General features: G+C 47.0%; 2 protein-coding genes across 8 annotated transcripts; both read left to right on the top strand.

Annotated features, from left to right (window-relative positions):
• Positions 1-3,163: 3,163 nt before the first annotated feature.
• LOC118833015 (heat shock factor protein 3-like) lies at positions 3,164-59,751 on the top strand. 2 transcript variants are annotated; one of them, XM_036740401.1, is made up of 13 exons: positions 3,185-3,377; positions 23,944-24,052; positions 28,468-28,595; positions 34,835-34,956; positions 39,707-39,782; positions 40,252-40,313; positions 42,089-42,170; positions 42,340-42,512; positions 47,329-47,559; positions 51,203-51,308; positions 52,065-52,130; positions 56,810-56,879; positions 57,848-59,751. In XM_036740401.1, the coding sequence occupies exons 1-13, from the start codon at positions 3,282-3,284 to the stop codon at positions 58,177-58,179; spliced, it is 1,653 nt and encodes a 550-aa protein (XP_036596296.1). In that variant the 5' UTR covers positions 3,185-3,281; the 3' UTR covers positions 58,180-59,751. The 2 variants fall into 2 exon arrangements, with proteins under 2 accessions (XP_036596297.1, XP_036596296.1); XM_036740402.1 differs by lacking the exons at positions 39,707-39,782; positions 40,252-40,313 and having other exon boundaries at positions 3,164-3,377.
• Positions 59,752-97,014: 37,263 nt separating this feature from the next.
• On the top strand, positions 97,015-123,880 carry VSIG4 (V-set and immunoglobulin domain containing 4). 6 transcript variants are annotated; one of them, XM_036740393.1, is made up of 10 exons: positions 97,015-97,306; positions 101,755-102,111; positions 109,298-109,576; positions 110,644-110,712; positions 112,908-112,994; positions 113,201-113,287; positions 114,856-114,909; positions 116,044-116,145; positions 121,880-121,901; positions 122,446-123,457. In XM_036740393.1, the coding sequence occupies exons 1-10, from the start codon at positions 97,243-97,245 to the stop codon at positions 122,504-122,506; spliced, it is 1,182 nt and encodes a 393-aa protein (XP_036596288.1). In that variant the 5' UTR covers positions 97,015-97,242; the 3' UTR covers positions 122,507-123,457. The 6 variants fall into 6 exon arrangements, with proteins under 6 accessions (XP_036596288.1, XP_036596287.1, XP_036596289.1 ...); XM_036740392.1 differs by having other exon boundaries at positions 97,016-97,306; positions 116,044-116,148; XM_036740389.1 differs by lacking the exon at positions 122,446-123,457 and adding an exon at positions 123,464-123,880 and having other exon boundaries at positions 97,017-97,306.
• Positions 123,881-142,690: the final 18,810 nt, after the last annotated feature.

Raw genomic sequence — 142,690 nt, forward strand, 5'->3', positions numbered from 1 at the left:
GGAAGGTGATGCCATGACTCGAACGTGAATTGGATTTAAGTGAGGAAGGGCTGTGCAGTCATCAGCCTCACTCTCTCCTCCGGAGCCACCTGGGTCCAGTGGCCAGATATAGATCAGGACGACTGGTGATGGCCCTGGATGCGATGGGACACCTTGGCCTCTTTAAGCTAAGGCCTTTAACCGGTGTCAGTTGGACCGAGGCAAAGAACATTCAATGATTATGGCTTGATAAGAAATGAGCCAGAGAATTGCCTCTTTTACCTAGTCAAAAAAAGTCAATCTGGGAGAGGAAGACCCTGGGGTTTCTGGCCCCAAACAGTAACAGTTGTTATTAAATTTCACTCTGAGTCATCAGGGCCCAAATGATTACCAAGTGGGGCTTGGCTTTGTTGGCCAATCTGTTCCTGCCCTCAAGTAACTTCCTTTCTAACATGGGATATAACCTGTACATAGAAGGTACCTACTGAGTGATAAGGGGAAGGCATTAATGGCTGGGAACAGAGTGTGGGGGGAAAGGCCTCCTGAAGAAGTCGGTATTGGATGACTCTAGGAGCTTACAGTCTAGTTGGGGGCATAAGACATTTAAGGAAACAACTAATACAAAATGTAACAGGGTCACTGCAAAAGAAAGAAAATAAGGCAGGGAGGACTAGCAATTGGGGGTGGGGGTGGGGGAGAAGATGGGGGAAAAGTTCACTTCGAGGGGGCCCTGGAAGGAAGAGCAGGATTTCAAGAGGCAGAAACAATTTGGCGACTTCTGGTCACAGGAGAACGAGCTGAGGTGGGAGAGAACCTAGCAAGATCTCCGGGATGTCTAAGAGGGAAACACAAATATACAATATAACTGTTCCCAGAGGTGTGAGATAGGGCAAACGAGAGACCTTGGCAACAAATGTTAAAATATGTGATGGTGATGGGGGGAGGTTTTCCACTGAGGGTAGGAGGGGAGGATGTGCTAGGTAAAGGGGGATACTGGAGGAAACTCCTTGGTCATCCGGATCAGGAGATGGGAACAGCCATGACCCTCTCCTCCCCCCAAGACAAGCAAGTAAGGCAGTCCCTACTTCAAACGGCATGTATTCTAATATAGGAAGAGAACACATATAGAGGAGTACTGGCCAGGGAAGACTGTTTTGGGCAGGGAAGTCAGGGAGAAAGATGATTGGAGTCAGACAATACCCAGCACTGGGATAGACCTGAGTTCCAGTACAGCGTCAGACACTTCCTAGCTGTGTGACCCTGGGCCACCGAGGAAGGGAATGGCAAACCACTCCAGGATCTTTGCCAAGAAAACTCCAGGAATATTATGGTCCAAGATTATATTATTATTACAGACATGAGAGTGTTCATTTGATTACCAATCTCAGAACTTAAGCTGGAAAAGAGATGGTGATTTGGCACAGAGAAGGCCCTAAAATGTTACTGAGACCTCCCTAAACCTTACCATTTGGCTGGGGGTGGGGGGAGGTCTGGACCTGTGATTTTATCCCTGTAGGGAACTCCCAGAATGGAAAACCCTTTCACTGATTTGTCTGCCACGTGGAGAGAGTCAAGGCACTTGCCCACAGGCTCACAGCTCCTATAATATAGGTCCTATAGGGTGTCAAAGGTAGGACTTGGATACAGATCCTTTTGACTCCAACGGCAGTCTTGCATCCATCTCTTAGGCTGTGCTGTTTCAAAGGATGGTCTCCAGCGCCCTCACAGTCTATAACCTACAACCTTGTGTTTGACACTGCCTTTCTAATGCTGCTGACCTCCTGTGGAAGGTTTTGTCTTCCCAGCTAGGCCAGGGAGCTCCTTCCCCTCCACCCTCTAAGGCCAAGCCTGGCTAGATCCAGATACTGTGGTACAGCCTAGGACTAGATTAACCAAATCAATCAGTAAATATGGATCAAGTGCCTACTACGTACCAGGCACAATCTCATGGGGGAGATGGCCTGCAAACAAATAAACACAAAGCAAATTATATACGAAATGAATAATGAATAAGAAATAATGACCAGAGGGAAGGCACTAGAATTCTGAGGGGTTGGGGAAGGTTTCCTGTAACGGGGGGGATTTTAGTTGGGATTTGAAGGAAGCCAGGGAGGCAGGGAAATGGAGCGCTCCAAGTCTGGAGGGTGGGGTAGGAGGGAGGAAAGGGGGATGGAGAGTGTCCTGGAAGATGAACAGTAAAGTTAGAAGACCATTTGTAAGTTCTAAAGACCCTCTAACTCTTTTATGGTTTGGGGGACATATCCTTTCTCTAGGATTATTCCACCCCTTTGTAAAAAGAAGGGGCTTGGACCAGATCAGAGGTCCCTGACCTGCAGTATGTATGCAGCGCAGAGTGGGTAGGAGAAGCTTGGCAAGTGGTAAGGGAATATTTGGTAAATTACCGTACTATTCTTCATTAATTATGTCTACAGGCTTTGGATTAAGCACCTACTGTTTATTGACCTCTATTTCATTTCTTCTGTGCATATGTATGGTAAGCTCTGAACTTTATTTCATCTCATATTAAATAGGGGGTACTCTGAGGTTTACTGAAATCAAGGCAAAGGGGGATGGCCTGGAAAAGACGGAGAATCTGTGGACTAGATAGATGATCTCTAGGTCTCCTTAGCCCGTCTTTTATGGACCTTTTAGGATAATAGATTTGTAATCAGAGGCCCTACATTCAAAATCTGCCTCTAGCACAACCTGTGTGACCTTGGTCAAGTCCTTTCAGCTTTAAGGTCCCCGCTTCCTTCCTCGGCAAACGAGGCCAATTAGTCGAGGTGGGTCTCTCTCTAAGGTCCCCGGAGGCTCTCGGTCTCTATGATGGGCTCGCCCCAGCTCGCACAGTTACAACTCCTAGTCAAAGTCGCAGTCTTGGGGTTGCTAAACCCACCAAGGGGTTAACTCGATTCAGGCCAGGAGTGATGGATTCAGGTTGGGCCCCCCGGAGCTCACCAAAGGCAAGGGCACACCCCACTGCTCCCCTCCTTTCCCTTCCCCTCCCCTTCCCTCCTCCCCCCCCCCCCCCCTCCTCGTGCACAACTTGCCCTTTCCTGGCTCACCCCCCCCCCCAACGCGTGCCTCGAGGTCACATGTACCCCTGCCCCAGCAATGACGTATGCGGTCCCGCAGCCAATCCGAGCCCCCTTTCGGGCTCGGGGCTCCGCCCCCCAGCAATGGGGCGGGGCCGGCAGCTGGCCTGCCCTGGACAGCCTGGGGCGTCTTGGCCAGTTGTCGGAGTTCGGCTTTGGGCTGTGGTGTGTCTGCTCCCTTCTCATCTCGGTCCGGCTCTCAGTATCATGGAGGGGGTTTCAGCGGTGGTGCCTGGCTTCTTGGCCAAGCTCTGGGCTCTGGTCGACGACTCGAGCACCGACGACGTGATCGGTTGGAGCCGGGTAAGGGCCGGGGTGGCTGCGCGTGCGCAGCAAGCGGGTCGGAGCGCTAGTCGGGGGACTGGACTCCGCGAGGTGTCCGAGCGCCCAGCGCTGCTGGGCGCCTCGCGGGCCGGGATGCGTGGGGAGGGGGCCGAGTTCCGGAGCCCCGGGCTACGCATGCGCCCCTCCTCCAGCTCCCCGTCCCCCTTGGCTCCCTGCCTCTCGCTATTCTCCTTGGGGGCGCCACCCTTTCGGCCCCCCCGGGGGGGGGCGGGGGCGTTTCCCTCGTGCTGCCCAAAGTGCCCGAGGCCGACCATCGGGGTCCCCGGGGATCTCTGGTTGCGCTCAAGTTTGCAGGAGTGGCTAGCCTTGCCCTATAGATTTTATAGTGGGGGGCCCCTGCCCCAAAGAGCCTGGGGATTTGGGAGGGGGACCTACTCCTGTCCCACAGATCTGTCGGGCAAGAGAGTTAGTGGAAGCTACTGCTAATGATAATTTGCCATGAATTACTCCTGCCCTAAGAAGTTTTTTACAGGACTGGAGAACTTTTTTTTTGGGGGGGGGGGAGGCTATTCTTGCCCGGGGGAGCTTGCAGAACGGGAGAGTGGGGAGTGTTATTCTTCCCCCAAAGAGTTTTAAAAAGCGGGAGAGTTCTTTTTTGGGGGGGTTACTCTTGCACTAAGGAGTTTGCAGGGTGGGAATGTGGGGGGCTGCTAACCACTTCTAGGAATTTTGCAGAACTTGAGTTTTTTGGAGGCTACTTGCCTCAAGGTGTTTGCAGGACGCGAGCGTGTGTGGGGTGCTATTCTAACCCCAAGGAGTTTTTCAAAGCGGGAGAGTGGGGCGGGGGGAGGCGGAGAGCTACTCTTCCCCCAGGAAGTTTTCAGCACTAGAGATCTGGAAAGGTCTTACTAGTTTAGCTGGGGGGCGGGGGAGGGCGGATTACTCTTGCCTTATGGAGTTTGCAGAACGCGAGATTGGGGGGGGCGGGGGCCTACTCTTGCCCCAGCGATTTTGCACAACAGGAGAATTGGGAAGGTCCTACTCTAAAGAGATTTTCCAGAACGAGATTGCTTGGGGTTGGGGGCGCTTACTCCTGTCATATAAAGCTTACAGAACGAGACCAAGGAGTTTTACAAGGAGGGAGAGATTTTTGGGGAGCTACTCTTCCCCACCATAAGTTTGTAGCACAGGAGAATTGGGGAGCTACTGCTCCGAGGAATTTTACAGAGTGGGTGTGGTTTTTCGGGGGGTGGGGAAACCACTCTACCCCCCCAAAGAGTTTATAGGATGGAACATTTGGAGAGGGGCTACTCTTTCCTTAAAGAGTGCAGGGCGGGAGAGTTTTGGGACTACTACCCCAAGGAATTTGCAGGGCAGAAGTATTTTTGAGGGGTATTCATGCGCCCCAAAGTTTTGAGGTGGCTCCTGGTGTCAAGAATTTGGGGGTATCTATTCTTATCTGCAAGAATTTCTAGGGCTGGAGAGTTCGCAAGAGGACTACTGTTGCTGGAACGAATTGGGCGGTCCAGTTTGGGGGTGGCTACTAAATTTTAAGAGCAAGAGGGCTACTCCCGCAAAGAGGGGGAGCAGGGCGGCGGCTGTGTTTACCTGGGAGAGTTTGCAGGGAGGCTAGTCCTGGCAGAAAGAGTTGGGGCCCCCCCACCCCGCGAGAGTTTTGAAGTGGCTATTACTTGCGTGAGTTTGCACAGTGGGGAGTTCGCAGGGGGGCCACTCTAGCTGTGAGGGGTAGGGAGCTCAAGATTTTCGAGGGGAGATTTCTCTTGCCCTGAAAATTTTGCAAAGGGGTTACTCCTACAGGCGAGAGATTTTTTTGGTTTGTTTTTTTTTCTTTTGTGTTTGTTTTATTTTGGGGGAGGGTCGAGAGTTTGGGTCGGGGCTATTCTTGTCTCGAAGGGTTTCCTGGGTTCCTCTTCTGCCTGAACACTGGGATGGCAGTTTGCAGGGTGGGAGTATGCAAGGGGCCACTCTTGCCAACAAGATCTTGCAGGGCGGGAAAGTTTGCTAGACACTCTCTTTGCCTGCGGAGAGCGACTTAGGCTGGAGAGCCCGCTACTCCTGCCTGAAAGACTTTGTTGGATTTGAAGCAATCTCCTCCCCTCCCCCCTCCCAGTTTATTGCCCACAAGAGTTTGCTTTTCTCCTCCTGCAAATTCCTGTTTGTTCCCTGTCATCCCAGCGGGCTTACAATTATAGAATTCCCAAACTGGAAGTGGGAAGACTTGCTAGTGCCACCCCCCCCACCTTTACATCAGTTGTCCCTCCAGCTCCTTGCCCTTCAAATGCTCCTAGCTTTCTCAAAGGCTCGGCGCAGGGGACCCCTCCTTAACTATCTGTGTGATGTGACCTTGCTGAGTCACTTTTACATCCTTGTTCCTCAGTTTCCTTCTCTGTAAAAAGAGAAAGTTGGATTAGATTTAGATGACCTCTGAGGTCCCTTCAGTTCTAGACATCAGATGCTAAATGTGACCTTGGCTGAGTCCTTCACTTCCTGCTAAATGTGACCTTGGCTAAGTCTCTTCACTTTGCTGGGCCTCAGTTTCCCCATCTGTAAAACAATAGGGCTTTACTAGATGGTCTCTGAGGTCCCTTCAGTTCTAGACATCAGATGCTAAATGTGACCTTGGCTGAGTCCTTCACTTCCTGCTAAATGTGACCTTGGCTAAGTCTCTTCACTTTGCTGGGCCTCAGTTTCCCCATCTGTTAAACAATAGGGATTTACTAGATAGTCTCTGAGGTCCTTTTGAGCTGTAGACCTAGGATGCTATGGGAAACCTTTCCTGAGCCCTCCAGCCATTAGTAATATTTCTCTTCAGATCGCTTTATACATATTTACCTATCTGTATATAGTTTGCATCTTTCCAGTAGACTCTAAACTTTATGAGGGCAGGGACTGTTTTCTCTCCATTGGAACTGAACAACTTCTATCCATAGTAAGCATTTAATACAAGTTTGTTGAGTTGAACGTGAAGGATTTCAGATGCCCTCTTGCCCAACCTGATGCTCTATGGATAACTCTTTCCCCCCCACCCCACCCCAAAGGAAGCTCCCTGAGGGCAGGGACTATTTTGGTTGTAGCTTTTTGTCCCCCAACTTTGAACTTGGGAAACCTCTTAATAAATGCTTGTTGAATGGTGTTTCTTGATTGATCAGCCAGCTCCCCTCCCCCTTGCCAAGCTTAACACAGTGCCTGGCACATTGACTGCCTTGGAACTCTGTTGACCTGAGGTGGGCAGCAAGTTCTACTTGGGGACATTGCTAATCTTTTCAGAGCTTACACAGGCCTTTAAGGGTTCTGCGCCCAGGGCCAAGCACAAGTCTGATCCTTTCAAATATTTGAAGACACTTATTCTCTCCTTTTCCCCCTCCTCTCATGAGACTTCTCTTCTGCACTGAGGTCTGACTTGGGCTCATTCTGCAGAAATCCCTTATCTGACCCCCCCATAGTGGCTCTTTGAAATTCCTGCTTACTGCTGAACTGTAGAATTGTAGGGCTAGAAAGGACCTCAGAAGGCTTCTCTCATTCCCATCTCTTCTTGATGGTACCTAAACACCTCTGTGTAGTGAGGCAGCTTTCTCAGCTTCTGATCACCAAGCCTCCAGGTTGGCCTGGGCCTCAGAAACTTCCCTGCCCAACCCAACCCAGCTCAACCCTTATATGAGCAGGAATTAGGCCCCTTCTTCAAGCTCAACCAGGTGCCGGGCCGACAGCTTGGGCACACACAAAAATCAAGAGGCGGGCCGGAGCCTCAGAGGCTTGGTAATCAATAATCTTCCCTTCTGAACAGTCTGTTTATTTAGCGCTGAACTCTGGTTCAGACTCTTTCTATGTTTGTCTGCCCGTCTGAATGTCAGTTGACATCAGAATGAATTTTAACATTTACTAAGCCCCTATTAAGCATAGTGAATTTGGGGCTATGGAGGGAGGTGACAAAAATAACAGTTTGGGGGTTCTGTTTAGCAAGGGCAGAACCTCTGGAGTTAGAGAGGCTTGGTTACAGATCAGCTCTGTGCCAGTGGGTCCTTCCCTCCGCCTCCCGATGGAATGAGGTCCTTTCCAGCTCTAGCCCTGGGCCCCCCGGCCCAGCTGGCCTCAGCAGAGCAGTACAAAAGTCTGTACCTTGGCGTAACCCTTTTCCATAGATCAGACAGATTGCTTCGTTTGGCAATCTAGGCAGCAAGAAAAGCTGCTATTTCTCTAGTCCTTTAAAATCCCCTAGCTCCACTTTGCACAGCCTTCTCCATAGGAAGAAACTGAGGCCTCGAGGGTGGACAGGGATTTGGCCAAGGTCATACACCTTGCTGGGTTTCAAGCCCAGGCTGGAGCCAAGTTCAGTGTTCCTCCCACTACACAAAAACGTTGCCATTTAACCCTTTTCTAAATCTTGATCCCCAGACCTTTGTACCAGTTGATTGGCCCAAATCTTAAAACTTAAGAGAATGAGCTCAAATAGCAAAGTTCACTAAGTTTTTCTACAGCATAATTTTAAAAAGTCACAGATTGGCATAGAATTGGAGGAGACTTTTACCATAGAGCATGGACTATTTAAACTAGACTAGACCTGGAGATAAACCAGTCTAACCCCTTCATTTTATAGATGACGAAACTGAGGCCCAGAGTGCAGAGAGGATTTGCTTAAGGTCTTGCTAGGGACTGGGTGGCAAGAGTCAAACTTGAACCCAAATCACAACAACGAACTGGTCTAAGCACATTCACCCCAAGAGTACCAAAACAGATGCCTCATTTGGGGACAATGTAGCAAGAGTTTCTTTCCTGCTGGTGCTTCAAAAAACCCAAGGGGTTAAGTCATTCTAAGTCCCAAGGGGCCTGCATGGTTAAATTTGCATGTGTTAACCAACACATGTATGATTGCTCTGGGAAACTCTTAGCCCAAGAAACGAGCAAGAATCCGCCCGCATAGTTCTCGAAAGCCAAGCCCGAGGTAGGGCAGGGAGTGCTGTAATGTGAGAGCTGGGCCTCAGAGCAAGAGGATACTGAAGCCAGCTGCCTGGGTACCACCAGATGGCTCGCCCAGCCAGCTGCAATTCCTCTCAGAATCCTCTGCTGAACTTGAAAGCCCGGCCCAAGAACCATCTTCTTCCTGAAGCCATTTGTGATCTCTCCCAGCTGTTGGTACCTCCCCAGACGGAATTTCATAGGGATCAATGTCAAGTCTTCCCCTTGGAGTCTAAAAAATCAACTGCACCCGCCCCCCCCCATATCATTTTGCACATACTTGTTGATGTTCATGTCTCCTGCAAGGGACCGTGCAAGCTCCTCAAGAGCAGAAACTCAACATTTTGTCTTGGTGTCTCCAGCGCCTAGCACAATGCCAGGCACAGAGAAGAAGGTGCTTAGTAGATACTTGGTGGAATCACAACTGATAGCTGCCCCACCTTTTATTATTCAGTGGCATGGTAGTATTGTTCTGGTTTTAACATATATGCTTATTGGCCTTCATTGTGAGTTGCCCAGAAGGATCACAGAACCTGCCTGTTAGAAGGACCTTGGGGATCATTCAGGGCAGCTTCTTCCCTCATTCTGCAGCTTTGAGCAGTGTAATACCAGGGTCACGGGTGGGGAAGGGCAGAGCAGAGATTTGAACCCATGCTCTCGGACTCGAAATCAAATGCTCTCTGTTGCCTGCTGAGCTGTTGGAAGCTTTTCCATGGGTGTGGGTGTTGTATATGCTGCACAATCTCCCTCCCTCCTCACTCCAGGAGGCACACAGACCAAGCCTCACGCCTATTACTATACTACACGTAAACCATTTCCTTTTGGGGTGTATGCCAGAATGGCTCCCCTGTCCACAAACAGTGTGTTATAACGCTGCTGGTGTTTTCCTAGTTACCGTTAGGGCACACACATGCTAGGCCACTGTGGAACACCATCTAAAAATGTCTGACATTCCTTAAGTTAGAATTGCTCCTTGTTCTTGGCGAGGGGAGGGGATGAAGGCAGAGGCTGAAAAAAAATATTTATTTGTGGGAGAAAAACTATGTTCCTTCTGTCTTGTCAGTTAATGAAATTAACTCTAGAATGAATCCAAGTATTGATGAGTAAAATGAATAGCCAATCAAATCTGGGCCATTCATATCAGTCCAATTTTGTCACTCTATTAATTCCACCAACTTACATTTCTGTCTTTGACTCAAGTCTTCCCCTCATGCCTGGGCCTCCAGGTGGCTTAAGCCAGTGGAGCATTGGCCCTGTCCGGCAGGACCTGCTGAACTGCAGAGGCTTGGAGCTGGGGCCAGTTCGGAGAGACTCGTTATCCTAAGGGTGGCCATCCCAAGGGTGGCCATCGGGTGGGGAATTTTGTTTTCAGCCTCAGCCGCTCGAGAAGTCTGAAATCACAGATCTGTGAACTGAAGTAAGTCTGTGAAGCTCTGGAACAACCTTTGCCTTATTCTCTCTTTTTTACAAAATGTCTTTTTTTATCATGAACTTAATAAATATCAAAATTTCAATATACAAAGGACAAAAACCAGTGTTGTATATGAAGCTGAACCTCCCTTCTATCCAGGTTGGTATTTTTAAAAAATGTACATTAAATGTGACATGGTGGTAACAAAATTGAATGCCTTCTTGTTCTCTTCTGTGTCTTAATTTAAAATGCTTCTTGGGCCTCTTTGGCCTCTTCCCACCACCAACCAACTCCTTCCAACAATAATAGCTTACATGTCTCTAGTCCTTTAAGGTTCGCAAAGCATTTTACACATGTCCTTATCTCATTTCATCCTCACAACAAATGGGAGCTCTCTTGCAGCAAGTTAAGTTCTGTCGGGCAGAGTGAATGGACTGTGGCTCGTGGGGGGGGGGGGGAGGGAGGGAGCAGGCTTCTTCTTCAGACTTCTCCACCCAACCTCCAGAGGCCAAACTGAAAGGTTTCAGGGGAGTCCTGAAGGAGATCCATCAATAGGTGTTAATAAAGCTTTATTATCTGCAAATAACCGACTACCAAAGCTTAAACATCAGGGTTGTGATTTTTTTTAACCTAGGAGGCATTTCTATTTGTTTTGAAATGAAAACATTACCTGGCAAAGCATAGGTGGTCCCAGAAGGAGAAGAAAAGACCAGGAGTGACAAAGGAGTATTCATAATTAGTTTTTACCTAGTGTATTGCCTGCATGTGTGTCTGTTTTTGGCACCAAAGTTCCTTGTCCTGCCAAATGTGTCAATATCAGAAACACTATGATTGGATCAGTGGAAATACCACGGAAGAAGAGGCATTAGCATTGCCTTTGCCACTGCCCCCTGTAGACCATGCCTTCTGTCTGACTTGCCGTCAAACTGTGACTGTATCATTCCCACCCCTGCCCCCACCCCCACTTTTCTGTTTGTATCCCCAGTGCTTTGTATACAGCAAGCACTTAATAAATGCTGTCATTTAAATGGTGCTTCTGGTTCTGCTCACTTCACTATACATCAGTTCCCACGAACCTTGCTGAGGTTCTCTAAATTTGTCCTTTTATCGTTTCTTAATGATACAATATTCATTCCGTTCAGAGAACACAATGTGTTTAGGCATTCCCCAAGTGATGCGTACCTACCCACTCTGTACAACATAAAGGCTACTGTTATTTGGACATACAGGAGACTTTTCCCTTCTGTCTTTGACCTCTCTGGGGTTTATGCTTATATGGTCTTGCCGGGTCAAAGGCTATGCAGAGCTGACCGCCTTTTTGTAAAAGAGCCAAATGGCTTTCCAGAATGGCCAGACCAGCAGGGCATGTGTGTGCCTATTCTCACTTAGCCCCGCCAGCCATTTGATCCTCCTTCCCAATCTCATGGGTGTGAGGTATGGACCCTCAGAGGTGTTTGAATTTGCACTTGTCTTACTAATAGTCATTTGGAGAATTTTTTTCATGTGGTATTGATTACGGTTCTTTTCAAAATGGCCTGTTCATAATCCTTTGACCTATTGGGAAATGGCTTTACATATTTGTATAAATTCCTTATGTATCTTGGATAGCAAACCTTTATTAGAGAAATGTACTTGAAAGATTTTTTTTGACCAATTAAACTGTTTCCCTTCGAATTATAACTGTATTGATTTTTGTTGGTGCAAAACCTTTTACATTTTATGTAATCAAAACTGTCCGTTTTAACTTTTCTGTTCATCTCACTCCATTGTTTAGTTACACCTTCTCCCATGTCCATAATTCTGAAAGATATCTCCTTCCCTTCCCTTCTAATTTGTTTATGATATGAGAGAATTTTCTAGAATGGCAGCATGGTGTCAAGAACAGAGAGCCAGCCTCAAAGTAAGGAAGCTCTGGGTTCAGGTCCTACCTCTAACCAACCTATCTTAGCCCCGTGACTCTGGGCCAAGTCAATTAGCCGTCTGTGTTCTATACAGCTCTCTAAGACTTTAAAGTTACCCACACCAACGAAATCAAAAGTTCACTTCTTAACTCTAAGAGCTTTTGTGTTTAAATCATGTATTCATTTGGAGTTTATAGTGGTATATGGTAGGAGGGTTTGGTCTAAACCTAATTTCTTTCAGACTACTTTCTCATTTGTCCAGTAGTTTTTGTGGAATAGGAAGGGCTGGTGTATTTTGAGTTTATTGAACACTGTGCTACTGTGTTTGATTGGCCCTAGGTACAGTTTAGGTTCTGTGTCTAATCTGTTCCATTGACACGTTTTTCTAGTATTTGGCCAATATGAAATTATTTTGACAATTATTGCTTTGCAATATAACTTGAGATCTGGTCCTGCTAGGTCTCCACGTTCCTTTTTTCATTTCTCCATTGAGATTATTTACCTTTTCCTCCAGATGAATTGTGTTGTTATTTTGTCTAGTTTTCTGAGTTGCAAAACACTAGCACTCCTCAGTGTAGAACCAGATTAAAATAGATTCAGAAAATATTTAACAAAATAAATGAAAATACAATAAAACACAGATAGCATTACATTTGGAAACTAAGTCCACACATGGTCCATAGAGATCCCCATGGACAGTTTACCGACCCTGTTTCTCTTTTGAGTTTGACACCATTGACTGATTCTGTACATTATCATCTTAGCATGACTGTGAACAATTAACCTCCATCAATTTTTTGTCCTTGTTTTTAAAAATAATTTCACTGATATTTGTACATCAGCTATATTTTCAAATTAAATTAAAATTTCTTATTCTGAGTTTAAACACCAAATAAACCTTGAGCATTTTCATTTACCTAGCAGAACATAGAAGGAGGATTGTATATGGAACAGTGAAACTCTATTTCACCCTTCTTACTTTAAAATATATGTATGATAAATTCCACACATTACTTTCCAAACTGTTTTGTTTGTGTTTCCTTCTGAACTTCCTTCTTTTCTGTGTATGTTTTAAAAAAAATGTTTCAATGACTTTTTTTTTGGCATCACTATTGCTAACCTCCCTCCCCCCAATAAAAACTTAGCAAATAAAACAAGCAGTCCCTTGTAACAACTAAGCCTACTTAAGCAACACAAATCCATTAGAGGCCATGTCCAAAAATGTGTGCCCCTTACGACACCCTACACCCTGAGTCCGTGGCCTCTCTGTCACGAGGTAAAGGACACGCTTCATCATCATCAGAGAAGGGGGCCGTCACGGCATTAATCAGCTTTCAAAGTTGTTTTTCTTTACAGTGTTGTCCTTGTAGAAGTTGTTCTCAAGGTTCCTACTACCCAGGATCCTTTGAAATCCTTTGTAATCATTTCTTACAGTGCAATAATATTTCGTTACATTCACGTAACCCAGTTTGTTCAGCCATTCCCCACTTCAGAGTTCGCCCCTTAGATCCACGTTCTGTTCTTTCCTTTTCGTCTTTCTTTGAGGATCAGGGAGTTGGTTTTGCTCATCCCCACATGAGCACCCCTCCCCCATAACTCTCCCATCCTCATTTGTTTGACTGTTGAGTTTGATGGATTTCTCTACCAGTGTGTACATTCAGCCCTTCTTGAGGTGCATCTGGTTCTTTCTGTCTCCACTCCTTCCTCCTTATTTGCATGCTTTTTTCTTGTATTCTGATGATGAGAAATAGTTCTGTCCCCATTCTTCCTCCTTTACACTGGTGTATTCCTTCTTTGGCCCTCCCTTGTTTTCCCTCTTCAAACCCTCAGAACAGAACCAATACACCCAGAGGTCCTCTGGCTTTCTTATTTAGCTCGTTCAATACCTTTTGAAGGTATTAAGGTTCTGAAGGGACCCTTGTTTCTTCTGCCCCATTAGAATGTTAGCACTGTATCATCATTCAGCTCCTTCCAGTTGATGAAATACATTTCCCTTTCCAGATTTCTCTGGACTCTTAAGTTTCTTTTTCAGAGTTCCTACTCAGCTCTGGTCTAAAGTCCTCTATTACGTTAAACTTCAGGGTTTTTTTATCTGTAGGATAATACTCAGCTTTGCAAGGTTGTTTTTTTTTGGGGGGGTGGAGAAGGTACACCAATATTTTTGATCCTTTAGATCTCTTGTTTGTGAGAGAAGCTTCCAGAACTTAAGCGATCCTGCCTGTGACTCCTTTAATATTTGCCATTTGGGCTCCTTGCAGTATGTTTTCCCTTGAAGTAGGAGCTCTGGATTTTGGCAATGATATTCCTGGGATTTTTCCTTTTGAGGTTTATTTCAGGAGGTGATTGGTGGACTGTTTCCATCTTTACTTCGCCCTCTGTTTCTAATATGTCTGGGTAGTTTTCATTTACAATTTCTTGAACTTTCCAGGTTTTTTTAAAGCCATGGTTTTCAGGGAGTCTAATGATTCATAAATTATTTTCTTTTCCTTGACATATTTTCCAAGTTGTGTTTGATATTAAATAGTGTACATTTTCCTTCTGTGTCTTCAATCTTGGATTTTGTTCCAATACTTCTTGCTTTTTCATAGTCATTGGTTTCTGTTTTGTCTCTTCTAGTTTTCAGGGAGTGCATTTCTTTTTTAATTGTTTTTTAGTTTAATCTTTTTTTGAGGCAATCTGGGTTAAGTGACTTGCCAGGGTCGCACAGCTCGTAAGTATCAGAGCTCAGGTGGTCCTGATTCCAGGGTCAGTGGCAGTGCATTTCTTAGGCAAGATTTACCACTTTCTGTTCTAAGCAATGTATTCTCTTTTCAGTTCTGTCCTCCAGAGATTTTATTTCATTTTCAAATCCCTTCATTTCTTCTAGCTGTTCACTTCCTTTTAGAAAATCCATTTTTTCTTTTTGTGTCTCTGCTTGGAGTTATCAGAAATTTTGTCTCCATCTGGGATGAATTTTGGGACATTTCCAGATCTAGAATAGTTCAGGGTACTGGTCAGTAGCTTTCTTTCTTTCCCCATCTCTCTAACTTTAGTTCTTGAATTGGGGCATTGTGCCAGAGCTAGGCGCCTTCATCTTTTGAGTTTTGGGATATAGGGTTTGGCCTTGTTTAGTCTTCTCCTCCATCCCCTGGGTTCCTGTGCTGACCTCTGCCTCCTGGAATTAGTCTCTTACAGTGCCTTACGAGTTCCTGGTGTCTCTGGCCTGCCTCTGGGTAGTTTGGGGTCATGCTGCTAGGTCACCCTCTTAGGTGCCTGCCCTGGTGCTGGTGCGAGCTTTGCTGGTGGTGTTCCTCTTTCCTGTTGCCCTTGGGCCAAATAGCTAACTTTCTGTGCAGTTTTGGAGTAGAAATCGCTTTTGGTTCTCATTGGATTTCCTGATGGTTATTTGGACTGGTACAAATTTGAGTTTTTTATTGGAGTAGGTAAGTGGGAGCTGGGGGTGGGGATGGTCTGCATCTGTTCAGATGACCGTCTTGTCTGGAAACCAGTTCAACAAAACTGAACAACTCATTGAAAAAAGATTCTGTCCTATGTAGTATTCCACAGTCCTAGTCCCCTTTTTCTACAAAAAAAGGGGAGGTGATGCCTTCTTATCTGCTCTTTGGGGCCAAGTTTGGCCTTGATTCCACAGCATTCTGTTTCAGTTGTTTTGTTGTTTCTGTTTCTTCCTTTAAGTGTTTTTCATCTCACTCATTCATATAAAGCCTGGATGTGTCTTACCTCTCCCATATAAACAGGCATATATGCTTACATATATATTTTATATATTTATACACACACAGATGCGCACACAAATAGATGTAAATAGGATTTCTTTTTCTTTTTTGTCCCGCTGGGTTTTAGTAGTCCATATTCATTCCCTTCTAACAATTCTGTTTCACTCCAGCCAGGTAGAAGTAGTATGACTTTCTGGGAAGAAGGGATCTGTACTTGGAGGAAGTGGAAGAACCAGAGTCTGAATCTCCACGTGTGCTGCTGCCAATCCAGTGGTCTCACCACTTCCTTCCTTGCCTCTCATTGAGCGTACGTTGCCAGGACCATGCCCAGTACCTAGCGGGCTATCTTTAAAGAAAGCAGTTGTTGCTTTGATTGTTTATAGCAGAGATTTATCTAATTGAATGAGATCATCTTACTTCATTAGCCATGCCTGCTCCCTAGTCTGCCTACCTATTTACCAGCACTAATCCCGTTGCCAATACTCCAGAAGTCCCCATTGATCAGTTGGTTCATTGATCCTAGCACCCGCTGAGGTAGAAAACCTGGCTGAGACTGAAAGCTCTTGTCACTGATTTGGCCACCTTATTGTGAAGTCAATGAAAAGGTTCCCCGGTCCATACTACCATAAGGAGAAAGCAACCAACATTTGGGAAAGTTTGTCAAATGTTTCATTTCATTTATTGAATGAAATTAACACTGAAATTTAATGAAATGTCAATTTCATTTATTCAGAAGGCTCTGGGTCCTCTGATGGCTGTTAGCAGACTCAGTGCCACCTGTGGATCTTCCCCACTTCCTGACTGCTGCTTAGGGTCGAGTGCTCTTAGACTTGGAATTAGAAGACTTGGCTTCAAGTCTCAGTGCAGTCTCATACCAGCATTGGTCTGGGCCAGGTCATTTGTACTCCCTTGAGTTTGTTGCTTCATCTGTAAAAGGAGATAATCACACTTGCACCACCTCCTAGGGTTATTGTGCAGAGGACACTTTTTAAAGTGAGCCATAAGACAGAGTCAATATGATGGCAGAGGAGCAGGAAGAAGTACACAGTGTTTTATGCCCACCCAAAATAAAACAACCCCCACCCCCGACAGAAAACACCAGACTTAATTCTGGTCAGGAAATTCAAGAAAATCACAGTGAATCATTTTTCCAGTCAAGATCGATATTATGAGACAGAGAGGTCTGTGGGCCTTAGCAGGGGCTGGAGGCAGGGAGTGGGGGTGGGGTGATCTGGTCTGTAAAGATGAACAACTTGGGAAGATTTAGGAACTATGCTCAATGTAAAGAGGAGCCACCATTCTGGAGGCCTAATGATGAAATATCCATCCCTGATAAAGAGGTGAAAGACTTAGAGCGCAGAGGGAGATAGATAATTTTTTGACATGGCCAATGAGGAAATTAGTTTGGCTTTACTATTCACGTTTGTAGCAGGAGGGTTTTTTTCCCTTTTCAATTTGGGGGTGGACTGGGAAGGAGAAAAGGTAGATTTTGCTGATTGCAAAAATAAAATTGAGTTAAAAAATAAAGTAAGCCACAAATGAAACATTATTCTTAGGGGGCTGGATTGGTTCATCTTGGTGCTTTATTGTTAACTGCTTGTTTTTAATTTGAGTGTCTAAGTCTGGAGTCTCCCACTGGACAGTGAGCTCTTCAAGGACAGCCCAGGCTTCAGGCTGGCCAAGGAACAGTGTGTAATAAAAGATTTCCTCCATTTATTTATTTATTTAGCCTCCCATGCCCCTGCCCCAATTGCCTTTGGACTATATGCTACTGCTTTCTACTTCTAGAAGAACTGCAAAAAGATCGATCTTTCTGCCCTCTTTCTTGTTTGGAGTAGCAGCTTGTAGTGGGACGGGCACAGCCCGGCCATGTGCCGTGTTAACATATTTATTGGTAACATGGATAAAGCTGCATATGCTCCCACTTCCACATTTGCAGATGATACAATGGTGGGAGGGACAGACCTTGACGGAGAACTTTAGGTTGAATCTAAAACAAAGGGGGAAAAATGTTGGATGGGAACAGACAGAAAGCCTTACATCTAGATTCAAAAGATTAACTTCACAAATACAGGATGGGGAAGTCATGGCCATCCAGCTGTTAGAAAAAAGAAACCCGAGGGCTTTGGGTGGACACATTCAATTGTAGTAAATGGAGTGATGAGGCAGCCACAAAGCTGTTGATGCCATCTTGGGCTACATTAAGAAAAGCTGTGGAAATGAGACTCGCTCTGTGCTGTGACCTGATTGACTTAGAACTATGGAGAGCAGTGGTAATAGTTCTAACAAATTCAACCAAAAAACACTGACTTATAGAAAACCACCAATTGGCATTATCTATGGCAAATGTATTCTTATTCTGTCCAGTGTAAAAGATCTGAGTTGTCTAGTCGAACCCCTCATTTTAGAGATGAGGACTCATGTCAAGGGAGGGTTACATATTCGCCTGGGGTGATGCACTGAGCCTCCGAGGTGATATTTGAACCCAAGCCTTGGACTTTTTCCATTTGGTTCTAGGCAGCACAGTTGAGGAAGGTCACTACTAAGTAGGAGAGCATGGGGGAGGGAAGCCAGGATGGTGAAAGGCCTTGGGGTCCATATTGTATGTCGCAGATAGATAGAAGGGAGTGTGGTTGTTGACCCGGGCCTTGAGGGATGTAGGATTATAGACCTAAAGCAGCCAGCCCCAAATTGTGTGATAATTCGTCCCATTAGGAAAAAATGTCCCAGCATGCGCTCCACAATATGTGTAAGTTTATTTGTACATTATATACATAGATTACTAAGAGATCAAAATAATTGAAGTTAAAAGGATATGATAAAGATGACTATAAAAAACTTTTATTTACTAATGGTATAGAAAACTATTCTCAGTTAAAATGAGAATTTTGGAATGAGAGCAGCATGATTGAATATGCCTCATTATTTAAAAATTTTTTAGTTTAAGACTTGTTAATACAGCAACCTAAAGGTCTGGTTTTAAATTTAGTTATTTTGGTAATTGGTTTTAATTGCTGTTATAGCTTGGAAAAAAAGGATTCCTCAAAAATCCATATAGATCCAAATGGAAATAGTGGCTTTGTTTACTACATCAGGATATTCACTGATTATGCAAAGATTTCTGTTGAGAAGCAGCATAGTGTAGTGGATAGAGTGTTGGGCTTGGAGTCAGAAAGGCCTGTGTTCAAATCCTGCCTCAGACACTTATTAGCTTTGGGACCCTGGGGAAGTCACTTAACCTCTGTCTCAGTTTACTCCTCTGTAAAATGAGTGGGTTGTACTCCGTTGTCTCTTAGGTCCCTTTCAGTTCTAAATCTATGATGTTAGAAAATTCAACTGGTAAATTTCCATTTTATCTAATTGGGGATGAGGGTAGGGGATGGTCCCTGGGGGCTAGGTCCCGGGTCCATAGGGTGGCTGTTTCAGATAGGAAGAAGGGATCAACAGCAGGGCAAATGGCAGGATTCCTGGGTAGCCCCTGATCACCTGGTGGTGAATGGCTTTCATCACTGGAGTCTGAGTTGTTCTGTGGGGTGGGGCTCTTGGGAACAGGGCTACAGACCACTTGATCCCCCAGCCCACTGGCAGCCACAGCAGCTGTTTCTGCTCCTCCAGGCTCCTTTGGGGGAAAAGAGCCCCAGCAGTGGAGCCAGGGCCAGATGATCTATGAGGGCAAATGCCTGGGTACAGGGACAGGGAAGGAGAACAGCTTTGGGGTATTTGCCTGCACCTCAGTGAGTCATCTCACATACCCCACTTTTAGCCAGCAGGGACCTCAGAGGTTTCCTAGTCTAAAACCTTCATTTTAAAGATATGGAAACTGAGGGCCAGGGAGGTTAGGACTTGTCCATGTGTGTTGGACTAGTCATTACACACAGTTCCTTCCATTTCTGAAATTCTTTGATTCGGTGTCTCCTGGAACAGGAGCAAGGAGAGCTGCTTTTGAACCCTGTTATGTCCATTAACTCCTTGTATGCCACGTTCGTTGGCATCCCTGTGTTCATCCATAAAGTGAGGGGCTAGACTCCCTGGTCCTTGCCACCTTTGATGAGCTAGGGTCAGCCAAGCTTAGGGGGCCCTATCCCACTCCCATCCTGGGTTCAGCCGTTTCCTTTAGCCCTGTGATGTTGTGAATTCTGTTCTTGTTGGAGCTACTGGACATTTGCTTTTTCTTCTCCTTCTGATTGGTCCAGAGGGTAAAATTGGAAGGTGAATAGTCTGTTGTGCCCAAATGCAGGCACCCCCAACCAGAATGGCCTCCACCAAAGGCTGCCCTCCCTGCTTAGCATCCCCCAAAGGCCCTTCCAGGAACGGGGAATTCAGTCCCCCTGGAAGAGCCATTTCGACTGCTCTAATTAATTGGTCAGACATTTCTGCCTTGTGTCAATCAGCTCTCTTGCCTGGCTTGTGTGTCCCGAGTGAGGGAACGTTGAGCCCTAGCCAATGGTGAAATCTCTGTTAAATTGTTTTCTCTGACATAGACTTTGAGCCCAGTTGCAGGCTGGTGAAAAACAAACCGATTTTCCTTGAAGTGATGTACTCTCTCTCGGCAGTTCCTGTATCTGAGTGATTAGATTTGGGTATTTATAGCAGGAGGTTAAGTAGAAAAGAATGGGGCCTGGCGGGAGGAGGCCAGCCTGGGGAATACTGCCATCTGGCGGGGCTCGGAAGAAAGCTGCCTCCACAGCTGAGCTTCCATGGTAAACAGAATGGGGGCCCCCGGGGATGGATGGCCAGCCCCCCCCATTTTATAGAGGAGCAGACACACCCAGAGAGCAGAGAGGGGACTTCATTTTGGTGGAAATCAAAGAATTGTACTGCCCTCGCCCCTTTTTCATAATAAAATCCATGTAAATATATTTTTCAAATCATTTTATTCAAATAAAAAAAAGAATTTATTAGCATTTTATGACACAAACACGTCTTATAATACACAGACGTATTTATTGATAAAAATCCTTGACAGTTTTCATGTTGCTAACGTAAAAAAGGCAGCTTGTTTTAATGGCTAAGGAACTGGCTTGGGAGCCTGGAAGGCCTGGGTTCATGTGCCACCCTCTGGCCAGGTGAGCCTGTGGGCAAGGCCCTTCATGTCTTGGTGACGAGAAGCTGAAGAGAAGGTGAGTTCCCCACACCAGTGAAATAATAGGCCATTTTTCTATCCTTAATCCAAACTTTGAAAAAATTACCAGAATGATATGTGATGAGGCAGGTGGGTAGGGGCTCTCCTTGGAATTAGGAGCAAACCAAGTCCAGCTTCCCCCAAGTACTGACTGTGTGGCTTCTAATGTCTCAGTGCCTCAGGCGGCCCCACCCCAGACCAGAAGGGGTAGAGAAACCGCCAGGCTGTACTAGTAGGTGGTGCTTCCTACACCAATGAAATCACCTATTTGTGCCCCAATTCAGAGTCATTCATAAACAGGTGTTCCTGTCTTGACATGGAGTATGTAAATCAAGTGAATTCAATTTTTGAATTCCCAAGGAGGGGTCTGCCATTTAAATGAATCCTTTTTGCCGAATCAGTTGGCATTCCCTAATTCATCTGTGAAGTTGGGATTTTTATCTGTTGTTACCTTTTTCTTAAAGGATAATACACCTGAGGTCTTGGGTTAGTGTATGAGCACTAAATATTAGACAGAGGAAATTGGAAAGAAAATGGCCCAATTTAACTGTCTCATGCTCACAGTCAAGTTTTTGCTTGTTCAGGTGCCAATTAGCCAATTTGTTGACTGATCCAACCAAGTTACTTGTTTCTCTAGCCTTTCTTGGCCCTGTATGAACTATTTGAGGTTTTTCAAAGGCCAAACAAAGGAAGGGAGAGGCTAAAAAGACCTTGGATAGAATTTCCACTTCCTGGGGGTTCTTCTGTCCTTGGAGCAGTCAAATCCAGGTTAACTTCAGGAACGCAAATGTGAGCCGAAGTGAATGCTAGGAATGATTTTACCAGCGGGAGGTAAAAGAAAACCCAGACTTGGCTAATTCCTAATCCAGCCCCCCACCCCCAGCAGAACACCCACTTGGAGCTCCCAGTTCATTGACCACCCAGGGATTTCAGACTTTTTAGTTCTATTACCAGACAAAACCAACCTAGACTAGACCCAGCTATTCAGGGTGACTCCTTGGCCCTCTGGGAGCTAGTTTGGATATTGCTTGGGGTAGGGGTGGAGGGTATAAAGAGAAACTAAGTCCGTTTCTTCAGAACTAAATTAGGCTTCCCCAGCTCTATCACTGACTTGGTATTTCACTGCAGGCAAGTTACTTCTTTCTAGATCTCAGTTTTCCCCAACTATAAAATGAAAGTGTAAGACTAGTCACTGAGGTCCCTTTCAGTATTAATATATCCAATGATTTTGTAGTCACCTACTGAGGAGTTAAGAGACCTTAGAAACTGGACTCAGTGTTGCCCCCTGAAGTAGAGTCAGTCTGTAGTTTGTTGGAAAGTCGGAAGACTTGCGTTCTAGTTTTAACTCTTTGACTTATTAGCTTGTGGCCTGGAACAAATTGCCAATTGGCTCAGTTTTGATAATTTTGAATTTTGAATTTTTTCTCCTTTTTTAAAATCTGTAAAATAAGGAAATTGGACTATATGATTTCTAGTTTCCTCAGGCCATTTAAAATTCCTAAATTTAAAGAACTAAATTCTGAGTCAACTTAATTTATCTCTGTCTTCCTGTTTTTTGGAAGAGGATAGTCCTTTTTCCCAATGGGGAAGGAAGCAAAGATTTTTGTTTTATTGGCCAATTTGGACTTAGAGTCGAAAGAGGAGGGTTCAAATTGAAACTGCCCATTCCTAGTCACTTGGTAGGTCAGTTTCCTTGTCTAGAGGAATGTGAATACCAATCTGCTAGGCTCTTTGAAGGGAAAGTGGGCTTGTAAACGTGGACTCGTCACTTATTCCCTCCTGAGCTCAATAACTGTTCTGGGGCCACCCCCTTGTGACCCAACCCTTAGATGATTTAGCAAGCAGGCTTCAAAGATGGCTGTGGTCAGGGACGTCATTGCCCTGTGGTCAGCTTGGTGATGAGGCCACTCGTGCTGAAGGTTGGTTGGCTGTCTTCTGGCAGACATCCAGTCCCTCCATAGGCCCATCCTTCAGGCCCTTCCAGCTTGGTAAGGGCAGCCAGAACTTATGCTCCACTATTACGGACTTCAAGAACCCAGGGCCATTTTCATGCCAAGATGAAGAGCCAGCAGAGGACTTAACAGTTATAATCTATAAAATCGAGCTACCAGTGCTTGCTCTACCTGCCTTCCAAGGCTATGGGGAGGTTTGCATGAGGTAATGACTTATGTCGCTAGTGTAAGTGACCATGGGCCATAGGATTCAAAGTTATGGCCATCAGCTTGTCAAACTCCACGTGTCCTTCCTAGCCCTTCGCTTCCTCTAGCCTTCCTCGTTTCAGTGAGGGGGACCACCTCACCACCCTCTTAGTGTCCTGGGTCCACAGCCTTGGAATCATTCTTGACTTTCTTCCCCCCTGTCCTATATCCTACCTGCCATGGAGCAGCACTATTGTTGACTCACTGAGCTCACACTTCACTCAACTTCTTGGGTATTTTTCAGACAAACTGTCGTCTAACCACGATCTCTCCTGTTGGACATGTGAAGTTCATTCATATCTTGGGCTTCACATATCCATCACAGTGCTCCAGCCTGTCAAGACCCTTTTGAAGCCTGACTCTTATCATCCAGTGTGTGTTAACCCTCCCTCTCAGCTTGATGTTGTCGCAAATCAGCAAATTGACCTTTGTCCAAGTCATTGATAAGAATAAGTGGTTTTTTAAAAGACTCCTTCTAGGTTGATGCCAATGAATTTATGACTACTCTTGGGGTCCATCCATTCGACCCATTCTAAAACCACCTGGTTGTATTGCCATCTGGGCCATATCTCTCCGTCTTTCTTCCAAGGAGAGCAGGAGGTAGATTATCAGATTCTTTGCCAATTGATTCTATCTCTAGCATTCCCTGGATCTACTGGCCTAGTGACCCTTTCCAGAAAAGTAAATTTGGTTAGTCTGGAATGACCCGTTCTTATTATGCTGGCAAGGGCCTCCATGTTTCCACCTCTGAGAATCCCCAGATTCCCACAAGGCCAAACATTGATGCTACCTCCTATAGGAAGCCCATCTTGGAGTCCCTGATTGGTAGCACTCTCTACGAAATCTTGTATTGACTATGTGTCTTTTTACATTCTGTGTTTGGAATAGAGTGTGAGCTCCCTGAGAGCAGAGACTTTTTAAAAAAAAATACTGGCGTATGGTGTCTTGCATATAGTAAATACTTTAAAATGTTTATAAGATTACATTATTAATATTATACCCTTGTGGTTTTTCTCCTCCACCACCCCACCGCTCTAAGTATGGGTTTAGAGAGTTCAATGTGTATCCACAAGGACAGTGGTATGTGACTTCAGTTGCCTGTACCCCTCTAAAGGGGGTCACAGGGCCTTGGGACATGACTTTGCCTGTAGGTTTACATGGGTCTCTGGCATTAGTTGGTATATGCATCCTCTGGACACTTCTTTCTTCACTGTGTATGTTTGTCTTCAGCGTGTGACTTTTTGTTCCTTTCTTCTTTCCAGAACGGCCAGAGCTTCTACATCTTGGATGAACATAAGTTTTCCAAGGAACTGCTTCCCAAGTACTTCAAACATAACAATCTCTCTAGCTTTGTCCGCCAGCTCAATATGTGTAAGTATGGTGCTTCACACTCTGGACCAGGCTCATGAATTTACACTGATACCCTTTACATATGAACAGTCGCTCCACATTTGATGGTAGCCATTCCAACTTCCAGTCATCATTATGTCATCATCCAAAGATGAGAAGTTTCTCTCTTCCTGGGGCTTTCCTGTTCTAAGCTCAGACCTTGTCTTAGTAAAGTTTTTGGACCTTTCAGAGCCAGGGCCTGGGTTTCCAGTTCTTGGAGGAATAAAAACTATTCATCCATCCCCAACTTTTTTCTCTATTTCAGGTCTAAACACTTTGTTGTTGGGAGAACATGGAGCCAGTGAATTAATTAGCTCGAGGGGTAGATACTGTGTGTGCGTGTTTGTGCGTGTGCGTGCATGTGTGTGTGTGTGTGTGTGTGTGTGTGTGTGTATGTGTGTGCATGCCTGCGTGTCTTGCTTGGCCTCAGAATAGGAAAGCCAGGCTTGTCTTTCTGAGAAGGAGTAAATACACCCACACGTAGGGCACAGAGGGCAGACCTCAGACCAGTGGGACCCGTTTCAATCTATTGAATCTCTTGCTAAAGGGATAGTGGCCACTTCTGTAACTGGAAGTGCTTAAGTGAAGGGAGGTTGAATGTACACTTGTTGGTGAGTTTCTCACTTCAAGGAGAGGCTGGAAAACTCCCAGTGAAGAAGCCCCCTCTTCTCTGCAGCTCATTGTCTTAGGGAGTTGCCTGGGCACCCTGAGAGGGTATCCTAGAGCCGGTATGAGGCAGAAGCTAGGCTGGAACATAGGTCTTCCTAAATTTTGAGACCAGCCTTCTAGCCACCACACCACATTGCTGGTGCTGGGCTCTTAAGATAGTATTTGAGGAAGACGGGAAATTACTTCACATCCTTTCTGTCCCTTCAGACTTAGAGAGGAAAAGGAGTATTCTGTCTTGGCCTTGGCTTACATGGGCCATGACGTGCCAGACTCTGTGGCTCCCTCAAGGCAGAGCGTTTTGTCCTCTGTGCTCCCGTAGGAGCTAGATCCTAGGTGGGCTTTGAACATTCTCTTCAGGTTAGCTCCTGGTCACTGCAGACATGGAAAGTCAGGCCCAGAGCCAAGCATCTCCTCTCTCTTGGCTGGGTTGTTTCAGGAAACCAGTTTCCAGTCTTTTCCAATGTCTGACATGTGAGCAGGTGCCTGAAAAGAAAGCAGCACACACAGGCTGTGGCCAACGTCCTGACGCACATTGGGTCCCTCTGGTCTTCTGCGTGGGTGGATTTCTTCCTTCTTAAAAACTCAGGCCTGGCTTTCAAACTATTCTGAGACTTTGCTTCCAAGGCCTCAGAGGGAGAAATCAGGGAGCGGGGGGAACAGGAGAGATGAGGTTTGGATAGAGGACCTATGTGAAGGGCCTCTGGTGCCTCATGAGGAGATTAAGGAGGTGAAGTTCTCCTTAAGAGAACTTCAGCTTTTGAGGGAATGGATGCCATGCCTTGAGTAGACTGCCCTCTGTGGGATTTTGGTGAAGGGAGAAGGAATTAATTAGCATGGCGAGTGAGACTTCTGACCACATGAGGGGGAAGCAGTGCTTTCAGAGCTCTTTCAACAAAGGGAAGTTTTTGCCTTTTGAGTGAGTTTGTTCCGGAGTTCTCCCCCAGTGCCTGAGGGTGGCCCTACTAGTCACTACTGAGGTCCAGCCTCTGCCCAAAAGCAGAAGCCAGGCTGCTGGCCAACGGCAAGTTTTATTTCCCAGCTTACAAGACCCTTCTCCTGTGACCTGCTTTGGAGACCAGAAAGCTACGCCCTACCTGTGCCCATGACCCACATGGCTAGGCTTTCCGAGATCAGGGCGGGTTAGGAGCCAGGGGCTGGCCAGTAGTGGGGGATGACATTTGGCTCGGCTCACTCAGCCAGCCTATTCTTTGGACAAGTCTCATAGCCATCCCGTGGCCAAGGCGGTCATTGAGTCTCTGGCTTGGTAGGGTAGGTCCACTGTTGGGCTCTGCTGTCACAGCACTTGAGAACACAAAGTCATCCCAGGAGGCCTCCTCCTCAGCCTCAGGGGGCCTGGGGGAGAATTCCTGTGGAATTTCTCACTGATGGGTGAGCACCTGCTGAATCCTGTCTTTTGAGGTGGTTTGTCTAAAGAAGGCCCTCCCATGTTCTCCCATCATATACGTCATACCGGCTTGGGTGAGTCTTTGGTTCACCCCAGTGCCACTTCATTTCAGAAGCTTTTGTCTCCCATTTCTATAGGAGAGTGTAAGTTGCTCAAAGACCTTGCTTTTGGATCCCCAGTGGCTGGCACAGAGGAGGCCCTTTGTCCATTGACTGACTAGGGTTGATTGAAAATGCAGTATATCATTGGAGGAGAGAGCGGAAACTCAGCACCTGAACCTTGAACAGATCTAGGATTTTTGAAGGGCTTTGTATATAAGTTCTTTGAGGGCAGGAATGGTTTTTCTGTCTTCATCTTGGTGCTCTGAGTGCCGTTCAAGCATAGGCCTCAAACTTGGTTTGTTGTTCTGGGCTTGAGGCGTGAAGTGGTGCGGCCTGCCCAGGGCTGTCTTTGGCGGCCCCTCTGGCCCAGGTGGCCCTGCCAGAGCTTGGGCTTGACCCGAAGAGCCTTCTGGGGCCCAGGGCTGCCTGGAGAGACTTTTGTCAGGCCTGGCTCTGGTAGTGCCCTGGGGGAGAGTGGAGTTGGCCTCCTAGGCAGAGGGACAGGGACTCTGGAGGGCCCACAGCTCCAGGGCACTTGGTTGGGTTTAAAGTGCATTGGGCCCACTTTGAGCCCCTGGATGCTTTTCCTTTCCTGCCCTGAGTGAATCCCAAGACAAGCAGGTGGGCAACTGTGGCTGTATCCTGCTCAGGCCTCCTTGGGTTGGACTTTGTCTCCATCTTCTGAGCTAATTGTGACCAGGTATTGTCTCCTGCAAGCCACAAGAAGAGAGAAGCCCACTTGAGACTTTGCATCTATGCCGAGGTGGCTGCCAGCTCAGAGGAGCCCTAGCCACCAGGCCTCTCTTGCCCTCCTGGGGATTACATTTGAGGAGATGGAGATTAAATACAAACAAAAACAGAACACTTGAGTGTACATGCCAAGTCCATATAAACTCCCAAGGCCTTCCTGGGGCCTGGAATTCCCTCTGGACCTTGGGAGGGCCCCCCCCCCGCCCCCCGCACAGCCAATGCACTTAGGCTCTCGCTGGCCTTAGGAAGTGAAGATTCTGGAAATCCTTAGTATGGGAACACACCCCAGATCCTCACTGGGATATTTAAGGTACTGCTTTCTATGGGTAAAAATGCTGTTCTAGCCTACTGAGCTGTTTTAGAAAGAGTTGTCTTCCCAAGGGAAAGAAGGTAGGTGCACCTACGTATGTACATGTGATTGGGGGAGGAGGTAATTAAACTCTTGAACATGTGAGGAAGAAGTAGAGTTTTGGAAACCAGTCAGTGTTGGCATAGATAAATGGAGTAATCTTCCTATCCCTTATCACCTGGATTCCTTTCTCCTTAGTCCTTTAGTGTGTCTGGCCTCTGGACTTGGCATGTGACCTCCAAGGGTCACATCTCCTGTCTGAGCTTAGAGCAGGGCTGATTTAACTGGAGGCACATGGACTATCTGGGGATGGATTTCAGGGGCTTCGTGAACTTGAACAGGAAGGAAAATACATCTTCTCTTCAATAACTTCTACCTGAAAGTTAGCATTTCCTTCAATAATGAGTGAAGAATTTAGTTCAAGACTTTCTTCTGAGAAAGGCTCTCTCTAGAGATTTCAGTAGCCCACCCAAGGACTCCATAGCCAAGACAAAGTTAAGAGTCTCTGGCTCAGAGGAAACCAGACAGGATGACCAAGTGCTCACTCACTCTGGCTCCCAGGCCCCCTGGCCCTCCAAGACTCCCATCCCCATGGCAGTTGCCATCAGTCCCCAACCTCCCCCCACCCCCTGGTCCCAGCCAGCTTCTCTGTGCCCAGGCTGCCCATCATTACCCAGGTGCCTTTGCTTGCTGGGGTTTGTCCTTCCTCCTGCCTCTTTTTGAGTCATTTCCAGGAACAGGGAAAGAAACAAAAAAGAAACACAATCCAAGCCATTGCATTTTCCTCCCAGGCAACACTGGAGAAAGAGTTGGTGGGGGTCGGATGAAGTTGATGCTATTGGCTGAAGGAGCTTTGAGGACCATCTATGGATTTCAATTGTCTCTGCTCTCCCTGTGGCCTGTTATCCTGAAATTGGTCATTATGTGCCATTAAAAAACACCACTGTGCCAAAAGCCAAGCTTTTGAGCTCTGAATCCCTATATTTAAAAGGCAACCTGGTTATTAGAGCCCATTATGGTACTCAGGGATGTAAAAATGTTTGGCAGTTGTTGCTTAGTTATTTGGGTGATTTTCCACCTTGTATTCAGCGCCATCCCGGTGACCTTTGCTCTTTCTTTGCAGACGGCTTTCGAAAGGTGGTTGCAGTGGATAGTGGGATGGTCGTCCCAGAGAAGAGTGCAACTATCGAGTTCCAGCATATGTTCTTCAAACGAGGGGAAGCAAACCTTCTGGAGAACATCAAGCGTAAGGTATGTCGCCTGGCGCCAGCCTTGGTTTGGGAGGGATCTCCTGGACGTTTTCATGGTGGCCATGTGGCTCAGTGATTCATGGAGCCCGGGGTGCTGTTGCCACTGGGGTTCTCCATCAGCCCCAGGCCTCTCCTGGCAGCCCTTCCTACTTCTGATCACTGGCCCTCAGGCCCACGAGTCTTCCCTGAAGTTTTAGGAAGTGGCCAGAGGAGAAACTGAATTTTGATTGTTTGCCCAATGAGCCCCATGTGTGGTTTAGCCACAGCTGCTGGGCCGAGTCTGTGCCCTGTCTCTCCAGACCCCCACAGCTTCCTGCTGGCCAAGACAGGCTACAGAATTGCCAGACTGATTTTCCCACTTTTGTAGACAGGGTGTGGGTCTGAGACATCTATTGATGTTGTCAACAGTGCACATGGATGCCATGGTCCCTGACTGGACTGCAATGTGTATTCCAGCAAGGCTGGCCACTTTGGAACGTTGTCTCAGGTTAGCGCACGGCCTGTTCTGGAAAAGCCAACCCAAATGGCATTTGTGGTCATGAGGAGGTTTGGGGATGCTCTCCTCTGGTACGTCATTTGGAAGAAGGGAGGAGGAAGACATGGCGAAGTGTTAACCAGGGTTCAGGTGGAATGTGGGTCTACACAGCCTGTACAGTGTCCTGTTCCCTCTGAGACCTCTTGTGGTTCTTTGGAGGAAGCAGCAGTAGGGCCGTAAATGGGCTGTAATAATGGGTAGATAGCTTTGGGCCAAGCTGCACATCACCCCTCAGAGGGGTTGCAGGGTTCCCAATGTAACAGTCATTTCGTGGGTCAGTGGGGATTCCGTTGTGTACCTTCTTCCTGCTGACTCACCCATCAGAGAAGATTCATTTGGCCCAGATCAGACATGGCCTTGTCCTGCCTCCCTGTTATGTGCACAACACTGGCGTAGACAGAAAGAGAGACAGAGTTTGGATAAGGCACCCTTCCTCTGCTTGAGGGCAGCAGGGACAGGGCCATACACAGCACGGATCACCTAGGGTACACTGTAGGCACGCAAGTCGTTTTCCCTGACTCACGTGATGCTAGTTGACCCTTCTGTAGCACGTTTTAGTCCCAACAGCTCAGTATGATATAGTAGGGTGAGCACTGGCTTTGGCGTTGGAAGCCCTGTGTTCAAATCCTGCCATTGTTCCTTTCTAACTCCTATGTGAAATGAGGGCATTGGATTATGTCATCTCCAGGGTTCCTTCCAGCTATGGAAGGACCTTCTGATCCTGCTTGATTCTCAATGCCTCTGTGAAGAGGAAATAGTAGAAAGGTGTGTTCTTATCCCCATTTAAGCCATGAGGAGACAGGCTTCCACAGATGGAGTCACTCGCTCAGTGAGGTAGTTAGCGGCCAAGTCTGCATGCCCACCCAGGGCTTCTATTTCCCTCCTAGGTTCAAGGCCTATCTCTGATATTTCCCTTCTCGTTGCCCTCAGGCAGCAATCTTAGGTGCATCTTGCAGAGGAGGGGTTGACTTCACAGGAGCCCTCTCTGTCCTGGAGAAGTGCCCTCCACCAGGGCACTCGCTGGTCTGAGACTGACCTGAAGGCCCCATAGTCCATGCCATGCCGTATGTGCCCCTAGCCTTTCTATTGCTCCGCAGGTCATCAGCACGGCCATCTTATTCCCTTACCAAGTTGTCAATTCTGCAAATGTGGGACCCCTCCAACCTGTAACATAGTACTGGGCACACGGTGCCTCAGGGAAGAGCCCCAACTTTTTGCTGTGGCTACAGTTGCCTGGCTGCCAGCCCACACTTGTTTTTGTTAATGACTCAGTGCAATGCATAAATGAGGGTACATGAAGAGGCGGTAAGTGCACCATGTTGTTTTTCACAGTTCACTTTTTACCGGGATTATTACTGCTGGTGGTAAGAAATAGTGCCATGGGGGTCCGAGGGAAGGAATCCACTTTAAACCACTTTGAAATCGGCGGGGCTAATGCAGCTGGCGGCTCTGCCCGCCATGCAGGCCGCCTCCCGCCATCAGCCTTGTTGTTCTCATAAAGGCAAAGGGGCTGTGACCCAGCTGGTGCCACCATGGCCAGGACACTGCCCCCTTGGTACCTGCAGGATAATTTTGCTTGTACTGCCTGCTTTGTAAACACTGAAATGCTTAGTAAACACGAACTGCAATTTGAATTTATACTCAACCTCCGGGAAATGTTCTTAGAAACTTACAAGGCAGAGGGAAAACAGAGCCACCTCAGAGGGGTGCCTTATGGCGTGGGCTGCCTGGGAGCTGAAGTCAGAGGGCTTGGGCTCTGGATCCACATGTATTGGTCATTTACTGCTTGAAGTTGGGGAAGTCACTTTGTCTGTTGGGGTATCAGTTTCCTTTTTTGTAAAATGAGATCCACTAAGCAAGCACTGTGCTGAGCACTAGAGAAACATTTCCCAAGGAGCTGCCATTCTTCAGGGGAGACAGTGTGCACATCTCTAAGTCTCCATGGAATAAACTGAAAGAGATGAAATACAGACTAAACACAGGCCAGGAAGGTGGGAGGTGGCCACCAGCTTTGTGTAGAAGGGGGTAGTAGCTAATGTCTGACACAGCTTTAGAAGTCTCTGGGCTTAAAATCGAGCCATCATCAACATACAACGTATTATGCCCCCATTGCTCAGCTGAGTCTCAGGTTGCTGATGGTGGGAAAGAGGATAGAAGCCTAAAGAATGGACCCTGGCCAAGGGGAATGTGAGTGACAGAGTGTGGCTTAGTGAGTGTGTGTCTCTGGATAGTTCCCTCTGATCACAAGCCAAAGGGGCAGAACCTTTGAATTTCACAGATGGAAGCTACTCTGTATGGCCCATACACAAAAAAAGACTTCTCTTTATAACATGCCTAACCAAAGGTGTTCTTCCGCATTTGTCCCCCAAAGAGAGGGGGCCCCTTCCACTCTGGACAGCTCTAGTAGGAACTTTTCCCTTACACCAGGCCTAGTTTTCCCCTTTGGAACTTGCCCCCATTGCTTCCAGTTCTGTCTTCTGGGGCCAAGCATAACAAGTTTCGTCTGTTTTCCACTTAGCCTTTCAAATTCTTGAGAACATCTGTCATAGGACTATGTATGTATGTATGTATATTTCTAGATACACTTATAAACATGTGTATATACACATAAATGTGTGTACGTACATACATACACACATGCATGCAAATTCCTTCCCCCCACCCCAAGTCTTCCACTGTTTTGATCAAACGTCCTGCGGTCTTTCAGTTCTCAGGGCATGAGCTCGAGGGCCTTTACCATCTTGCTCTCTGTTCTCCATCTGAACAGTGGCCTATGGTTTGCCCAGGGCAGAACCCCTTCGTGGAGGCTGCTACGTGGACACTCCTGACCCACAGGGACCTTGCAGTCTACTACAACCCCTAGGTCTTTTTGACTTGAGCTTCTGGCTATTTAGCCAGGCCTCCCCCCACCTTCTTGTATTTGTGAGGTGGATTCTTTTGGAACCCAAGTGTAAAACTACACTTAGCTGTCTTGAATTTATCATAGTGCCTTCACTGCAGTGTGCCAGTGTGCCAGCTGGCCAAGATCTTTTGGGCCATCATCTAGCGTATTGGCTCTCCTTCCCACCTTGGCATCGCCAGCACGTTTGACAAGCATGCCATCATTCATGAATGGTTAAACAGCCAGGGCCAAACACAAGATCCCTGGGGACCGCCACTGGAGACCTCCTTCCGATTGGGCATCAAACTATTCCCATTTATGGCTCTTCTTTTGGTTTGCTATTCCCCAGACCCAACCGCCAGTTCTGATGCCATCCGATTGTCTTCTCACCTGGCTCACATCACACCACTCCATCTTTTGCACAAGAAGAGCTTGAGCTGCTACAGCACGTAATGTGCTAACGTTGTCTCTGTGGCGCTGTCTCGCACCACTTAGTAGTGACCCTGTTTGAAGTCAGACTCTTCCCCAAGTTGGCTTAGGCAATCACTGCCTCCTTCTCAGATGTTTACTATCCATCGCTTTAGTAAGGCCTGGCAGGATTTTGCCAGGAATCTATGTTAAGTTCACTGGCCCATAGTTTCTAGTCTTCATTCTCTTCCATTTTGTGATGGTTGGGTCAGCAGGAGAGCCCTCATAGGCCACTGACGGGGCTCAGCAATCATGCCTGCTGATCCTCGCCATTCTGAGGATGTAGTTCATCTTTGTCAGGTGACTTGAAGTCATCGGGGCAACTAGGTGCTTTCTCATTATCTCCATGCTTGATCTTCGCTATCAACTCCCCATTAGTCACTTCTGTTCTGTCCTTTTCAGTCCACAGCTCAATCTCTGTGGCAGAGAAAACGGAAGCAAAATTAGAATTATGCAGCTCTGTCTTCCCTCATTCATGAGGTAGCACCCCATCAATCCAAAGGAAGGGTTCCAGTCTTTCTTTAATCCTCCTCCTTTGCCCAACAGAGTTACAAAGAAAGCCCCTTTTGCTGTCCTTAGCTTTCCCTGTTTCCACTCATCCTGAGCTTTAGCACTCCCGACACTATTACAGGCCCATACAGTGCTTTTGTGGCCCTGTTACCTGCTCTTGCTTCCAGTTCTCTGTGCTGCTTAGTGCATTTCCTACGAACCCACCTTGGTCTCCTTGGACAATTCCCCTTTTTCCTTCTCATTGCACTGGTTTCCCTTTGTGTCTTCAGAATTTTATTCTTGAGCATCTCCCGTCTTTCCTGGGCTGACTTCTCTTGAAGCCTTTTACTAGGTGTGATCCTACCTGCCCTTCCTCTAAGACTTTGAAATCTGTTCTCCCCAAATTTCAGGTACATGTCAGATTGTTTTAGGCTCTTCCCTCGTACATTACAAATTCTAAAAGATAGGGGTCATGTCTTCCCAAGGCCCCCTTCATTTCTACCTTGGCAACCAGTTTCTCTCTGTTGTTGAGAATTGGCTCCAGGTTTCTCTCTTTTTGTTCTTCTACCTTTTGAAGGATGAAATTATTGTTAAGGAAAGGCACGAAGTATTAGCTGCTCTGCTTTTGGCAGAAAGAGCTCCAGCAGTTGTCTGGATAATTGAAACCACCTCTCTTCCTCACCCCTGCCCCCATCACTATTCTGTCCTTTCTCTGTGCCAGGCTTGTAATCTGTTTCCCCAGTCTCTCATCCATGTCCTCTTGCTGTCCAAGTGGTCTCTAGTATATGTCAGTAACCGAAGAATAAAATCACCTCTATTTCTCTCTCGATTGATCATCACTCTGGTTTTTCATCATGCTTTCCCTGTTCTGGTTCTTGGACTTCCTCATGTGACTAAAGCATCTTTACCCTTTTATTGAACTTGTTTCTTTTGAATGAACTGGGATGCCCATCCTGAGCCACATTTCAGCCATGTGAGTCTCATACTACCATGTCTCAGTGTTACCTCTGAGCTCAAATTTGCCTGTTAGAATCTCTTGTTTGTCTTGATTGTTAATCATACTTTGTGCCTCTGTGGGTAGATATGGCTAGGCCATGGGCTTGATTACTGGCTCCGTACTTGTTCGTTAACACTTGTGAAATTCTGAGTGTCTGCCCTGTTATTCATGCTACATTCTAGGATGTTTAACTTGCTGAATATAGTCCGCTTTCTCCTTCCTTTTCATTTTCTATATAAATAATGGCAAGGACAACAGTAACAATACTGAGAAGCAGCCTCCATCCCCTATGCCACGAAGACCTGTGTTGGAGGCCTACCTCTGATACACACCAGCTGCGTGACCCTGGGCCAATGGAGGAACCTCTCGGTGCCCCAGGCCACCCTCACTAAGATGGTCGGCCGCAGGCTGCGTGTCCATCTGCGTTGGTGGAGGCTCGGTCCCTCTCTGTGCTGGTAATAGTAGTAACTCCCACTTCAGTAGCATTTGGCTTACAGGACACAAGAGGCCTGTGAAAATTAGTGAGATGTGTATTATTAGCCAGGACTTTTTGAGATGAGCAGACTGGAGCTCAGAGAGACGAGGCCCCCTGTGTGAGCGGCCGAGTTAGCACTGGAATCTAAGCGGGGTGTGGCTCTCCCTGTCCTGCTGCTTGACCTCTTGGCTCTCTTCTGGATCAGTGTTACCTCTGCTCATGCTAACATCGTTAGTTTCCTCACCATATAACATTGGGCCCAACAACGTTGTGGAAGCAGTTAGCCTGGATACCGCCGTGGATTCGGATTTGGAAGGAGAGGGAGAGGGAGGAGGAGAGGACAGGTCTGTTGGGGGCAGTGTGCTATATCCATGTGCAAATCCTTTTGGTTTTAGGTGTCGTCTGGGAGAACAGAGGATCTCAAACGGTCTGATGACTTGCAGAAAGCTCTCGCTGAGGTGCAGGAGATCAAGGAGCAGCAGATTGGCATGGACAGCAAGCTGGCAAGCCTGAAGAGGTGGGTGTGGATCCAGGTGGTGGGGCCCCGCCCTTCTGGCGGAAACTCCAAGCTCCTTCCCCATCAGAGTGTAAGGCTGGAGCTTGGGAGCTGCCCCTTCCATTCCATACTCTCCCCCTTTTGTCTCTCTTTCCTTTCTCCGATCTCATATCCCATGCCAGAATCTGGCAGCATCAGGAACCTCGCCTTCCAGGCCCAACTCTGCCTTGGAATAGCTTTGTGACCGTGGGTGAGTCACCTGACTTCTCTGAGCCTCAACTTCTCCATCTGTGAAATGGATATAATAGCACTCCAAGTTCTTGTGAGTGAAACTCCTGGGAAACATGAGGGAACTCTAGGGCAGGGAGTTTTTACTGGTCTCAACTCATTTCCTACCATGTGTTCTGGCTTTCCATAGAGGAAGGAAAAAATGAGGAAACATGTAGAAACACCCTGTTAGAAATAGAGCATTCTCTGGTTGGATTCTGAAGACAGAGGCGCTCCTTTCTGGCTCTGCCATGGAGTCACTGGGCCAGGTTGGGCAAGCGCCTTGCCCTCCCTGCACTGTGGTTTTCTGTTCGGAAAGGGAGGGAGTCAGAGTAGCTGGTCTCTGATGTCCCTCCCAGATCCCGTGCCCAGTAGACCAGGTGACTGCTATCTGAGCTGACCATCACAACTACAAGGGTTCGTCTAGCATTTGCCATTTGCATGTTGGAAAGAGTACTGGTCTTGGAGTCAGGAGATGCTTGGGTTCAGATCTCCACCTCTAATACTTAATGCCTGTGTGACTGTACGAAGTCTCAACATCCCTCTGAGTCTCAGTTTCCTTATCTGTAAAAAGGCCCAGCTCACTTCTTAGGCCCTTGCATACTGGCTTCGGACCCCAGCACTCAGCTGAAGATGATCTCACCAAGTCATCAGTGACCATCTTTAGCCTTCTTAGCCTCTGTGTTGACTACCCCCACCCCTCTCCCTCTGGGTGTTCTCTCCTCTCTGGATCTATGTGATATCCCTTGTTCTTGGTGTTTCTTTTGGCTGTCTGGTTCCGCCTCCTCAGACTCTTACTGGATCCACATTGTATCTCTCTCCACACTCTCTTGGTGATCTCTTCAGCTCCCCTAGGTTTAATGATCATCCCTAGTAAATGGTTCCCAGATCTATACAGAGCATCGCCAAGCTTCACCACATAGTTCTAAGCTTTAACAGTTGTATATCTTGCCTTCCCCGCTCCCTCTGTGGGACCCCCTGTCCTGCATTTTATCACAAGCTCCTTGCTGCTCATCTCTATCCTTCCTTGGAAAGTCACTCTTCTTTCTACCTTGCCTAGCCCTGTCAGGAGTGCCACTGGCCTCCTAGGTGCCCAGGCTCCCAGCCCCAAAGGCATTCTCAATTTTTGACTCTCGCTCCTCCCGCCCCATCCCCCCTCTAGATCTATCCACTTGGTGGCCAAATCTCATGAATTCTGCCTGTACACTATCTCTCATCTCCATCCCTTTCTCCACTGGTTTAGATGCTCAGCACCTCTTAGCCAGGTTAACCTCCTGATTGGCTTCTGCACTTGCAAATCTTGTAAATTCTTTCTTCTTTTTTTTTTTTGGAGGGGGGAAGGCAGGGCAATTGGGGTTAAATGACTTGCCCAAGGTCACACACCTAGTAAGGTGTCACGTGTCTGAGGTCAGATTTGAACTCATGTCCTCCTGACTCCAGTGCTGATTCTCTATTCACTGCGCCACCTAGCTGCCCCATGTAACTTTTTTCTTGACAACATCTCTTGTATCCTCTCTCATGTAGCCCCCACCTTAGTCAATGCTCACATCACTTCTCACTTGAATTATTTAAATAGCCTTTTTTAATTATGTTTTTATTTTTTAATCAACAGAAATCCACCTCCTCTCCCTTGGTCCTCACCCTGAGTTCATCCATCATGTCTCTGTCAGGAGGGGACTAATGTGTTTCTTCATGAGCCCTCTGGAAACGTGGTTGGCTGTTACATGGATCTGAGTTCCTAAATCTTTTAAAGTTGCTTGCCTTTCCAGTACTGTTGACATTGGATAGATTGTTCTTCAGGTTCTGCTCACTTCCCTCTGCCTCAGTTTATCCAAGTCTTCCCAGGCTTTTCTGAAACCCTCTCCTTCATCATATCATCTCTTAGACTACCCTAGTATTCCATCGTATTCATATTCCACAGCCTGTTCAGCCATTCCCCAAGGTATGGACACACCCTGCCCACCCCCCTCCAGTTTCCAATTCTTTGCCACTGCTAGAAGAGCTGCTGGGAATATTGGTGTACATCTGGATCCTTTTCCTCCTCCTTTGAACTCTTTGGGATTTAGACCTAACGTTGGTATCACTGGGTCCAAGGCCATGCACAGTTAGTTACTGTTTGGGCCTAATTTCAAATTGCTTTCCTTAATGACTGGACCAGTTCACCTTCCACTCACAGGCCCTTAATAGATCTGCTTTTCACTGCCCCTCCTGTGTTTGGCTTTTTCTTGGCTGATTTGCTGGGTGTGAGATGGTACCTCAGAGTTGTTTTAATTTGCAATTTAATTTGTATAGATAGCTTGGGTTGCTTCCCTTGAGAATGGTCTCTTCACATCCTTTGACCATTTATCAATTGAGGAACAGTCTTTATTCTTATAAATTTAAATCAGTTCCCTTAGAAATTGGATCTTTATCAGAGAAACTTGCCACAAAGATTCCCCCCCACACAATAGCCTTTTAATTGTTTTCCCTGACTCTAGGCTCTTCTCTTTCCCATCCATTGTCCGCCTGACGGCCAAATTGATATTCGTAAGCTGTCAGTCTGCCTGGGTCTGCCTGGGTCTGCCTGCGTCATTCTCTAGCTCCATGAGCTCCAATAATTCCCCACAGCCCCGAGGATGAAATTCCCATTCCTCTCTTTGGCACGTAAAGCCCTATCTTTCACAGTGTGCCACAACCTGTTTTGCTTTCTGTTTTCTTCTCTTAAAAAGTGTCAGTTGTATAGTGCAAACTAGAAAACAAGAAATAAAATTGCCCCCCCCCCAATCCCATTTACAAATCCAATCAGTTGTCCTTGAATCTGTATACTTTTTGCACCCAGTGTTTCCCTGGGAATGGACTTGATTGCTTAAGTAATATGGCCATCAGATTGCTTTCAGGGTAGCCTCAGGCTCAGTTAGCAGACTGATTTCCTATCATTCCCTTTCTGGGCAGTCTCTATTCTGGCCAGATAGATCTGTTTGCTCTTCCCTGGACACAACACTCCATCTCTCCCCTCTGATTCTTTCCTTCCAACTCTCAGAGTCTTTGGCCACCTTTTGGCCTCAGCTCCGATGCTGCCTTGTGGAAGCCACCTTTCCTAGGCCCTTCCAGCTGCCCCCGCCGAAGTGCCTCTGTCGATTTGATATTTTGTGTTTACTCCCATGTTTTCATGTTATTTTCCCCATAGGCTGTAAGCTCTTTGAAGGCAGGGCCTGCTGGTTTTTGTCTCTGGGGCACCTGCGCCTGGCACAGCGCTCAGCACACGAGAGGCACTGAATGGAAAAGCAGCTGTCTGTTGTCCCAAGCTCACAGGCTTGTTGTAGAAGCCTTCGAGACTTCAGCTGGGAAGTGCCTCCCACCCCTAAGAGCACTCAGTCTGTGATGGGTCTCCTCCCTGATGCCTGCAATCCAGGCAGAGGCTGGTGTCGGGCCTGGGGAGCTTTGCTTGGGTTTTCAGTCCCCCGCCCCCCAAGGCACAGCTGGCCCTCAACACAGAATAGAATACTAGCAACATTTTTTTATTTCAAAGGCCCAACTGAGAGAGGGGGCCAACCTCTCTCCTCTCTTCCCATGGGACTATGGCATTAGTGGGGCACTCTGTGCTTTGGGGAGTTTGAGGGAAACATGTGCTCTCTAGGCCTATGCTCCCATCATTTGTAAGACTCAAAGTATTTGCAAGGCAACATGCAGATGTTCATTTAATTTTGACTAGTACTCTGCCCACCCCCGATAAAAGCTTCACGGACTGTTCTGTAGCCTTGGCTTTGGCCCCTCGCCTTCTGGAGGGGGCTTTCCTGCCCCTCTGCTTGTCTGCCTCCCTGCTGATTGGGTTAGTGATTAAGGGCAGAGGAGCAAAAGGTGTCTGTGGTGGGGCACCCACAAAGCTAGTGAGAAAGTCTCCTTTCTCCACTGTGGTCTTGGCCTTCTGTGGATTGCCACCAGATGTGACATAGGCTTAAAAACTTGGGACTTGAGATTTGAAAGGGGGAAGAGACTTGGCCAAGGTCACACAGTCAGTGAGTGGCAGAGGCAGGATTTGAACCCAAACTTTCTGACTCCATCACTCTTCCCACTCCTCAGACTGGGGAGATAATCCTGGTCTTCTCTGTCTTAGAAAACCTCTTAGAAACCTCCACTCTTAAGGAGTGAAGATTATCATGAATCCCCCAGATTAGTCAACTACCTGGGAGGCCAAAGGGAGCTAACTATGAATGCCTGGTTGAAGGTTTTGCATCTGAAATGGCCCATGGCAGTCCCCCAAGATAGGGCATTTATGATGGAGGGGGCAGGGGAGGGGAGAAGGGAGCAGCAGGCTGAGAAAACAGACAGGACTCCATGGGAAGGCAGGCCGCAGCTTTTGGAGGGCCCAAATACAATGTCCTGGGCACCAGGCATCACTGACAGGCTGGGCTGCTCCTGTACGTGGCCCCTGTCTGTCGGTGCCCAGGGCGTCAGCCAGCTTCTCATCCAGAGGCCCAGCTTCCTCCTGCCCCTTTTCACTTTGGGGGTCTGTTGTATGTTACAGGAATAATAAAGCTCTCTGGAAGGAAGTGGGCAGCCTAAAACAGAAGCACAGCCAACAGCAGCAGCTATTATCAAAGGTAGCCGTAGCCCCCCGCAGGCTTCTTCTTTTTGTTCTTCTCTGCATTGATGTTAGGTAGAAAGCACCCATCATCTGTGAGCTTGGTTTGGCCATGATTTCATGGGTTGGGTTGTCCCAGTGAGAACTCCTCCCTTCCTACATCCCTTCTTCCCTCTGTCCCTCCCTCCCTCCTTCCTTCCTTCCTTCCTTCCTTCCATCCCTCGGCTCACTAGCCTCTGGGAGCTTACTCAGCCAGGCTGGACACTGAGAACATCGGCTCACTCTGCCACTGGTGCCATGCTGGGAGTCTTTCTGGCACAGTTGAACTCGCCAGAACCTTAGGCTCTTGGGCTGCCACCAAATTGCCATCATCTGAAGGCGAGGAGAGTGTGTTGGGTGTGTTGGTGTCGAGGAGTGAATGTGTTGCTATCTCAGAGTGCTTGTGAAGCATGGGGTGCTGATGGAAATATGCTTTGTGTTCTTCTCAGATCTTCCAGTTCATACTTGGTTTGATGAGAGGAAACTACATTGTGGGCGTCAAGAGAAAAAGGTGAAATTACTGGTTCCGAGTATTCTCTCTGTAACCGGCCATAATTTCCCCAACAGCCTCAAGCCTTTCTAGATGCACCTCTCAGCTTTTGGTTCGGAGCATTTAGTCAGGCCATGTGTGGCTCATGTGCTTTGTGGGTGGGAAGCAGTACCTCCCAGGAGAGCTGGCCAGGCCCTCACTGAGCTGCTGGCTGCAGCAGCACGTGGTTTTTGAAGGTGGTACTAGAGGGGTTAGTGGGTCACTGATGGCAAGCTGACTTGGGGCAGCCCGATCCTCAGGTGGGCGACCCCAGTTGCTGGCACTCAGTTTATCTTTTAGGATATCCCAGACCTGGAGTTAGCCTGGGGAATGCCCAGACACCCTAGGTCTTTCACTTAACCTCAAAGAGGATGATGGAGAAGCAGAACGGGGTAGCAGGAAGAGGGCTTGGCTGGAATCAAGAGCCCCGAGGTTGTTTTCCAGCTCCTAAACTGTCTAGCTCTTTGACCCTGCCCAACGATCACCTTCTTGGAGCCTCTTTGTTCTTCTGACCCTCCGGGCGTCCTAGCATGTACACCACCTACCTCACAGGGTTGTTGTGAGGAAAGTACTCGGTAAACCTTAGAAGAAGTAAGAACGTTTTTAGAGTAAGAAGGTCCTTTCTGAAATCGCCTGTCCCTGGCCCTGCCCCAGGATCCTCTTAGACCAGATCGTGGCCCCCAATGGCAGTCCTGGAACCATTCTGGGAATGCAGCAGAGCATTCGTCCTCCATCCCCAAGCCCTGGCACTCTCAGAGGCTTCCCAGACCCATCCTGTAACCCTCCGCTCTACACCCGGCCTCTCATGTCCCAATGTTATGGGCATGCCGGTATTAGTCTTGAAAGGAGAGAGCATTGGGCTTCAGTGCATTCCCTACAGGGCATCCTTTCTACCAGCCCCCTGGTACCATGCCAGGGACTTGACTCTCGAGTTGGAGGCAGCAAGCTTTGATTAAGCACCAGCTGGGTGGAAGGCACTGCTATGGTAAGCACTGAGGAGGCAGAGCACTAAGACACAGCCCATGCTTGTACAACGACAACTGGAAAAAACGGCAGATGAGATAAGCAAAAAGGTGGTGGTGGGTCCAGCAGGGCCTGATGCCCTGAGAGGGGAAAGAGAGAGGGCTCCCTCTCACTGGGGGCAGAGGGGGCAGTTGGGGAGTGGGGTTTGCTCCCGAATGGAGAGCGTTGATCTTCCTGGGTGTTCTGCTGTTGCTTTCTTCACACCAGCCCTGTAAGGGAATGCCAATAGCCTCTGATTTCACAGATGAGAGGAAGTGCTGGCTCAGAGAGATCATGTGACTTGGTCCATGGTCCCTTATCTAACAGCTGCCGGAGATGGGATAACCAAACCCATGGGGCTCCTGACTCCCAGGGCCGTTGCCCTTTGAACCAGGATATGTTGCCTATCACATGAAGGAGACTTGCATGAGATAAGGCTGGAAAAAAGGAGGTTGGAGCCCCACTGGAGGGCCGGGCCGTCTACACAAATGAAAGATGACTTCTGTGAACGAGGCCTACTCCCATTGACCACTCCTGATATTAGAGTCTATAAACCTAAATATTTTCCAAAAAGAATTCTCTGTCATTGGGTTGGAGTGTTGAATTTGAATAAACCATTCCGTGAGGTTATTTCCGGCAGACACCTAAACCCAGGTTCCAACTGGGACCAGGCTCACTAGCTCTTCTGGAGTCTGTGTGCCTGGCACTGTGTGATTCTTATTGCTAATAGTGTCGGGAATGGGGTGTCATTGCAGGTCATTGCCAGACGTGTCTGGTTCCCCGCCTTCGAAGTTCAGCCGCCAATATGTGCCCATCCCCGTGGAGAATGGGGAAGCTGTGAGTTTGACGGACAAAGTGATTTTGGGGAGGGGAGGTTCAAGTTGTGTCCATCTGTTAGTGCTGGTGGATTCTTCAGTCCCTCTTGTGTCATCAGAGCTGTGGAAAACCAAATGTCCTGATGGCGGGCTATTTATCCCCAGTCCCTCTCCCCTTTGCTTCTGTTTAGGTGGATGTGTTAGACCCTGGTTCTCCAATTGTCCAGGACCCCAGTGCCTTCATGATTCAAGACATCACAGCTTCTCTGGATGACTTCTCCAGTGGTCTTGGGGCCCCAGGTCCAGCTCCCACTTCACTTTTGTCTCCAACTCTTTCTATAGATCCATCGAGCCTCCTTGAAGGGTAAGCATGGGGATTCCCCTTTGGGCATCTTTTGTGCCTACTAGAGGGAGTAAAGAGACTATAGTCAGGACCAAGAGTAAGGGTCTGTGAAGGTGCCAGTTGACTTTTGGGGATGTTATAAATAGGGCAAGTAGTATGCCAAAGTCATGGGATCCTAGATTTTAGAACTGGGAGGGACACTAGAGATTGTCCAGTCCATTCCCCCTCATTTTACAGATGGGGAAACTGAGTCACAGGGAGAGGAAGGGACTTGCCCAAGGTCATACATGAGATCCTAGGTCTAGAGCTGGCAAGGACCTCAGAGACCACTGAGTCACAGGGGGAAGGAGGAATTTGCCCAAGATCACACAAGGGATCCTAGGCCTAGAGTTGACAGTGCCCTCAGAGGCCAGCCCACTCACCTTACAGAGGAAGACACTGATATTCAAGAATATTATGCCCAAACATGATCCTAGAGTTGGCAGGGACCTCAGAGGCCCTCTAGTCCAACTCCCTCATTTTACAGAGGAGGAAACTGAGTCACAGGGAGAAGAAAGAGCTTGCCCAAGATCACACATGGGATCCTAGGCCTAGAGCTGGCAGGGACCTCAGGGGCCATCTAGTCCACCCCCTTCTTTTACAGAGGGAGAAACTGAGTCACAGGGAGAGGAAGGGACTTGCTCAAGGACACACAGCTAATAAGTGTTTGATGTGGGATTGGAACCCAGGTTTTCCTGACTCCAAGTTCAATGGTCTATTCACTGCACTGGTCATGGGGCAGATCTTATTCTTGGTCAATGGAAAAATAGGTTTTTCATTACTGTCCTAGTTGGGAGTGAGGGGTCCTACACTAGTCCATCTACTTTCCCACCTGTTGTCTTTCTTTAGTACCGGGTGGCCTAGGAACTACCTGGAGCCGTGCTAAGTGCTTCACAAATCTCATGGGTTCAAGTTCTGCCTCAAACACTTACTCTCTGGATGACCCTGGCCAAGTCCTTTCCCTTCCCTGGACCTCAGTTTCTCATCTGTGACATGAGGACAGCACCTCCCTCCCAGGGTTGTTTTGAGTATTAATCATGCTAAGATCCACAAAGCATTTTGCAAACCTTAAGGAGCTATGGAAATTTAAGCTGCTGTTATTAATCTGCCTTTTGAAGATTGGGGATTTCTTTCAAGAATGAGGCCTCCCTCCACTCCAAGTGCTGGTGCCATGAGTGCCTGAAAATCTTCCTGGTTCTTGGTCAAGCTGAGCGCTCGGTGCTGAGCCCCTCTGACCTTCTCCAGGCTCGTGCTCACATGTGAATCACAAGGCCTCTCCCAGAAGTGTTCAAGCGCCTTGCTGCCTTCTCAAGGTCATTGGGTATAGCCAGAGTCTGATTACCCAGATGGCCTCGGAAGTCTTTTTATCTTGAAAACATTGCTCTTCCCCTGGAAGATGAGGGATGATGGCCTCAGAGGGCCCTGCCAGCTCTAGCACTATGATTTCTCTGATCACTTGGCATTAAATCCCTTGATGGGTCAGCTAGATGGCACAGTGAGTAGAACACTGGCACTGGAGTCAGGAGGACCCGAGTCCCAATCCGGCCTCAGACACTTGACACACTTACTATCTGTGTGACCTTGGGCAAGTCACTTAACCCCAATTGCCCTGCCTTCCCCCCTCCAAAAACAAACAGACAAAAAACCAAACTAAATCCCATGATGCTCTCACTCCCTGCTGCTCCAGCAGCTCAGGTGCTCTGCTGAGTGCCCCAGGCCCCTCCTCACCAGGATGAGGCCTCCGAGTTGGCTGGCTGGCCCACTAGGGAAGCCCACAGAGGGCCAGAAGCCATCATTGCCCCAGGAACAGCAGAGCTCGCCACATTCGGACAAGACACTTAACACTGAAGAGCCCAATTGAACAATCTCGTTTGCTCATCAGAGAAATAAAGTGCTTCAAAGTAGCCTCGTGGAGGACAGGAATCTCAGGCTTGTTAAAAGAATATCGTTAAATGGAGCCATTAAATTGAAATGGAAACTTGGGCTGCCTAGGAAAGGCCCTAAAATCCGTTGGTGAATGTAAGGCTCCATGTAACCGCAAAAGCAAATACGGAGGGAAATATCCAGCTTGTCTGCATAAAGGGCTCTCTGTGGTGGGGAGAGCTCTCCTCAGGCACAAATAGGGCTTGGGGAGCTAAGAGAGGCTGGGGATGGGCGAGGTCTGGGTGGTCCAAGTGGAGGCTGGCTGAGGAAGGAGGACATTCCAGGGGAGGAGCTTTTGGCCCCAGAAGGAGGCACTGGGTAAGGGAGAAGATTGTTTGGGGGGGGGCGGGAAAGTTGGCAGGAAAGATCTATTAGGGCAGGGTATTTGAGGAGCAAGGAAATGGGGGGAGAATGGGGTTTTGCGAGGAGGGGGGACAGTTTTGCCTGTGGAGGGGAGTTGTTTTGAGTAGTGGCTTGTGGCAGGAAGGTGGGGATGGATGCTTGGTGCTGGTCTCTAGATGTTGGCCTCTGTCCGGTGAGCTTTTGCTCCTACACCACCTTCACAGGAGGGTGATGGAAAGAGCCCAGGACTTGGAATCAGGAGATGTGCCTTTGACTGGCTTGGGTTGGGGGCGGGGCCTGAAGGAGTCAGCTCATCTTTTTGAGATGAGTATCAGTATCCTCATCTGTAAGAAAGGGAGAGGGTAATACTTAGCTCTGCTCACCTCCAAGGTCTGCTGGGATCATTGCTAAAAATGCCAGCCTGAAGGCTTGCTGTCTTAGTGCTGGCAGATAACAGAGGGGATCAGGAGGGAAGAATGGGGAGGTGGGGGATGAGTACCGACTGTCCGCAGCAGGGCTCAGTCACAGAGACAGAGTAGCAAGAACAAGAATTGAGGTGGGGCTCCAGCTTCGCTGTTAAAACACCCCAGGAGCTAATGCAGTGAGTGATGGTCGTTTAGTGGACCTGTCTACAGCGCACCGAGTTGGAGGAGCCCCGGTTATCCATTCTGGAGTTTTTGGGCAGCTCTGTGGTACTGACAGCCCTCCAAACCAGCAAGTAAGAAAGGAGATGGAAAATCACGCTTACTTAGGCAACTTAATTAGCCTTGCAAGTCCAACTTAATTAACCTCGTGCAAAGGAACATTTGATCCTTGGGGAAAATTAGGCTCCCCCTCCTCCCGCCCCTTCTGTACTTCCACTCCTTATCCTTTCTTACTTCTTGAGGGGAACGGGAGCAGAGGGCTTCTTGTAAGAAAAGTAGTAACGCCAGCTTCAACACTGACTGTGACTCTGGACATGCCCTGTCTCCATTCCAAGCCTTGCTTTCCTCATCGGTAGAAATGGGAAGGGTAATCCTTGTAGTCCTTCCTCCCGAGGTTGTGAGAAAAGCCCTTCGTGGCCCCTAAAGCTTCAGTGAGGTGGGCGATGGTGTTGCAGGGCACGCCCTGCCAAGGTAGCTGATGGGAGCCTGGCTTCCAGGAGAGCTGAGCAGGAGAAGAGGAACACCAAGCACTGGGAGCTGTCGTGCCAGCTGCTGCTCTGCCCTCTCCTGTGCTTGCTTCCCTGGTTGTCCCTTAGCTGCCCGAAGCCATTAAATGAGGGCGATAGCTCAGCCTGTTTGTCACATACAGTGCTTGAGCCATACATATCATCAGAGACTGAGCTCTGGACGGGAGTCAGAGGCCATCTAGACCAAGCCCTCTTTTTGTAGTGGCCCAACATCACCCATAGGATCCTAGATCAAGAGCTAGAAGAGATGTCGGAAGCCATTCTACTCTAACCTTTCCAGGATGGGCAAGGGACTTGTCTAAGGTCATACGGGATTAAGTGGCAGAGCTGAGATTTGAATCCCATGTCACTGATTCCAAACTGAGTGCCTTTTCTCCCGGACCACACTCTCCTGTTGATAGCCACATGGCTCTTGCCATTATGGGTGTTGTGCTCTCCTCATCCAGGTCTCGTCCTGTCCCTGCCACCACATGACCTGATGCTTCTTGTCTTTTTCTTTTGCTGGCCCTAGAGAGTGCACCAAGGTGGATGGAGGGAGCGATAGGTGGGCTGTCCACAGTGGCAGTACAGAGCTGAATAGTGCATCAAGAAGACTCCCCTCAGGGGACCAGAGAAAGACTTGCATCCCAATGCAGGCCTACCTGTGTGCAAGAGGCATTGCTCAGACTAACTCTCCTCCTCCACTCTTGACAGCTTTTCTCTCTTTTTGTTAAGAACAGTTTTTTAAGTGTGTATTAAGTCGAATACACTAGCTTGAACACCCTTGCTTGTCTGTATCTTCCGTATGTCTGTGGATTTTTTAATGGGCCACTGCTACTGCCCCTCTCCAACTTCCCCACATCTCTCCCCTCCAAAAAATAAAAGCCTGCTATCGGTACAAATCTGTATAATCTAGCAAAACCAGTTGATACACTGCTCATATCTGAAAAAATGTACATCTCCTCCTGTAGCTACACGTCTCCTCTGGAGCCCTGATTGGCCGTCATATCGATCAGAGTTATTTGTCTTGACAGTGTTGCTGTTGGCTAAATCTTTCTTCTGGTTTGTCTTACTTTGCTTGGCATCCGTTCAGCCGAGTTTTCCCAGGTTTCTCTGAAACCATCATTTCTTATTCACAATAATATTCCATGACATTCATATGTCCGGCCAATGGGCACCCTCTCAGTTTCTGGTTCTTGGCTACTGCAGGAGGTACTGCCACGAATATCTATTGCTCCCTGATGAGTTCCCCGTCATAGATGTCCTCAGCTGGACATGCTTGGGACACCATTGCCTTGTTTTGAATGCCGTGGTACATGTGGTAGCTGAGGAGGCCCTAATGCACCTGAGCTCATCTGTGTCCACATGTTGATTATTTCTTAGGAGCAACCATCTATCCCCAGTGCACGTGATACCATCATTCGGGTTGGACTTGGATGTGACTGACTGCCCGCTTCAAATCACTGAGGATTCCCTGGAGTCTGACGATATTGAGGACCTTCCTCTGGAGCTCCAGTCCTCCCAGGCCAGTGACTCTGAAGACCCCGTGGCGGTTATTGACTCCATCTTGAATGACAACCACGTATCCACCCAGACTGTTGGCTTTTTGAGCAGGTATTCTGTTCCCATCAGGGAGGGCTGGCAGAGCGGAGGGAAGGGGGGAAGGGAGGGGGAAGCTCATTCAGGAAGTGGCTCCATTTCTCACTCCTTCACAGCCCTCAAGGCCACCATGGTAGGGTTCAAGAAGGGGTCACTGCTGCCAGTTGAAGTCCTCGGATTAGAGGAGGGAAATGAGGGGCTGTGGTTGCAATGGCTGATGGGCGCAATCTGCCACTTTCCATACTGCCACAGTTAAGTCCAGATTCGGTAGGAACCTTGAAGCCCTCCTCATTTCGGCTCATTTGAAGGGTTTAGAGTCAGCTTGGATAGCTGATGGTGAGAGTATCAAGGTCATAGGCTACCGAAGGGCTGCTCCAGGATTGTCTCTTCTAGTCCCTTCCATAGCCTTCTGTTTGTTGTGCCGTATTGCCTTTTTATTGTGAACTTTAGAGACAATGTGGCCTAATGTATAGAGAGCTGGCCTTGGAGCCTGAAAGCCCTGGGTTTGAGTCCTGCCGCTGAGTTGTCCTGGCCCAGGCACATCTCTTATACTGTCATTTGGTAAGGGGAGTTCTTTATATCAATTGAAATTACAAGTCTTATCCCTCTGCCTGTTACAAACTGGACAGCCACCAGCAAGCAGGAACCTTCCCATAGAGAACAGGAAAGGAGGGCTTGTGATAAATGGAGTCTCTCCTACACATGGATTGCTTCCTTTTGAAAGGAGATATTCTATTGAACCCTATCATTTTATAAGGTGGGAAACGGATCCCCAAAGTCATGCATCTGGTAAATAGCAGGTTCGGGATTTGAACCTAGCTCCTCTGACTGCTGAAGGTGTGTCCTTGGCCGCCTGTGGCCATGGAAAGTTTGGTGAGCTAACAAGGAGCAGTCAAGAAAGCTAACGCTCCCTCTCTTCTCACCCCCACCCCCAGTAACCACAGTGCACAGAGGAAGCACTTGGCCATGTTCCATACCTGTGTGCCTGCCCTCGTGGGGGTTACGGCCTACTAATGGGTACAGCTGACTCACACGTTTGGACTCCAAGAGGGAAGGCAGAGCATGACTGAGCGACTTGGGGGGGCGGGAATTGGACTTTAAAGGATGAATTGGGAAGAGAGAGAGAAAAGGTTGGGGGTGGGAGAGAGTGTGGGAAGGAGGGAGAGAGAAAGGATGGAGGGAGGGAGAGAGAGACAGAAAGGGGGAGGGAGAGAAATGGAAGGGGGAGGGAAAAGGGGGAGGTAGAGAGAACGAGAGAAGAGGGAGAGAGAAAGGGGAGGAGGAGAGAGACAGAAAGAGAGGGGGAGAGAGAAAGGGGGAGGGAGAGACAGAGAGAGGAGGGGAAAGGAAAGGAGGGAGAGAGAAAGGATGGAGGGAGGGAGAGACAGAAAGGGGGAGGGAGAGAAATGGAAGGGGGAGGGAAAAGGGGGAGGTAGAGAGAACGAGAGAAGAGGGAGAGAGAAAGGGGAGGAGGAGAGAGACAGAAAGAGAGGGGAAGAGAGAAAGGGGGAGGGAGAGACAGAGAGAGGAGGAGAAGGGAAAGGAGGGAGAGAATCCCGGGCTAAAGGACTGAGAAGAGTCAAGGCATAGAGGAGGCTGGGCATCTTCGAGGGCAGAGAGGAATCCCTTCAGGCTGCTCTTCATCTGTGGCAGAATTCTTACATGTGCAAGTAGCTATTTGAGGCTTGGCCCCAAAACACTAGCAGAAAGGACGTCTTCATTTCCTGAAGCAAGAAGGTTGTGTGCGCTTCAGCAAAAAGCTCTACTAAATTGGAGCTGTGAAGACACTAGTGTCAGCAGATCTATACTCAGGAAAAAAAACTGGAAATGGTATGTGAGGGAGAGGCAGTGGCCGGGGTTTCAGCCCCGTCAGCAGGCCTTTGTAGAATTGGCCAGTGTTGGCACACTTTATCATTTGATTTGGGCCTGTGCTCTCCTGACTGCCCTCCTCGTCTGCTCCTCCCCCCCGCCCCTGCTCATGGGTAGAGAGTGGGCACAAGTAAACTTTGCCAGGCCAGGGAAAATGAATAGTTTGCTCAGTAGTATATCCTTCTGTAAATTTTCTTCTCTTTTTTCTTTACACATGGCAAAGTTTATTGCAAAATCTTTCAGACAGAATGTAACGTAGGATCATAGAGCGTAGAATTTACAACCAGAAGGAGGCTTGGAGATCATCTGGTCTTAGCCCCCCATTTTACAGATGAACGAACTGAGGCCTAGAGGGGGCCAGCTCCAGTGTCATCTCCTTTCTGCATTCTTGTGAAACAACAGTTTTATTCCCTTTTGGGTGTTTATATTTCTTTCACTCCTTCACTTCCCATACTCGCTAAGCCACCCCTTGTAACACTGGACATTCTATCAGAGCTACTGGACACAGTGGTTCATTTGGCCAAAGTACTTTTGGTTTTTTTTCCTCTCTCATTTTTATTCTCCATTTTCTTTCTGGCTCTCACTGCCCATACTTGGTGTTAGAAGACCTCAGTCAGGATTCCTTAGGGATCCGTGTCATTCGTACGGGTGCCTTGGCAGCCGGCTTTCAGAGCGGTGTTGTAATGAGAACATCTCCGCAGTACATGAGGTGGCCCTCCCTTTGCCCCATCTCACTCCTCCCTCGTGGCATACTTGCTGGTGTTCAGAAGGGATCCTCCCAGTAACAGATTGAAAACTGGAGGCTGGGGACCATTTTGGTTTTCATGAAACTTTGTGTTCCCTGTCCTAAACACTGGGCCTATAGAAAGTAGGTGCTTAACAAGTAGCCAATTGAAATAGGTAGGATTTTCTCAGCAGACCTCATTGAATGAATGATTGCTTACACTTCGGGGCCAAGTCAGGAGCTGTAAATATTTCTGCGCTCACAAGATTGGCTTGATTATTTCTTTCTGAATGCCGTGTTTCCCATCTATTGGCAAATTTCAAGCCAAGTACAATCTGCTCATTCATTCAACTGCAAACACTAAACGCCTATTATCTAATGAGAGAAGGTCTAAACAAATAGGACATTACTTGCTGCTGGAAGAAATGCAGCTATTTCAAAATCTCATTTGTTTTACAAAATTGACGAGCTTGTTAAAATTCCTCTTGCAGCTCCTTTCTCCCTTCCTCTTAGGCCAGTGGAATACTTTGATCCAGCTCTAACCTGAGAATAAAGATTCCCTTTGGAAGAGATCGAGGAGGGCTTCCTGTTTGGGATTCTTAGGGGATGTTACCTGCACATGTACACAAGCATGCATATGCGCGCGCGCTCGCACACACACACACACACACACACACACACACACACACACACACACACACACACATTTCTCCTTTCCTCTTTCAGACTTCAGGACTCTGGTATGTTGCCTGAAAGGGTGGGGAGGGCACTGTGTCTTAGTTCTAACCAATGAGTGATGGGGGCTGCCATCCTTCTGAATAGCAGTGGGCTTTGTAGGCTAGACATGAAATCCCTTTGACTGGAGAAGGCCATATGGTTGGTGGTTTCATGTTCTAGGACGTGCCACAGTCTGCGAAATTTATGTTTTGTGGTATTTGCCCAAGGATATCCTGTGGTGTTGGGCTCAAGCCTTATGAATCCCCTGTCAACTAGATGGCCATGTTTTCCATTGGCTTTCATTTGCTTTTCAGCATAGATCTTTAACTTCCACTCTTTTCATTTAAGGAATGAAATGCAGGATTTTCTGAATTGTATTGAAGCTAATCTGGAGGAGCTGCACTCTATGTTGTCTGCAAAGAAACTAACTCCAGGCCCAGAGCTCATGAGCGAGGTGAGGGCAGCTGTTTATTCTGGGGCCCAGGCAGATAATGTTAGGCCAAGGATTCACAAACATTTGTATTTGAAGAATAACATGCTGACTCTTCTCTCTACTTGATCATTTCATAACCCCCTCCTCCACAGACAGCTGATAGTCAGGAAAACTGCAGACAGAGCTAGGCCAGGAGCAAGGCCAGGAGCAAAACCTGGGCCTCTTGGCCCCTAGGACAATATTCATCTGGGCCTCTTGGCCCCTCGGACAGTACTCACCCAGGCCTCTTGGCCCCTGGGACAACGCTCATGTTACTATTTCCTAGCCATGTGATTTTTAGCCTTCGGTCTGTGAACTAGAAAATCAACAGAAGGCTCTAGCCCTCCTTTGAACTATTCCAACGTGCATGTCTTTGCAGTGTAGTCTTTGTTATTGCTGTTCTCACTGTTACCTGACTCACTTAAAGCAGTCCTTGTAAAAGGGACAGTCGCACATGAACAAGGGATGCTAGAGCAGACCTTTTTCTTAGCACAGCCAGAGGATTACATTATAGGAAACTCCCAGAATGGAAACTCCCTTCATTGTTGCATTTGCCAGTTTCTTTCCCAAGTATAAGTGATCGCACTGAAAATTGAAAATACAGCTATCAAGAACTGGTAAGGGCTGGCTCTAGCAGCATCCCCTCCCAGCGCCCCATAACCATAGCAGTCAGGGACACCGAAGTTCAATTCTTGGATTTAAAGGATTGTGTTTACATTAATTTGTTTTTCTCCTCAGATTTCAACTCCTGAGTTTCCGATCCTGAGCATGAATGAAACCGGAATCTCTTCCAACATGGCTGACGTAAGAGTGAATGCGATCTTGTAGAGCTCTCGGACGGTCTCTGTATATGTATTTACTGTCGAGCTATGACACTGTGTATTGGTTACCTTTGTGAAGGATTTGAATCCAGTGGGATTACTAACAAGAGAATTGGAATGAGATGTATTGTCCGTATTGTCCTGATTCCCTATGACATATGCACAAATTAAGATCATTATCGCTGATTAGGCTACATTGGGGAGATAACCAAGGGGTTAGCTTGAGAGAACCTTTGGGTTCAAGCTAGACAAAGGAAGGTGTGGCTCACCTAGAGTCCATACAGGAGGCTGGAGGGGTTTCAGTGGACTTGGGGCTCTGTAAGAATCCACAGTGTGACACAGCAGCCCAAAGAGCTTATTAACAGTGGAACAGGGTCTGAAATGAGAGCAAATGAGGTGGGAGGGATGGTCTTTGGCAGGGCCACCATATTGTTTGTGTGCCTCATTTGCGGGAGGGATATGATATGCAAAAGGAAGGAGACCAGGATATTTCAGAGTACTAGAGACCAAGGAACTGATCAGGGCCACCATATTGTTTGGGTGCCACATTTGTGGGAGGGATATTATGTCCGAAGGGAAGAAGACCAGGATATTTCAGAGTACTGGAGACCAAGGAACTGATCAGGGCCACCATATTGTTTGTGTGCCTCATTTGCGGGAGGGATATGATATGCAAAAGGAAGGAGACCAGGATATTTCAGAGTACTAGAGACCAAGGAACTGATCAGGGCCACCATATTGTTTGGGTGCCACATTTGTGGGAGGGATATTATGTCCGAAGGGAAGAAAACCAGGATATTTCAGAGTACTGGAGACCAAGGAACTGATCAGGGCCACCATATTGTTTGGGTGCCACATTTGTGGGAGGGATATTATGTCCAAAGGGAAGAAGACCAGGATATTTCAGAGTACTGGAGACCAAGGAACTGATAGCATTTAGCTTAGAGAATACAGAGGGGAGGGGAGGATAGGACGGTAACTGTCCTCAGGTGTTTAAAGGGTCTTGATAGGTAAAAAGGACTAGTAGATTTGTCCTCCTTTCCAGTGTTCAAGACAAGGGACACTGAGGGGAAGTTGTAGGGAGGCAGAGTTCAGCCTCCATGATTAGAACTGTCCATCAGTGGTGGCCTCAGGAGCGTGCCCATTATGATTAAAATTCTTATTTCTCGAAGTCTTCCAGTGGAGCCTGGCTAACTGCAGGATTCCAGCTCAGGTACAGGTTGGCCTCGATTCCTGCACAGATGCCTTCCAGCTCCACGCAAGGGAGCTGTGGCAATTGAAGGGGATGGGTGCTGGCTGACTGCTTGAGGCCTAAAGGTGAGGGCTTCCCTTGGCGGAAGGCAGGTAGGAAGCAGTGTGTAGAGATGACTCTTGTCATTTAGTCATGGGCAAGGCACAGCTGAATGAATGACCATACCACTTAGCGGTCAGTACTCATCTCCTCGAGCAGAAACCAGCTGGCTAGAAGAGACCCACAGATCGCTTTAGTGACTCTCTCCAGATGACTTGGGCTTCTTACATAGGATCTGGGGATCCTAGTACTGGAGCTAGAAGGGGCTTCAGTTATAAGTTCTAATTTTACAGTTGGGGGAACTGAGGCTTTTGGAGGGACAGTGACCTGCCTGGGGAATCAGCAAAGTGCTCTTGTAGGTAGGAGGGTGGAAGCTGCACTGAGCTTCAAAAGCAGCTTGAAGACATCATTTTGGGCAAGATGCCCAGGGCTAGAAGAGGGAGAAGGGGACCAGAGTGTTGGGGTGTTCTGGAGAGGAAGGTTGGAGACTCTGTTTGATCAGAGAGGTGAGAAGATGGCCCTGGAGCATCTTGAGCAGGGCAGCGACGTGGTCAGACCTGGGCTCAATCAGGGCAGCTGGAGAGAGGAGGGATCGGAGAATGGAGAATCTTCGTCTCCTTCCCCACACAGAGATCCCCATCATGAGGCAGCCTTGGGAAGGGTGGGGGCGCAGAGTGAGGGAGTTGTCCAATGCAAACACACCTGTTTATTGACACAAAATAGTTATCAATCCACTCTGTTTCATCAGCCTATCCTTAGAAATCCCACAACGTACAGTTACCATAGTTAAGTAAGAGAGCATGAAAGGGCGATTCTGGCTGATGATTTTGGAAGGGTTGCCATTTGTGCCAGGGTCCGCCGGTTTGGGGTCGACCTTTGTGTATCACCGTCATTTCTGAATTCGGCCTCCCTTCCGTAGTCAGTCATCCCATGTAATGAAGATTTCCCAGGGAGAGGAACAAATGGTTTGCAAAACGAAGCAACACAAAGACTGTGGATGCCTAATCCCACCCTGCTAGGCCACACTTCCCAAGGCCCGGCTCGGTCCTATGTCTATAGTTGTCATTGTGCAAGGGTGGTCTTTCACTTCATGCATGTCTTCCCAGGATTCCGTTCATCCTTCACATTGGTCATTCCATCCCATTCACATCCACAGATGTGAACACATTGAACAGAGAGAGGTAGAAGTGCTTGCCATATATGGAATATTGTGGAAATGAAGTGTCTAGGACACACGACCCCTGCCGCTGGGGAACCTCTGGTCTGGTGGAAAGCCATTCCACCTGCACTATAACAAGCACTGATGTGGCAGGCCCTGTGCTAAGTGCCAGGGATACAAAGAGGCAAAAGACAGGCCCTGCCCTCAAGAAGCTCACAGTCTCATGGGGCAGACAACATGCAAACAACCATGTCCAAACAAGATCTAGACAGGGTCCATTAGAGATAGATTCAGAGGGAAGGCACTAGAATCAGTGGGGAACTGGGAAAGGCCTCCTGCAGAAGGTGGGAGTTTGGGTGAGGGGCAGAAGAAGCCGAGAGGCGAGCAGAGAGAAGGAAATGTGGTGCCAAATGGTGGGTAAAGAAAGGATGTAGGGAACAGTGTGAGTAAAAGTACAGATGGGAGAGGGTGGCCATGCTCAGGGGGCAGGCAGAGACGCCAGTCTGGTTGGAGCACGGCAGAGAGGAACTTGAAATAAGACCAGATGGTTGGTAAAGCGGCAGCAGAATTTGGAGGTTCTTGAATGCCAGGGAGAAATGTCAGAGCCTTCATTGGGAAGATTTGGGGGAAGCACTGCCTCTTTCTGAGCAGAGAAGGACCATGATGAGAACAGCTGCTTGGCCGCCCCTCTTCCCCACTCTCTTTCCGTCTAGCACATGCCCCTGGTTCTTAGCTGTTGGCCTCTGTTGTCCTCATGGACCAGGCCGTGTCTGTGACTGAACCTAGACTTAGCGATTCATTTCACACACCTGGGTCCACTTTACTGATGGAGTTGGATACTATCAAGGTATGGCTTTACCACCTTCAGGTCTGTGCACAGACTCAACCACAGAATGCCAAGTCATGATTCTTTGGGGACCTACTTACCGAGCATTTATAATGAACATAGCTGCTAATTGCTTGAAAACAGGCTCTTCTCTTCCCTAGTCTAGCCATTCTCCCTGCACGCTTCTCTGTGACTTCATTTCCTTAGCAGACCTTCCACGGCTTGTACAAATGAGGCCTTTCGTCCAATCTTTATTTGAATTAATGAGATTTTACTGTAGTCATTATTTTGAATAAGAAAATCATCTTCAGTATTTGATTCTAGTGGCCAAGGGGCCCCTTTTTGTATTCTAGAGCCTTAGAACCAGAAGAGGTCTTAGAACAGAGAGTGTCAGAACTAGAACTCAGAATGTTAGCTCAATCTGGAAAGGACCTCAGAGACCATTCACTTCAACCCCTTCATTTTACAAAGGAAGCAGGTTGCAGGTGAAGTTCTCCTACAATTGAGCAACCCCTGAGTTAGGGCACATGCACGAATTGTGCTGCCTTAGCTGATTGACTTTCTCTAACACCGTTTCCCACTTGGCACTCCCATCCTTTGCGTTTCCCATTGGGCTGTGAATGTTCAGGGTGGGCAGGCAAGTCTTGAGCTGTTCTTTAAGTCCTAGTCCCAGCTCACCAGAAGGAGCAGCCCTGCACTGTTGGCACATGAACTAGGTAGCGATGGTTCAGACTGGACATCTCAAAGAAGCCCCCTTCCCTCTGAGAGTAGCAGGAGGACTCTGTTCCTGAGCAGAAGCTGCCACCTTGCCTTCTCATCACACATGTCTGTTCTGCCTGGGAAATTATTCACTTGTTATAGGATTTTTTCCCTAAAGTCCACTCTCCTGTTTGCCCAGAGCTGCTTTTTTCCAGCCAGGAAAGGGAGCGAATGGCATTGATCAAACTCTAAGTGGCAGACCCCTCCCAGGGCATTGGCCCTCATGCTGTGACCAGCCCAGGAGAACTTGAAAGCCTCCTTCTTCTCCTCTTCCTGTCAGACAGACCAGGCATGTTTGACCAGTCGGCTTGTTTGGACTTCAGTCCCCCCTTCAGTGTTTGCTGGTGTCTGATCAGAGAAATATTGGTCAATATTAGCTCAGGCAGAATCGCAACTGGGCCATTTGGTACACTTGGCTCAGCGACACCACCGATTGATCTCTCCCCCTGTCTAGAGAGCAGTAAGCCAAAAAAGCCAGGCCCATGGAATGAGAGGAGAAAATGGACCCATTCTCCCCTCTGCTCCCTTAATAGCTCTGCAGAGGGGCTCTTTATTCCTAAGAACTTAATTCTGTCTCTAGGAATGAGGAGCCGCTAAACATATGCCTGCCCTTTGTTCCCCCTCTAGACCCTGGCTCCCACAAAGAGTGCTGAAGAAGGTGGAATGACCAGTGAATTTGGAGCTGATGGAAGTAAAGGTAGGAGAGAGGCCTGGGCTGGTGAGCTGCAAACCCTCTGGTTTCTAGGCCCACCCCCACTGGGTCGTGTACCTTGGGACCTTCTGGGAGCCTCCGTTTTGTCTCCTGTCAAGTGGAGTTAGCTCTGCCTTGCCTTGCCTCATAGGCCTTCTAGGCCGTGCTGCCCTTTGGTCAGGTGGAAAGAAGCAATGATATGCCCTGCTCCTTAAAGGAAAGCCCCAAAGTCACCTTAGGCTCCCGGAAGGCAGTAGAGAAAATTCAGCATTGTCCCAAATTTCCTTCTCTTGGGGGCTTCCTCAGCTCCATATACCCTTGGGTTGGCCAAGTTTGGAGCCTTGTCACCAGCTTAGCCACCGGATGGTGACATTGGGAGCTGTCACAGCTCTTAAAGACCCCTACTGGGGGCCTCTGATCTGGCACCAGAGGACCCAGGTTCCAACCTTGCCTGTGACACTTATTGCCTGTGTGACCTGGAGTAAGTCACTTTCCCTCCATCGGTCTAGTTCCTCCCATGTAAACGAGGAGGAAGTTGGTCTCTGAGGACCCTTCAGGCCTCAGTTGGGGATCTGCAAGTCATGTGGCATTCTCATGACATACATGTCTGTCAATTGAGAGTATACCTAGCCTGGTGGCAAAAGCCAGGGCTTTAAAGTGCTTTTCAGCAGTGTTCTAACAGAAGCCTGTAATCTTTGCGAGGAGGTGCCTGTAGGAACAAGGAGGAGGCCTGGTATTGGCTTCGGGGTTCAGGAGAGAAGGCATGAGCCAGCTCTGGTTTTGCTGGGCACAGCCTTTGGCCTTGAAACCAGCCTCTGGGATGGCTAGTTTGGTGACTGTAGCGGGGTCTGTGTAGGGTGAGCCGATCATTCTCTGCCTGGCCACATACAGGTTTGTCCCCTTGGAGGGCTCTCTGGTCTCAGGACATTAGTGTCTCTCGTGCATAACCAAATACTCGACCCGTCTCCCCGCAGACATGCAGCTGGTCCAATACATGGGCAACCCTCTGCTTTCACTATTTGAAGACCTGCCTTCCTTTGAAGACAGATCCCAAGATGCTAGAGACCTCCTCCTGGCTGACCTGGAGGATGAGGAGGATATACCCACCTACTTAGAGGACTCTGATGATCCTCTCTGCCTGGTGGCACCCAGCCTGTCAGATGATTATGAGAATCCGCTTGAGTCTTTTGAGACCCCACTGCTCTCAGAAGACCCTAATGGAGAGTACAAGCTGTTCCCTCTGTTGCTTCTCAGCCCTGTGGCTAACTTCATCGAAGAGGCCACAGAAATCGAAAATACCACCTGAGCCCCTGGGGCTCCTTTCCCCCTGCCTAGCTTCCTCCCCAAGTATGAGAGGCCCCACCACCATCTGGGGCTCTAAGTCACTAACCTCCTCACACTGTCAAAGGGCAGGCCCTTGGGAGTGTGAGGAAGTTACTAGAAATCCCATGTCATCTGGGATTGAAGTCTAGGTGAGGAGGAAGGTGTGGGATACATTGGAGGCAGGGGGAGGGTCCTGTTTGTTCCAAGCCAAAGTTCTAACCTGCAATTCTTAGGGTATGCTGTTCTTGTATAGGTGAGAAAGCTGTGTTTAAGATGTCATAAACTAGGGCTGTTTTCTTTTGTGATCCAGGGACTAGAGCATTTGCTTGTGCACCGTGAGATCTCCCATCCCAGGATCCTCCTGGGCCCGTTTGGTCTGTTATATAGAAGCAGGTTATTTTTCTGGTACTTCAAAGATAGAACAAAGCTTTTTTTTTTTCTCCTCAAGTTTGCAAGTAGGTTTATTTGCATAGCCATGTGTTACCCTTTTTCTATTCTTAGACTAAAATCTAGTTTGGTTATTTACAATTTTCTTTTCCTATGGAAAACGGAACTTTGAATAAGGAGTGTCATTTTTACATATGGCTGCCCCATTCATTGCCCTACGATCTGAGGGTGCCCCTTCCCTGGGGCTGAGCCCTACCTACACATGTATGGCCTTTTATAAGAACCCACAGGAGTCAGGCCAAGACCGATGCCAAGGTGGGCTCCTGGACTGTTTGGGGAAGCTGACACCGTTTCTTCATAAGCTAATTGCCACAGAACAGTCCCCACCGCCCCACCCCCCGAGATGCCAAATGAAAAAAAGAGATGCATAAGGCTTCCTGAACTCCCTGTTCATCTTGTCCTGCCTGCCCACCCACTCCCTCCACTCTAGCACCTTAGCCAGGTGCTAAAGCCTTTGCTTTAAAATTGTGCTTTAGGAGTTGGGGGGGAGGGGCGAGAAGAGGGGGGCAGCACTTTTCCCCAGTATCCTCTTTGCTTTCTCTTTTACCTAATGAATCAAGTACCAAAAAGCCAGTAGCAAAATTAAACTCGAAGACTATCTCATTTTTATTTAGCACATATCTTAAACATCGAAGATATTTAATATTTTGCATAGCGTGCATTATGAGAAATATAAGCTTCAAACAATGTCTGCTTTTTAGGGAATAGTTCCCCCCACCCGTTTTTCTCTGTTAGCTTTGCTCTTCTAGTCCCGTTCTTTGGCTTGCTTTGGTTTTGTAGCTCTCTTGCTGCTTTCTGTATACACTCTTTGATGTGCTTCTAGTGCCTTCCCCATATAAGAATAGCCTGTCGGGGAAATTGTATTTTGGCAAATATTAGAGTTCCCAGCTGCATCGCCTTCCAAACGGCATGCCTTCATACAATGCATACATAACAAGCTAACATTGTCTTCTTTCTGAAACAAAGACCACAGGTTTTGATCCACAGAAAAGTTCGGCTCGGTACAGTTGGCACAGTTCACACAATGACAAGATGATTGTCTCCTGCCGTGTAGCTTTAATGCTGTTTCAACTTTTTTACACAAGGTTAATAAAGAATTTCACCAACATTGGATTGTTTGCTTGCTGTCATGATGGGCCATACCCTTCTTTCACCCTAACCTTAAAAGGAAACAACCTCTGACCTTGCTGTGGACTCCTCATCTCTCACAGGCATCTAGGAGAACTGATGAGGAGATAGGGTTTCTTCCAATTAAACTGTACGGTGCATGGCATGCTACCAAATGTAATGGGAATGTATGAGAGAGGTACCCAGAAGGCTGGCCTCCAAGTCAGAAGACCTGGTTTCAAGTTCCACAAATTCCATACTCAATTGGTCTCCCCCCCACCCCGCCCCCAATGAAACCCAGTGGAGTTCGTTAATTGGAGAAGACTCCTAGAGAAAATCAATTTGGAGCCCAAGGATTGGATGGCTAACAGGGAGAACCATATTCAGAAAATGGCTAGTGGGTGGGCCTAGCTGATGCACAGAGTGGAAAAAGAATGGGGCCTGTAGTGCCTCCAAGCTTGTGGATGGGAATTTGTATTGTGGGTAATAAGGAGTTCCTGGAGGAGGAGGAAGATGACATGATGAAATTGATAGATTTTGTGGGTAGCCCCACTGGAGCAGGTATAGACTGAAGTCAAGGGCCCTCATCAGGGAGTGGGTTCGCCATCACCCAAAGCCTTTAGGACATACATGGCTGGGTGGCCAGCTGGGAAAGGAGGGAGAAGGGTCTCCATAGAGCTGGGGGTTAGATTAGCAAAAGTCTGCAAACGTTGGGTACTCATTTAGCAGCCAGAGGAACTGCATGATCCTGGGCTGGTCCCCCACAATGCCCTTGGGCCATTCTCTAAGCTAAAGTCAGCACTAGGAGAGGGAATTTCCTTATCTGAAGTTACCAGGCAAGGAATACAAAGACAGAAGTCAAAATTGTTGGCTGCTCTCAGGGAGCTGCCATTCTCTCTGCTACACAAAATAGTCCTTGCAAAATACATTCAAAGTAATTTCAAGGGCATGGAATGCGAATACTTGTGAAATCCAGAGAGACTGAGAAGTGAGAAGGTTTGTGGTCCCCGGTATGGGGAGAACATGAGGGACAGCCCTACCCTGCCTGGAATTAGTGAAGGTCAGTTTGTTGGATTTTGAGGCATTCAATTACAGATAGCAATTAAGCATCGTTAAGGTCCCTAGCGCTCCTTGAATTCTCCATCAGCATGGATGGCATTGTCTTGGTTTGGATCTCCTTAGGGGCCCAGAGCCAAACACAGATGACAGGCCGGGCAGATAGGCCAGTGAAGAAGAGGCAGCTAGCTCCTTCTAGCCAACCAGGCCTCAAGACAAGTGAACCAAGCACAGGGTGCTGATCAGGAAACTGCAAAATGTTACACCAAGGGACATAGATGTGGGCCATGTGGAAATAACTAACACTAAAGTAGAAGAAAAAGAAAACCTCAGACCTTGACTACTGATATATGACCCTAGGTAGGTCACTAACCTTCCCTAGGCCTTGGTTTCCTTATTTGGAAGACAAAGGGCCTAGAATAGATGCCTTCTAATATAGATCTAGGATCCCGTATTTGTCATGTTAAGATACCCTCTAAGAGTGACAATTTTTGATCAAGTAATCCACAGAGTCTCTGAACATCGCTTCAATTGACAACATGTTGGTCAAGATAATTTCATAAACAGACTCCAGGCCCGGGGCTCTAAACCTTTCTGTGTCCCGGACCCTTAGGCAGTCAGTCGGGTGAGGCCTGTGGACCTCTTTTTAGAACCAGGTCTTTAAATACATAAAATACAGAGAATCACAAAGGTCATCAAATATATTCAAATACGGTTATCAAAATATTGAAAAAACATGCCCATGGACTTCTCTCTAAGAATCCTTTCTCTAAACAACACACCCATTCAGGGCCCACTTGGGGGCCGGTGTGGGGCATGGTGACATGAGATTCATTTCCTCCTCAGCTGAATATGATGAACCCCCTTCCAGCAGGGGAAGCCACCACTCAGAGGCCCCTCTGGGGGGACATACAGACACAAAATGTCACTACAAGGCAGAATGGCCAGCTTTGGCCTCTCATTCTCTTACCTGTCCCAGAAACATCTGGATTCAGGACTAATTCATCTTTCAAGAAGCAGATAGTAAATTACTAGGCTAGGTGTTGCTTTTTGTTGGTGGTGGGATAGATTCCCAAGGCAGTGACAGTTTCAGAGCGTCGGGCCTGGAGTCAGAAAAACCTGAGTTCAAATGTGAATTCAGACACTCAGTAGCTATGTGACTCTGGACGAGTCACTTAACCTCCTTGCCTTAGTTTCTCCATCTGTACAATGAGGACAATGATAACATCCACCTCCCAGAGTTGTCTTGAGGATCAAATGAGATGATCATTGGAAGGCGCTTAGCACAGTGCCTGGCACATAGTAATTGTTACAGAAATGTTAACTATTTTACTGACATAAATGTCGAGTGGGCTGGGTAGGGTATGGAGGATGAAGAAAAAGTTTGGGGTGGAGTTAAGGCAGTTATCTCACAGGCCACCAATCATACTATGTCTGTGGAGGTTCAAAGAAACATCTAGGAAGCCCCTACTGGGTAAGATTCTGAGGGAGATGCAACATTAGGGCCCATTCTGGCTTTGGAGGGATGCCTAATCAGCAAGCACCCTGTTACGCAAACTGACAAAGGCTCCAGTCATGCTAAAACTAAGCCAGTGGAAGAGTGAGAGGTGCGACGTGGCAATACCCAAACATTCTGCAAAGGCCTATGGTAGACGATTCCAAAGGACTCACGATGGAAAAACCTATCCACCATCAGAGAGAGAACTCAGAGGTCTGAGAGCAGATGGAAGCAGATTTTTTTGTCACTTCATTTTTCTTGCCTTTTTAATTTTTTTGCAACATGGCAAATATGGAAATATGTTTTGCTTGAGTTTATGTGCATAACGGGTATCATATTGCTTGCCTTCTTGATGGGTGGGGGAGAGGCTGGAGGGACGGTGAGAATTTAGAACTCAAAATTGTAAAAACTACATGTGATAGAAAGATTTATACATACATGTAATATATACATACATATGATACATATATACATGCATACATACATATATAAATATCATACATACGTATATACATACATACTCTAGGTTAAAAAGAAAGAAAAGGTCTGTTCGTCTTTTTTTAAGTCATGTCTGACTCTCCATGACCCCATTTGGGGTTTTCTCAGCAAAGATACCAGAGTGGTTTGCCATTTCCTTCTCCAGCTCATTGTATAGATGTGGAAACTGAGGCAAACAGGGTGAAGTGACCCGCCTAGGGTCACACAGCTAGTGAGTGTCTGAGGCCAGATTTGAACTCGGGAAGAAGAGTTTTCCTGACTCCAATCTCAGTGCTCCGTACGCTATGACACCTAACTACCCTAAAAACGCCTGTAGTGTTAAACATTGATTAAGCCCCTGAATGTGTAAGGAGCTGTGCCAGGTTCTAGGGGAGATGCGCAGATGAATAAGACAGTGATCCCTGTCCTCGGGGAGCTTATAGTTTTGGAGGAGCAGAACACAAAAAAACATCATACAACAGAACTTCATAAGAGTTGTGTTGGGAGGAGCACTGTATTTGGAGTCAAGAGACCTGAGTGCAAGTCCCAGGCTTGCCACTTAATTGTCTGTGTCACTGCCTTTCCCTGAGCCTTACTTTCCCCAATGGTAAAATAATATTATTGGACTGGGCTGCCTCAAAAATCCGCTACAATTCTAAGTCTCAGGATGCATAAGTTACAGAGTCCTACATGAGGGCCCAGGAAAGAGATCATTTCAAGCTGAACAGACAAATCAAGGCCATATGAGTTAGGGACCTTCAGCCATCTAGGGAAAATCTTCATTAAACTGAGACCCAGAGAAGGAAGTGGCTTGCCCAAGGTCCCCCTGGCAGTAAATGACGGAGTTGGGCTTTGAAATAAGGGCTTATGGTCCCCAGGCTGTTCCCCTGCTCTTTGGAGAAGCTTCAGGTTGTCAACTGTCCCTGGGGCTTTCATGTGATCTCAAAGGCCTAGTCCCTTTGCCATAGGAAGCTTTGACATAAATCCTTTCACATTGTTTTCACTTCCTTTTCTTGGGCAGGGAGGTTATTCTTCAAAAAATGAGAACTCGAAGGTCTAAAATTAGGGAGGAAAAAGGCAAAGACATGGGCAATCCATGTCCTGATGACTAATCATCATCATCGTCTTCACAGTATTTATACAATGCTTTGAGGTTTGCAAAACATTTTCCAAATATTTCGTTCGATCTGGCCTTTCCCATCCTGCAACCATGATGCAACAGCAAAGACTTGGCAAATAGGGAGAAAGTGATTGTACACAGAGAGATGACAGAAATGGCCCCCGGTTTTCCCTTTGGTCTGTGGACATGTGTGTGCCCCAGGGACCCACCTGTCTGGAACTGAGGTCTCTGCCCTCTCTGTCAGTTGACAAAGAGTAAGGACTTAGTGTTCAAACATAGCCTCCTGACCCCATGATATGGAGGATCAAGGAAATATACCCACCTCCCATTGGGGATGGCCAGTGGCAGGGGAGTGGGGGAGGGAGTCAAAGAGAGGAGAGACGGGGAGAGCTTCCCTCTTAGGGAAGGCACAGCTTAGAGCATTTGACCTAGAGCCAGAGAATGACCTTGGTCTGGTACTTGGGATAGCAAATGGCACTGGATTCGGTTAGAGGAGCGGGTAGCGTGATACTCCTTCAAAGTCCTCCCTGGCCGCAGTTCAGCTCACTCTCAGCCATGGTCACTCCCTGGATCTCCCAGTCAATTGTACAACTGTCCCACTTCCAGGATCAAGAATTCTGAAATTCCTCTATCCCACCCTAACACCCTATCATTCCATCTCCTCTCTATGCCTGATTCCTCCTTGGCACCCTCTTCTATGTCAGCACCCTGGCTCTAGGTCAACTCTCCTCCCTTTCCAATTTTCACTGTGTAAAACCAGTTAACTAGTTCCACTTGACATTGTCCTGTGCTCTTAAACCCCTTACCCTTTGTCCTACCAACACTCAGGCCTTGACAAACCCCAACCCTACATCGCACCCACCTTCTACCTCCTCCGTTCCTACTCATGTGATGTTTGACAGTCCTAGAGAAAGTCACATAATCATGTTGCCTTTTCATCTCAACTGAGCCCTCACTGCCGAAAAGCAATCTGTGTGCTCTTCCCTAAATGCTTCTCTGTTGTACTCCCTGTTGTTCCCAACCTCAAGACTCGGGATGCATAAGTTAGAGAGTCCTACATGAGGGCCCAGGAAAGAGATCATTTCAGGCTGAACAGACAAATCAAGGCCATATGAGTTAGGGACCTTCAACCATCTAGGGAAAATCTGCATACCACAATTCTGCCAGGACCTGGCCTTATACTTTACACAGTGACATGATCTGCCCTTCTTTACTCTAAAACCTCACGCCATCATCTCCCATTCCCTCCTTGATTCCAGTCTCTAATAAGGAGATGCTCTTCTTGTCAAGGCCAACCCTTGCATCTACTTGTACCCTTGATCCTATCTCCTCCCACCTCCTCCAACAGATTGTCTTGGCCATGTTCCCCTCTCTGTCTCTAATCTTCCCTCCCTCCTTATTTAGCGACTTGTTTCCTACCCACGTGCAGACCCATTCAGGACATCCCCATGCTTTAAAAGTCCTCACTTGATCCTACAATCCTGTCAAGCTAGTGTGTGTCTCTCCTCTGTTTCCCAAACTATTCGGAAAAGCTGTCCACAACTCTGCCTCTCGTTCCTTCCCTCTCCTCAGTCCCTTGCAATTTGAATTCCAACTTCATTATTTATCTGAAACTGCTCTTTCAAAAGTTACCAATGATCTCTGAATTGCCAAATATGAAGGTTGGTTTTTTCTCAGTCCTCCTCCTCCTTGACCTGTTTGCAACATCATTGATTATCGATAGAGGCAGCTTGGTTTCACGGTGAATAGAGTGCTGAACTCAGAGTCAGGAAGATCTGCATTCAAATATGATCTCAGACGCTGCTGTGTGACCCTGGGCTAGTCGCTTAACCCTGTTTGCCCCAGTTTCCTCATCCGTAAAATGAGCCAAAGAAGGAAATGGAAAACGACTCCAGTATCTTTGCCAAGAAAACCCCCCAAATGGGATCACATGGAGTTAGTCACTACTGAAAAAACTGAACAGCAATAACAGCTTCTCAGAGTAGTTGTGAGGACCAAGTGAGATATTTGCACAGTACCTGACATATAGTAGGCGTTTGATAAATGTTGGTTTCCTTCCTTCGTTCCTCGGTAACTCTCTCATCTTGGATATTTTCTCCTCTCCGGGATTTCATGGGATTTCTCCTGGTTCTCCTACCTACCTGACTTCTTTGCAGTCTAAAGGAGACTGAACATCATCTATATCCTGCCCCCTAACTATGGATGCTCTTCAAGGCTCTGTCTTGGGTCCAAGAGAAGTTCATCGGTATTGTATACTAGCTTCACAATGGCATGCTTGCACGGGTTCTGGATATTGGATGATACTCTTGCGCCTTCCCAGTCACCAGTAAACAGTGAAGCAAGTCTGTGTGCTTGCTCCCATGCTTTTTAGCATGATGCTTTCAGCCATGTTGTCAAAAGCCTTCAATAAGCAGGAAAATGGCACCAAGGTCAGCTACCACACTGATGGTAAATTATTTAACATGAAAAGGCTACAAGCCAAAACTAAAGTGGAGGGAGAGTTGGTGTGTGGCTTTTTGTTCCCAGATGATTGTGCACTCAGTGCAGCCTCTGAAGGTGAGATGCAACCAAGTATGGATGCTCTGCTGCTTGTGCTAATTTTGACCTAATGACAACAAGAAAACATAGGTGCTCTACCAGCCGGCACCACACCATCCATACGTGGAACCATTCGTTCCAGCAAATAAGAGAAATTTTGAATACTGTGGATAAGTTCACTTACTTTGGCAGTATACTTTCCAGGGATGTACACATTGATAATGAGGTGGATGCACGCATTGCCAGAGCTAGCTCAGTGTTTGGGAGGCTCCGAAGGAAAGTGTGGGAGAGAAAAGGTATTAGACTGACTACTGAACTCAAGGTCTATGGAGCCGTTGTGCTGACCTCATTGTTGTATGCCTGGGAAACCTGGACAGTATACCAGTGCCATTCCAGGAAACTGAATCTCTTCCATTTGAATTGTCTTAGGAAGATTCTGAAGATCACCTGGCAGGATAAGGTACCAGACACTGAGGTTCTTTTTTGAGTAGAACTGCCAAGCCTTCAAACTCTACTGCAGAGAGTGCAACTCCAATGGGCTGGCCACATTGTCCAAATGCCAAATGTACATTTGCTTAAAAAAATATTTTATGGAGAACTCACACATGGCAAGCACTCACATGGAGTTCAGAAGAAGAGCTTACAAGGACATTCTCAAGGTCTCTCTTAAGAACTTTGGAATTGATTATGAGACACAGGAAATCCTGGCACAGGACCACCCGGCATGATGTGCCCACATCAAAGAAGGTGCTGTGCTCTGTGAGTGAAACAGAATTGAAGTAGTTCAAAGGAACCCTGAGATGTGCAGATTGGTAGACATCTTCACTCCAAATGTTCATGTGGACTATTTGTGCCAAACCTGTGCCCAATGAGTTTGTACTGGTCTGATCACTCACAGTTGGACACATTGTACCTTGACTCCAACATAGTGATGTCGTTTTGATCCTCTTTGAAAATGAAGGACAACAACCGACCAAGTCTCAGGTCCTCTTCTCCCTCTACACTCTTGGTGACCTCATCAGCTACTATGGGTTCAGTTATCATCTTTATGAGAATGACTCCTGAATCTATATATCCTGCTCCATTCTCTCTAGCTCCTGCTATTACCAATGGCCTATTGGACATTTCCATCTGGGTGCCTTGTGGGCTTGTCAAATTCAGTATGTCCAAAGCAGAATTCATTATCCTTGTCCTCAAACATGCCCCTCTACCAGATCTCCCTATTTCTGGCCAAGATTCTATCATTTTTTCCAGTCACCAAATTTGCAATCCCACAGTCATCCTCTACTCTTCCTTCTCTTACACTCCCCATATCCCATCAGTTGCCAAATCTTTTTTTCTGCCTCCACAACCTTTCTGACATCTGCCCCTCTTCTCCACTCATATGTCCATCATCCTAGGCTCTCAGCAACTGGACTTTTGCAATAACCTCCTCATTGGTCTCCTCACTCCCAGTCTTTCCCCTCTCTAAACCATCTGCTCCAGGCAGATGCCAAAGCAAGATTTTCTTCAAAAGTACAGATCTCGTCATGTGACTATCCCTGATCAACAAATGCCAGTGTCTCCCTATTAGCATTTGTCTCAAATCTGGATTCCTCCATTTGTCATTTAAAGTCCTTCATGACCTAACTTTGACTTTCCTTCCTGACCTCCTTATTCCTTGTCATACTATCTGTGCTCCAGACCAACTGACCTTCTTGGGATTGTTCACATGGACTGTTCCATCTCCCATCTTTTCAAGAACTACTGCCTATACCTTGAATGCCTCTTGGCTGGTTCCCCTTAAAGCTCAAATCATGAGGCCTTTCTGGCTCCTTCCTAGGAGCTTGTACCTCCCCTCCAGGGACTGCTTCATTTTTGTCTTTGTATTGAAATACCTAGCGCATAGTAGGTACTTAATAAAGACTTGTTGATTGGTTGATAGTGAAAAGGATGGTGGATCCAGAGTCGGTGCCTGATGCTTGGCAGTTGAGGGCCAGTCAATTCCCCTCTGAGGGCCTCAGTTTCTTCCTTTGTAAAATGAGGGAGTTGGTCTCAATGGCCTCTAACCCTAATTCTGAGATCCCTTCTGTACATCCCATAGATGCCATAAATCTATGTACTTATGACTTCTAGGGTCTACCTCTAAATCTTGTGGCTTGAGTTCATGCCTGAGCTTCAATACTTCCCCTCTCTTCATCTGTAAAATGAGGATCATAAAACTGGAACTATCCCTCCCCACTCAGCTATTGTTATGAGGAAAAGAAACCTTAAAACTCTAGAGCAGCATCAAGTTTTATTATTTTTAGCTACAGCAGCAGTGTTTTTTTTTAATTCCATCTTTTCCAGTTAACCTAAGACCCTCCCATTCTTTTCACAGCCAGGCAGAGACCATGGGGCAAGTTATCCTGTTGTTTATTTTTTACATTGAAATAATACCTAGAAAAGTGAAGCCAAGATGGTGGAGTAAAGGCAGGGACTCTCCTGAGCTCTCCCCCAAACCCCTCCAAATACCTTTAAATAATGACTCTAAACAAATTCTAGTGCAGCAAAACCCACAAAAAGATGGAGTGAAACAATTTTCCAGCTCAAGGCAACTTAAAAGGTCAGCAGGAAAGGTCTGTTGCACTAGGGTACCAGAGGAGCACAGGCCATGCCAGAGCAGACCAGGCTCCAGCAAACCAAGAGCAGGCCTTGGGGCAACTCAGCAGTGGCATTTTCTAGACCTCTCAGCCCGCAGATGGTAAGGGGATCAGACAATGGGTCTGAAGGAGATTTACAGTGGTCCCTTTGCTGGCACCAGGGGCAGAACTCTGTTGTATTGCCTATACTTGGATATGGGTTGCAGTCCTGGGTCTTAGTCCCAGTGTGGGGAGGAGCACTAGCACAGCAGAGCTTGAGGCTGCAGGGGAGCAAGGACCCTGGTTACAGTTCCAGGATTAACAAGAGTGCTTGTGGTAGCTCACAAACCAGTGCACAGTACAGGAGAGTAGTAAACACACCTCTCCCTAGATCATACCACCTTAGAAGAGTCAAAAACTTACAGATCCCCAGAATTGCCTCTGAAAACAACTACACAAAAAAACCTGAAGCTTTGGACTGTTGCCCCTCCACTCTGGAAACAGAGCTCCCACTTTAGCCTAGAGTTAATAGTCAAGAAATCATCTGGAAAATGAGCAAACAACAGAAAAAAATTGAACCATAGAAAGTTACCATGGTGACAAGGAAGACATACACTCAGAAGAAGACAACAAAGTCAAAATTTCTGTATCCAAAGCCTCAAAGTAAAATATGAATTGGTCTCAGGCCATGGAAGAGCTCAAAAGGAATTTTAAAGATCAAATAAGAGAGGTAGAGGAAAAATAGGGAAGAGAAATAAGAGTGATACAAGAAAATCATGAAAAAAGAGTCAACAGCTTGGTAAAGGATGTACAAAAAAAAAGATACTGAAGAAAATAACACCTTAAAATAAGCCAGATGGTAAAAGAGGCACAAAAATACAATGAAGAAAAGAATGCCTTGAAAAGCAGAATTGGGCAAATGGAAGAAGATATATAAAAATTTACTAAAGAGAAGAACCCCTTAAAAAGTAGAATTGGCCAAATAGAAAAGGAGATACAAAAGCTCACGGAAGAAAATAATTCCTTAAAAGTTAGAATCGGGCCAGTGAAAGCCAATGATTTTATGAGACATCAAAAGACAATCAAACAAAATCAAAAGAATGAAAAATTAGAAGAAAATGTGAAATATCTCATTGGAAAAAACAACCGACTTGGAAAATAGATCCAGGAGAGATAATTTAAGAATTATTGGACTACCTGAAAGTCATGATCACAAAAAGAGCCTAGACATCATCTTTCAAGAAATTATCAAGGAAAACTGCCCTGATATTCTAGAACTAGAGGGTAAAATAGAAATTGAAAAAATCCACTGATCACCTCCTGAAAGAGATCCCATCTCCCGGGAATGTTATAGCCAAATTGCAGACCTTCCAGATCAAGGACAAAATATTGCAGGCAGCCAAAAAGAAACAATTCAAATATCATGGAGCCACAGTCAGGATAACACAAAATTTAGCAGCTTCTACATTAAATGATTGGAGGGCTTAGAATATAATGTTCCAGAGGGCAAAAGAGCTAGAATTACAACTAAGAATCACCTACCCAGCAAAACTGAGTATAATCCTTCAGGGGAAAAAATGGATATTTAATGATATGGAGGACTTTCAAGCATTCCTGATGAAAAGACCAGAGCTGAAGAGAAAATTTGACTTTCAAATAGATGATGGAAAAGAAGCATAAAAAGTTAAACAGGAAAAAAAGAAATCATAAGGGATCCAATAAGGTTAAGCTGTTTGTATTCCTACATGGGAAAATGATATTTATAACTCCTAAAAACTTTTTCATTATTAGGGCAGTCAGAAGGATTACACATGGAGAGAAAGCAGAGATATGAGTTGAACGTGATGGTATGATTATCTTAAAAAATAACATTAAGGGATGTGAAAGAAGACTGCCCTGGGAGAAGGGGAAATGGAGAGGTACAATGAGATAAATCATCTGACATAAAAGAGGCCTGAAAGATTTTACAGTGGATGGGAAAATGGAGGAAGCAGGGAAGGGAGCACATGAACCTTATTCTCATAGGAATTAGCTCAAAGAGGGAATAACATACATGCTCAGTTGGGTGTAGAAATCTGTTTTGTTGTACAGGAAAGTAGGAAGGGAAGGGGATAAGAGAAGTGGGTAGGGAGCTGATAGAAGGGAAAGCAGTTTGGGGGAGGTAAAAGTCAGAAGCAAAATACTTTTGAGAATGGACAAGATAAAGGAGAGAGAGGTAAATGAGGGGAAATAGGATGGAGGCAAATATATAGTTAGTAATCATTACTGTGAAAAAAATTTTTTACAGTGTGTTTCTCTGACAAAGACTTTCATTTCTAATAGAAAATGGAGTCAAATTTATAGAAATAAGAACTATTCCTGAATTGATAAACGGTCAAAGGACAGGAACAGGCAGTTTTCAGAAAAGTAATCAAAACTATCTATAGTCATATAAAAATTGCTCTAAATCACTATTGATGAGATAAATGAAAGTTAAAATTGAGCACATTGTCAGATTGGCTAATATGATAGAAAAGGAAAATGACAGATGTTGGAGGGGATGTGGGAAAATTAAAACACTCATGTACTATTGGTGGAGTTGTATACTGATTCAACCATTCTGGAGAGCAATTTGGAACTATGCCCAAAGGGCCATAAAACCATGCATACCCTTTGACCCAGCAATAACACCACTAGGTCTGTATCCCAAAGAGATAAAAAATAAAAAGGAAGAGGACCTATGGATACAAATATATTTATAGCAGCTTTTTTGGTGGTGGCAAAGAATTGGAAATTGAGGGGATGTCTATCAATTGGGGAATGGCTGAACAGGTTGTTGTATATGATTGCGATGGAATATTATTGTGCTTTAAGAAATGACGAGCAGGATGCTCTCAGAAAAATATGGGAAGACTTACGTGAACTGATGCAAAGTGAAATGAGCAGAACCAGGAGAACATAGTACACAGTAACAATATCGTATCATGATCTACTGTGAATAACTTAGCTCTTCTCAGCAATACAATGATCTAAGATAATTCTGTAGGACATATGGTGAAAGGCGCTGTCCATCTCCAGGGAAAGAACTGGCCGAGTCTGAATGCAGATCAGATATTTTTTTCTTTACTTTCTTTATTTTTCTTGGGTTTTTTATTTGTGTTTTCTTTCATAGGATAACTTACATGGAAATGTGTTTTATATGACTACACATATATTACCTATGTCAAATTGCTTGCCTTCTTAATGAGGAGAAGGGGAGGAAGAGAGAGAATTTGGAACTCAAAATCTGAAAAAGACATTAAAACTGTTTTTATATGTAATTGGGAAAAAATGAAATATTAAATTAGAAAAAATACTCCTATGGGGAAAAAAAGAAATTATGCCTATACCATCACATTGTCTTTTTTCCCTTCAAACCCTGGCATGGTCATTTTTGGTCTATGCTTGAGCAGATTTCTCCAATGTAGCTGAATTTCTACCGTCTGGTTGAGTCCTGAATTTTCACAGCATTTCCTCTATGGAAGGGACCTCAGAGGCATTCCCATTCCCGCCTCCCTCTTTCTGATGATTTGTTATGCCCTCCATGAAATATCTACTAAAAATCAATCACCGTTTGTCATGCATGTTGTACAGGGAGTTTCTGTTCGGGTGGACTGGAGGCCTTCTGAGGTCCTTTCCAACTCGGGGGTTCTCTGAATGAAGCCATTCATTCTTTTCTGAATAATTTGCCATGGCCTTCATGAAAGTAGCTGTTTATAAGGCTGAATTATTACTTGGAATTCACACAGCGTCTGTCTCCTTAATGACTTGAAATGGCCAAAGAATTCAGCCTACTGGTGATGGGCCTCTCTGTGCTTACCTAGGCTGGCCCTAGGACCGGAGACACAGTCTGTTGACAAGACTGTGCTCAAAGCCTTCCCGACTTGGTAGACCCTAACAAAGCATGCACTCCACTAGCAGGGTCTTTGAAAAATGAGCAGATATTGGAGCAGACTTTAGTGAATACATCTCTTTGGTACTTTACCTAGATCTGCACTTTCATGTTGAGGGCCTTCAACCGACTCATGAAGCTTTCAGTAGAAACAGCTGGGCCTTGCCATCCTCCCTGCTGGTGGACCATTAGGACCTCAGTCAGGGCTACTGAACCCTCCTCTGTATATTGTTTTCCCCAACTAGAATGTGAGCTACTGGACTTGAATCCCCAGTACTTACCACGGTCCTTGGCACAGAGTGAGCTCTTAATAAGCACTGCTTCATTCATTGATTCCCTGAGATTGCAGGTCACATGATCAGTTAGAACCAGCTCTCTCTCTTTCTGCTCCTGCATGGGACTTTGCGTAAATCACTTCCCAGTTCTCTGCCTCAGTTTCCACATCTATAAAATGAAAGTATTGGACTCGAGAACCTCAATCTAGACCTAGGATCCTATCGACCCTCTTCTAATCTCTCATTACTTCCCAACGGAAACCCTTTTCTTCCAGGTGATGGGTCTCCTTGCCTTCCTGTCTGCACAATTCAACATATTCATTCCTACTTCTCTGACTCAGTTTCTTTTCCCTCTTTGCAAAGCCTTGGAGTCCGTGGCCTCTCTGGATCAAGGCTTAGTGGTGATCCAGCCTCCACCTTCAGGTCCTCACCCAGCACCCTCCCTTTTCTAACTCCTTACAGTCATTCTCACTCATTGGTGCTTCAGCATGTTGTATTTTCCATGGAGTGATATTTTCACATGTGTTGGCCTTGTCTGCTCAGTGAACCCCCTCTGCCATCTCTGAGACCTTGGGAAAATCACTTCTCTGTGCCTCAGTTTTCCCACCTGTATAATCAGGGAGCTGGCATTCTTGATCTCTGAGGTGTCTTCCAGTTCTGCATTTATGGTCTATAATCTATTCAGATATCATTTACTCTAACTGCCATAAGGGGAAAACTGAGGCCCACAAAGGAAGCTAGGTGGCACAGTGGATAGATTGCTGAGTCTGAAGTCAGGGAGACCTGAGTTTGAATCTTATCTCAGTCACTTCCTAGCTGTGCGACCCTGGACAAGTCTCTTCTCTGCTGTCTGCCTCAGTTTCCCCAACTATAAAGTGGGGATGATAACAGTGCCTCCCTCCCAGGGATGTTGTGAGGAAAAAGTGAGAAAATGTTTATAAAAGTGCTTGACATAGTGCCTGGCACTTAGTAGGCTCTCTATATATGTTTATTCCCTACCTCTTCCCCTTCCCCTTCCCCACAGAGGGGAAGTGACTTGTCTAAGGCCACACAGCTAGCAAGCGACAGAGGCAGGGTTTGAGCCCAGATATTTTGACATTAAATCCAGTGTTCTTTCCACCCTTTCACTATTCATACACTTTCTTCTTTGTATGCCTCAAGGCAGCTAGTCTAGAGTTATGTACATAGCAAGCACTCTAAATATTTGTTGAGTGAATATTTGAATTAACATAAACATTCCATCTGTGCTAGATCTGTACCTCGGTGGCCTGGTGCCTCAGCCAAATTAAGCTGAGTGGGGGATGGAGAGCCCAAATCCGGTCTCTGCCCCGCCCCCAGTGGTTTGCGGGTGAGTGAAGGCAGGAGGACCCTCGGAGAGAGACAGATTGTGAGTTCAGGTATGAAAGGAGAGGGGGTGACCTGTCTCCTCCTCCTTCCCCAAGGACCCTGATCCTTTGCCCTCTCTTGGGGCCTACCTCACCCCCCTCAATTTCTTAGAGGCTTAAGGCAGTAAGTACCTGGAGCAAGAGGGGGAGCAAATGCATTCCTCCGATAGCAGCACTTGGGGGCCAAACCCCAGCTGGCCTAGGCTAATTATTGCTTTGAGCTGCACCATAAGTGTCCAGAAAGAAAAAAGTGCAACCTGTCCACCCAGCACTGGCTGGGGGAAAGAGTGTGCTGAGTTAAACAGTCCCTTCAGTAGAAAATGTGCCACCCCGGGCCTGCAGAGCTGAGGGGGGCCTGTTTCTGATGTCACAGCAACTCAAATGAGATCAAATACCTTATCAAGAGTTAGTCTTCCTTGAGGGGGTACCAGGCAGGAACCCCTGTCCCCCAGGGTCACTCATTTAATCTAACATAACTATTCCTTTAGTTCTTGAACCCTCTTTTTGTCTTCACGGACACCCCCCTCCCCGGGTAGCCAAAGCAGTGCTGAAGTTGGAGTCAGGAGCCCTGGGCCCAGGCCCTGGCTGACATGTTAGACCCTGAGCAAATGCTGCACCTCATGGATGTCATAGCAGGAAGGGCCTGTAGATGTCTACTCAGCTAATCCTGTAACAGAGGGCCCAACAGGGCCAAATTCACACCAAGGCTCCTGGATCTAGAGCAGTGACCTGTCTGTGTTCACGCATAGGCTCCTGGATCTAGACCTGTAAAGAGGGACCTCAGAGGCCTTAGGAGCCCAACCTGTCCCTGGCTAGCACATCCACAAGTTGTCATCCTACATCTCAATTTGTTGATCTGATAGGATGGAAGGTAAACACAGGAATGCCCAGAGGAAGGCACTTTTCTGGCCTTGGGCATCTCTGAAGTTTCCCACTGATCCTAACCCAGAGCCAGTAACCAATTCTGACACCTGGGGCCTGGCTCAGGAACTACAGCGTGATTTTAGACTGTGATGAGGAAGGTAAAGTGTCCCAAGTAAGGAAGGTCACAATTCTACTGTGCACAGAGTCACAGGATTTCTAGTCAGAAGGGGCCTCTGTGGCCATCTAGTCTGACTCTGCCCTGTTAAAGCCCCATCTGGGCACATTCAGGACACAGATGAGCCGAAGACAAAGGGGACCAAAATGATGAAGAGTCTCCAAGTGTCAGAAGAGGACCAGTTGAAGGAAGTGGGCATGCCAAGAGAAAAGATAAGGGTTGGGGAGGACATGGCAGCCATCAGTAGGTCTGGAAAGGGTGGTCATCTGGAATAGGGATAAGTCTACAAGTATAGCTGAGGAAACCAAGACCACAGAAGGAAGTGACTTGTCCAGGGTCATAAACATCTTACGTGTCTATAAAGATGAGATTTTAACTCAGATCTTCTTGACTCTAAATCCAGAGTCCTAGCCACTACTCCTGCTTGGTAGGACTCAGAGAAGTTCAGTAAAGTTTCAGGGAGACAGGTTTTAACTTGGTATTGGAAAAAAAATACAACTTGCTAACAGTTAGGTCCAAAAATAGGGTGGGCTGCCTTGGGGTGGGGAAGCATTGAATATCCTTGGATCATAGGCCTTCTGATCAAAGTTAGAGAGTTCCAACTACCTCCTAGAGATGTCATGGAAGGGATTCCTGCCTAGATGCCCTGAGGCCCCTTTCAACTCTGAGGTCCTGTGACCATCACCCAGGGACCAGGGGATGCTCCATAGACAGCTCCAACTCTACCCCAGATCCATCCTTTTCACCCTGGCCACTGTACTTGAGCCAGGAAAAGGGTGCAGAGAAAAGTGCTCCCTGAGCCCTCTGTGCATCCTGGATACTCCTAGGTCCCCCTAGTCTTTCAGTCTGGACTACCCCACCCTAGTTCCACTATGGCACAAGGAAGTTGCCCATGAGGGTGGAGGGCGTGTGTCCACTGTCAGTCCCATGATGAAAGCATTGCTCCATTTGGGTTAGCCTACTCCCTGGGGTACATGGATTTCCCAATGGTACAGTCATGGGGTCACTTGTAACCATGTATTTGTTCTTTAAGATTTGCTGACAGCTGGAGGCCCTGGAGATGGTTCTGAAAAAATGTGATGAGGCTGATGGAAAAAAAAACCACCTACTGGGAAAGGTCAATAACTTGGGCTGTTTGTTGTAGAAAAGGGAACACTTTAATACCCAATGAATAGTCTGCAAAGGCCTGGTAAATATATGATGGTGACCAGCTGGTTTGTGCATGTAACAGGAAGAAATGGACTGAAAATCTGGTCAGAGATACGGGGCAGTGTGGCCGGCCCCTCTCCCTCAAGTCAAAAGCAGAGTAGGAAGAAACGGGGCAAGAGGAGGACTATCGAGCCTGAGGAAAAGTCCCGCCTCAGCTACCAACTCACTGTAAGACCCTGGATAAGTGATTTCTTCTCTCTGGGCCTCAGTTTCTTTCTCCATAAAATGAAGGGGTTGAATGAGGCCATCTTTGCTGCTCAAATGTTCCCTGTTCTAAGGTTCCACTCAGTCCTGCCATTCTATATTCTGAGATCCCTTCAGCTCTGACATTCTCTGTTCTAAGGGCCCTCCCAGCTCTGACATTCCCTGTCCTAAGGGCCCCCCTCCCAGCTCTGACATTCCCTGTCCTAAGGGCCCCCCTCCCAGCTCTGACATTCCCTGTCCTAAGGGCCCCCTGTCCCAGCTCTGACATTCCGTGTTCTAAGGGCCCCCCTCCCAGCTCTGACATTCCCTGTCCTAAGGGCCCCCCATCCCAGCTCTGACATTCCCTGTTCTAAGGGCCCTCCCAGCTCTGAATTCTCTGCTCTAAGGTCCCTCCCAGCTCTGATATTCCCTGTTCTAAGGTTCCCCTACGTCCTGCCATTCTATATGCTAAGAGCCCTCCAAGCTCCGACATTCTATATTCTAAGATCCCTTCCAACTCTGACATTCCCTGTTCTAAGGCCCCTCCCAGCTCTGAATTCTCTGTTCTAAGGCCCCTCCCAGCTCTGACATTCTCTGTTCTAAGGTTCCACCCAGTCCTGCCATTGTACATTCTAAGAGCCCTCCAAGTTCTGACATTCTCTGTTCTAAGGCCCCTCCCAGCTCTGACATTCTGTGTTCTAAGGTTCCACTCAGTTCTGCCATTCTACATTCTAAGATCTGTTCCAGTTCTGACATTCCCTGTTCTAAGGCCCCTCCCACATCTGGCATTCTTTGATTCTTTGACTTCTAAGGGACAAATGAGTGTTCCCATCAATATGTGTACAATTCAGAGGAGAACGAAGACAGCATGGACTCTTGTCAGTCCAATGTAGGAGGTTCAGTAGGGTGAGGCATTTCATTATAAGCTTAATCCCCTCCATCACCAAGGCCCATCATGGCTGGGGTGGGGGGAGAGGATTGGGAGAGCCTAGCACTATGCAAAAAGGGGAGAACTTCTGTGTTGTGTGAGCAGACAGCAGAGAGGCTTCTGGAGTACCAGGAGGCCAGGGGCAGATACTCAGAAACATCACAATAAAAGTGACAACTAATATTTGTATAGCTCTTTAATGTTTCAAAGTGATTGACAAATAATCATTTCAGCCTCACAACAGCTCATTACGTAGCTTCTATCATTATCTCCATTTTACAGATAAGGAAACTGAGGCTTAGAGAGGTTATGTGATCTGCATGGGGTCCAACAGTTATTAAATGTCTGAGGCAGGTCTTCTGCCTGGCCATCCATCCATCCATCCATCCATCCATCCATCCATCCATCCATCCAGCTATCCAGCCAGTCAGCCATCTACCTATCTAGCCAGCCTCAATTTCTTCATGTATAAAATGAGGGGGTTATACTCTAGGGCCTCTGAGATGTCATCTAGGTCTAAATCTATGACCCTAGGCAGCTGGGTGGCGCAATGAGTGGTGCAAGGAAGAGAGCACTGGGCTTGGATCCAGGAAGACCTGAGTTAAACTGTGTGACCCTGGGCAAGTCACTTAACTGCTATCTGCCTCAGTTCACTCATTATAAAATGAGGATAATGATAGCACCTACCTCCCAGGGTTGTTGTGAGGATGAAAGGAGACAGCATATGTAAAGTGCTTTGCAAGCCTTAAAAAGTTATAGTATTTTAATTTTATTATTATTATTATTAATTATTCTCTCTTCCAGAGGATATGATACATAGATTGCTGAGAACTTAGTGTACCTCAGGAGGGAAAACCTACCAGTGTGTGCGAAAAAAGAAAAGTAAGAAAGGAAGAGAAGCTGGGGCCCCCCTTATCCCTGGTCTCTGCCAGAGGAAAACTGTGTTGGGCTGGACAGAGCCCCAGCAGACTCCGGAGAGCTCAGCCTGAGCAGCCCCTCTGCGCTCAGTCCTGGGCTAGGCTATGCTCTGGAGGATATGGAGAAGGCTCCGGCTCAGATTTCAAGGAGTTTAGCTTCATTGCCAAAACACGTCTTATCCACAGGAAACCACAGGTTACAATTAGTGATAACTCATGAACTTAAAAGCTACCCAGAGAATCAGAGCTGGAAAGGCCTTTAGAAGAGACAATATCGGAGCTTAGAACAGGGAATGTCAGAGCTGGGACAGAGGGCCCTTAGGACAGGGAATGTCAGAGCTGGGATGGGGGGCCCTTAGGACAGGGAATGTCAGAGCTGGGAGGGGGGCCCTTAGAACACGGAATGTCAGAGCTGGGACAGGGGGCCCTTAGGACAGGGAATGTCAGAGCTGGGAGGGGGGCCCTTAGGACAGGGAATGTCAGAGCTGGGAGGGGGGCCCTTAGGACAGGGAATGTTAGAGCTGGGAGGGGGCCCCTTAGAACAGGGAATGTCAGAGCTGGGACAGAGGGCCCTTAAAACAGGGAATGTCAGAGCTAGGAGGGCTCTTAGAACAGGGAATGTCAGAGTTGGGACGGGGGGCCCTTAGAACAGGGAATGTCAGAACTGGGATGGGGGGCCCTTAGGACAGGGAATGTCAGAGCTGGGAGGGGGGCTCTTAGAACAGGGAATGTCAGAGCTGGGACGGGGGGCCCTTAGGACAGGGAAGGTCAGAGCTGGGACAGAGGGCCCTTAAAACAGGGAATGTCAGAGCTAGGAGGGCTCTTAGAACAGGGAATGTCAGAGTTGGGACGGGGGGGCCCTTAGAACAGGGAATGTCAGAACTGGGATGGGGGGCCCTTAGGACAGGGAATGTTAGAGCTGGGACAGAGGGCCCTTAAAACAGGGAATGTCAGAGCTAGGAGGGCTCTTAGAACAGGGAATGTCAGAGTTGGGACGGGGGGCCCTTAGAACAGGGAATGTCAGAACTGGGATGGGGGGCCCTTAGGACAGGGAATGTTAGAGCTGGGACAGAGGGCCCTTAAAACAGGGAATGTCAGAGCTAGGAGGGCTCTTAGAACAGGGAATGTCAGAGTTGGGACGGGGGGCCCTTAGAACAGGGAATGTCAGAACTGGGATGGGGGGCCCTTAGGACAGGGAATGTTAGAGCTGGGACAGAGGGCCCTTAAAACAGGGAATGTCAGAGCTAGGAGGGCTCTTAGAACAGGGAATGTCAGAGTTGGGACGGGGGGCCCTTAGAACAGGGAATGTCAGAACTGGGATGGGGGGCCCTTAGGACAGGGAATGTCAGAGCTGGGAGGGGGGCCCTTAGAACAGGGAATGTCAGAGCTGGGACGGGGGGCCCTTAGGACAGGGAACGTCAGAGCTGGGAGGGGGGCCCTTAGGACAGGGAATGTCAGAGCTGGGAGGGGGCCCCTTAGAACAGGGAATGTCTGAGCTGGGAGGGGGGCCCTTAGGACAGGGAATGTCAGAGCTGGGAGGAGCCTCAAAAATCATCTTATTCAGCCTCTTTATTTTACTCAGGAAGAAAACAGTTTGGAGAAGGACAATAAGTTGCCCAGTGTCCCACCACTAGCCTAGGCCAGGGCCCAGCCTGGAATCCAGGGCCTTGCTGACTTCTTCCTGCAGCCCCCCCAGCTACCCCTACTTGTGTGGCTACTACTGGCCTTGATTTTGAACCAGCCCCCTTTTCTTCCTCAGGAGTCAGGCCTTTAGTCCTAATAGGTTCCTCCCATTCCTGAGGCCATTAGTGGAAGAAGGGCTAGACACGGGTCAGGAAAGCCTGGGTTCAAATGGGTGCTCCTACCAGAGCAAGTCACTTGACCTCTTGACCTCCTCTGTCCCCTGATGGGTTTAGACTCCAAGGTCATCTCTAGATCGTGTGATACCCATGCCTAGTGACCTTTGCCCTGTCAAGGCCTCTGTTTACCAGCACAGCTAACTAGGGGTAGGCTCTTATTTTCCCAAACCTTCCCCACTCTAGTACCAATGAGAGCTTTTGGTGTTGCCACCCCCCAAAGGATTCCCCTTTCCTTTTGGGCCACATTCTCATCCTCAGAGCAGAGAGGTCATTGCTGGGTAGAGGGAAGCAACAGCAAGGGGATTTACTTGATGGGTGGCACATTTGGGATGACTTATACTTGAACCCAAACCATCGACAGCCTGTTCTGTTGGACAACTCAGACTGTTAGGAAACTTTCCCTTATCCTGACGTGAAATCAGTCATCCTTCCTCAACTTGGTCACAGCCACCCTTCCCCATGCCTCAAATGGGGTGTGTCTGGGGAACACCCTTGAGATCAAGGGTAGCAGAAACCTAGTATCATCCCTAACTGGAATTGGAGCTTCTGGGGAGTGGGGTAGATACTGGGGAGAGACCATGAGGCCCCATGTGGAAGGGAGTGGGACAGAGCAAGCCAGAATAATTAATAATAATAATAATAATAATAATAAAATTAAAATACTTTTTAAGGCTTTCAAAGCACTTTACATATGCTGTCTCCTTTCATCCTCACAACAACCCTGGGAGGTAGGTGCTATCATTATCCTCATTTTATAGGTGAGTGAACTGAGGCAGATAGCAGTTAAGTGACGTGCCCAGGGTCACACAGCTTAACTCAGGTCTTCCTGAATCCAAACCCAGTGCTCTCTTCCTTGCACCACTCATTGCACCACCCAGCTGCCTAGGGTCACAGATTTAGACCTAGATGACATCTCAGAGGCCCTAGAGTATAACCCCCTCATTTTATACATGAAGAAATTGAGGCTGGCTAGATAGGTAGATGGCTGACTGACTGGATAGCTAGGTAGATAGCTGGATGGGTGGATGGATGGATGGATAGCTAGGTAGATGGCTGGCTGGCTGGCTAGTTGGATAGTTAGGTAAATGGCTGGCTGGCTGGCTGGCTGGATAGATAGATAAGTAGATAGCTGGCTGGCCGACTAGCTGGCTGGATAGCCAGGTAGATGGCTGGCTGGCTGGCTAGTTGGATAGTTAGGTAAATGGCTGGCTGGCTGGCTGGCTGGATAGATAGATAAGTAGATAGCTGGCTGGCCGACTAGCTGGCTGGATAGCCAGGTAGATGGCTGGCTGGCTGGCTGGTTGGATAGCTAGGTAGATATCTAGATGGATGAATGGATGCATAGCCAGGTAGATGGCTGGCTGGCTGGCTGGCTGGCTGGTTGGATAGATAGATAGGTAAATGGCTGGCTGGCTGGCTGGCTGGATAGATAGGTAGATGGCTGGCTGGCTGGCTGGATAGCTAAGTAGATAGCTAGTTGGATGGATGGATGCATAGCCAGGTAGATGGCTGGCTGGCTGGCTGGTTGGATAGATAGGTAGATCACTGGCTGGCTGGCTGGATAGATAGGTAGATCACTGGCTGGCTGGCTGGATAGTTAGGTAGATGGCTGGATAGCTAGGTAGATGGCTGGCTGGCTGGATAGCTAGGTAGATGGCTGGCTGGCTAGCTGGCTGGATAGATAGATAGGTAGATGGCTGGCTGGCTGACTAGCTGGCTGGATAGCCAGGTAGATGGCTGGGTGGCTGGATGGGTGGATAGTTAGGTAAATGGCTGCCTGGCTGGATAGCCAGGTAGATGGCTGGGTGGCGGGATGGGTGGATAGTTAGGTAAATGGCTGCCTGGCTGGATAGCCAGGTAGATGGCTGGGTGGCTGGATAGGTGGATAGTTAGGTAAATGGCTGGCTGGCTGGATAGCCAGGTAGATGCCTGGGTGGCTGGATGGGTGGATAGAAAAGTAGATGGCTGGCTGGATAGATATTTAGGTAGATGGCTGTCTGTCTGTCTGGCTGACTGGATGGATAGCTAGGTAGATGAGTGGCTGCCTCCCTGGATAAATATATAGGTATTTGGCTGGCTGCCTGGCTGGATAGACAGATATCTGGATACATAGATGTATGCATAGGTAGATCCATGGCTAAATACATAAACAGATACGCAGCTAGATACATAGATACATATATAGATAAATGGAGCCTTTATGAAGTACTTACTGTGTTTCAGGCACTGTGCTATGCACTAGGACGGGGCAGTCCAAAATATGGCCCGCATGCGGCCCAAAGTGTGATTATATCTGGCCCACCGGTGGGTTTTAGTTTTCCCAAGTGAAAAAATAAAATAGTAATTTGCATGGAATGCAATTAGATTTTTTAAATTCCATCACTAATAAATAATCCTGTTGATATTAATTTTCTTTCATGTTTTTAAGCAGTATTATGGACAAAATATATCGCACAGAATTTTCAATCGATCTGTGGAATGCGTTACAGAGGAGTACCACTACATCTGGCCCTAATTCCTATTTTTTGTAGTCATATCCTTTCTCTTCTTTTCTTTTCTTTTCTTTTCTTTTCTTTTCTTTTCTTTTCTTTTCTTTTCTTTTCTTTTCTTTTCTTTTCTTTTCTTTTCTTTTTTCTTTATTTTTATCATTTTTAAATTTGAGTTCTGAATTCTCTCTCATCTTCCAGCCACTCCCCTACCTACTAGAGAAGGCAATCAATATGATATCAATTATTCATGTGAAATCATGCAAAACATATTAGCCATATCACAAAAAGCAAGAAAAATAAAGTGGGAAAATTATACTTCAATCTGCACTCAGAGTTCTTCAGTTCCCTTTGGAGGTGGAGAGAATCTTTCATCATAAGTTTTTTGGGATTGTCTTGGATTTTTGTATTGATCAACATTGCTAAGTCATTCACAGTTGATCATCCTTACAACATTTCCATTACTGTGCATAATGGTCTTCCGGTTCTTCCCAAGTCATTTTGCATCAGTTCATATAGGTCTTGACATGTTTTCTGAAACCACCCCCTTGTCATTTCCCACAGCACAATAATACTCCGTCACAGTCATATGGGCATTTCTTTAGTTTTCAAGTCTTTGCCACCACAAAAAGAGTTACTATAAATATTTTTATACAAAAATATTCTTTTCCTTTGTCTTCGATCTCTTTGGGCTAGATTAGTGGGCTTTGGTCCAAATTGTTCTCCAGAATGGTTGAATCAATTCACAACTCCACCAACAGTGCTTTAGTGTCTGTATTTATCCATATCCCCTCCCACATTTATTATTTTCCTTTTCTGTCATATTAGCCGATCTGATAGGTGTGAGATGGTACCTCAGAGTTGTTTTAATCGGCATTTCTCTATTAGCATTTTTCAAATAACTATCGATAGCCTCCCCTCCTGGTGAGGGGATGTACACTACCTTGTCATGGCAGAAGGGCCTGTGTAGCTCATTGAAACTATGAGCTGTGCCATGCAGGGTTACCCAGGACAGATGCGTCATAGTGGGGAGCTCTGACAAAAGGTGATCCGCTGGAGAAGTTAATGGTAAACCACTCTAGTATCTTTGCCAAGAAAACTCCATGGACAGTATTAAAATGATAAAAGATATGATGGCAGAAGATGAGCCCCTGAGGTTAGAAGGTGTCCAGCTGACTGGACTCAGATTGTGAGCTTCTTATTGCAAAATTCAGACTTAAATTGAAGAAAGTAGGGAAAACCATCAGACCATATAGGTATGACCTAAATAGCATCCCTTATGAATATGAAGTAGAGGTAATGAATAGATGTAAGGGATTAGATCTGGTAGAGAGAGCACCTGAAGAACTATGGGCAGAGGTTTGCAATATTGTACAGGAGGCAGAAACAACAAAAAATCCCAAAGAAAAAGAAGAGCAAGAAAGCAAAATGGCGGTCTGATGAGGCCTTACAAATAGCTGCAGAAAGAAGGAAAATGAAAAGGAAAGGAGAAAGGGAAACATATACCCAACTGAATGCAAAATTCCAGAGAATAGCAAAGAGAGATAAGGTGTTCTTAAATGAACAAAGAAATAGAAGAAAACAATAGGATGGGAAAGACAAGAGATCTCTTCAAGAAAGAGATATCAACAAAACATTTCATACAAAAACGGACATGATAAAAGACAAAAATGGTCGAGATTTAACAGAAGCAGAAGAGGTGGCAAAAATACACAAGAGAACTATACAAGAAAGAGCTTAACATCACCAGTAACCACAATGGTATGATCACTGATCTAGAGCCAGAGCCAGACATTCTGGAGAATGAAGTCAAGTGGGCCTTAGGAAGCACTGCAAACAGTAAGGCTAGGGGAGATGATAGGATTCCAGTTGAGCTATTTAAAATCCTAAAAGATGATGCTGTTAAAGGACTGCACTCAATATGTCAGCAAATTTGGAAAAAAAAAAACAGCAGTGGCCAGCGAACGGGAAGAGATCAGTTTACATCCCAATCCTAGAGAAGACCAATGCCGAGTAATGTTTAAATTAACAAACAATTGTGCTCATTTCACACTCCAGCAAGGTTATGTTTAAGATTTTGCAAGCTAGACTTCAGAAGGATGTAAACCGAGAATTACCAAAAGAGTAGCTTGGCTTTTGAAGAGACAGAGGAACTAGAGACCAAATTGCCAACATTCTCTGGATTATGGAGAAAGGGAGTTGCAGAAAAAAACCATCTACTTCATTGACTACACTAAAGTCTTTGTGTGGATCACAAAAAATTTTGGCAAATCCTCAAAGAGATGGGTATACCAGCTCATCTTCTTGTCTCCTCAGGAAGCTGTATGCAGGCCAAGAAGCAACAGTTAGAACTGAACATGGAATAATTGATTGTTTTAAGACTGGAGAAAAAAAGTATGACAAGGCTGTATATCATCACCTTATTTATTTAACTTGTATACAGAATACATCATGCAAAATGCCAGGTTGGATGAATCAAAAGCTGGGACTAAGGTTGCCAGGAGAAATATGAACAGCCTCAGATATGTAGAAGTTGTGAAGAAGAATTCAGAAGCCCCTTGATGAGAGTGAAAGAAGAGAGGGTAAAAGTTGACTTGAAGCTTAACATTAAAACTACTAAGATCTTGGCTTCCTGGCAAATAGAGGGAGAAGAAATAGAAGCAGTGTCAGATTTTATATTCTTGGGCTCGAAGATCACAGCAGACAGCGACTGCAGCCATGAAATTAAGAGACATTTGCTCCTTAGAAGAAAGCTATGGAAAATCTGAACGACATTCTGAAAAGCAGAGACTTCACTATGCTGACAAAGGTCTGTATAGTGAAAGCTATGGTTTTTCCAGTAACAGCGTGTTGTTGTGAGAGTTGTGAAAGCTGAATGTCATAGGATCAGCTTGTGAACTGTGGTGCCAGAGAAGACTCCAAATCACTCAATACTTAAAGAACTTAATTCAGAATATTCCCTAGAAGTTCAAATACTGAAGCTGAAGCTTAAATAGAGGATGAGATGGATAGATAGTGTCATAGAAACAACAAACATGAGTTTGGTCAGACTTTGGGAGATAGTAGAGGATAGAAGGGCCTGGTATACTATGGTCCATAGGGTCTCGAAGAGTCAGATATGACTGAACAACAGCAAACTGATAGATTGGGTTTCTTCTCCTTAAAACTGCCTGTTTATACCCTTTGATCATTTATCAATTGGGGAATGACTGTTGTTTTTATCAATTTGACTCAGTTTTGGATATATTTCAGAAATGAGGCCTTTATCAGAAGAACTTACTGTAAATTTTTTATGTTACTTTGTTGTCGGTAGTACCTTTTAGCAAAATGCAGTTTCCCTAGTTATCTCTTTTAATTAGATCTATTTTGCTCTTACTTTATCTGAGATCATGATTGCTACCCCTGCCTTTTGTACTTCAGCTGAAGTATAATAGATTCCTCTCCAGCCCCTTACTTTAACTGTATGTGCGTGCGTGTGTGTGTATGTGTGTGTGTGTGTGTGTGTGTGTGTGTGTGTGTTGTGTGTGTAACTTTCTGTTTCATGGTCCTACTTCCTTTTCTTGACAAATCAAACTGTGGACCAGGAAGCTTAGCCCTCACCACAAAGTTTTTGTTCTTTGTTTTTATGGTTCTTAGGGATGAAGGTTCATCGTTACTTGTTATGGTTTGGGATTGACCTTATGTTGACCCAGGAGGCAGATCAATGTTTAGAGGAAGAAACAGAGACCCAGAGATGGCAAGTGAGTGGCTCCACATAATGTGGCAAGTCATTGGTAGAGCATCCTCTCCAAAAACTATTTTAGGCTCGTTTTAAGAACTAGTCCTAGGAAGGTGTTGAGTAGATTGAAGCAACTTGTCTAATATCTCACAAGCAGTAAGTTGAAGGGAGCAGCTAGGTGGCTCAGTGGATAGAGCACTGGGCTTGGAATCATGAAGACTCATCTTCCTGAGTTCAAGTCTGGCCTTAGCCACTTACTAACTGTATGACCTTGGGCAAGTCATTTAACACTGTCTCAGTTTCCTCATCTGTAAAATGAGGTGGAGAAGGAAATGGCAAGCCACTCCAGTATCTTTGCCAAGAAAACAGCAAATAGAATCATGAAGAATCAGACATGACTGAAAAACATTGGTTGTTGTCCTTTGTTCTCAAAGAGGACCAAAATGACATCACTATGTTGGAGCTGAGGTACAATATATCTGACTGTGGCTGATCAGGCCAATATGAGCTTGGAATGCTCTACCCCAGGTCAGGCACAAATAGTCCATGTGAACATTTGGGGTGGATACTTTAAATTTGTGCATCCTGCATTTCCTTTGAACTATTTCAATTCTGCTTTGCTCATAGAGCACAGCACCTTCTCTGATGTGGGCACGCCATGCTGAGTGGTCCTGTGCCCGTGTCTCCCATGTCACACAATCAATTCCAAAGTTCTTCAGAGACGCCTTGAAAGTGTCCTTGTATTGCTTCTTCTGACCACCATGCAAGCACTTGCCCTGTGTGAGTTCTCCATAAAATAGTCTTTTTGGTAAGTGTACATTTTGCATTTGAACAATGTGGCCAGCCCATCAGAGTTGTGCTCTCTAAAGCAGAATTTGAATGCTTGGAGGTTTAGTTTGAGAAAGGACCTCAGTGCCTGGTGTCTTATCCTGCCAGGCGATCTTCATATCTTCCTAAGACAATTCAAAAGGGAGCGATTCAGTTTCCTGGCATGGCTCTGGTAGATTGTCCAGGTTTCACAGGCATACAGCAATGAGGTCAGGACCATGGCTCTGTAAACCTTCAGTTTGATAGGCAGTCTAGTACCTCTTCTCTCCCACACTTTCCGTGGGAGTCTCCCAAACACTGCAATGCATTCATCAACCTTGTTATCAATGTGTACATCCCTGCAAAGCATACTGCCAAGGTAAGTGAACTTATCCACAGCATTCAAAACTTCTTCATTTGCTGTAATCAATGATTCTGTGTATGGATGGTGTGGTGGTGGCTGAGGAAGCACCTGTGTTTTCTTGGTGTCCTGAGGCCAAAATTAGCACAAGCAGCAAAGAATCGATCCATACTTTGTTGCATCTCAGCTTGAGAGGCTGCATTGAGTGCACAACCGTCTGCAAACAGAAAATCATGCACCAATACTCCCTCCACTTTGGTCTTGGCTTGTAGGCTTTTCATATTGAAGACCATCAGTGCAATATCTGACCTTGATGCTGTGTTCATCTTCATTGGAAGCATTTGACAACAAGGCTGAAAGCATCATGCTAAAAAGCACAGGAGCAAGCGCACAGCCTGGCTTCACCCCACTGGTGATTGGGAAAGCATGAGAGCATCATCCATTATCCATCATATCATTATCATGATGGAAAGCATGCCATCATGAAATTGTTGTACCATGCTGATGAACTTCTCCAGCCAACCAAATTTTGACATAATTTTCCATAAGCCCTCATGCCTGACAGTATCAAAGGCCTTGGTCAGATCTACTAATGTTGTATACAGACTTCTGTTCTGCTCCTGGCATTTCTTCTGGAGTTGTTGGGCAACAAACACCCTATGGGCCATTCCCTGGCCCTTCCTGAAGCCACACTGGCTCTCAGGTAGATGATGATCTTCCAAGTGAAGGATTAGCCTATTAAGGAGGTCTCTGGCAAGAATCTTGCCAGCAGTGACTAAGAGAGAGACCCCCCTGTGATTGTTACAAGACAATCTATTTCCTTTACTTTTATAGAGATGGACAATGGAGGCATCCTCGAATTCCTGGGGGATAACCTTCTCTTGCCATGTAACCTGGAAAATTTCAGTCAGCTTTCGTATGAGTAATTGACACCCGCCCCCACCTTGTAAATCTCAGCTAGAATAGAATCAGCACCAGATGCTTTGCCACACAAGAGAAGCCTAACGACATTCAAAACCTCTTCTTCAGTTGGAACTTCCGCTAAGGAGAGATTGATGTCAATTTAAGTTAAACAGTCAGTGGCTTCAGCATTGATCAATGATGGTCTGTTGAGAACACTATGGAAGTGTTCAGCCCAGCTCTCCAGGATCATGTCTTTATCGGTAATCAATGTGGCTCTATCAGCACCGAGTAGCTGAGATGCATCATAGGTCTTTGGCCCATAAATAACCTTCAAAGCATCATAAAAGCATTTTGAGTTGTTACTATCAGCATAAAACTGAATTTCATCTGCTTTCTCACTGAGCCAAGAGTCCTGCAGCTCTCTAAGCTTCACTGGTACTTTACTTTTGATGGAATTAAATGCTGCCTTCTTAGAGATGGATGAACTATTCTGCTGGTAAACCCTGTGGAGTTCTTGTTTTTCATTTATCGGCTTCTGAATTTTGCCAACATTTTCATCAAACTAGTGTCAACCATTGTCATCATGCCCCTGGGAACCACCAGCTCCTAACATGGAAGGAATGTGCGCCGAATTCACCCATGTGTCCCTTCCCCACAGGCATTTTTGGATCGATAAGCAATAGGGCACTGATATTAAATCCCCCACCCCTCTACCTACTCTCAGGGATCTTTTCATAGGGGCAAGTAAAAAACATAGAAAGAACTAGGCAACCCCTCCCCAAGGCAGCCATTCAGACTGCATCTAGGTAAGGTCCATCCTGCTCTCTGATGACTTGGAATACGGAGAAACCTGGGTTTGGATGCCAACTTGGCCACCTTCTAGCCCTGTGATCATGCCCTGGTCACTTAACCTAAACAGTAGGGTACCCATCTGTAGAATGGGGATAACAGGGCTAGTCTCCCCTCTCTTGAGGCAAGATGACAGTGCATAGAGAGCTAGCCTCACACCCAGGAAAACCTCGGTTCAAGTCCTGTCTGTGACACCCACTTGCCATGAGACCCTGAGCAAAGTCTCTTACTCTCAGTACTTTAGGCAATGCTCTAAGCCTCTACTTTGGTAGGGGGCATCCCCTCAGCTGGGAGTTTCATGTACCAATGAGAGCCCAGGGCTGGGCCCTATCTCTTACCTCACAGGGTTGTTATGAAACACAAATGATCTTTCAGAAAGATGAGACGTGGCTAGAAACTTTGAGAAAAGTCTCCTTATTGTGAAGGTGGAGAGGTTGTAAGTGGATATGCTCACTGGCACCTCACTGAAAGGTCTAGGAGCATCTCGGTCTGGAGAGTCTCCTGATCAGTTTGATATGCTGACTGAGAGATGATGCTTTTCTTTGGACTGTATCTTCTTATGGAAGGTATGGGCATGCCCTTTGACACCTCCTAAAGGATGAGCCTTTTCCCCATTGGAAAAAGGATTGTTCAGCTGGTGTCAGATAAGGGGCCCTGGGCCCTGGAAGAAGAATGTGGTTTTCCCCAAAGGTGACTTCCTGGGGTGGAGATGAGGGTGGGGGAAGAGAAGCTCATGGAAACTCTTCATGCACACTAACCTAGGTGGCTCCTGGCCTCAGCCATGGAGAGGTTCAGAGTAACTTTTCTCCCTGAGCAATAATCCCCATGGAGAGCAGAACTATTCTGAGAGGCAGTATGGCAGAATGAATAGGCCGCTGAACTTGGAGACATGAAGACCTGGATTCAAACCTTGCCCTTACAGACTCCCTAGCTGTAACTGCTATGTGCCTTGGTTTCCTCATCTGTAAAATGAAGGGGTTGGAAGTCATGACTAAGATCCCATTCAGCTCTAAATCTGTGATCCCAGATAGCCAGAGTGGTGAGAGTTCTTGAATTCCAGTCATTTTAGATAAAGGAGGGGGGAGGTCCCAGACAGTGCCACACTTGGGTTTCCTGCCAGCACCCCCTGCCTGGAACCAGAGTTTTGGAGTTTAATTCTTTATCAAGAGAAAGGGAGTTCCTGGGCAGCCCCAACCTCTTGGAGAGAAAATGACCCTTGCTGCTTCGGGATCAGCCATCATATGGGGGAGGAAAAGATTGGACTAGGTCCTCTGCCATCATCCGTATATTATTTGGGCACTAGAGGTCCAGTGGGAGAAAGAGGGTATCCTTTTTAGAAACTTTTAAGTTTTTTTTCCTTGGGGGGGGGGCATGAATCCAAATCCCTTAGTATAGTACAGTTTCCTCAGATGCCATGATAGCTTTCTAGGATGAAAGTGAACAGGCTGCAAGACAAACCCAGGAACTACATGAACACAATTACAAAACACTTTTCACACAAATAAAGTCAGATCTAAATATTTGGGAAAATATCAGTTGCTCATGGTTAGGCCGAGCTAATATAATAAAAATGACAATTCTATCTAAATCGATTTACATATTCAGTGCCATACCAATAAAACTACTAAAAAAATATTTCATAGAGCTAGAAAAAATCATAACAAAATTCATCTGAAAGAACAAAAGGTCCAGAATATCAAGGGAATTAATAAAAAAAAATACAAGGGAAGGTGGCCTAACCGTACCAGATATTAAAATGTATTATAAAACAACAGTCATCAAAACTACTTGGCACTGGCTAAGAAATAGAGTGGTGGATCAGTGGAAGAGGTTAATAAGGTGCAGTAGTCAATGATGATGGTAATCTACTGTTTGATAAACATGAAGACCCCAACTTCTGGGATAAGAATTCACTATTTAACAAAAACTGCTGGGAAAACTGGAAAATAGCATGGCAGAAACTAGGCATAGGTGAACATCTTACACCCTATATCAAGATAAAGTAAAAACGGGTACATGATTTAGATATGAAGACTGATACTATAAGCAAGTTAGGAGAGGAAGGAAGAATTTACCTGTCAGATTTATGGAGAATGGAAGAATTTATGACCAAACAAGAGACAGAGAACATTATGAAATGCAAAATGGATAATTTTGATTACATTAAATTGAAAAGTTTTTGCACAAACAAAACCAATGCAACCAAGATTAGAAGGGAAGCAGAAAGCTGAGAAAGAATTTTTACAGGCAATGTTTCTGAGACAGGCTTCATTTCTAAAATATATAGGGAACTCAGTCAAATTTATAAGACCACAAGTCATTCCCCAATTGGTAAATGGGTGAATAGACAATTTTCAGATGAAGAAATTAAAGCTATCTATAGTCATATGAAAAAATGCTCTAAATCACTTTTGATTAGAGAAATGCAAATTATAACAACTCTGAGGTACCACATCACACCTATCAGATTGGCTAACATGACAAAACAGGAAAATGATAAATGTTGGAGAAGATGTGGGAAAATTGGAACACTAATGCATTGTTGGTAGAGTTGTGAATTGATCCAACCATTCCAGAGAGCAATTTGGCTATGAACTGCGCATACCCTTTGATGCAGCAATACCACTTCTCGGTCTGAATCCAAAAGAAATCATAAAAATGAGGAAATGACCTACGTGTACAAAAATATTTATAGCAGCTCTTTTTGTGGTGGCCAAGAACTGGAAATTGAGGGGATGCCCATCAATTGGGGAATGACTGAACAAGTTGTGGTATATGAATGTCATGGAATACTGTTGTTCCATAAGAAATGATGAGCAGACAGACTTCAGAAAAAACCTGGAAAGACTTATATGAACTGATGCTGAGTGAAGTGAGCAGAACCAGGAGAACATTGTACACAGTAACAGCCACACTGTGCAATGACTAACTTTGATAAACTTAGCCCTTCCCAGCAATGCAAGGATCTAAGACAACTCCAAAAGGCTCATGATGGAAAATGCTATTCACACCCAGAGAAAGAACTTTGGAGTCTGAATGCATCTGGAAGCAGACTATTTGCTCTGTCTCTCTTTTTTGTTTCTTCTTTCTTGTGGTTTCTCCCATTGGTTCTGATTCTGCTTTACAACATGGCTAATGTGAAAATTAAAAAAAAAAAAAAACTAGAAAGTGAACAGGCAGGTCAGGAGGTCACCTACATCACAACCTCAGGTACATTTCTCTTTTAGGGGGAGTCCAACCACTAGGGTCCCACCAAAGGGCTGAATCCCCAGTTGGGGCTTAAAGAGATACTCTGCAGCCTTGACCTCAAATTTGTTTTCCTTCTAAGAGGGATCCAACCCATAGAGTGGTGCTATGATCCTGCAGGCCTTCAGGATCCTAGGGGAAGGTGGGATTCACTGTAGAAAGAGGACAGTTATATTGATTGTGATTTATGTGGCTTTGTATTTTCCACAGGGTGGAATAAAGACAGCAGTCCAGTGGGATCTCTATATTCATTTTTTTTGCATGAATTGTTACATGAGAGCTGGGTACCCTTTTACCCATATCTGTGACGCTCAGACTCATATTTGAGCTAGATTCTGTGATTTCCCAGAGTAAACTTTGGGTGGGGGCGTACAAACCCCAGCCTTTGTTGATTTCGGGGTAGTCCCTGAGATTAAACCTGGTTCATGTAAGCCAGGGGTTCTTAACCTGGAGTCCATGAACTTGTTTTTCAAAAGAGATTTTGATAACTGTATTTCAAGTAAAATTGATGACCTTGGGAACCCATACATGTTGTTTTATGCATTTAAAAACCTGATTCTGAGAAGGGATCCATAGACTTCCCCAGACTGCCAAAGAAAAGAAAAAGAGTAAAAACACACAAAAAAAGAATTTAACACAAGAATTCCTGGTGATAGCCCCCCCCCCCCGAATAGTGGACAGGGCCACCCAGATTACAGAGATGTTGGACAGAAAGTCGCTTATTAACTGTCAAGTGATGTAGAAATGTGAGTGGCTATTACAAGAAAAACACCATCTTTGTCTTGCACTTAAGAGTTTACAAAGTACTCATCTAAATAGCCTTGCTGTGGGGGAAGCAGAACAAGCATTGTTTGGGCCATTGTGTCAGTGAAGATGTTGAAACTCAGAGAGAGACCATGGACTCACCCAGGGTCCCATGGCCAGTGTGTATCAGAGGGAGGATTTGAACCCAGGACTTCCTGGTTCTGAGGCCAGCTCTCTTTGCACTATGTTACCCTGCCTCGAGAGAGGGGAGACTAGGCTTATTGGTCCCATTCTACAGATGGGCCCCCTGCTGTTTACGTTAATTGGCCAGGATGGGATCATAGAGCTAGAAGGTGGCCAAGCTGACGTTCAAAACTAGGTCTTTCCCTAGTCCAAGTCTAGTGTTCTTTTTTTATTATTTTTGAGGGGGGGAGGCAAGACAATTAGGATTAAGTAACTTGCCTAAAGTTACACAGCTGGTTAAGTGTCAAGTGTCTGAGGTAGGATTTGAACTCAGGTCTTCCTGATTCCAGGGCCAGTGCTTTATTTACTGCACCACCTAGCTGCCCCATTAGTGTTCTTTCTAAAGGAAAAGATGGGTCTTCAGGGCACAGGGCCAACCAAGATTCCAAAGGCTGGATTAGTAGGCACCAGGAAGAGGGAGAAGACATTGGGGGCAATGAGTATGATGAGGCTGGTTCTGGAGGTGGCTTTCATGGCCATTCATACCAACCCCCTCATTTACAAATGAGGAAACTGAGGCCCAGGGTGGGGGGGAGGACTTGCCCAAGGCCCCATATATATCTAGAGACTGAAGTAACTTCAGAGGCCATCTAATACAATACCTTATTTATGGGGCAGCTAGGTGGCGCAATGGTTAGAGCACTGGGCTTGGCATCAGGAAGAAGTTCAAATCCAGTCTCAGACCCTTAGTATCTGTGCAACTCAGGGCAAGTCGTTTAACTTAAGCTCTATCTGCCTCAGTTTCCTGGGGAAATGTGGATCATAATAGCACCTACCTCCTAGGGTTGTTGTGAGGATTAAATGAGATAATTGTTAAGCACTTAGCATAGTGCCTGGCACATAGTAAGCTTTATAGAAATATTACCTATTATTATTACTTTAAAGATGAGAAACTGAGATCCAGAGGGGAAGTGACTTGCCCAGGGTCACACAGTCATAAACAGCATTTGAACCTAGGTCTTGTGATTTCAGAGTCAGTGGTCTTCTCCTGTCTGAGATCTCATAGCTAGTAAACAGTAAGACTTTGACATCCTCCCTTCAGGGGCTTATTAACTATATGACCATGGGGAAAGCACTTAACCTGTCTGGGCCTCAGTTTCCTCTCTTTAAATTGGGCATAGTCATGTCTTAAGTGTCTGCTACAGGACTGTTGGGAGATTCAAATGAGATGTTAAGACATTTCATGAATTTTAAGGTGTTATAGAATTGTCGGCCATTATTGTTATCATTGCTTTCGTTTTTTGCTCATTTTTCATTTTTTTTTTGCTTCACCATTTCAACAGCATTTTGAAATGGCCAAGAATGAATCTTCATCTTTATCCAATGGAGCTTAGATAGAAACAGGCAACTTGCAGCCCTGCTCTTCTTGAATGGTCAGTGTTTGGCAAAGTCTTGTGCCAGTGCGAAAAAAAGAACTGATTTTTAAGAATTTAAAAACAGTATTGAGATGTAGGACCATTTTGGGTAGGCTGGCAGACTGGGACAATCCATCCATTAGGAAGCATTAAGCACCTACTACGTGCCAGGCACTTTGATAAATCCTGGGTATACAAAGACAAGAAACTAGCGACCTCTATAGTAAAAGGACTACGGGGATGAGACAGGCCTTTTCCCGTTCTCTCCAGGTTTAGATTCCTACCAGGAAGTTTCTGTATCTTGAAATCTTTTCATTCCAAGTTATCATCATCATTATTGTTGAAAACAATTATCTTAACATGATGGGAGACAGCTGGCCTCAGAATCAGGGAGAAGAGGAGTTCAAGCCTTGCCTCTGACACATATTGGCTGTATGACCTTGGCTAAGTCTCTTTGCTCCTCAGTGCTCCAGAGAAGGTGGAGGGCCTCATTCTCTACCACTCCTCCTCAGAGAATTCCCCAGAGCAGTGAAAGGCCAGCTCCTATCGCTATTATTCTTTTCCTGTCTTTGTTATTTAGTCAAAGGAGGAGGAAGGTTGCATTTAAGATTGTTGTTCATCCTTCATTCGTTTTGGCCCACTAGTATTTTTTTCCACATGTAAAGGTAGTTTTCAGCGTTCACTTTTATAAGATTTTGAGTTTTAAATGTTCTCCCCCCTTTCCCCTCCCCTTCTCCCAGATGGCATGCAATCTGATATAGGCTATACATGTACATATTTCAACATTAGTCATGTTGTGAAAGAAGAATCAGAAAAAAAGAGAAAGAAAAAAAGAGAGAAAATAGTCTGCTTCCATCTGCATTCACATTCCATAGTTCTTTCTCTGGATGTGGATAGTATTTCCCATCATGACTCTTTTGGAGTTGTCTTAGATCCTTGTATTGCTGAGAAGAGCTAAGTCTATCAAAGTTGGTCATCGAACCATGTTGTCGTTACTATCCTCGTTCTTGAAGAGGACCAATGACATCAGGAAGGTGATGTCTGGGCTTGCGAGTGAATTGGATTTAAGTGAGGGAGGGCTGTGCAAAGTCACTCTCTCCTCCAGACCCATCTGGGTCCAGTGGCAAGACACAGGTCTGGGGCAATGGTCCCAGATGCAGTGGGAGACCTTGGCCTTTTTAAGTGGATTCCTCAAAGAGCTGCTAGGGTTTAGGAGAAACAAGAAAGATTCTGAAAGCCAGAGGTCCATATCTCCCTGTGGGTACTGGGTAGCAGGGAGATGGGCTAGGCATGGGAGGTTAGTGACATCTGCTGAGAAGGAAAGTAGCCCTGGGCTAGCAGAGGATGTGATCACCTCTGTTCCTTCTCCATTTGACCATTCAGACTAACCCCTTCCCCCTTACAACCCCCACTCCCCCCCAGATCCTGCAGGGTCTTTCCTAACTCAGGTCACTTGTGATTTCCGAGGCCCTGTGCAGGGCCCCAGAACAAGCATTGACCCATTGGACTAGGAGTTCAAAGACTACTGAGCTTTGTTTCAGAGAAAGTCAATACTCCAGGAGGGGGAGGAGGGAGGGGATGGCCTCAAACTCAGTGCTGCCTCCCCCAACCCCAGGGCTAATGAGCTCCCCCCAACACACCCTTATGACTCAACCTAAAATAAGGAAGGAAGATAGTCAGTGGGACTGGGAACTGAGTGAGAGATAATAGGGAAGGAAGGGGAGCTGGCAAGGTATCAGACGCTGGCTTTGGACTCATCAGCACCAGGAGAAGACAGCAGTGGACAATGACTGTCATGGCGCTGTTCCTGGGGTTGGCCCTCCTGGCCCACCTCTCGGGCCATCTGAACGGTAGGAGATGGGCCAGGGGCACCCTTGGGCCTGCCATAGCGCTAGGGTGGCCAGCTGGGGTGGCCAGCTGGGGTCTTGAGCGTGCGGGAGCTCTATTCCCATTGGGCCAGGGGAATCCTTCGGAAAGGGAACTGGGCACTGAGTAGCCATCGGGAAGCCCTGAAAGAACAGTCAAGCATCCTGGGTCTAGGGCAAAGAGCACCATGCCTGGTGCCAGGAGATGGGGTCTCAGGTGCCACAGGGCTCTGGAATCATGCCTTCCTGGGCTAGCCGCTTAACCTATTTGCTTTTCCATCTAGAAAATGGGAGAATAACGTTTGTGCTGGCTTCCTCCTTCACAGGACTCTCATGGGACTAGCTGGTAATTTTGATAATGCCTTGTCCTAAGTCCAGGACTGCCCCTGGAAAGATCCAGGGATTGGGGTCAGAAGACCTAGAATGAGAGCTCAGCTTTACTACTAAGTAGCTGGGTGACTTTGAGCAAAGCCCTGAACATTATTAAAACTATTATTCATAGGAAGACTAGGTGACCGTTTAGGGATAGGGACTGGACCTGGTAACACCCTAGACTTGGAGTCAGGAAGACCTGAGTTTGAATCCTGCCTTGGCCACTGTGTGACCAGCTGTGTGATGCTGGCCAAGTCACCTCAGTTTTGTTTCCTTGTCTATAAAAAGAGGGGCTTGGATTCAGTGACCCCCTTCTTGTTCAGCTATGATCCTAGGAATAGAATTTGACCGCTATAGGGAACCCCCAGAGGAGGAAGCTCCTTCTGATAAAGCAAGTCAGTACCTTCTCTGAGACTGAGAGTCTTCCAGGGTTGTCTAGAGCACAGAGAGGTTGACAAATTTGTCCAGGGTCACTCAGTGTCAGGAGAAGTTAAAGATGGGACTTGAGCCCAGGGCTGCTTGACTCAGAGCCCCCTGAGGCTCCCAGGGGATTCTGAAGGCCTCCCTGCCTACACCTGTTTCTGATGTGGGAAATTAGCCCACTAGAGCCTCATCCCTTTAACAAAGGCTATGATCCCTATTTTTTGAAAAAGCCCACACCAGGGTGAACATCTGAAGCTGTTATGTCACTGACACATGAGTGGTAATGCATTCTCTAGCCTCCTTAGGGATCAGGAGACTTGAGGTTATAGTCCAGCTCTGCTTTGAACCTACTTGTACTTGGACAAGGTACCTCAGTTTCCTTATCTGTAAAATTCTCTAATAGAGGACCTAATTTGGACCGGTTGGTCCATAAAGTCTCTTCTAGATCTGACGTTGTGTGTTCTATGTCCTAAGTGGTCCCCCCAGTGCTGACATTCCAAGTTCTAAGGTCCCTCCCCATTTTTTTGGTCTTTCTTTTTTTAAGTGAATTTATTTATTTATTAGTTTTCAATATTCACTTCAATAAGTTTTACATTTCCTCCCCCTCACTCCCCAAGATGGCATGCAATCTGATATAGGCTCTACATATACATTCCTATTAAACACATTTTCACATTGGTCATGTTGTAAAGAAGAGTTAGAATGAATGGGAGGTCCCTCCCAGTTTTGACACATCACCATCTGTAATTGTAAATGGAGATTTGGATAAGAAGGAAGCAGTAGGGCATTTGGGAGCTGTTGTGGAGACTCGGAGGGTCCACTGGGTGGTGGAAAAGGGTGAACGCAGAGGAGCCTGGGTCAGCTGCAGGCACAGTTCTCCCTTCTGCCATGACTGGGTCCTCCTGGCATGCTGAGGAGTGATGGGTGGGCCCTCCAGGTTTCTCCATTTGACCCTCCCTCCCTTTTTCCATTCCAGCACTTGTCCAGCAATTGTTGGTCCTGGGTCAAAGAGCCTACTGTTTGCCCCAGGCTCTCCCTAAAGCAGATTTATTTGGATTCAGTCAAAGGGCCACCCGTGAGGACCTAGAGGGAATTTGTTCTGTGAAGTTTGTATTTAGTCAAAGGGCTACACTTGAGGGCCTAGAGGGGGTTTGTTCTGTGAAGATTGGATGCAGTCAAAGGGCTGCACTTGAGGACCTAGAGAGGATTGGTTCTGTGAAGTTGGGATTCTGTCAAAGGGCTGCACTTGAGGACCTAGAGGGAGTGCCAGGATTGTTATCTGACCCCTCCCTTTACAGAGGAGGAGACAGGCTCAGACAGGAGTCACACACACCAAGCCTGTAGCAGAGCTGGCCTTAAGCCTTGTGGGGCCCATCACTTGTTCTTTGCTTTCTTCTTGTTGGTCTTTTGTTGAAATCTAGGACTCTACACCCAGCTCAGACCCTTGACTTCATCCCCTCTCCTGGCCTTTTAGCCACCCTGCTCTATCTCTGGGTCTGCCCCTCCCTGCCCTTGCCTGGGCCTGTTCTGGAGGAAGGACCTGCTGTGAGCCAATGATTGATCCCCATGGGTCTCCAGAGTGAGGGGGGGTCTGCAGAAAGGGAGGCCCAAGCCCTCCAAGCAGGGGAAGGGGGTTGGCGCTTTCCAAATTCACCTCTTTAAACTATACTTTCTCCTCCTATAGTTTTGCTAGAAGGGCCCTAGAGCTGGGAGGGGCCTTAGAACATAGAATATCAGATCTGAGACTATCAGGGCTGGTAGGTGCTTTAGAGCATAGAATGTCAGAGTTAGCTGGAACATTAGTATGTAGGCTATCAGAGCTGGGAAGGACCTTAGAACAGGGCTGGTAGGAACTTTAGAACACAGAATGTCAGAGCTACCTGGAACGTTAGGATATAGGCTATCAGAGCTGGGAAGGACCTTAGAACAGGGCTGGTAGGAACTTTGGAACATAGAGTGTCAGAGCTAGCTGGAACGTTAGGATATAGGCTATCAGAGCTGGGAAGGACCTTAGAACAGGGCTGGTAGGAACTTTAGAACACAGAATGTCAGAGCTACCTGGAATGTTAGGATATAGGCTATCAGAGCTGGGAAGGACCTTAGAACAGGGCTGGTAGGAACTTTGGAACATAGAGTGTCAGAGCTAGCTGGAACGTTAGGATATAGGCTATCAGAGCTGGGAAGGACCTAGATTGTAGAATGTCAGGGCTGGTAGGGATCTTAGCACAGGGAAGGGCAGAGTCAAAGACCTTAGAACATAGAATCATAGAGCCAAGGTTAAGTACAGGAGAGAGGCAACGGGCCCAGTGGCTATTTCCCCGAAATGGTTTTATCCTGCCCACATTTCCAGCAAGGTTAGGGGCCTTGCTTAATCCTTACAGTTGCTCAGAGCTGGGGAAGGAGCAATTCGGTCCTGGTTCTGGGTCATTGCTCCCAGAGGTGACTGAGTGCGCCATATCTGGTTTTTATATCTCCAGCACCTAGGACAGTGCCAGACACATGGTAGTTGCTCACTAAATGATTTATCTGGGGAAGAGAGTGCCATTCTGTATAGAGTCCCTCCTGCCATCTTCCTATTGATCAATTTCCAATTCTTCATTGAGCACCCATGCTGTGCTACCACAGAAAAGTGATACAGGGGACAGAGCCCTGGTTTTGGAACCAGAGTACGTAAGTTCAAATACTTTCCCCGTGTGAGGACCTGGGGCAAATCCCTTCCTCTCCCTGGGCCTCAGTTTCCTCCTCTGTAAAATGAAGGGATTGGTCTATATGGCCTCTGAGTTTCCCTCCGGCTCTAGCTGACCCTATGAAGTTGGAGGGGGTGAATCTCTACTGCTTTTATCATCATGGCATTCACACTTTAGTGACAGCCAGGAGAGAATGATGTTGGCTATCGAAGAAACTGTGGATGGTGAGGGGGGTGATTGGAATGGAGGCAGGGGTGAGGAAGGTGGTGAAGAGGATGATAAGGGGACCAGAATCTCCCTTAAAATTCACTCCAGCTGGACTATTCTAAGCTCTCCTCTTTGTGGCTGTCAATTACCTCTCTTGACCACTCTCAAAAAGTCAATCACTTTGCAGGCCTTGGATGGCAGATTCTCAGCTCTTTCTAGCCATTATAGAGAAAGTGAGATTTTTTTGGAGGGGGGAAGGCCCGGCAATTTGGGTTAAGTGACTTGCCCAAGGTAACACAGCTAGAAAGTATATCAAGTGTCTGAGGTCGGATTTGAACTCAGGTTCTCCTGACTCCGAGGCCAATGGTCTACTCACCGTGCCACCTAGTAGCCTCTGAGAGTGAGTTTTAAGATGGATAGAGGGAACAGAGAACAGAAAGCCTGAAGGATGCAGAGAGTCATCGAAAGTTTCTGCCTGGGGTTCCCCAGGTCCTGGGAGAATAATGGGCAAACTGTATAAAAAGAAAAGACTGGGCATACTCAAAGCCTCAACTGTCATTGGCTGTGTGACCTGGGGTAGGGTCATGCTCTCTCTGATCCTCACCTTCCCCCTTTACAGAATGTGGACAATAAAATACTGCCTACCTCCCAGGAATGGTGCCGCCAGGGAACTTTGGAAAATATAATGCATTGGAGAAATGTTAGGGAGCATTATTATAATGATTTCTGTACCCCATCTCCCAGCTATGCCCACCTTGGAAGGGCCTGTCAAAATGACTGGCCCCTGGAAAGGGAATGTCAACATCGCCTGCACCTATGGGCCCATGGAAGGTTACACCCAAATCCTGGTGAAGTGGTTGGTCCAGCAGGATAATGACCCCGTCACCATCTTTTTGCGAGATTCATCTGGAGACCACATTCAGCAGGCCAAGTACCGAGGCCGCCTACAGGTGAGCAGAGAGCCCCCTGGAGACGTGTCCCTGCTACTGGAAACCCTGGAGATGGATGACAGGGGTCGCTACCTGTGCCAAGTAACCTGGAAGGGCCCTGATGGTAGGCATCTGATGAGAGAGCGCCAAACAGAACTGCAAATCCAGAAACGTGAGTTTGGAACTTGGGAAGAAGGCTTGTGGTGGAATGGGATCTGGGTAATGCAAGAGGACAGGGTATAAAGTCTCCTCCTGGGCTGACATTCTCTATTCTCAGTTCAAAGCCGCACCACCCCAGGTCTGACATTCACTGCTCCAAGGTCCTTCTCATTCTGTGCTCTAAGGTCCCTGCCAGCTCTGACAATCTGTGTTCTAAATGCCCTCCCTTCCCTTACATTCTATGTTTTAAGGGCCCTCTCAGCCCTTACATTCACTGCTCTAAGGGCCCTTTTAGCCCTTAAATTCTGTGTTCTAAGGGCCCTCCCAGCCCTTACATTGTGGGTTCTAAGGGCCCTCTCAGCCCTTACATTCTGTGTTCTAAGGGCTCTCCCAGCCCTTATATTCTGTGTTCTAAGGTCCCTGCAAGCTCTTAAATTCTATATTCTAAATGCCCTCCCTGCCCTTACATTCTGTGTTCTAAGGGTCCTGCCAGCCCTTACATTTTGTGTTCTAAAGGCCCTCCCATGCCCTACGTTCCCTGTTCTAAGGGCAGTCCCATGCCTTCCATTCTGTGTTCTATGGCCCTCCTATCCCTTACATTCTATGTTCTTAGGGCCCTCCCAGTCATTACATTCTGTCTTCTAAGGATCCTACCAGCTCTGACATTCTGTGTTCTAAACACCCTCCCATACCTTACATTCTGTTTTCTAAGGGCTCTCCCAGGCTCTAACATACTGTGTTCTAAGGGCCCTCCTAGCTCTTACATTCTATATTCTAAGATGCCTCCCATCCCTTATATTCTATATTCTATGGGCACTCCAATCCCTTACATTCTATATTCTAAGGGCCCTCCCAGCTCTTACATTCTATATTCTAAGAGCCCTCCCATCCCTGACATTCTGTGTTCTAAGGGCCCTCTCAGCCCTTATATGCTGTGTTCCAAGAGCCCTCCCATCCCTTACATTCTCTATACTAAGGGCCCTCCTATTGCTTACATTCTATATTCTAAGAGCCCTCCCGTCCCTTGAATTCTGTATTCCAAGAGGCCTCCCAACCTTTTACATTCTGATTTCTAAGAGCTCTCCCATGCCTTACATTATGTATTCTATGGACCCTCCCAGCTCTTGCATTCTATATTGAAAGAGCCCTCCCACCCTTTACATTCTGTGTTCGAAGGGACCTCACAACTCTTACATTCTATATTCTAAGAGACCTCCCATCCCTTACAGTCTATATTCTAAAAGTCCTCCCAGATATTACATTTGATATTCTAAGAGCCCTCCCATCCCTTACATTCTATATTATAAAAACCCTCCCAGCTCTTACATTCTATATTCTACATGTCCTCCCATCCCTTGCATTCTATATTCTAAGTGCCCTCCCAGCTCTTACATTTATGTTCTAAGGGCCCTCCAAGCCTTTACATTCTGTGTCCTAAGGGCCCTCCCAGCTCTTACATTCTATATTCTAAGAGCCCTCCCATCCCTTACATTCTGTGTTCTAAGGGCCCTCCTATCCCTACATTCTATATTCTAAGGGCCCTCCTATCCCTTACATTCTATATTTTAAGAGCTCTCCGATCACTTACATTCTATATTCTACAGGCCTTCCCAGTCTTTACATTCTGTGTTCCAAGAGCCCTCCCACCTCTTGCATTCTATATTCTACAGGCCCTCACATCCCTTAGATTCTATATTCTAAGGTCCCTCCATCCCTTACATTCTATATTCTAAGAGCCCTGCCATCCCTTACATTCTACATTCCAAGGGCCCTCCCAGCCTTTAAATTCTGTGTTCTAAGGATCTTCCCAGCTCTTACATTCTATATTCTAAGAGTCCTCCCATCCCTTACGTTCTGTGTTCCAAGAGCCCTCCCAGCCCTTACATTCTGTGATCCAACAGCCCTCCCAACCCTTACACTCTGTGTTCCAAGAGCCCTCCCATCCCTTACATTCTATATTCTAAGGGCCCTCCCAGCTCTTACATTCTATATTCAAGTGCCCTCCCATCTCTTACATTCTGTGTTTTAAGGGCCCTCCCAGCTTTTACATTCTGTGTTCCAAGAACCCTCCCATCCCTTATATTCTGTGTTCCAAGAGCCCTCCTAGCTCTTACATTCTATATTCTAAGAACCCTCCCAGGCTTTACATTCTGTGGTCCAAGAGCCCTCCCACCTCTTGCAGTCAATATTCTAAGTTCCCTCCCATCCCTTACATTTTATATTTTAAGAGCCCTCCCATCCCTTACATTCTATATTCTAAAGGCCTTCCCATCTCTTACATTCTATATTGTAAGGGCCTTCCCAGTCTTTACATTCTGTGTTCCAAGAGCCCTCCCACCTCTTACATTCTATATTCTGAGGGCCCTTCCATCCCATAAATACTATATTCTAAGGGCTCTCCTGTTGCTTATATTCTATATTCTAAGGGCCCTCCCATCTCTTACATTCCATATTCTAAGGGGCCTTCCATCCCATAAATACTATAATCTAAGGTCTCTCCTGTTGCTTACATTCTATATTCTAAGAGCCCTCCCATCCCTTAAATTCTGTGTTCCAAGAGGCCTCCCAACCATTTAGATTCTGATTTCTAAGAGCCCTCCTATGCCTTACATTCTGTTTTCTATGGACCCTCCCAGCTCTTGCATTCTATATTCTAAGAACCCTGCTATCCCTTACGTTCTATATTCTAAGGGCCCTCCCAGCTCCTACATTCTACATTCTAATAGCCTTCCCATCCCTTACATTCTATATTCTAAGGACCCTCCCAGCTCTTGCACTCCATATTCTAAGAGCCTTGCCAGCCTTTACATTCTGTGTTCTAAGGTCCCTCCCAGCTCTTGCATTCTAATTCTAGGAACCCTCCCATCCCTTACATTCTACATTCCAAGGGCCCTCCCAGCCTTTACATTCTGTGTTCTAAGGGTCCTCCCAGCCTTCACATTCTGTGTTCCAAGAGCCCTCACAGCTCTTACATTCTGTATTCTAAGAGCCCTCCCATCCCTTACATTCTATATTCTAAGGGCCCTCCCAGCTCTTACATTCTATTCTCTAGGAGCCCTACCATCCCTTACCTTCTGTGTTCTAAGGGCCCTCTCAGCCTTTAAATTCCGTGTTCCAAGAGCCCTCCCATACCTTACATTCTTTGTTCCAAGGGCCCTCCAATCTCTTACATTCTATATTCTAAGAGCCCTCCCATCCCTTACAGTGTATATTCTAAGAGCCCACCCAGCTCTTACATTCTGTATTCTAAGAGCCCTCCCATCCTTGACATTTTGTGTTCTAAGAGCCCTCTCAGCTCTAATATTCTATATTCTAAGGGCCTTCCCAGACTTTACATTCTGTGTTCTAAGGGCCCTCCCATCCCTTACATTCTATATTCTATGGGACCTCTCAGCCCTTACACTGTGTGTTCTAAGGGCCCTCCAAGCCCTTACATTCTCTGTTCTAAGAGCCCTCCCTGCCCTTCCATTCTGTGTTCTAAGGGCCCTCCCATGCCCTACATTCCCTGTTCTAAGGGCCCTCCCATGCCTTACATTCTGTGTTCTAAGGGCCCTCCCATCCTTTACATTTTGTGTTCTAAGGGCCCTCCCATGCCCTACATTCTGTGTTCTAAGGCCCCTCCCATGCCCTACATTCTCTCTTCTAAGGACCCTCCCATGCCTTACATTCTGTGTTCTAAGGACCCTCCCAGCCTTTACATTCTCTGTTCTCAGGGCCTTCCCTTCCCTCATATTCTGTGTTCTAAGAGCCCTCCCAGCTCTTACATTCTATATTCTAAGAGCCCTCCTCTCCCTTACATTCTATATTCTATGTTCCCTCCCATCCCTTACATTCTATATTTTAAGAGTCCTCCCATCCCATAAATTCTATATTCTAAAGGCCCTCCCAGCTCTTACATTATATATCGTAATAACCCTCCTATCACTTACATTCTATATTCTAAGAGCTCTCCCATCCCTTACATTCTATATCCTAAGAGCCCTCCCATCCCTTAAATTCTGTGTTCCAAGAGGCCTCCCAACCATTTAGATTCTGATTTCTAAGAGCCCTCCTATGCCTTACATTCTGTTTTCTATGGACCCTCCCAGCTCTTGCATTCTATATTCTAAGAGCCCTCCCATCCCTTACATTCTATATTATAAAAACCCTCCCAGCTCTTACATTCTATATTCTACATGTCCTCCCATCCCTTGCATTCTATATTCTAAGTGCCCTCCCAGCTCTTACATTTATGTTCTAAGGGCCCTCCAAGCCTTTACATTCTGTGTCCTAAGGGCCCTCCCAGCTCTTACATTCTATATTCTAAGAGCCCTCCCATCCCTTACATTCTGTGTTCTAAGGGCCCTCCTATCCCTACATTCTATATTCTAAGGGCCCTCCTATCCCTTACATTCTATATTTTAAGAGCTCTCCGATCACTTACATTCTATATTCTACAGGCCTTCCCAGTCTTTACATTCTGTGTTCCAAGAGCCCTCCCACCTCTTGCATTCTATATTCTACAGGCCCTCACATCCCTTAGATTCTATATTCTAAGGTCCCTCCATCCCTTACATTCTATATTCTAAGAGCCCTGCCATCCCTTACATTCTACATTCCAAGGGCCCTCCCAGCCTTTAAATTCTGTGTTCTAAGGATCTTCCCAGCTCTTACATTCTATATTCTAAGAGTCCTCCCATCCCTTACATTCTGTGTTCCAAGAGCCCTCCCAGCCCTTACATTCTGTGATCCAACAGCCCTCCCAACCCTTACACTCTGTGTTCCAAGAGCCCTCCCATCCCTTACATTCTATATTCTAAGGGCCCTCCCAGCTCTTACATTCTATATTCAAGTGCCCTCCCATCTCTTACATTCTGTATTTTAAGGGCCCTCCCAGCTTTTACATTCTGTGTTCCAAGAACCCTCCCATCCCTTATATTCTGTGTTCCAAGAGCCCTCCTAGCTCTTACATTCTATATTCTAAGAACCCTCCCAGGCTTTACATTCTGTGGTCCAAGAGCCCTCCCACCTCTTGCAGTCAATATTCTAAGTTCCCTCCCATCCCTTACATTTTATATTTTAAGAGCCCTCCCATCCCTTACATTCTATATTCTAAAGGCCTTCCCATCTCTTACATTCTATATTGTAAGGGCCTTCCCAGTCTTTACATTCTGTGTTCCAAGAGCCCTCCCACCTCTTACATTCTATATTCTGAGGGCCCTTCCATCCCATAAATACTATATTCTAAGGGCTCTCCTGTTGCTTATATTCTATATTCTAAGGGCCCTCCCATCTCTTACATTCCATATTCTAAGGGGCCTTCCATCCCATAAATACTATAATCTAAGGTCTCTCCTGTTGCTTACATTCTATATTCTAAGAGCCCTCCCATCCCTTAAATTCTGTGTTCCAAGAGGCCTCCCAACCATTTAGATTCTGATTTCTAAGAGCCCTCCTATGCCTTACATTCTGTTTTCTATGGACCCTCCCAGCTCTTGCATTCTATATTCTAAGAACCCTGCTATCCCTTACGTTCTATATTCTAAGGGCTCTTCCATCCCTTACATTCTATATTCTAAGGACCCTCCCAGCTCTTGCACTCCATATTCTAAGAGCCTTGCCAGCCTTTACATTCTGTGTTCTAAGGTCCCTCCCAGCTCTTGCATTCTAATTCTAGGAACCCTCCCATCCCTTACATTCTACATTCCAAGGGCCCTCCCAGCCTTTACATTCTGTGTTCTAAGGGCCCTCCCATCCCTTACATTCTATATTCTATGGGACCTCTCAGCCCTTACATTGTGTGTTCTAAGGGGCCCTCCAAGCCCTTACATTCTCTGTTCTAAGAGCCCTCCCTGCCCTTCCATTCTGTGTTCTAAGGGCCCTCCCATGCCCTACATTCCCTGTTCTAAGGGCCCTCCCATGCCTTACATTCTGTGTTCTAAGGGCCCTCCCATCCTTTACATTTTGTGTTCTAAGGGCCCTCCCATGCCCTACATTCTGTGTTCTAAGGCCCCTCCCATGCCCTACATTCCCTCTTCTAAGGACCCTCCCATGCCTTACATTCTGTGTTCTAAGGACCCTCCCAGCCTTTACATTCTCTGTTCTCAGGGCCTTCCCTTCCCTCATATTCTGTGTTCTAAGAGCCCTCCCAGCTCTTACATTCTATATTCTAAGAGCCCTCCTCTCCCTTACATTCTATATTCTATGTTCCCTCCCATCCCTTACATTCTATATTTTAAGAGTCCTCCCATCCCATACATTCTATATTCTAAAGGCCCTCCCAGCTCTTACATTATATATCGTAATAACCCTCCCATCACTTACATTCTATATTCTAAGAGCGCTCCCATCTCTTACATTCTATATTCTAAGAGTCCTCCCATCCCTTACATTCTACATTCCAAGGGCCCTCTCAGCCTTTACATTCTGTGTTCTAAGGATACTCCCAGCTCTTACATTCTATATTCTATGAGCCTTTACATCCCTTACATTCTATATCTGAGTCCTCCCATCACTTACATTCTATATTCTGAGAGCTTTCCCATCCCTTACATTCTATATTCTAAGAGCTCCCCCATCCCTTACATTCTATACTCTAAGAGTCCTCCCATCCCTTACATTCTACATTCCAAGGGCCCTCCCAGCCTTTACTTTCTGTGTTCTAAGGTCCCTCTCAGCCCTGACATTCTGTGTTTTAAGGGCCCTCCAATGGCTTATGTTCTGTGTTCTAAGAGCCCTCCCTGCCTTTACGTGCTGTGTTCTAAGGGCCCTCCCATGCCCTACATTCTCTATTCTAAGAACCCTCGCAATTCTTACATTATGTCTTCTAAGAGCCCTCATTGTCCTTACATCCTGCGTTCTAAGGTCCCTCTCAGCCCTGACATTTTGTGTTCTACAGTCCCTCCGAGCCTTGACATCCTATATTCTCCTTCCCACCTCTGACCTCCTCCCCTCTTGTATCCCTTGTACCTTTTTGGATGCTAACCCTCCTGCATTTCCTTTTGCCCTTCCTGCATTCCCCCCTCCCTTCCCTGCATCTCTCTCAATCCTCTGAGCCGACACTGTCTCCTTTTCCTAGTTTTTTAGTTTGTTCTGGCCCCCAGGCCTGCGCCCCCATGCTGCCCTCCCTCAGTCACCTTCCAGCTCTGACCCCCAGGGGTTTTCTCTCAGTCCCTGTACCCTTCCTAATTCCTAACGCTTTCTCTGTCTCCATCCTGTAGTTCCTGCCTCCAAGCCCCTGGTGACCACAGGCTCTGGTTACGGTTTCCAGGTGCCCCACGGCATGAGAATCAGTCTTTTGTGCCAAGCCCAAGGCTCTCCACCTATCACCTACAAGTGGTACAAGGGGCAGCCAGATGGGAATCCGACCCAGGTGACTTCTCTTGGCACCCTCTTATTTAAGCCTGCTCAGGTCTCTGACTCTGGGACATACTTCTGCGTCGCCAAGGCTCGCATTGGTTCTGAGCAGACGAGTGACGTTGTCCACTTTGTGGTCACAGGTAAGCTGCCACCTCCATCACCTGGTTTTCCTGCTTGTGGCCCAGGGAGGGTCCTGGGGGCCAGTTTCCTGGGCCCTGGGGAAACTTGGCTTCTTTCTTTGATCTGCCTTTGTTAGCTGTTTGATTTGGGCAAGTTACCTCCCCCAAAGCCTAAGGCTGGACTTACTTGTCAGGAAATGGGGCTGCTCATGCATTCACAGAAGCCTTAAGCATTGGAAAAGAGCTAATAGTCAATCTATCAGTCAATCAGCAAACATTTATTGAGCACTTACTGTATGCCAGGCATAGTACTGAGCACTGGGGACCCAAAGTAAGGCAAAAGGCCAAAACTCATCTGCCCTCAAGCAGCTTCCATGTGAATGGTCACACCCAGGCTATTTTTGGGAGGTGGGGACAGAGGTCAGTGTGGTGGAGACACAAGTTTGGCTACTTTAGCTAATCAAAGACAGAGTGCATCGTGGGAAGGGCACTAGATTTAAAATCTTGCCTCCGACACTCACACGTCTTTTATGGGAAGTCACCGTACTTCTCCAGGTCTCAGTTTTCCTCTCCATAAAATGAGAATGGTGGTACTGACACCACCTACTTCTCAGCACTAAAGAAACTTCAGTTATTATTTACATGCTTGGAAGAAGGCACCTAGAACCTCAGAGTCAGGCCAAAATCTGCTGGTACCATCTGGGACTGGTTGAAACCTACTGGAAGCTGCTAGGATCAGAGACACAGGTGAGACTTTAAGAATCGTGTAGTGTCACCAGCTCACTTTACAGATGCCCAGAGAAGGGAAGGGACTTGCCCAAGATCACACAGCTGGCAAGTGACAGAGCTGCGATTCAAATCAATGTCTTCTAACTCTGACCCTGGCACCTGGTGACCTCAGCGATCAGGATCAGCTGAATCAGAACCTCAGAGCTGAGAAGGGTTGAAGGAGGGCATTTCAGAGGTTGCAGAGATGGGAAGGGAAGAGCTGGGGATGCACTGGGTCTGGGCCATGGCAGTTGTCCATGGAGTGGGGGATGGGGGAAAGAAGATTACAGTAATTGGCTAACTGTCACCTCCCCTGGCAGACTCTTCCAAGAAGCCTACATCAGCAACGTTGCCTGAGGAACTAACAGCCAGCACACTCAGCCCTGAAGGTGAGTCCTATTGGAGGTCGAGGAGAGGTGCCAGGATCTCTGGTGAACCAGGAGGAGACAGACAATGGGTGGGGGCACTTTGAGACTTGAGGGCCCACCAGGAATCCAGAGAGGACATCGTAGATGGCAGTACCAGGGTATGAGGGCCAGGAATCTTGGCTCTGCCACTTCCTGGGCATGGAAAGCTGGCCTTGGTATTCACATCTGCAAACCTGGGCTGCCAAAGTGTCTCTGAACTTGGAAACTTCAAAGACTTTGGTGGCAAACTTGTTTTGTGAATTGTAGAAGGGTCAGAGAGATGTGAAGTCTTGTTAGGATAAGCATCTTTCCTGTTCTTAGCCCATATTGGTAATGACACTTCCATGAGATGCAATCCCTTCCCTTGAGGAGTTTGTAATCCAAAGGGGAGGTCGGGGCTGCCACTTTGGGCCATCCGTCATCTAAGAAAGGCCTACATGGGGAGGTGAAGGGGCAGGGATGAGGACGCAAAGGGCAGCTCCTTCAAAGAGCTGAGGAGATGAAGCCGATTTTATTCATTCTGTCAAGCATTCATTTAAGACGATCATGGGATTTTAGGGTCAAAGGAAGAAACTAAGGCTTGTGGAGAAGTGACTTGCCCAAAGTCATATAGGTAGTAAGTGGCAGAGCCAGAATGCAAACCCAGGCCTCCTCTGTAAAATGAGGAGGTTGGATAGATGGCCTCTGACAGCTCCTGCAGCTCAGGATCTGATCATCCTGACATCTCTTCTGACTGGGTGGCCGGAGCAGGTTTCAGGGAGGAGGTACCATTCGACTTGGGCCCTAGAGGATGGGTGAAATTTTGACAGGCAGAGACAGGGAATGGATGAGTGAGGGCATTCCAGAGCAAAGGCATGGAGGTGGGAATGTGCTGTGTGTTTCGAAGAGAGCTGGGTTTGGTTGGAACACAGAGCACATGAAGAAAGCCATTTAAAATAAATGATGAATTATATGCAGTGACAGAGTTTTGATATCAGAGGTTCTCTATGCCAATGAAATCCCAAGTCCAGTCCTTAGCCCTCGGTGGTATTGTTGGGAATATCTTCCAAGACTAGATTTGGGCTGAGGGCACTGAAGAAGCCCTTTGAGGAAGGGAGGTGGTAGCTTGGGGCTTAGAGTGCCATCTAGTGTCTGCCCCCCACATAGCACCCTGACTCTGGGGGCCTGGAAATACAACCTGATCCTAGCTGTATGACCAGGGTCAAGAGACCGAGGGACATGACCTTGCTGACCTCCAGCGTCCTCATGTGCAAAGGGACAATAAGAATGTGTGATGCCCACTTGGTGCAGAGAAGAGGCCCAGCCTCCTCCTCACAGCCTCCCCCTCAGGATCTTCTTTATTCTTCTCCCAAATCCTTCAAGCCGATTTTTGCTTTTGGCCGTAGGAGCCATGGATGGGGAACAGCAAAAAGCACGAGACTTAAAAGTCCTCAGTCCTGAGTTCAAATCCCAGCTGTGGGACTTTCTGGCCTTGTGACTGTGGCTAAGTCACTTGAACCTCTTTGGGCTTCAATTTCTTCACTTATAAAACAAAGCTAATCATCTCAATTTGGAAATTGTTTAACCCACAGCCTAAGCTTTCAGCTTTGGCTTCCTCCCTTGAGAGGAAAAGAACACTGACCTGGGGTCAGAGGACTTGAGTTCCCATCTTAGTTCTTCAACTTTGTAGGCAGAAGTCATGTGGCCTTGGGGAAGTTTTTATTTCCCTTCCTCTGGGCCTTAGTTTTCTCATCTGTGAAATGGGAGGCTTAGGCCAATTTCTAGCGGCCCCTCTGACTTTGCCATCCTTGGCACTCTAGTCCGTCTGTCCACTGGTCTCTAACCTTCCCTCTAGAGATCTGTTTTCTGAATCGTTGGATACCTCGATTGTCCTCCTCTCTAAGTTCTTAGCACCTCAGCTAAACACAGTGATGATCTGGTAGAGGGAAGGCCTAATCAGTTGGGAGGACTAGTCTATTAAGCCATGGGCCTCCATGTGACATATTTGATAAATACTTGAGCTTCCTATTCCTGTGAGGTGTGATCTCCATTCTGGCTATACTGCATGGCCATGTTGTGGCCCGTCCTGACCCTTGGAGTCTTTTCTGCCTAGTGTCCCATGGAGTCAGCCATCAACATGTGAGTGTCCCCTGTCCTCATTCCCAGAGTCCCCTGATCTAGTTTCCTTGTTTGCATAGTAATACACCAGTCAACCACAGTGACCCCAGCTAAAGACCAGCCATCCACAACAGGCAGCTTTTCGGGGGCAAGCACCATTGGACTAGGTAAGGGCAAGACTGGGGCTTTGCCCTGCTCCTTCTGCTTCTGGAGCACCTCTGAGCTTGGGATCTCTAAGCACCTCGCCTATGCTCGAAGAGGCCCAAGGTAGGAGTGGGCCTGGAGCAGAGTGGCTGGTAATGTCCTCACACTTGGGTGCAGGGCTCGGCTCCCCACCGAGCAGTGTCTTCATCTTGCTTCTCTGTTTCCATAGCAACGTATAGTGCTGCTACAGAGACATCATCTGGGAAACAGACAACCATGGAGGCGGGCCATGCTGGGACGAGCAGTGAAAGGCCAGGTAAGATGAGCAAGACCTTCTTTCCATTGGGAGATCCTCCCTTGGCACTTAGCCAATGATCTTCAAGCACCTTGCTGATATACAGTGGAGCTCCCTCTCCCTCCCCCAGGAGCTTCAGGGAATTTGGGCTTGAGGTCCCTGGACTTTAGGACAATAACAATCTTCCCTCTCTACTCCCCGTTCTGGGCCCAGTGTGTTGGGGACACCTCCTCCAGCCAGCAGCCCTCTGGCCCTGGCTTTGAGTCTCCTCCTCCCGGCCAGCATGGCTGGGGCCCCAGAACAATTCATTAATTTTAAATTAATCCTGGCTTTGGACTTTAGCTTTGCCCCCTCCTCTCTTTAGGACTCAGTTTCTTCATCTGTTTCACTTAATAATTGCTAACCTCTCTATAGTAGTGCCTACTATGTGCCAAGCACTGTGCTAAGCATTTTACAATTATATTTGTTCTTCACAACAACCTTGGGAAGCAGGTGCTTTTATTGTCCCCTTTTAGAGATGAAGAAACTGAAGCAAACAGGGTTAAGTGACTTGCCCAAGGTCATACAACTAGTAAGTGTATGAGGTTCAATTTGAACTCAGGTCTTCCTGAGTCCAGGCTCAGTGCTCTATCTCTGAAGCCCCCTTCAGCTGGAATGCTATGGACTCATCCTGGTGCCCATTGCCCTGACCCCAAGGACAAGGGAGGAGAGGGGCTCAGCATGGAGTGGGGAGGGGTGTAACCCGGGTCGGGATCAGTGGGTCCCATATCTTATTACACCAGAAATTCTTTCCTCCAATGCTGCATATGACCCTCTTTACAGATGGGAACTTGGACTCTTTTGGGCTTGGCTTCTGGGCCCTAGAGGTTGACTGACTGATAGGTGGAGATGTACATACACTGACACTCATAGCCTCAGCCATTGGGTTTTAGCTTTCAAGCCTCTGCCCCTTAGCCAGGAATCTCCAGTGCTGATTGGGCGGCAGGGCTGTCTGTGATCAGGCCCTGATCAGTATCATGGCCTTTGGGAAGGGTCCCTTACTTTGTCTCTCCACTGATGGTCTCATGCCACACCCAGGGTCCCCCAGTTTGCCTCCCAGGGGCAGGATGACATTCGCTAGGTAGAAAAACACTAGGCCAGGTGAGAACATTGGCTGTAGATGCAGCTTCAAAGGACAAGAATACTTAGGTGGCCTCTGATAGCCATCTAGACTGGAGAGCCATGAAATGTCTGAGCTGGATGAGATCTTGGAAACCAGAGATAGCTCCGATGAGATCATGGTTGTTAAGTGCTTTGTGAGCCTTAAAATGCAACCCTAAGTTTTATTACTGTTATCACCACCACCATCATCATCATCCTCCTCCTCATCACCGTCATCACCATCATCACCATCATCACCGTCATCACCATCATCATCTAGTCCAATCCTTACATATTACAGAGGTCCAGAGAGGAAAGAGACTTGTCCAAGCCCACACAGTGTCTAAGTGACATAAGCAGGATTTGAATCTGGTCCCCTGACTCTGCCTGTTGGTCTATACTGCCTTGAAAAGACCATAGATCATCCCCATGCTCCTCCTCCTTTGCAGGTTCAATTTCGGGAGTTGCATCGAAGGACCAGAAAAATGCCAGCAAAAGAACAGGTAGGAGTAGGGCGGGGCGGGGGGGCAGGCTAGATGAAGGAGGTGGTCCAGAAAGAAGGTGGCCCTGAGCCTGGCTACATTAACAAGCACCTACTATGTGCCAGGCACATTGCTGCCCAGCAACCTTCCCGAAGCTGAAAGTTTAGCATGGCTTGGGAGGTGGTGGGGTGGGGCTCCTGGGTGCTGCCTCAGTGCCAAACATTGAGGCCACTATGTTAGGACTGATCCTAAGGACCCGGGAGAGGGTCCTTGTTAATCTGTCCATGGTGATGTGTGGGGATGGGCTATGCTGTGTGTTACATGCACAGCAAAGGAGGAGCCCATGGGCCCTGGATTTAGCCTTCTGGAAAACATGTTTGGCGACAGACAAGTGACTGGGCCACTGACTCAGAGCACAGGGTGCCAAGTCTTCTCCCCTCCTTTCTCCTCTCCCTGCCCCTCCCTTCTCCTCTCCCCTTCCCTCCCTTCTCCTCTCCTCTCTTCTCCCTTCCTCTCTCCTCTCCTCCCCTCCCCTCCTTTCCCCTCTTCTCCTCTCTTCTCCCCTCCCCTATCTTCTCCCCTTCCCTCCCTACTCCTCTCTTCTCCCTTCCCCTGTCCTCCCCTCCCCTCTTCTCCTCTCTTCTCCCTTCCCCTTCTCTTTTCCCCTCCTCTCCCCTCCCCTCTCCTCCCCTCCCTTCCTTTCCTCTCCTCTCCCTTCCTCTCCTCTCCTCTCCCCTCCTCTCCTCTCCTCTCCCCTCCTCTCCTCTCCCCTCCCCTCCCCTCCCCTCTCCACCTCCCCTCTCCTCCTCTTCCCTCCCTTCTCCCCTCCTCCTCTTTTCCGATCCCCTTCCCTCCCTTCTCTCCCCTTCCCTTTCCTCTTCCCTTTCCTCCACCTCTTCCCCTCCCCTCCTTTCTCCTTTGCTAGATCTCTCTGTCTTCATAGACTAGAAAGAAGACTGAGTCTGTTCAGTGATCCCTAATTAAGCTATAAGACTGTGTACTTGTCTCGAACCTGGGACTGTGGCCAAGATAGGAAAGGGAGGTGTGGGAGAACTGGAAAATCCAGGACCTGGCCTTGGGGGAGAGGAGAGGGCTAATGGTGACCCTTGGTCCCCACCCCACCCCAAAGCCCTCTGGGAATGTTTCCTCTATTAGGTGGACAGGGCCTGCCCCTCTATGCCATCGTCCTTATCGCCTTACTCTGCCTTGTACTCGTCTTTGCCACGATCTTTGGATTCTGCCGGAGGAAATCACAAGGTGGTGAGTGTGGCAGGGCTTTGTATTTGCAACTGTGTGCATACGTGTGTGTTTCCTCAGACAGTCCATTCTGTCTTGCAGTCTCAGAGCTAGAGGGCACCCTAGAAGTCAATTTGATCCAGCATCAGCCTTGGCTTGAAGACCTCCAATGACAGTGAACTCACTACCTACCTAGTACCTTCCACTTTGGGATGCTCCAATTGGCAGGAGGTTTTTCCTTATATCCAGCCTCACTACAATATCCCCTGTTGCTCCCGATTCTACTCTCTGTGGTCAAGCTGAACAAGGCTAAATCCTCTTCCACACACTCACAGGACAGCCCATCGGATACTTGAAGGCAGCGATCATAGCTCCTCCTGTCTTCTCCCTGTTAAACACCCCAATTCGGTTCACTCATGTTCAATGACGTGGACTTGTTAACTTTCTGTGGACACCTCCACTTGGTCAATGCCCTCTCAGATATGACACCCAGAAGTGAACATAGCTTTCAGCTCAACCAGGACAGACTTGTTGAATGGGCCATTCACTCTCTCAACAATATCTGCCCCACACCCAGAGAATGAGAGGACCTGTGCTCACAGAACCTATAGAATGTCAGAGCTGGGAGGGACCTTGAGGATCATCTAGTGCAATCTCTTCATTTTACAGAGGAGGAAACTGAGGCTCAGAGAGGGGAATGATTTACCCAGGGATCTTTCTGCATTGCATCAGGGTGCTCACAGTAAGCTTAGGAGACCAGAATTCCCCATGGGAATCATTGAATTGGCACCACCCGTCCATCTCTACCTAGCACTCCATGGGGGAACAAGAGTGCTCTAGGCCAGGGCTTCTTAAACTTTTTCCACTCTCAACCTCTTTTTAAATTTTGGCAGTGTTCTTTGGCATTTCATGGCCTGAGGGCATGCATAGTACAAAGTGCGCATGCTGTGTGTTCAGAACCAAGGCTGCAGTGAAGTTGTGCAATATAACGCCTGCAGGCACTTCCAGAAATACCTCAGATTCATTCCGAGTTTGATTTTGAATTAATTTTTGGTTGTTGCATGTTCAGAAACCTTTTACTATTGCCAAATTTTTCATGACCCCATATAGGGTCATGACCCATAGTTTAAGAAGTAATGCTGTAGGAGGTCAGGGGAAGGGAAAAATTGGTGCAGTGGAGAGACCCTAGATTCTAGAGTCTGGGAGAGAAAGTGCTGGGCTTAAGACTGAGAGCCCGGGGTTCAATTCTGGCTCTGCCACTTACTAGCTAAGTCATAGAATCATAGTTTTGGAATCAAAAGGGACTGTGGAGGTCATATAGTCTCATTTTACAGATAAAAAAACTGAGGTCAAAAGGTAAAATGACTTAGCCATGGTCACACACAGATAGTGGCAAAGGCAGGACTTGAACACAGGTCCTCTTTATTCCAAATCCATTGACGAATTAACAAGCATTTAGTAAGTGCTTACTGTATACCAGACACTGTGGTAAGCGCTGATGATACAAAGATAGGTAAAAATACAGTTATCCCTTCCACATGGTACCCCCATGATCTGGAAAATCTGCACAAAATTTTTTGGTCCTTCCTTTGCACCACAGAAGAAGTCTGAATTATTATGGTATTAAAAGATAAAATATGTTGGTATTGTGTAAATACATATATTTTATGCATTTCTGAGTTTCTAAACATTTCTTGTATCATCTGCTGGCCTTCATGTGTCATCTGCAGCTTCCAAAAAATTCCCCCAAAATTCCCATTTAATTTCTTATGCCGATCCACAATATATCGAAACTGTGAGGGGGAAAGTTGCAATGTGGAAGGGAGAATTGTCTTTGCCTGCAGGTAGCTTATATTCTAATGGAGGAGATAACATGTCAATAATTAGACACATCCAAGATATCCATGGAGTAGATGGAAGGCAGTCTTAGCGGGGAAAACACTAGTGCCTTGGTGATGGGGAATGACCTCCTGGGGAAGGTGTTGGAGCTGAAGCATGTGCTTTTCTACTGTACTAGGCAGGAAGTGACTTTATCTCTCATGCCCTCAGTTCTCCATCTATAAAATGGGGGGATGGAATAGGTAAGTTCTATGGTCGCTTCCACTCTAAAGCCATGATACATAGCAGGAGGAGGGAAGGATGGGAGGCATTTCTAGGCAGTGTGGAGCAGTGGTTAGAATACTGTTCTTAGAATCAAGAATAACTGGATTCAAATCCTGCCTCAGACACCTACTGCCTATGGGATCCTGGGCAAGTTCTTTATACTTTCTGTACCTGTTTCCTTCTCTGTAAGATGGACTTGATGATTTCTAAAGTTCCTTTCTAGCTCTAAGTCTATGATCCTATGAAAATGAAGAAGCCAGTCTGACTGGAGTGGACAGTACAAAGCAGAGAGAAATTGAAAAGTGAGGAAAAGTCCAGGATGTGAAATCTGAATTTTGTCCTGTTGGCTATAGGGAGTTATTGAAGGTGCTTGAGTATGGGAATAGCATTTTGGTTGTTGGTCTGCACCATGGAGCCTTTGGAGGAGGTGCAGGAGGAGAGAGGACAGCCCTTCTTGGAGGGTCCAGTCCTGCTCTATGCTTTCACATCAGAACCACCTGCTCTTTTGGCCCTACCCCTCCCCCATCCCTGCCACAATAGCCTGGCTCACACCTACCTTTGCAAAACCAGATTAAACGGAATCGAAGGCATGGAATGAAAAAAGCAATAGTTATTCAAGTCAGTCTGGCAAAACAGCAATATTATCACAGCAACCGCATGTTCTATAATGTTCAATGGCTCCCCATTACCTTCAGGATAAAGTCCAAGCTCATCAGTCTAGCACTGAAGTCCCACCATGCTTTGGTCCCTTCTTTTCTAAACTTCTAACCCAGTTGGACTTATATCAGTGATTCTAGGATGGTTCAGCATTAGGAAAATAATTTTTTAAATTGTATTGATTATACCACTAGATGCAGAAACAGCCTTTGCAAGATACAACACTCATTTATGTTAAAAACCCTAAAATTTATAAGCATGGAAGGGGAAGGAAAGGACATAAGCCTTTATATAGCGCCTACTGTGTACCAGGCACTGTGTTAAACACTTTTTACAAATATTATCTCATTTGATCCTCAAAACAACCCTGGAAGGTAGGTGCTATTATTATCATCTCCATTTTACAGTTGAGGAAACTGAGGCAGATGAATAATAGGATCAAAAGTATATATTTAAGCCAATAGCTAGAATTATCCACAATGGTAAGATAGAGAAAGTTTTTCCAATAGGCCCAAGGGTAAAACAAGGAGACCTCCCTTCTCCCCACCACTATTTCAGAGACCACCTGGCCTAATCTCTTCTTTTACAGAGGAAGAAACTGAGGCCAAGAGAGGTTGCCCAAAGCCATGCAGGGAGTAAGTAACAGACAGAGTGTTTGAACCCAGATTCTCTGACTCCAAAGCCAATGTTATGTTCTTTCCACGGGATCACCATCAGTAAAGAGGAAAAAACATGCCAAACTTTGCTCATCCCATTCCCCTTCCTGCACCCTGTACTTCAGTCAGACTGACCTTCACCCACAAATGGTCTCCATTGCTCTCTCCTCCTGAAACGTCCTTTCCCCTTCTCTCTCTATCCATATCCTCTCCAGACATGAGTCTGGCTGTGATCCTCCTCTCCTCACTCCCTTTTCCCTGACCACCCCAATGTCCTTTGTCTCCTCTGACTTTCCTAAAGCTTTTCCTCATGTCATTCTCCTACTCAACCACTGCCAGCGACTCCCCAAAGAAAACATCAGCTTTTCCCAAACCCGTTCTTTCTCATGGCACAACATTCTTCGACGTGAGGAGCTAAGGCACACTGGATGTTTAAGTTGGCAGCCCTGGGGGAGAATCAGGAGCCTCTCACATACACAGTTTCCCTTCAGTAAGAAAGAGCAGCTGTTTTGCTGAGTTCTTTGCTAGTTCAAGGTCTGACGTGTTTCGAGGTTAGTGCGTATGTATAGGGCATATGAGTAATAGGTGAGTTCTATTTATTTTGCAAATACTGTACCTACAATTCTGTGTGTGCTGGGAGAGCAAAATTTATATTAACCACTTAATTTATACATTTTCTTTTGTCTACAACAACATACATTTAAAACTTTGTGGCCTGCCTAGTGATTCTTGGGGCTCACTCACATGTGTCCTTTGAGAACCCAGGATAAAGGCCAGATTCAGGCTCCAGACACTCCAAGCCCTTTTCCATTTCTCTCTTTTCCTACAGTCTTTCCTATGCCCTCTGCTAAGGGCTTGGCTCTCACTGTCTTCAAGTACTGCTGGCATTATTTTTGCTGGCATCCTATATGGTTAGTTATATTTTCTTGTGTGTCAGACTCATTTCTCTAAATAGACTAGGTGCTTCCTGAGGGCAGGGTCTTACACCTTTCTAACGAGAGTCAATGTCTCTTTCTTGCTTCCCCTCATCTCCCACTTCGATTTTCTCCTCTCAAAAGCTGGAAAATTTACTTAATTCCTAAATTTGGCTTCCTAGAGTTAAAATGAATTTATTGATTCCTAATGAACGCTGAATATCTGCTCCCTCTGTGAAAATGTGTTCCGCTTGGCCCCAGAGGGTGTCACTAGAAGCAATGAGGCAAAATCAACAGGTACTTAGTGAGTACTTACTATGTGCCAGGCACCATGCTAAGTATGTCAGGAGAAACTGGGCTGTCTTGGGAAGAAGTGAGTTCCCTATCACTAGAGGTATTCAGGTGGAGACTACCTGAGGCAGATGCTGTGAAAGGGATAAGGCACTAGATGGCCTCTGAGATCCTTTCCAACTCAGAAATTCTGTGACTTGGTCATAGAATTTTAGACCCAGACAATTTGGTCCAATTGTCTCATTTTATAGGGGTCAGGTGACTTCTTCAAGATCACACAGTCTACTGTGTACTTGGCCCAAGAAACTCCAGTTGGTAGGAATGGAGGAAGGGGCACTATCTCTAGGCCCTCCCTGTAGATGGATGCCATTGGACCAGGGTTTAGGCTTACCAGGCTGCCTCTTCTTACATTGGCCACGGCTCTTTGGTCCCCTATCAAGGGTCCCTGGCAGCTTTCGATCAGTCTGTCTGGTTCCTGGTTTATTGGGAATCACCCTCCTCAAGGACGCCGGGGCCAGGGAAGGTCTGCCCTGGGGGCCCTCCTGGAAGGATTGGGCATGGACAGAGACTAGAGCTGGCATGAGCAGAGTCAGCCTGTCCAGACTAAGGACTGCTCTAAGACAACAATATTGGCTAAATGGCAGTAGTGCCTTGCATTCCGCTGCCTGGTATGGAATTGAGCCACACAAACACACTGTGAGGCAAGCACTCTGATTGTCCCTGTTGGGCTTAGAGAGAAATGATTTGTTCAAGGTCACTTCACTGAGACAGCCTGGTAGAATGGGAAGGGTACTGGGTTTAGAGGTGGGGCATTCCGCCACTTACTAGCTGGTGGCCCTTTTCCTCCTCATCTGCAAAATGGAAATAATTATGCCTGAATGTGAGGAAAGCCCTAGCTTCAAGGGTTACAGATATTCTATAATGGCAGGGTTGGATGGGCCAGGGAGCGCATGGGCTCCAATTTGTCCCCCCTTATCCTCCCATGTGCCCCCTGAGCCCCTCCCCACTCAGGAAACTCTCCTTGGACGCCGAGGGGAGATGCCCTCCACACTTGTCCTGTGGGTCTTGAGCAGGCCTGGTTGGTACTACTGCTACCCAGGGGCTCCCATCTTGACCCTTTGTCTTCTTTTACAGACCACACCTATGAAGTGGCCAGGTAAGATCCTTCCCCTCCTTCTGTTCCTTTCCCCTCCTTCCCCTCCTTCCCCTCCTTCCATTCCTTCCCTTCCTTCCATTCCTTCCCCTCCTTCCATTCCTTCCCTTCCTTCCGTTCCTTTCCCCTCCTTCCCCTCCTTCCATTCCTTCCCCTCCTTCCATTCCTTCCCCTCCTTCCGTTCCTTCCCTTCCTTCCGTTCCCTCCCCTCCTTCCATTCCTTCCCCTCCTTCTGTTCCTTTCTCCTCCTTCCCCTCCTTCCCTTCTTTCTCCTCCTTCCCCTCCTTCCCCCTCCTTCCCCTCCTTCCCCTCCTTCTGTTCCTTCCCCTCCTTCCCCTCCTGCTGTTCCTTCCCCTCCTTCCGTTCCTTTCCCCTCCTTCCATTCCTTCCATTCCTTCCCCTCCTTCCCGTCTCCCCTCATCGGCCTCCTTGGGACTGGCTGGCAGACATTAGGGCAGATCAGGCCTAGGTTTCATTCAAAGGGTCACAGGCTTTAGCACTGGAAGGCACTCCAGTGATCATGTGGTCCAATGCCTTCATTTTGCAGAGACAGAAACCGTGGTTCAGAAGTGCTTCTACAACCTAGAAGTGACCAAGCTGGGAACTGAACCCACGTTCCCCAATTCCGCTGCTGGGGCTGAGGAAACAGCCCTACTTTGATCAGCTTCAATCATTCATTTAGTCATTAATCATTTCTTAAGTACCTACTATGTGCCAGGCACAATTCTGGGCACTTGGGATACAAAGACAAAAATTCCACAGGCCCCTCTTCCATCAAGATGCTTCTATATTATTGAGGGAGTGAGATGAGCTTGTACCAAATAAATGATCATTCCCAAAGTGGAAGAGGGTCCTAGCAACTGGAGGGCAACCAGGCCACGCCCCCTGGTGGGAGCTGGGATTTCAGCTGGACCTTGAAAGAAGAGAGGGACTCTATGAGGAAGAAATGAGGAGGTCGGCATCACAGACAGGGTCACAGCCTTACAAAGACATGGAGGTGGGAAGTGAAGAAGCAGAATGTGTAAACCTAAAATAGTAACCTGGAACCAGATTGTGGAGTGGCTTTCAAGGCCTTTATCCTGGAGGCAAGCAGGAGTTACTGATGTTTGTTGAACAGGAGAGTGACCCAATTGGGTCTGTGCTTTAGGAATAGCAAATTTGGTGGCTGTCAGGGGATAGGGAGGAGAGGCAGTAGGGAGAGACTAGAGGTCTAGTCTAGAGGAAACCAGTTAGGAGACTACAGCAAGGAGAGGTGACAAGGACATGACTCTAGCTCTAGATCTAGGAGGTTGTATGACCTTGGACAAGTCCCTTCCCCTCTCTGGGCCTCAGTTTCTCCCACTGTAAAATGAAGGGGTTGGACTAGGTGGCCTCTGAGAGCCCTGCTAGCTCTAGACCTTGTACACAACATTGTGAGTAGATTTTCTCCATTTTATAGATAGGAAAGAAGAGGAAAGGCCTCAGGACAGGGGGATCCTGGGCCCTGTTCTCATCCCTCCCCAGCTCTCCCTGAACCCCTTCTTCCACTCTGTTCCCTTCTCCACCTTGGGTGTTGTTGGCTACAGGATGAGTACAGGAGATGTCCCCAGGGTTGCCGTCTACTCTGGGGGCACAGCAGAGGCAGAAGCTGAGACCAGGGCCCTTGAGAATGAGTACCAAAATGACCCTACCAGCATCCAGGATTACCAGATCATCACCCAGGCCAACAGCGACTACGCCCGGCTGCTGTGTGGGAGCAGCTCGCCTGAATTAGAGATACAAGAGAATGGAAAACCCACCTGCTAAGGACAATGGGGCTGAGTGGGGAGCCAGAGGGCCCTGCCACTGGCCTGGCTTGGCCTGTCTTCCCTTGCTCTCTCTCAGAGAGAGGAAGGGTCCTCCCCAACCCACTCTGTCCATATCTCTGCTGCATCCCATCCCATCCCTTCCCATCCCCTCCCATCCCATCCCCTCCCATCCCATCCCCTCCCATTCCCCTCCTATCCCATCCCCTCCCATTCCATCCTCTCCCCTCCCATCCCATCCCCTCCCATCCCCTCCCATCTCATCCCCTTACCTCCCATCCCCTCCCATCCCATTCCCTCCCATCTCTTGACATAGACCCCATTGGTTCCTGGCCAATGGGACATGATGTTTCTGGAAAATTGACTTTAGCTTGGAAAGTTGCTGCTGTAGGTGCCAGCTTTGCTCCTAGCCTTAGGCCTCCCTGCCTCCCCATTCTGATAATGCAAAGAAACACCAGCCCCAAGCTTGGCTGCCAGGAAACTAGTTACATATATATATATATAGGGTCTCTCTGTATTTCTTTGGACCTAGAAAAAAGGGTGTTAAATTGAGATGACACTGGGCAGAGATGGGCTTTGTGCCTACTGCCCAGCACATTGTTGGTGCTCAATAAAGGTTTGCTAATAAGAGAGCAACGAAGTCCACTAAGTCAATCCCCCGATCTCTCACAGTGTGAAATACTGCATCCCTTCATCCCATATGTGATCTCAGTAATGTGGCTACTTCCTCCATAACTGCCCACCCTGGGCAACTCAGGGCCATGTTTTCCCATGAATCCTTCAAAGAGGATCCATCTTCATCTGGCTCTTTGGACAGCGCCTGGACACTCATAAGGCCTCACCTCCCTTTCTGTAATCCCACATTTCTTGGATGCTGTTTTACATCTGCCTTTTTGCTCCTAAGGCCTCATTGGTGATATATTGCTACCTACCCTGTGTGCCAGGCATTAAAGCACCATACATATTTAAATGCTTGACAGGATTACCCTCAGTTTACAGTAGAAAGGACTTGCCCAAAGACACACATAGGATCCTGCCTCAAGAGCTCTATAGAATGGCCTTCAGAAACCGTCTAGTCCAACCCTTTGCATCCTGGGCCATCCCCAGTCATCCTGATGAATATCTGGCCACTGGACCCTGATGGCTCTGGAAGAGAAGGTGAGGCTGGTGACCTTGCACAGTCCTTCCTCCCTCAAATCAAAGTCAACTGTAAGTCATGTCATCATTTCCCTGATGTCATGGTCCTCTTCAAGAACGAAGGACAAACACAACAACAAGTCCAACCCCTTCATTTTGCAGAGAGGGAAACTGAGGTACAGAGATGCAAAGACAGGTACTGAAGGTCACACAGCTACCGAGTGGTAAGATTTGGATTCGAACTCAGATCTCCCAAGCCCTATCCCAGTACTCATTCCATTGCACCATGTGTCTTTCCATCATCTGCTAGATCACTTGTAATTTTGATTTAAATGATAGCACACATTTGTGTAGTGCTGGAAGGGTTGCAAAGCACTTTATAAATGTGATCTCATTTGATCATCACAACAATCATGAGAGGTACGTGCTATTACTATCTTCATTTTACAGAAGGGGAAACTGAGGCACGGAAAGCATAAGTGACTTCCCCAGGGTCACATAGCTAACAAGCATCTGAGGTCGGGTTTGAACTCAGGGCCTCCTGACTCCAAGTCCCATGATCTCTCCACTGTCAGCTCTGCAAGACCCCCAAATGAAGCCATTATGATATCTTCTTCCCAGGCACATATCCTGCTGCCAGGCTTGTCTTAGCAATAATCCCAAGAGTGGCTCATTTTTATAGAGTGCTACAAAACACTTCCCTCAGAACCATTCTTTGAGGTAAAGAATGAAGCCTTAGTGTCCCCACTTTCCAGATGAGGAGAGATAAAGGGCCTTGCATAGCTGGTAAATGGAACATCTGTCATGGATGGTAGATTCAGTCCCTGACAGCTTACTACCCATGTGGTCTTGATCAGGTCACTTGAGTTGGACAAGCTGGCCTCTAAGGTCCCCTCCAGCTCTGGATCCAGGAGCCTAGTGTGATCTTGGACAGGGCCTCAGTTTCCTCTCCTGTAAAACAAGGAAGTTGGACTAGCTGGCCTCTGAGGTCCCTGTTAGTGCTAAGTCTAGGATCCTATGTGTGACCTTGGACAAGTCCCTTTCCCTCCCTAGGCTTGTTTCCTCCCTGTAAAACAAGGAGGTTGGACTAGGTGGTCTCTGAGGTCCCTGTTAGCCCTAGGTCTAGGATCCTATGTGTGACCTTGGACATGTCCCTTCACTTCCATAGGGTCTATGATCCAATGATCTCAACCCTTTCCCTTTCTCTTCTCACTCTGATGAGCAGGTAGTTTAATGTCAGGCCTTCACATCTCCTGATTACTAGATTTCTCCATGAACAAGGTAGAAAGCTGAGGGAGTAGTTTCTTCGGAGAGTTAAGAAGTCTTAAGAGGTCTGGGCCTCAATGCAAGGCACAAAGGAGCCCCTTCTACCATCTGTTACCTGGAACCCTGACCAGTGACCCTCCCACCTATCATTTAGTGAGAGAGAGGAGAGATGGGATGAACAGGGGAAGCAAAGCAAGGATCAGAAGGGAAGACGCTGAGGTCAAAATGCCATGCCCATGCCCAGGAGGCACCAGACTGCATGCACCAGCTCAGCTCAGGCAAATTCCCAATGACAAAGTTGCTGCCTCAGTTTCCTCTTCTATAAAAGACAGAGGGGAAGGTAGACTTCTGATTCCGAAGAGCCCTCCCATCTCAAAGGTCCTGTGATCTCGTGATGGCTACCAAAGAGCCCCAAATCACAGGCAAGGTCAGGGCCCTATGGGCCCATGTCGGGGGCGGGTGCTTCGCTTCCTTCCCCTACCCCCCACCTTCCAATTTGGGTAGCATCCACAGATCATACCGGGTTGACCTGTAGGCTCTGTGTGGCTGGACGTGGGGGAGGTAGGGGATGGGGTGAAATGCCAAGACAGAATTGACCAAGGGGAAAGTAAATGTAGGTAAAGGGGGAAGGACCAGGAGGGATGAAGGAGGGTTCAGGTGGAAAGTCTGGCCCCCAATTCCCAGTTAGCACCTTTGGGATGAGTTTGTTGTCCACCCTATGAGGTCTCTGGGACTCAGATCACTACCTTCTTTTGAATGGTGATCAGAGGGACTTATCTCTCCTCAGACACCAAATAGGCTTTGATAAGCAATATTCCATGGCAGGCCACGGCCTTACCATCACACATTGAAAGATGTAAAGAACAGAAGCTACCACTGGGCTTACATTTGTGTCGAAGTGGCTGATTTGGTAAAGCAAAACCTCATCTTAAAGGCACTCTTCCAGCAAGGCATTGCCTAGGCATGCATCAAAATTAGCCAACGTTGCTTAAGAGATAGAAGCACAGAGAGAACCTTGTTTAATGACTCTCTGACCCTCCACATCAAGCAAAGCATAAAATGGGGAGGCCTAGACTCTGCAAGGGGGCTCACCATGATCACGGAGGAGATCCAGCATGGAGTACAAGGAGGAGAGGGTTTCCCCAGGCATGGTGGCATTCTTAAGATTCTCCTGTTGGTAGATGGCATTGAATTCATCGCATCAAGTTAAAGAATACTGCCCATTCTTTTGCACAAGATCCAGAAGCCCTCAAGAATATGGCCTAACTACAGTTATCCCTTCCACATTGTGACTTTCGCCATTATGGTTTTAGTATATCACAGGTTGGTGTAAGGTTAATGGGGAATAAGATCGTCCCCACCCATCAATAAGCCTCACGTGGAGCCCATTAAGGGAAGCTTGCTTGCTTGTAGGAAGGCTTACACCCCTTTTTGTTAATTTCTAATTAGGCACTGAGCCTAAGGAGGATATATTCTGAGAGGTGGGCTTTTGCTTTGGCAGGGCTTGCTTATGAGAAGGACCTTGTGATTCACTGGTGGAGACTCTGAGTAGCTGTATATTCAGACCCCTCCCCAACCCCCAACTACTCAGCAGTAAAGGCTCTCTCAATCCATTGGTGAATGTAAAGTATATATAGCAATATTGTTTTGATTTAGATGGTAGAACCCTGTCTGTTGGTCTTTATTTCTCTTCTCTGTATTTTCTCTTTACGTATTTTATGTAATTAAAGAAGATTGTTGACCCCTGAAACAGCTATTTTTTCCTAATAAAGCAGATAAAAGAACCCACACTAGCAGCCATCCTGGGTATGCCAGTGTGGTTGTCATTACAGTTGGCATAAGAAATCAAATAGGAATTTTGGGGAGTTTCGTGGAAGCTGCAGATGACACAGAAAAAGTTTAGAAACGCAGAAATGCACAAAATATATGTAGAGTATTATATAATACCACATATTTTCTCTTTAATACCGTAATGATTCAGACTTCTCTGCTGTGAAGGGAGAGCCAAAACATTTTACACGGATTTTCCAGATTTCAGGGAGGCACTTGGCTCCTAACCCCCATGATGTGGAAGGAATAACTGGTACACACAGGAAAATCCAGGTAGAAAAAAGCATACCTATTATCGAGATGATGGCCTGCCTTTAAATGGACAGCTTTCAATGCTCACCAGTAAGTAGATTTTTATATCACGGACAGACGCGCAAACAGACCACAAGTTAGGTCCTGAATTAAGTAGGAGAAGGAGACTGGACTGACTTGCCTTCGGGAAATTAGAAAGTTCCTTTAATGATGCCGAACTCCTGGAAACCCAAGGTTCGTCTTTTTTCATACAAATATTCCACCGATGTTGGTTTACGGATGTGAGTCATGGAACACAAGGCACAGTCTCAGAAGAACACAGAGAGTCAGACCTTAAAGAGTGTGGGAACATGAAAAGATCTTAGAATGAAAGATAGAACAGCTGAAAGGGATTTTATGATACAGAATATCAGAGCTGAGGGTGAGGGAAGGGGGCTCTGGGAGGGCCCCTTTTGTTATTGTTGAGTCATTCCAATTGTGTCTGACTCTTTCTGCCCATATTTGGGGTTTTCTTGGCAAAGATACTGGAGTGCTTTGCTGTTTCCTTCTCCAGCTCATTTTACAAATGAGGGCACAGACAAACAGGGTTAAGTGACTTGCTCAGGGTCACACAGCTAGCAAGTGTCTGAGGCCATATATGAACTCGGGTTTTCCTGACTCCAGGCCTGGTGGAAGATAGAATTTACAATGGAAGAGTTGGAGGGGACCTCCTTAGAGGTCATCAAGTCTAATCCCCCACACTTTTCAGAGGACGAAACTAAGGCCCAGATGGGATAAATGACTTGTCTAACTGTTTATATAGTAACTAAGTATCATGGCTGAAAATCAAACCCAGGTTTTTTGCTTCTTAGCTCAGCATTCATTCTTTTTCCTTTCTTTATGTTTTTCTCTTTTTTGTCTTTCTCTTTTTCTTTCTTTCTTTCTCTTTCTTTCTTTTCCTCCTTCCTCTTTCTTCTTTTCTTTCTTGCCTTACTTCTTTATTTCTTTCATTCTTCCTTCCCTTCCTTCTTCCTTTTTATTTCTTTTTCTCTAGCTCCCTTCCCTTCTTTCCTTCTCCTCCTTCCTTCCTCTTACTTCTTTCCTTTCTCCCCTCCTTTTTCCCTCATTTCTTTATTTTTCCTTCTTTCTTCCCTCCTTCCCTCCCTCTCTCCCTTCCTTCCTTCCTTCTTCTTCCTTCTTCTCTTCCTTTCTTCTTCCTCTCTCCCTCCCTCTTTCTTCCTTCCTTTCTTCCCTCCTTTCTTTTTTCTTTCCTTTCTTTCTCTCTTCTTTCCTTCCTCTTTGTTTATATTTCTCTCTGTGTGTCTCTCTGTCTCTCTCTGTGTCTTTCTCTCTCTCTGTCTCTCCATCTCTCTCTCTGTCTCTCTGTCTCTCTGTGTCTCTCTCTGTGTGTCTCTCTTTGTCTCTGTCTCTCTCTGCCTCTGTCTCTCTCTGTCTCTCTGTCTCTGTCTCTCTGTCTCTCTCTGTCTCTCTCTCTCTCTCTGTCTCTCTCTGTCTCTCTCTCTCTGTCTATCTCTAATTTGTTTGTTTTCACTTGAAGTTACTGCTAATTCCATGCCGTGCCTCAGTAAGAAGGACACCGATTCTGTATCTGCGGCTCTGGGCAGATTTCCAGGGACACAAATTAGCTTCACGTTACACATACTGAATGAAAGTGGTTGAGTGAGTGAAGGAAGGCAGGGAGGAAAGGAGGAGAAGGGGAGGGGGAAGGCAAGAAGGACAAGAAAGAAGGAAGCACAAATGCAGGCCTTTCAATCCCACCTTCACTTCGAACCTGCTCTAAGGGAGAGAAAAAGTGGGCTAGAGGGAGAAGCCTGGGATTACTGAGCACCCGCCCCCAGTGCCGGGCTTTTCAGCCACATTTCAGCCCCAACTGGAAACACGTTTTACAGCAAAACCACTACAATAAGTGTTCCAGCACATCCCGGATCATCAAGCTAACACTCCATTAGTTTTAAACCTGAGTCTAAAATTCGGTTTGGACCATTAGAAAAGGAGAAATGTGCCCTCCTGTGAGCTGACCCTGCCTTTGAGATCCTCGCTCCCCCTAGAAGACTAATGGCTCCTGGATGGAGCCTGCATTTCCTCTGGTTATCTTGGCACATCTGGCACAGAGACCATCCAGCCCGATGCTTCCCAAAGCCTCGATGCAGCCCTGTAGGTCACCAGTGTTCTTTCCATTATAAAACCTCGGAACCCACAGTCAGCCCCACAAGTTGTTAGTAGCAGGGTGGAGAGGAGGGAAGAGAAGCAAGCACCTCTGTCTCCAAGCCATCTGGTTCTTATTTTCCCCTCAACAGCAGGCCCAAAGCCAGCTCTGACAGGCAGTGGGCCCAAGGTCACACACAAGATCCGAGAGCTGGAAGGACCTCGGGGGCCACTTAGTCCAACCCACTTTAGCCCCTGTTCCATTTTACAGAGGTGGAAACTGAGTCCTAAGGACATTACACATCAAATTCTAAATCTATAACTAGAGGGGACCTCAAAGCCCATTTAGTCCCACTCCCTTTTATCAGAGGAGGAAACTGAGGCGCAGAGAGATTAAGTGATTTATGTAGGGTCATAGAGCTAGTAAATGTCTAAGGTGGTTTTCAAAACTAGGTCTTGACTCCAAATCCAGTGCCCTCTCCAGTATGCCATGCTGATTCTCTGTCTCCCACAGTGGAAAGTGGGCCCAGGATTATGGGCACTAGCTAAGTTAGCATGGGCTCAGGCTGAACTGAGAACATCCCCTCAGGTACTCTGGGTCATCTGGAGGTAGGACCAAGTTCTCATAGCAGCAGATCATAAATGAAGTAAAAGTAATTAAGAAAACAATATGTCTAATGTCCACAAAAATAAAAATGGAGAACAAAAAATACCCCATGAAACTGAACTCTCTATATAGTTATTCCTTCCACATTGTAGGGGTTAGGGGCCCGGTGCCCCCACAATCCGGAAAATCTGCATAAAATGTTTTGGCCCTCCCTTCATACCAGAGAAGTCTGAATTATTATGGTATTAAATGATAAAATATATTTATATTATACAATACTATACATATATGTTACACACATCTGAGTTGCTCAACTTTTTCTGTGTTGTCTGTTGGCCTTTGCGTGTCATCTGCATCTCATGCAAAAATCCCCCAAAATTCCCATTTAATTTCTTATTGCCGACACCAGCAATAAATCGAAACCACCATAGGGAAAGGTATGATGTGGAAGAAATAACTGTCTTTATAATGACTAACCTTGGCTTTGAAGAAGAGGTGAGAAAATACACCTCCCTCCATTCTCTATGGTGGTGGGGAATGGTAGGTGTTGATTAGTTTTGTTAAATTGCTTTTATTCTCCCTTTTCTTTTTTTGTCTTTGTTACAAGGGATAGTTCTCTGGGTCCTCTAGGGAAAGTGATTTGCAGATAAGGTATCATTAAAAGTTCAAAAAAATAGAGAACATTTTAGACTAAGGTGACCAAGGGACCATCAGCAACCATTGGCTGATAAAGAGACGTTCACATCCATAGAAAATGTGTATGAGAATAACCTGGACACTCATGGGGACCATTGTGGCTGATGACCAAGCAGGCTTTGATAAGCAATGTCCCATAACAGGCAATTGGTTGAAATATGTAAAGAACAGAAGCCACCACTGAGCTTACATTTGTATCAAAATGACTGATTTGGTAAAGAAAAACCTTGTCTTAAAGGCACTCTTCCAGCAAGGTATCGCCCAGGCACACATGGAAATTAGCCAAGGTTGCTGAAGAGATGGAAGCACAGAGATAACCTTGTTTAATGATCCTCTGGTCCTTAATATCAAGCAAGGCATAACACGGGGAGGTCTAGACTCTGCAAGGGGGCTCACTGTGGTCACGGTGGAGATCCAGCATGGAGTCCCCTAGGGATGGGGATCATTGCAAAGTATTCTGCATTAGATCCAGAAGCCCTCAAGTGTAAGGCCTAATTATACACACAGGAAAAGCCAGGTAGATGAAGAATACCTATTGTTGAGATGATAACAAGCCTTTAAATGGACAGCTTATCACACTCACCAACAAGTAAATATTTTTATATCTTGGACATACGTTGCAAATGGACCGTGAGTTGGGTTCAGAATTAAATAGGATAAAGAGACTGGACTGACTTGCCTTTGGGAAATTATAGTTTCTTTAATGATGCTGAGCTTCTCCTGGAAACCCTAGGTTCATCTTTTTAATATCAATGTTCTACTGGTGTTGATTTACGGATATGAGTCATGAAGCATGAAGCAATCTCAGAAGAACACAGAGTATCAGAGCCATGAAGAACCTTAAACGGAGAGTGTCAGAACATGAACAAATCTTAGAATGTGGAATGTCAGAGCTGGGAGGGACCTTAGGTCACAGGACATCAGAGCTGGGAGGGACCTTAGAACAGAGAATATGAGAGCTAGAAGGGAACCTATAACACAGAATACTAGAACCAAGAGTGACCCAAAGCCATAGGATATAAAAGAGCTGGGATGGTCCTTAGAACACAGAATATTAGTGCCTGATGTGACCTGGGAACACAGAATTTCAGATGTGGGTGGGACCTTATGGATCATAGAGCCCAACTCTTTTTTGCTTTACAGAGACTGAGTCTCAGAGATGGAAAGGGTCCAAAGTCACAGAGTATAATGGAAAATCTATAAATCAGTCAACACCCATTTACTGAGCACCTACCATGCCCAGAGGCCTGCATTAGGTGTTATGGGGGACACAAAGATGAGTAAGATCTAATCCCTGCCCCCAAGGAGCTTATAGTCTAACTGAGTTGAAATAAATTTGTGAAAAGATTAGCATAATTTCACCTATGATATTTCCTTCAACACTTTAAAAGATGTTTGTTGATACAGGCACAATGTAAGGTCCTTGAGGGCAGAGACATTTATTTTTGTCCCCTTGGCCAATGTCTAGCATTGCACTTGACATGGAATAGAAGCTTAAGAAATGCTTTTTGATTGATTAGTTCACCGATCGATGAGTACCTTCTTCATCGAGGTCGATGCAGACCACAAAACCTCACCCCACCATCTTTGACAGTGATCGTGGTTGAAAATGTTCGTGGTCGGGTTGTCCAACACCTGTGGGATGATTCATCCTGAGATGGGCCCATTGTTGTCAGATTCCCCAAACTTCCTTAGCTTGGTAGTACCTACTAACTTTTCAGTTTTTATAACCCAAGAGATCCCAGGGCTACATCCAGGAGGAATAAAGAAGACTTTAGTGGAGAAGTAATGAGTACTAATACCAATAATAGGAGCTTTCTCCAGAAGGTCGACCAGTGGGTGACAAGGGTTGTTTTTGGCTTAAGCAACGCATGAAGGAAGAGACTGTAGTGAAAGAGAAAATACACCAATGACACATCTCTTTGGAGTATTTAATTTGTTCTCTAAAGTATCATGCCAGGTGCTTTTAGGTTTATGAAGTGCTTTTCTCATAATGTCCCTATGAAATAGGTACTGTAGATCTTATACTGATTTTATGGCTAAGAAAAGTAAGAATCCGAGGTTATATAGCTTGCTTAAGGTAACCAAACTGGTAAATGTGATTAAAGCTCAAACCCAGGTCTTCAGACTTCAATTTCCTTCCATTCCACTCAGTTACCAATTATTGAATTGGGGAAGACTAAGACCAGGGCTTGTTGGGTTATTGTCTCTCATGTTTTCATTCAATCGTTTTAGGCATATCTGTCTCTCCATGACTCCATTTGGGGTTTTCTTGGCAAAGATACTGGAGAAGTTTGCCATTTCCTTCTCTAGCTCATTTTCCAGATGAAGAAACTGAGGCAAACAGGGTAAAGTGACTTGCCCAAGGTCACATAGCCAGCAAGTGTCTGGGGTCAGATTTGAACTCAGATCTTCCTGACTCTAAGCCTGGCACTCTATCCGGTGCACCACCTCGCTGCCCATCTCATGCAGTGAGAGCTAGAAAGTAGTAGAATGGGGCCAAGCTTTTTGGAATATTCCCCGACTCCTTGTGTAGCTCTGCCTGGGAGGAAGTGGAGAAGGTGAACAGAGTGTAGAAGAAATCTGGAGGTGGAGGACACGGATTCAAATCTCGGCTCCACCACTTCTCTGTGTGACTATGGGCAAAGGCCACAGCCATGAGAGGGACACTCTCCAGTCCTGATTCCTTATCTGCAAAATAGTGGGCTTAGACTATATGATAATCTCAGAGATCCTTTTTAGTTCTCATGTTTATTAGGATACATAAGAATATTAAGGATAAAAGTGAAAAGGGAGTCCTTGGCAAAGAACAGCCATGGTTTCCAAGGTAGGATGAGTGATGCCAGTTCCCTCGTATCGTTCCCTAATCTGGTCTGTATTGGCCATGGATCCATGAGTTTGGTTTGTAACAATATGGCACAATTATTCAATCAACAAACAAACATTTATCAATCACCAAGAGGTGCTGGGCACAGTACTAGGTGTGGGCAAAATAAAGGCAAAAATTAAATAGTCTCTAGCCTTGAGGATAAGGGCCACTAGGGGGTGCCAAAGTTGATAGATCTCTGGGCCTGGAGTCAGGAAGATTCATCTCCCTGAGTTTCAATCTGGCCTCAGACACCTACTAGCTGTGTGACCCTAGGCAAGTCACTTCACTCTGTTTGCCTCAGTTACCTCATCTGTAAAATAAGCTGGGGAAGGAATGGTAAACCACTCCAATATCTTTGCCAAGGACACCCCAATGGGGTCACGAAGAGTCAGACATGACTGAAAAACAACAACAGTCCTTGAGGAGCTTGTGGGAGATAATATGTACATATGGGGATAGGGACTAGACTTGTGATTTAATTGCTACAAGGCACTCCCAGGAGAGGAAACTCCCTCTACAGTGGCAGATTGGCACCCTCTCTGCAACTTACAGTCTCAGTTGCTTAAGACATGGAGAAGTTTAAATAATTTGCCCAAGGTCACATAGTTTGTATATACAAGATATCTAAGATATGTGCCATAAGAATATACAAGTTATATCAAAATATATCTGGGATGATTTGGGGGTAGGAACTAGAAGCTGGTGTGATCAGAATTGAGTTCAGGTGGAAGGTGGCATTTGAACTAAGCTTTGAAGGAAACTTGGGATCCTAAGAGGTAGAGGGGAGGAAGGGAGAGGGCTATGTCTTGCCTTGGACAACAGGCCTTGGCATGGTAATGGGAAATGACAGATGGATTGCAATATGGGAGGAGTAGCAATGAGACCAATTTGTCTGGACCTCTTGGAGTGTGGGAAGGAGAGTGATGTCTAATGGTCCTGGAGAGATAGATGAGATCCAGACTGTGAAGGGCTTTAAATGCCAAGCAGAGGAGTTTGCACTGGATCTTAGAGTCAATAGAGAGTCACTGGGGTTTATTGACCAAAAAAGCAACATGATGAGCCTCAGACTTTGGGAATATCACTTTGGCAGCCATGTGAAGGATGGGTTGGATCCAGAGAAAAACCTGAGATGGCAAAAACAATCAGGAGGCTGTGGAGATGTTCCAGGTGAAAGGGGAAGATGAGTGGCTGTGTGAGCCACTATGAGAAGGGGGCCCAAGTGAGGGATGATGGGTAGGGCTCAAGTGAGGGATGATGGGTAGGGTCCAAGTGTGGGATGTTGGTTAGGGCTTGAGCGAGGGATGATAGGTAGAGTCCAAGTGAAGGATGATGGGTAGGGCTCGAATGAGGGATGAGGGGTAGGGCTCGAGTGAGGGATGATGGATAGGACCTAAGTGAAGGATGATGGGTAGAGTCCAAGTAAGGGATGATGGGTAGGGCTCAAGTGAGGGATGATGGGTAGAGTCCAAGTGAGGGATGATGGGTTGGGCTTGAGTGAGGGATGAGGGGTAGGGCTCGAGTGAGGGATGATGGATAGGACCTAAGTGAAGGATGATGGGTAGAGTCCAAGTAAGGGATGATGGGTAGGGCTCAAGTGAGGGATGATGGGTAGAGTCCAAGTGAGGGATGATGGGTTGGGCTTGAGTGAGGGATGATGGGTAGGGCCTAAGTGAAGGATGATGGGTAGAGTCCAAGTGAAGGATGATGGGTAGGGCTCGAGTGAGGGATGATGGGTAGAGTTCAAGTGAGGGATGATGGGTAGGGTCCAAGTGTGGGATGTTGGTTAGGGCTTGAGTGAGGGATGATAGGTAGAGTCCAAGTGAAGGATGATGGGTAGGGCTCCAGTGAGGGATGATGGGTAGGACCTAAGTGAAGAATGATGGGTAGAGTCCAAGTAAGGGATGATGGGTAGGGCTCAAGTGAGGGATGATGGGTAGAGTCCAAATGAAGGATGGCGGACAAGCCTTGGCAAATAAATGGATATGGAGAGTGAGGGCAAGTCAGAAGTCTAGGATGACACTGTGGTTGTGAACTTAGCAAAAGCACAAGGGATTTAGGAAGAGGAGTAACTGTGGCCATATACAATACCAACAGCTCTCTGGCATCCTAAGGACACATTAATGAGGCAATCCATCAACAAGCATTTATTAAGTGCCTACTATATTCCAGGTACAGTAACAAAAGCAAAAGTGTCTGCCCTCAAGGAGCTTCCATTCTAACAGAGAATAAGCAGGAATGATAAAAACAGCAATGATGTTAACTTCCACTTGTATGGCACTTTCTAGATTATATATTTTAATCTTGCCTTGAGAGGTAGGCAAGGCAGGGATGATCGTCTCCATTTGACAACTGGAGAAGTTGCGTCTTAAGAAGAAATGACTCTAGCAAGGTAATACAGATCAAGAGCCAAGGAGTGGACTTGGCTTCTCTATTCCAAATTTATTTCCCCCATCCCAATGTGGGAGACCATCGGGATTGGATGACCGTTACAAAGTGTCCAGCCCCCCAAAGCCAGGTCACAAGATAATGTTCCTGGGACTTGGGCCTTCCCTCTTTCCTCCCCCTTGGGATAGGGTATAGGCCCTACAGCTCTCTGGGTAGTCTGTTTCTGGGCCCATAAAACTCTGTGATCTGAGCAGCATCCAAAGAGGGCTCCAGCTACTCCCAGAATAGGAGAAGGCCTCAGAAGTCTTGGGATATTTGTTTGTTTGGTTTTTTTGGAGGGGGAAGGCAGGGCAATTGGGGTTAAGTGACTTGCCCAAGGTCACACAGCTAGTAAGTATGTCAAGTGTCTGAGGCCGGATTTGAACTCAGGTCCTCCTGACTCCAGGGCCGGTGCTCTACTCACTGTGCCACCTAGCTGCCCCGAGTCTTGGGATTATTAATAATGCATTTGTGTCTAGTGCTCTACAATTTACAAAGAGCCTATTCAATGGATGCTTCCACTGAGGGGGGAAGGGATTTACCCCAAGTCACGCAGCTAGAAAATTGCAGAGTTGGGGCTCAAGCTTAGCTTTCCTGACTCTCCCTGCTCTTACAGTATCTGAGGAATGTTCTCCAACCACCTCCCAAATACCTTGGGCCAAGCCGAAAGTGCCGCCCACAGCTGTCCCCTTGATCCACTTGGCATCTGCTCTCCGGAGGTCTGGGTTTGGAAATCCAAGGCTGGCAGGGACAGTCCATCGGTCAGCCACTCTGCCCCAGTCCAGGGTTGCTAGGCAAATGTCTCACTTGGGGTATTTGACAAACTGACACTCTAGCACACGGAGTGTCCGACTCAGCTTGTCAAATACACGGAGTGTGGCACTGCGGGCCTGCGGTCAGAGGAGAGGCTGGGGAGCTGGAGGCAAGGGGCAGCCCTGGGGGAGAAAGAGAGATGGACAGACAGCCAGGCAGACACAGACAGACAGACAGACACAGACAGCCGGGCAGACACAGATGGACAGACAGTCAGCCAGGTAGACACAGATAGACAGACAGACAGCCAGGCAGACACAGACGGACAGATAGACAGACAGCCAGGCAGACACAGACTGACAGACAGACAGGCAGACACAGATGGACATATACACACAGGAAAATGGGGTGAGTTAAAGAGAGAGACAGAGAGAGAGAGAGAGAGAGAGAGAGAACAAGAGAATGAGAGAGAGAAAGCAAGAGAACAAGAGCGAGACACAGAGAGAGAACAAGAGAGAGAGAACAAGAGAGAGAGAGAGAGAACAAGAGAAAGGGAGAGAGAACAGGAGAACAAGAGAGAGAACAAAAGAAAATGAGAGAAAGAGAGAACAGGAGAGAGAATGAGAGAAAGTGAGTGTGTTCTGGCTTAAGTACAACCTTGCACTGCAGAAGAGGGGGCAGTAGCTTTCTTGGGTCTTGGGCCTTGAATCCTCAGCTCGGTGCCTCAGTGGGCCTTTCTGACAAGTGGAAAGAGGACTATGTGGTCATGCCCCCAACTTCGGAGATAGCAGACTTCTAAGCCCCACTTCCCCTCCTACCCCACCCCCAAGAAGAAAGTGCCTCTGCTCCATCAGCCCAACTCCACCTGCATTCTCAGGGGCCCCGGAATCTTTCCAGCATTGGAAAGCACCCCACAGAACCTGGGAGCTGGAAGAGACCTTAGAGCTCATCTGGCCCAACCTCTTCATTTCATAGTTGGGGAAACCAAGGCCCAGGAAGGGGGAGGGACTTTCCCATTGTCTGTGAGTCTGGAGATGTGGGATAGAATGTCACCTTGGAAGTGGCCTGGGACAAGTCACCTCCCCTCAGTTTCTCCTACTATTAAACAATTGGGTCTGAGGTCCTGCCCAGCTCTTACACCCTGCAATCCTGTGGCTAATTTTCCAAAGCACTGTCCCATCTGATCTGGTTAGACCTTCACAACTGCCCTGCAAGGTAGAAAGGGGAAACCTTGAAGTCCAAGGAAGGAGAGGGGAGAGGGTGATGGAGAAGAATGGGGGAAGGGCACCAAGACATCCTGTGGTGACTGCGGGAGATGGTTTCTTCTCCAGAGATTGCTAAGCAGGGTTTGATGGGGGCGGGAAAGGGGAACTAGAATGTGTCTCTTCCTCTCCTCTCTCCTCCACCCATTAATGCATCTGCCCAGGCCCATGGAAGGCTAGGTGAAGAAGGTGGAAGAGTAGGAGAAACTGAAGCCAGTGCTAGGAGGTAGCCTGAAATGCAAGTCCTTAGGAAAGGACCTGGATGCCTCCCCTCTTGTTCTGCCCCACCCTGAAGGCCGGGAGTAATTCCTGCCCACCCCACTCCCACATGTGTACACTGCCACCTGCTCAGACTGCTGCAAGGGGATGGACAAATTGACCATTGGAAAGCCATCATGGTTGTAAGATTTGGCTTCTGAAATTCATGTACATATGACTCACAGTCTGGAAGGTCAGAGCTGGGAAGGGCTTTTGAGATCTTGTCTCAGCCCCTCCAATTTCCATAGGAGAATGCCAAGGCCCAAAGAGGGGCCAGCGCTTGGCCAGACCTTTACAATTTCAGTGGTGTCTGCTTTGGGAAGCAGGGCCGGGTCATGAGAAGATGGGTCCCAGGAGCAATCTAAGCCTAATCTGATTGGGGGTGGAGGGCCGACAGAAAAGGCACCTCTGGGAGGCAGGTATGATCCTCTGAGTAGATGGATAGCTGCCTGAAACCCTTTGGGCATCCAGGGAATGGAGAGATGTCTGGGAGGGCCACAAAGCCACTCACTGGAAGCAACCTACGGAGAGTTGGGAAATTCTGGGATAGGAAGGGAAGAAGGCCTGCTGGTCTCTAAAACCAACGAAGGGGTGAGGAGCCTCCAGGTCCATTGAGAGAAGTCCCTGAGAAGTTCTGAGGTAGGGACCGAAGTCATAGGTCAGGGAGCGAACCTTGTTAACGACAAATCCTGGCAAGTAGAAGCCGGTCCTAGCCTATCCCCAGCCCTACTCCCAACACTATTTAGAAACTTGGGAAATCCATCAGAGCCCAAAGTGACCCTGAAATTATCCCTTGACTTCACGCCCCCCAGTTGACGGTGGGCCATCAAGGCCTCCCTTTGCCCGCCCCCCCACCCGCAATGAACATGCTTTCTGGTCCTTCTACTGCCTTTTGACCCAACCTAGGTACTCAGAGCCCCCTCTAACTCCCTCCCACCTTCTTTCACTCCCTCCCCTCTCAGGTCCTGTGCTCCTGATATGTCTCCTACACTGCCTTTGCCTTTCAAATCCTCCCAAACCTGAGTCCCAGGGCTCCTCAGGGCCTTGCACTCTCTTATCTAGTCTCAGAGCCTAATTTACCAGAAGGCTTTGGTAGTTGATTATTTCATATCTTTTCCCTCCCCTCTTCTAGAAACAATGCTGTGACCTCCAGGGATGTTCATAGGATTTCAAGAGAGAAGAGACCTTGGAGATAATACAGTCAGCCTCTCTGGGCCTCAATTTCCCCATCTGTAAAATGAAGGGGTTGGACTCAATGCCTTCTGAGGTACCTTTTAGCTCAAAAACTATGATCCTATGAGCTAAAACCCTCATCATACAGAGGAAGAAAGTGAGACTTACGGAAGCTGTGACTTACCTAAGGTCACACAGTTAGTAAATGGCAAAGCAGGGACCCAACCTCAACTTGTCTGATCCCAAGTCCAGCGCTCATCCCAGACTCACTCTACTCCAGACGGCCTTGTCTCTAGCACCGGAGTCTGGGGGGCCTTGATGGGCTGATAGGGGCAAGATTTGGTTCCAGTCCCCTGGCAGCTACCCCTCCAGGTAGGAGCAGTCTAGGCCAGAGGACTTGGTCTGCCATTTTTATCCTGTACTCCCCCAAGGGAGCAGCTCCAAACAGAGTCCAATGTTGGGTTGGGTTGGAGGCATTGCCCCCTTTCCTGGAGCCTCAGGGATTCCAAGAAAGAAAGGAGTAGTCTTTTCCCCTCCTATATATCCCCTTCCAGCAAACCCCAGGTAGGATCAAAGGCAAAGGATGAGGGCAGGGCCCCTCCACCTACTCTTAGCTTAGGTGGAGTCACAGGACTTGAGATAATTGTACCGCTTAATGGCTTCGAGATCTTGACCAAGTAACTTCCCCTCCTTGGGCCTCAGTTTCCCCTGCCGTAAAATAAGGGAATTGGAGCAGATTGCCTCCGAGGTCCCTTCCAGCTCTGATCCCGTGATCCTATGTGTGATCTTGGCCATCTTTTGTCCTTGGTCTTCAGTTTCCTCCACTGCATAAAATTAAGAGATTGGACTAGCTGGCCTCTGAGGTTCCTTACAGCTCTAGATCTAGGAGCCGATGACTCCAAAGGACCTTCTCTAGGGAGGGATTCCCCCTTTGCAGTCCCCCATCACCCTCCCTCTGGCCCGGTCTGGAAGTGGAATCACAACCCACCCCATCACCCTTCTCTGGCCCGGTCTAGGAGATCTAGTCAAATACTGTACCTGAAGAGATGGGAGGAGTAGGAGCTGGGAGTAGGGGACAGCCTGAAGTTTGCCAGGAGAAGCTCCAGGAGCAGAGGAGAGCTAGGCACTGAGGCTGCAGGCAGGAAGGCTGGGGATTTTGAAGGGCCCCTGGGCTCCTGCAAGAGGAAGCCCAAAGCAGGAAGATAAGGCTGAGGTTGGCCAACGGAAATCTGGATGGGTCATGACAAAACCCCCTGGTTGTGAAACTCCCCTCTTCCCCCCCTCCCTTCCCTCCCCAACCCGCTTCCCGCCTGCTCCAGAAATTGCCATGGACTCTGGCTTTTGGCCTCCCTGGAGTAGCTGGCTCTTCCCCTCCCCCTCCCCCTCCCCCTCCCTCTTCCATGGTCCAAGGCTTGAAGTCCAGTGGCCCACACCAGCCAGGGGTTGCCTTCTGATTCTGAGGAGCCCTGAAAGATTCTCAATCAAGCTGCACTCACATCATGAGAGACAGCATAGCATGGCAGAAAGAGTTAGCTTTGGCGTTATGGGACCTGGAGTCAAATTCCAGTTCTGGTGTTTATGATCTGGGTGACCTTGGACTAGTCCCTTCTCCCTCCCCCGGGCTCCCTTTCCACCTCTGCAAAATAAGAGGGTTGGACTAGAGGGCCTCTGAGGTCATGCCCAGCTCCGGTTCTACTCTGAGGCCTAGTTCCACTCTTACCATAATCTAATCTAGGCCCTGGGCCTTGAGCCTCAAACCCTGCCACCTACTCTTTTGCTCTGCCAAGGCTGATGCTGTCACCTGGGAGGCCAGGGTAGTGGAGGGAGGAACCAAAAGGTAGAGGAGGCTGCTGTCCTGGCAGATGGGCAGATTGGGGTGCCATGGCAGGAGACACTTCTCAGCCATAGGCAATGTTCCCAAAGCCAAGGTTTACCCCCACTGGAAGTCCCCAAGCAGAAGCCAGATGACCACTTGTCAGTGACATTGAACAGTGCATCCTTGGGATGGAAGCCCTTGGCCTTGCTGACTTCCAACTGTGGATTTCCGAGGCCCAGCTTCTCCTGTTCCGAAGGCTGCAGCCCAAGGGACTTTCTAAGCCTTCATAACCTTCCTCCTACTTTCACCCCTGAGCCAAGCCAGCTCATGGTGGTGGAGAGGGAGGGACAGGGGCAGGGACAGGGACTTTGTCTTTGCTGCCTCATGCTCTCAAGAGAAGAGCTAACAGACCTCTAAAGTTGCCAGGCTCAGACAGGGGCCCCAGTGGAAGGGCCAGCAAAAGCCTTCGGGGCAGTTTATAGTGATTAAAGCCTAAAACTTCATTAAAAGACCTTCAAGA

The sequence above is a fragment of the Trichosurus vulpecula genome (genome assembly GCF_011100635.1).
Source record: "Trichosurus vulpecula isolate mTriVul1 chromosome X unlocalized genomic scaffold, mTriVul1.pri SUPER_X_unloc_1, whole genome shotgun sequence".
NCBI classification, from domain to species: domain Eukaryota; kingdom Metazoa; phylum Chordata; class Mammalia; order Diprotodontia; family Phalangeridae; genus Trichosurus; species Trichosurus vulpecula.

Excerpts from the sequence above, each read along its gene's own strand:
- LOC118833015 (XM_036740401.1), top strand. The coding sequence starts at position 3,282 with ATGGAGGGGGTTTCAGCGGTGGTGCCTGGCTTCTTGGCCAAGCTCTGG. Across the intron at positions 24,053-28,467 it reads TGTCCGCCAGCTCAATATGT|ACGGCTTTCGAAAGGTGGTT; the intron begins GTAAGTATGGTG and ends CTTTCTTTGCAG. Across the intron at positions 28,596-34,834 it reads TGGAGAACATCAAGCGTAAG|GTGTCGTCTGGGAGAACAGA; the intron begins GTATGTCGCCTG and ends TTTTGGTTTTAG.
- VSIG4 (XM_036740388.1), top strand. The coding sequence starts at position 97,243 with ATGACTGTCATGGCGCTGTTCCTGGGGTTGGCCCTCCTGGCCCACCTC. Across the intron at positions 112,995-113,200 it reads GGCAAGCACCATTGGACTAG|CAACGTATAGTGCTGCTACA; the intron begins GTAAGGGCAAGA and ends CTGTTTCCATAG. Across the intron at positions 121,902-123,463 it reads CACACCTATGAAGTGGCCAG|GATGAGTACAGGAGATGTCC; the intron begins GTAAGATCCTTC and ends TGTTGGCTACAG.